The 144,179-nt window shown below is 43.9% G+C and overlaps 5 protein-coding genes across 5 annotated transcripts; all 5 read left to right on the top strand.

The window, feature by feature from the left end:
* Positions 1–5,080: 5,080 nt before the first annotated feature.
* Positions 5,081–25,257, top strand: LOC120019109 (uromodulin-like). Its single transcript, XM_038962372.1, has 7 exons — positions 5,081–5,175; positions 5,744–5,994; positions 6,456–6,613; positions 7,104–7,349; positions 24,502–24,652; positions 24,963–25,038; positions 25,224–25,257. Exons 2-7 carry the CDS (start codon positions 5,803–5,805, stop codon positions 25,241–25,243), a joined length of 843 nt encoding a protein of 280 aa, XP_038818300.1. The 5' UTR covers positions 5,081–5,175; positions 5,744–5,802; the 3' UTR covers positions 25,244–25,257.
* A 66-nt stretch (positions 25,258–25,323) lies between these two features.
* On the top strand, positions 25,324–47,097 carry LOC120023668 (pancreatic secretory granule membrane major glycoprotein GP2-like). Its single transcript, XM_038967724.1, has 10 exons — positions 25,324–25,377; positions 34,706–35,347; positions 42,538–42,985; positions 43,266–43,352; positions 43,950–44,200; positions 45,068–45,225; positions 45,723–45,968; positions 46,110–46,260; positions 46,375–46,450; positions 46,698–47,097. Exons 1-10 carry the CDS (start codon positions 25,324–25,326, stop codon positions 46,715–46,717), a joined length of 2,133 nt encoding a protein of 710 aa, XP_038823652.1. The 3' UTR covers positions 46,718–47,097.
* A 14,653-nt stretch (positions 47,098–61,750) lies between these two features.
* On the top strand, positions 61,751–75,149 carry LOC120018532 (uromodulin-like). The gene is made up of 9 exons (XM_038961755.1): positions 61,751–61,847; positions 69,030–69,836; positions 69,943–70,029; positions 70,506–70,693; positions 72,342–72,493; positions 72,898–73,146; positions 73,459–73,609; positions 74,538–74,613; positions 74,799–75,149. The coding sequence occupies exons 1-9, from the start codon at positions 61,784–61,786 to the stop codon at positions 74,816–74,818; spliced, it is 1,794 nt and encodes a 597-aa protein (XP_038817683.1). The 5' UTR covers positions 61,751–61,783; the 3' UTR covers positions 74,819–75,149.
* Positions 75,150–88,476: 13,327 nt separating this feature from the next.
* On the top strand, positions 88,477–105,707 carry LOC120023658 (uromodulin-like). The gene is made up of 10 exons (XM_038967713.1): positions 88,477–88,500; positions 90,572–91,360; positions 99,757–100,105; positions 100,380–100,466; positions 101,067–101,317; positions 101,721–101,878; positions 104,216–104,461; positions 104,603–104,753; positions 104,889–104,964; positions 105,212–105,707. The coding sequence occupies exons 1-10, from the start codon at positions 88,477–88,479 to the stop codon at positions 105,229–105,231; spliced, it is 2,151 nt and encodes a 716-aa protein (XP_038823641.1). The 3' UTR covers positions 105,232–105,707.
* Positions 105,708–110,585: 4,878 nt separating this feature from the next.
* Positions 110,586–123,549, top strand: LOC120018521 (uromodulin-like). Its single transcript, XM_038961749.1, has 9 exons — positions 110,586–110,682; positions 117,465–118,271; positions 118,377–118,463; positions 118,940–119,127; positions 120,803–120,954; positions 121,359–121,607; positions 121,919–122,069; positions 122,937–123,012; positions 123,198–123,549. The coding sequence occupies exons 1-9, from the start codon at positions 110,619–110,621 to the stop codon at positions 123,215–123,217; spliced, it is 1,794 nt and encodes a 597-aa protein (XP_038817677.1). The 5' UTR covers positions 110,586–110,618; the 3' UTR covers positions 123,218–123,549.
* The last annotated feature ends 20,630 nt before the right edge of the window (positions 123,550–144,179 follow it).

Here is a 144,179-nt window from a genome sequence, read left to right as displayed (position 1 = left end):
ACAAGGATGTTTCTCCACAAGCGTGGTCAGTGTGTGTGAGCGACTGCTTGGCAAGTCCAAACAATAGGTGTACCCTACACCCACAGGCTCTGGCTTTCTGCAGTGCTGAATGCTGAGTTGGGCTTGTGGATTCTTCATTCCAGAATTCTGAGGTAAAAAAAAAGAAGCATTAAATAATGGGACGCTTACTAGAACTAAACAACATGCTAAAACTGTCCCCTCAGTTTCAATGACACATGTATACTCAAAGTTACCAATACATCAATCCAACAAAATAATTTCCCAAAGTTTTAGGCAAATGTTTTAAGAGAACTTTGAAAACAAAATGATAAATTTGACATTTAAGCAAACAAAGATTAATATTTTGCAAGATATTTAATGGTCTACAAGGTTGAAAATGAACTTTGATAAATGTACCTTACAGTAGCACCCACTGAAAATCACACTTGCTGTTGTCTTCTCTCTGTCTTGAATCAACAGAGAGATTCTCAGACTATTGGTCTGCTGCATTCACCCACTTTTATCCACAAATAATCTCATTTAAACATCAATTCTATACCGTTGCTTGTCGTTCACGCCTAATGGCACCACACCAGAGACGTCACTCTGATCTACTTCCCTTCCCAGACAAGGTGTGAAGATGTTTGCTCTTATTTGAATTTCAAATATTAATTTTACCATTTGAAACAGTCATTTCCCTCTTCGGCATACGTATATAAATCAAGCAGGCTTGGTTCCTTTCTACCACAAACAAAGGCTCACTCCAGACTGGTAAGATGTACTTTATTGTTTCTGAGATTGTGATGCGCTGTCCGTCAGGAAAGATATAAAGATTCCTCCGTCAACTCCAGAGAACAGAGAACAGCGTTTCTACATGCATTTCATCACTTCTGCTTTGAAGGCACCCAAATAGGAAATCTCTCCTGATTGACTGGGCCAGTTATTTGGGGAAGATTTGACTGTTAATAGTGAGTTATTAGCTAAATCAAACCCCTCTCTCCCCTTGCAATGTTGTACCACAGGTGTCCGTGGTAACCAAAATCATCACAAAAAGGTAGGTTTTATAATTTCCTCAGTATTACAGTACTACAGTACTACAGTAATACAGTACTACAGTATTACAGTACTACAGTACTACAGTACTACAGTACTACAGTACTACAGCATGAATATCTGTGTCTGTATTTGGTTAATGCTGTATTGTATCTGTAGAGATATCTGAGAAGACAATTAACAACCAATCAGTCACATCGAAGGCCACTGAAATCAGTTCACAGAGGTAAGTGCTCTCTCTCAACTAGAAGAATCCACTTTGTCCTAACCAAAATATGATTTCAATAATATAATTAAGCAATAACGAGGAGGTGTGGTATATGGCCAATATACCACATCCAAGGGCTGTTGTTAAGCACGACGCAACGCGGAGTGCCTGGACACAGCCCTTAGCCTTGGTGTATTGGCCAAATATCACAAACCCACGAGGTGGCTTATTGCTTTTAGAAACTGGTTACCAACGTAATTAGAGCAGCAAAAATACATGTTTTGTCATACACGTGGTATAGCCATTTGTGACATCGGCTGATGTAAAAATGGCTTTATAAATGCATTTGATTGATTGATATACCATGGCTTTCAGCCAATCAGAACTCAGGGTTCGAACCACCCGGTTTATAATGTAGTTTATGTTTGCGTAACATACAGTTGAAGTCGGCAGTTTAACTACACTTATGTTGGAGTCATTAAAACTCATTTTTCAACCACTCCACAAATGTATTGTTAACAAACTATAGTTTTGGCATGTCGGTTAGGACATCTACTTTGTGCATGACACAAGTAATTCTTTACAGACAGATTATTTCACTTATCTGTATCACTGTATCACAATTCCAGTGGGTCAGAAGTTTACATACACTAAGTTGACTGTGCCTTTAAACAGCTTGGAAAATTCCAGAAAAGTATGTCATGGCTTCAGAAGCTTCTGATAGTCTAATTGACATTATTTGAGTCACTTGAAGGTTTACCTGTATAGAACTGTTTGGCCATAATGACCATCGTTATGTTTGGAGGAAAACGGGGTCGCTTGCAAGCCGAAGAACCCCATCCCAACTGTGAAGCACGGGGGTGGCAGCATCATGTTGTGGGGGTGCTTTGCTGCAGGAGGGAATGATGCACTTCACAAAATAGATGGCGGAGGGAAATTATGTGGATATATTGAAGCAACATCTCAAGACATCAGTCAGGAAGTTAAAGCTTGGTCACAAATGGGTCTTCCAAATGGACAATTACCCCAAGCATACTTCCAAAGTTGTGGCAAAATGGCTTAAGGACAACAAAGTCAAGTTATTGGAGTGTCCATCACAAGCCCTGACCTCGATCTTATCGACAATTTGTGGGCATAACTGAAAAAGCGTGTGCGAGCAAGAAGGCCTACAAACCTGACTCGGTTACACCAGCTCTGTCAGGAGGAATGGGCCAAAATTCACCCAACTTATTGTGGAAAGGTTGTGGAAGGCTACCCGAAACGTTTGACCCAAGTTAAACAATTTAAAGGCAACGCTACCAAGTACTAATTGAGTGTATGTAAACTTCTGACCCACTGGGAATGCGATGAAAGAAATAAAAGCTGAAATAAATAATTCTCTCAGCTATTATTCTGACATTTCACATTCTCAAAATAGTGGTGATCCTAACTGACCTAAGACAGGGAATATTTACTAGGATTAAATGTCAGGAATTGTGAAAAACTGAGTTTAAATGTCTTTGGCTAAGGTGTATGTAAACCTCCGACTTCAACTGTATTACAATGGCTTTGGAGTGTGATGACGCTACTTACTCAACTTGACTGTGTTTTAACCTTTGACAAGCTCTGAGTGTGTTGCTGTTTATCACATTGTTGGTATATTCATCAATACTGTTTGAGACGCGTTTCCACTGCCCCCCTCACTTTGCTCCTCAGTGAATTCACATTTTTACACTTCTTCTTTGTATCATTTCTTTCAGTCGTGTGTCTGAGCTGAACAGAATGATGTCATCGGGTGTTCTGATGATGCTCCTGTTCTTTAAGCATGTTACTGCAGACAACTCAGGTAAAGGGTTGATTGGCTTATTCCCGTTTAGGTAACGGAATGAGAGCTTCACTCAGAATATTGTTGCTCCCCAGTGCTTTATTCCCGCAGCCAAAACAGCAACGTTCCGTGTGCAGGTCTCTCATTCCTTTATCTCACTCTATAAGGGCACAAGGCGAGACACAGATGCAGACACCGGTGGCAGATGGTTTGAGTCTTTGATATTTATTGAACAATCCAAAAGGGGTACAGAGTGGCAGGCAGGATCGAGGTCAGGGCAGGCAGAACGGTCAGGCAGGCAGGTACGGAGTCCAGAAAACAGGCAAGGGTCAAAACCAGGAGGACTAGAAAAAGGAGAATAACAAAAGAAGTACGGGAACAACACATACAAGACGAACTGGCACAGAGAGACAGGAAACACAGGGATATATACACTGGCACAGAGAGACAGGAAACACAGGGATATATACACTGGTACAGAGAGACAGGAAACACATACAAGACGAACTGGCACAGAGAGACAGGAAACACATACAAGACGAACTGGCACAGGGAGACAGGAAACACAGGATATATACACTGGTACAGAGAGACAGGAAACACAGGGATATATACACTGGTACAGAGAGACAGGAAACACAGGGATATATACACTGGCACAGAGAGACAGGAAACACAGGGATATATACACTGGTACAGAGAGACAGGAAACACAGGGATATATACACTGGTACAGGGAGACAGGAAACACAGGGATATATACACTGGTACAGAGAGACAGGAAACACAGGGATATATACACTGGTACAGAGAGACAGGAAACACAGGGATATATACAATGGTACAGAGAGACAGGAAACACAGGGATATATACACTGGTACAGAGAGACAGGAAACACAGGGATATATACACTGGTACAGAGAGACAGGAAACACAGGGATATATACACTGGTACAGAGAGACAGGAAACACAGGGATATATACACCAGGGATAATAAGCGACACCTGGAGGGGGTGGAGACAATCACAAGAACAGGTGAATCAGATCAGGGTGTGACACACTGTATTCATTATTTTAGCCTTATTCTCAAGTTCAGGATGTAGATATCACCGTCGTTCTCTTTATTGCCAGAGTTTCAACTCTGGAGAGAGAGACGTTGGGTTGCATGCCAAATGGCTTCCTAATGATTGTATAGTGCACTACCTTTGACCAGAGCCCAGGGATATCATACGTTTTCATGGGGGCGGTTGTTTTCGCAGGTGTGACTGTTGCCAAATCTATCCAGTTTAGCTGTGGGGGCACACAGTGTCCAGTGGGACAGGACTGTATCAGTGTTGGTGGAACACTTCGCTGTGCAGACCCCTGCCAGAACTACACCGCACTGAATGACGACTGGCGTGCCACCACCAACAACAACAACAACCAGGTTAATGGGGGCTTACACTGTGACCAGAGCATCAACTTTCAGGGCTGGTATCGCCTGTTCCTGGGGCACACCAGCGTTCAGATGCCAGAGAGGTGTGTGGAGATTAACATGTGTGGAACCCACGCCCCCCTGTGGCTCACGGATCCCCATCCCCAGCTGTCAGACGGGGTGGTTCAGAGGGGCGTCTGTGGGAGCTGGTCTGGTAACTGCTGCTGGTTTAAACAAAATCCCATCCATGTCAAAGCCTGCTATGGAAACTACTATGTCTACAAGTTGGTTCCTGCAATAAGCTGCCACTTGGCCTACTGTGCAGGTATGTACCATCATAATGTCCTTGTCACTGTTTCTTAAAGACATTAAGAATGTTCCAAGGTGTCCAATTCAGTCTCTGAACCCAGAACCAAGTCTCTGTATATATATTGACAGTATGTCAAGAGAGACTGTAGACACTCCACAACGGTTGCATAAACATTTTTGTGCAACTCAGTTGTGGTTTCACAACCGTAGTGACAAATACATTGTACATCAGTCGTATAACCTGAGTGTGTACTAGTCACAGCAAATCCATGAACCCTCCTCCCCTCTGCTGTTCCAGACGTCAACACCAAGGTGTGTTCTACCTGTAGAGATGATGACACCTGTAGGAGTGAGGATAAGATCACCTGGAGGTGTGAGAGGAAAGGTGAGTGTTAAGAAGAACACATCGTACTCCTCAGTGATTGATTGACTTATTGGGGAAAAGATGCACTGAGTACAGACCGGGGGTCAAATCCATTTCCAACGTTTTCCAACTTCTGATGGAATACATACAACACTGAGAAAACAACACAGCATATAGTCAATAAATAACTACAACAAATAGATGCAGGAATATGAAAATACAGTCAACCTGTTCTGATCCGTTCATTTTGTCCTCATGGACTCTAACAGCTAAGACGGCCTCGGGAGCCAGACCTCTGCCTTCACTTTTCTGATGTAGCAGAGGCATTAATGCAGTCACACTAAGAGCTACACAACTTTGTCCAAAGATGAACTCTGACCTATCCTTTAACCCCCCGGGACTGGGACAGTTTAATAGGCAGTGGGAGACTATTCCACAACAGAATACCAGTGTAGTGGAGGAACGAGTTCCGTGCAGCACTATTCGCTCTTGACACCTGGCTGACAGCCATTTTGTATTCTCTTGTTTTTCTCTCTTCCTCTCTTTCATTCTTTCTCTACTCCCTCTCTCTATCTACCTTTTATAACAGCCCCTACACCTACACCTACACCACCTCGGATAACTGTTACCACCACCAATCCTCCTATCATGGCCCCAGAGGTGGTGTGTGGGCAGAGCATGATACAGGTGGGTCTAAACAGGGCTAACCTGAGGGCCGCTGGTCTGAACGCTTCCACAGCTCACCTGGCCGACTCTAGGTGCTCCGCCCACGAGGATCGTAACGGCACGGTGTGGTACCAGGTGGAGCGCAGGGAGGGACGCTGTGGGAACACTCTGGAGGTGAGAACACGTTAACTCAATGTCTGACTGGAGGTTGTTCAACACTGGAAGAGTTTAGACTATAACTGATCCTTAATGTTAGTAGGTCTGTGTATAAGACCTTAGTGTTAGTAGGTCTGTGTATAAGACCTTCATGTTAGTAGGTCTGTGTATAAGACCTTGATGTTAGTAGGTCTGTGTATAAGACCTTAGTGTTAGTAGGTCTGTGTATAAGACCTTAGTGTTAGTAGGTCTGTGTATAAGACCTTAGTGTTAGTAGGTCTGTGTATAAGACCTTAATGTTAGTAGGTCTGTGTATAAGACCTGAATGTTAGTAGGTCTGTGTATAAGACCTTAGTGTTAGTAGGTCTGTGTATTAGACCTTAATGTTAGTAGGTCTGTGTATTAGACCTGAATGTTAGTAGGTCTGTGTATAAGACCTGAGTATTAATTTAACTGTGAACACTTTTCTTCTATTTCAGACTAACACCACCCATGCTGTCTACTCCAACAGCTTATTCGTTTATCCAGTAGATGGGAGGAATGACTCTCTCTCCCGACCCGTGAGCTTTCCTCTCTCCTGTGTCTATCCTCTGGGGACAGAGAGCAGTCTGAATGTGGCCATCAGACCCTACCTACTGTGAGAAAATACACAGAATGTTTATTAAGTTTATTCTGACAGAACAGTCATTACGAAATCAAACTGTTTTGAATAATTCTGTCCTCTGGTTTTCCAATTGAAGATATTGTTATACATGAAAGACCTACATTAGGAGTTCATATATAATAAGTGTTTGGAAGTCTTAAGGGGGGCTCCCGAGTGGCTCAGCAGTCTAAGCAGGGCTAGAGGCGTCACTGCAGACACCCTGTTTCAAATCCAGGCTGTATCACAACCGGCTGTGATTGGGAGTCCCATAGGGTGGCGCACAATTGGCCCAGCGTCGTCCGTGTTTGGCTGGTGTAGGCCGTCATTGTAAATAATAATTTGTTCTTAACTGACTTGCCAAGTTAAATAAAGGTTCAATAATAAGAGATTTGTTCACACGTTTTTTTGTAATAACTTTGATATCTGAAGTTATCAAACTGTCTAATATCTGATGTCATTTGGCTTCATGTTCACCTCTTGATAGGAATAGTCGTGGAGCTGTTGGAGTCGGTGCCAAGGCCAGAGCCTCCATGTTTCTGTATCGTAACTCCAACTACACAGAGTCTTACCCAGCTGGTGAAGTCCTCCTGCCGATTGGTTCCACTCTGCGCGTGGGCGTGTCCGTAGAGGAGTCTGGGATGGAGCGTTTTGTTGTTGTTCTAAGGGACTGCTATGCCAACCAATCCCCCAACCCTGATAATCTCCCGCGGACCTACATGATTCAGGACAGGTCCATGACTCTATTCATCAGTTTGCATATCTATGCCAAGTTAATTTGTGTCTGTGTGTGAAGTATGGTATGTTTGTTGCTGTGTACGGTCTGTGTAGCCGTGCATGCCTTGAACCCTTTGCTGTTTCTTGGCTCTTCTCCCAGGTGTCCTACAAATCGTACCCAGGTGACCGTGGAGGAAAGTGGCTCGTCCCTCAGGGCTCGCTTCTCTGCTCTACTGCAGGGGGACTACCGTTACTTCTTCCTGCACTGCAGCCTCAGCCTGTGTGACCAGAGGAGCTCCTCCTGCACTCCAGTGAGTCCTCAACTCCTCCACAGTCTCTCTCTGACTCTTTGACTTTTGTGTTTAGTCTCTATGACGCAGTGCTTGGTCTCTCTGACGTAGTGCTTGGTCTCTCTGACGTAGTGGTTGGTCTCTCTGACGTAGTGGTTGGTCTCTTTCTCTCTACAGGTGTGCTCTGGAAGGAAATCTCGCTCTGTGTCTGATACTGTCCTCCTCAAGCCCATAGCCATCGGGCCAATCAGCTGTGAGTATTTCATTCAAGTTTAGTTCATAAGGTAATATACCACCTAGGCTTTAGGCAATAAGTAGCTGACTGCTGTCGCCAAGCTGTGTTTTATCGACCACCTTCTGGGTGCCAGCGAACGGTGGCTGTTTCACAGATTCAACATGTAGATTCTTTGGGAAATGATCAGGAAAATGATGGCCTGGTCAGAGGAACCGTCGTTCTGGTGTGTTTCCTCTCTAACAGTCAGATTCTCTTTGACACCCAGGGGCCCAGAGTCTGGAGTGAGCCTTGGGACCCCCAGCATATGAAGGATGGCAGGGGCCCAGAGTCTGGAGTGAGCCTTGGGACCCCCAGCATATGAAGGATGGCAGGGACCCAGAGTCTGGAGTGAGCCTTGGGACCCCCAGTATATGAAGGATGGGGTCCCTCCTGCACTACTCCCCTGATCTCCATCCCAACCTACAGCCCAGTGTAACTTTCAAGGGCACAGAAATACTCGTTTAGATTCTAAGTAATGAATTGATGCACTACAGTGTGATTTCATTGTACTGTTGATGTTGTATACACATAGACTTGCATTGTTTTAGGACTGATCATTTCCTCACATCATTGTGTAAGTTCCAACCAAACCTGAGTTCTGTGTGTGTATGCTGTGATTTGAGGATGTCAATAAATAACTCTGTATGATGATGCTCATTGTGTAATGATTGTCTATTTAACAGGTTGTAAACATAGAAATAAACATGTCTATATTTATTGTAAGGCAGGTTAAACACATATTTACAAAAGGCAGAACAACGGGGGACTAATTGACCATAGAGGATTTTAGGAAAACTGGCTAAACTTGTTAAAGACAAGTGACATTCATGATATGTATTTAGTCAATGTACTGAACACTTCCTAGGTTGTTTTACCAAAGCAGGAAGACTGATTGGTGTATTGAACTAGTGCTGTTTAAGTTCCACTATAGAAAAACACAATGAAAGTCTTCAGAATGACCATGACAGTCTGAGTTGTAGTTTATGATGCTCCTTTCTTATGGCTCCATTGTTACTGTTGGTTGAGGACCTTCCACTTCTCTCCATTGTTACTGTTGGTTGAGGACCTTCCACTTCTCTCCATTGTTACTGTTGGTTGAGGACCTTCCACTTCCCTCCATTGTTACTGTTGGTTGAGGACCTTCCACTTCTCTTCATTGTTACTGTTGGTTGAGGACCTTCCATTTCTCTCCATTGTTACAGTAAACTCAATGTGGGTGGTGCCTTCAGGCCTCGTGTGTGTGTGTGTGTGTCTGTGTGTGTGTGTGTGTGTGTGTGTGTGTGTGTGTGTGTGTGTGTGTGTGTGTGTGTGTGTGTGTGGTGTGTGTGTGTGTGTGTGTGTGTGTGTGTGTGTGTGTGTGTGTGTGTGTGTGTGTGTGTGTGTGTGTGCCATATTTCCTTGCTCAGACCATCATGTACCCAACTCAGTTGTGAATGTATGTAATCAAACCAATGACCATCAAGGTTAACCAGTATGTTTGATGGAAGAACAATCTGGAATACAAACAACCTCACGCGGACTCAAACTGGAGCAAGGTCACTAAAAGTGTTAACGAATAGCCCAGGTGGGAGTTGTGTAGCCTAGGAAATGATGTGATCATAATCAAAACATTAAAAGCACTGTTATCTTAAATATATTGTTATCCTTTCTCAAACCCTCTAATCAGTCATCAGGAAATAATGACTGTTTATTCTAATAGTCACACGTCTTCCACTGCCCTTCTACCATTGTGTATTGAAAGCCCACTGCTCCACTCTGGCATTGGTCCTCTGTGAATGGTACGTTCATTCAGCTTGATGTAAGTAATGCATGGCTGTTGTCGTGGAGAGTCCACAGAGATAGTATTTGTTGGATTAAATTATGTCTTAATAATGTTGAGGTTTCAACTAAATCGAAACTTAAAATCTATTCTGTACCAAATAGCATGTGAAAGAAAGTAACCCTTTAAAACATATATTTTAAGGTTCTTGCACGCTTGAGCTGAAGACTTCTGTGCAGAATGATGACAGCAAAGTGGTTGTTTCTTCTCTTGGTGATCATCTCAGGTAGAGAAGAATGGTATTTTACATGCTGGAGATGATAAGATGGTCTGAGGTTGATAGGGATACTAGTAGGGACGTATGTGGGATCGAGAAGATGATGATAAGATGGTCTGAGGTTAATAGGGATACTAGTAGGGACGTATGTGGGATCGAGGAGATGGTGATAAGATGGTCTGAGGTTAATAGGGATACTTGTAGGGACGTATGTGGGATCGAGGAGATGATGATAAGATGGTCTGAGGTTAATAGGGATACTTGTAGGGACGTATGTGGGATCGAGGAGATGATGATAAGATGGTCTGAGGTTAATAGGGATACTTGCAGGGACGTATGTGGGATCGAGGAGATGGTGATAAGATGGTCTGAGGTTAATAGGGATACTAGTAGGGACGTATGTGGGATCGAGGAGATGATGATAAGATGGTCTGAGGTTGATAGGGATACTTGTAGGGACGTATGTGGGATCGAGGAGATGGTGATAAGATGGTCTGAGGTTGATAGGGATACTTGCAGGGACGTATGTGGGATCGAGGAGATGGTGGAAGGTGCAGGCATTCAAAACCACTTGTGTATAGATACAGATTTTGTAATAAGGATAATCTTGTACTTGTTTGTTGGCATTCAATGCATTTGACATACTGTATTTAGGGTGAATTGTAATGCATACGTTTTCAACCTAATATATTAACTCACAGTTTTTTTTGGTGCAGGATTGGTTGTAACCAGCTGTGGTGTGTGTGATGTGGGGGAGGACTATATCAGTGTTGGTGGAACATCCTGTTGTGCAGACCCCTGCCTGCACTACACCGTACTTAATGACGATTGGCGTGCCACCAACAACAATGCCAACGTTAATGGCGAGCACTGCGACCAGAGCATCAACTGGCAGGGCTGGTATCGCCTGTTCCTGGGGAACACCAGTGTTCAGATGCCAGAGAGGTGTGTGGCCAGTTACATGTGTGGGACCGCCTTCCCCATGTGGCTCTCGGATCCCCATCCCCAGCTGTTAGACGGGGTGGTTCAGAGGGGTGTTTGTGGGAGCTGGTATGGTGCCTGCTGCTACTGGAGGCAAAATCCCATCCATGTCAAAGCCTGCTATGGAAACTACTATGTCTACAAGTTTGTCCCTGCAACAACATGCAACATGGCCTACTGTGCAGGTATATTGCTATCGTAAAGGGATTATCCCTGATTCTTAAAGACACAAAGAATGTTCAAACAACTAGACATAACAAAGCCATTTAACACTACCTATGTCTCTTCCAGATATCAGCACCAAGGTGTGTTCTAAATGTGGAGTGTTTGATGCCTGCGTGAGCGACAATGAGACCAACTGGAGATGTGAGACGAAAGGTGAGTGTATAAACTGCATTGTCACATCTGTATTTTTTCAAACACTATGAAACGCAGAGATTTAGGGGTGAAATGATGCATCTTTAAGATGCGTATCTTTTAACCAATAAGGGCAGAGGAGGCGTGGTATATTGGCCATATATCACAAACCCCCAAGGTGCCTTACTGCTATTATAAACTGATTACCAACGGAATTAGAACAGTAAAAATACATGTTTTCTCATACCCGTGATATATGGTCTCAGATACCACGGCTTTCAGCCAATCAACATTCAGGGTCCCAGCCCTGAATGATGATTGGTTGATAAGGCAGCTTGGGGGTTTGTGGTATATGGCCAATATAACACGGCTGAGGGATCTCAGGGATCTCAGTCTCACACATGTACCAGTTCACACACCTTATTGCTTAAATAACCTCCTGAGTTGTTTACTTAGCTCCAGAGCTGGTGTGTGGGCGGAGCCTCCTGAAGGTGGGCCTTCCAAATGTTTACCTGGAGGCTGCTGGTCTGGATGCTTCCTCTGCTCACCTGGTCGACCACCGCTGCTCCGCCCACGAGGATCGTAACGGCACGGTGTGGTACCAGGTGGAGCGCAGGGAGGGACGCTGTGGGAACACTCTGGAGGTGAGAAATATTTTCACTTTATGTTCAAGAAGGTTCTATATTGCTGTCCCATCCCCAATATTTTCCCTGGAGAAGTTTTATGAATTATTACTAAACATACACTTTAGTTGGTTTGCATCTTACTTTTTTAATTTATTAAATGTTTTTATTTCACCTTTATTTAACCAGGTAGGCTAGTTGAGAACAAGTTCTGATTTACAACTGAGCTACACGGGATGCAATGGTGCCTTTCGGACAGTTCAGATTGTTGGTGAAGGAACCTCTGCTTGTTTTTTCAATTGTGTTTTTGTATTTTTGTGTTTTCTATGCTCCTGCCTTGATTTAAGTATGTGTGTCTCTAACATTTAATGTGTAGTAGCTGCTGGTCTTGTCATGAGACCTTGGTCTCAATAGGACTCCCTGCTTTAAATAAAGGTTAAGTAAATAAACAGGGCTGAAGACGAATATGACATTAGTGTTAACGGTGGTTAATTGTCAAACACATCACTGTGATTTCACGGCAGTCTACACATCACTGTGATTTCACGGTAGTCTACACATCACTGTGATTTCACGGTAGTCTACACATCACTGTGATTTCATGGCAGTCTACACATCACTGTGATTTCACGGTAGTCTACACATCACTGTGATTTCACGGTAGTCTACACATCACTGTGATTTCACGGTAGTCTACACATCACTGTGATTTCACGGTAGTCTACACATCACTGTGATTTCACGGCAGTCTACACATCACTGTGATTTCACGGCAGTCTACACATCACTGTGATTTCACGGCAGTCTACACATCACTGTGATTTCACGGCAGTCTACACATCACTGTGATTTCACGGTAGTCTACACATCACTGTGATTTCACGGCAGTCTACACATCACTGTGATTTCACGGTAGTCTACACATCACTGTGATTTCACGGTAGTCTACACATCACTGTGATTTCACGGCAGTCTACACATCACTGTGATTTCACGGTAGTCTACATATCACTGTGATTTCACGGTAGTCTACACATCACTGTGATTTCATGGTAGTCTACACATCACTAATGCAAGCAGGCCTAATAAATGCATGAATATGACATATTTCTTAACCCCCCTCCCTTTTCCCAGACAAACGCCACCCATGCTGTCTTCTCCAACAGCTTATTAGTTTATCCAGTAGATGGGAGGAACGACTCCCGACCCTTCGGCTTTCCCTTCTCCTGTGTCTATCCTCTGGAGACAGAGAGCAGCCTGGATGTGGCCATCAGACCTCTCCCACTGTGAGAAAATATGCAGAAAGTCCATTCTGTTTATTCTGTTGTCTTTGTGCAAACTACACTATTAGAAAAAATGTTCGGCTGTCCCCATAGGAGAACCCTTTGAAGAACCCCTTTTGGTTCCAGGCAGAAAACTTTTGGTTCCAGATATAATTATTTTGAGTTCCATGTAGAACCCTCTCCACAAAGGGTTCTACCTAGAACCAAAACAGGTTCAACCTGGAACCAAAAAGGGTTCTCCTATGGGGACAGCCAAAGAACCCTTTTGGAACTGTTTTTTCTAACAGTGTCATCATTATGAACATTCAACTGTTATTTTAATGTTCATAAAGTTTGATTTGATTTGTAGCTTCACCTCTTTGTACCTTTGTACCTCTTCACAGAACGGATCATACAGTTGTCAGAGTCGGTGCCAAGGCCAAGGCCTCCATGTCTCTGTACCGCGACACCAACTACACACAGCCTTACCCAGCTGGTCAGCCAGTCACCCTGATTGCGGGTTCCTCCCTGTACGTGGGCGTGTCCGTAGAGGAGTCCGAGGCAGAACGTTTTGTTGTTGTTCTGGAAGACTGCTACACCACGGAATCACCCAGCCCTGATAATCTCCCACAGACCTACATGATTCAGGACAGGTCCATGACTCTATTCATCAGCTGTTTGCATGTCTATGTGTGTTTGTTTTGTGTGTGAAATATGGTATGTTTGTTGCTGTGTACGGTCTGTGTAGCCGTGCATGCCTTGAACCCTTTGCTGTTTCTTGGCTCTTCTCCCAGGTGTCCTACAAATCGTACCCAGGTGACAGTGGAGGAAAGCGGCTCGTCCCTCAGGGCTCGCTTCTCTGCTCTACTGCAGGGGGACTACCGTTACATCTTCCTGCACTGCAGCCTCAGCCTGTGTGACCAGGGGAGCTCCTCCTGCACTCCAGTGAGTCCTGATGTTCTTCTCAGACTCATTAACTCTCTCCTTGGGCTTTCAGGTTTCGTTGTGTTTGGTCAGTCTGACTCAGTGTTTGGTCTCTCTGACTTAGTGTTTTGTCTCTCTGACTTAGTGGTTGGTCTCTCTGACTTAGTGGTTGGCCTCTCTGACTTAGTGGTTGGTCTCTCTGACTTAGTGTTTGGTCTCTCTGACTTAGTGTTTGGTCTCTCTGACTTAGTGTTTGGTCTCTCTGACTTAGTGGTTGGTCTCTCTGACTTAGTGTTTGGTCTCTCTGACTTAGTGTTTGGTCTCTCTGACTTAGTGGTTGGTCTCTCTGACTTAGTGGTTGGTCTCTCTGACTTAGTGTTTGGTCTCTCTGAGTTAGTGGTTGGTCTCTCTGACTTTTTGGTTTCTCTCTCTACAGGTGTGTTCCAGGAGGAGATCCCGCTCTGTGTCCAAGTCCATCCGCCTCAAGCCCCTCACAATCGGGCCAATCACCTGTAAATATTTTACTTTAGTAATGACTTACATAGTTTATGAGCTAATATATTGTATAGGCTTTGGACCTAAATGTAGAATAGTCGTGAAATTAACAAAAATGAGTGTCCGATATTCTGGTCAGAAGCACCCGGCCGTCGTTCTGGTGTGTTTCCTCTCTAACAGTCAGATTCTCTTTGGCCCCCAGGGGCCCAGAGTCTGGAGTGAGCCTTGGGAACCCCCAGCATATGAAGGATGGCAGGGGCCCAGAGTCTGGAGTGAGCCTTGGGACCCCCAGCATATGAAGGATGGCAGGGGCCCAGAGTCTGGAGTGAGCCTTGGGACCCCCAGCATATGAAGGATGGGGTCCCTCCTGCACTACTCCCCTGATCTCCATCCCAACCTACAGCCCAGTGTAACTTTCAAGGGCACAGAAATACACGTTTAGATTCTAAGTAATGAATTGATGCACTACAGTGTGATTTCATTGTACTGTGTATGTTGTATACACATAGACTTGCATTGTTTTAGGACTGATCATTTCCTCACATCATTGTGTAAGTTCCAACCATACCTGAGTTGCTGTGTGTGTATGCTGTGATTTGATGATGTCAATAAATAACTCTGTATGATGATGCTCATTGTCTAATGATTGCCTATTTAACAGGTTGTAAACATAGAAATAAACATGTCTATATTTATTGTAAGGCAGGTTAAACACATATTTACAAAAGGCAGAACAACGAGCGATTAAGGCAGAACAATGTGTGGTTTATTTGTTATAGGTGAAAGTACTAATTGACCATAGCAGATTTTAGGAAAACTGGCTAAACTTGTTAAAGACAAGTGACATTCATGATATGTATTTAGTTAATGTACTGAACATTTCCTAGGTTGTTTTACCAAAGCAGGAAGACTGATTGGTGTATTGAAATAGTGCTGTTTAAGTTCCACTGTAGAAGAACACAATGAAAGTCTTCAGAATGACCATGACAGTCTGAGTTGTAGTTTATGATGCTCCTTTCTTATGGCTCCATTGTTACTGTTGGTTGAGGACCTTCCACTTCTCTCCATTGTTATTGTTGGTTGAGGACCTTCCATTTCTCTCCATTGTTACTGTTGGTTGAGGACCTTCCACTTCTCTCCATTGTTACTGTTGGTTGAGGACCTTCCATTTCTCTCCATTGTTACTGTTGGTTGAGGACGTTCCACCTCTCTCCATTGTTACTGTTGGTTGAGGACCTTCCACTTCTCTCCATTGTTACTGTTGGTTGAGGACCTTCCACCTCTCTCCATTGTTACTGTTGGTTGAGGACCTTCCACCTCTCTCCATTGTTACTGTTGGTTGAGGACCTTCCACCTCTCTCCATTGTTACTGTTGGTTGAGGACCTTCCACTTCTCTCCATTGTTACTGTTGGTTGAGGACCTTCCACCTCTCTTCATTGTTACTGTTGGTTGAGGACCTTCCACCTCTCTCCATTGTTACTGTTGGTTGAGGACCTTCCACTTCTCTCCATTGTTACTGTTGGTTGAGGACCTTCCACCTCTCTTCATTGTTACTGTTGGTTGAGGACCTTCCACCTCTCTCCATTGTTACTGTTGGTTGAGGACCTTCCACTTCTCTCCATTGTTACTGTTGGTTGAGGACCTTCCACCTCTCTTCATTGTTACTGTTGGTTGAGGACCTTCCACTTCTCTCCATTGTTACTGTTGGTTGAGGACCTTCCACTTCTCTTCATTGTTACTGTTGGTTGAGGACCTTCCACTTCTCTCCATTGTTACTGTTGGTTGAGGACCTTCCACTTCTCTCCATTGTTACTGTTGGTTGAGGACCTTCCACTTCTCTCCATTGTTACTGTTGGTTGAGGACCTTCCACCTCTCTCCATTGTTACTGTTGGTTGAGGACCTTCCATTTCTCTCCATTGTTATTGTTGGTTGTGTACCTTCCACTTCTCTCCATTGTTACTGTTGGTTGAGGACCTTCCACCTCTCTCCATTGTTACTGTTGGTTGAGGACCTTCCACCTCTCTCCATTGTTACTGTTGGTTGAGGACCTTCCACTTCTCTCCATTGTTACTGTTGGTTGAGGACCTTCCATTTCTCTCCATTGTTACTGTTGGTTGAGGACCTTCCACCTCTCTCCATTGTTACAGTAAACTCAATGTGGGTGGTTCCTTCAGGCCTCGTGTGTGTGTGTGTGTGTGTGTGTGTGTGTGTGTGTGTGTGTGTGTGTGTGTGTGTGTGTGTGTGTGTGTGTGTGTGTGTGTGTGTGTGTGTGTGTGTGTGTGTGTGTGTGTGTGTGTGTTCATGTGTGCCATATTTCCTTGCTCAGACCATCATGTACCCAAATCAGTTGTGAATGTATGTAATCAAACCAATGACCATCAAGGTTAACCAGTATGTTTGATGGAAGGACAATCTGGAAGACAAACAACTACACGCGGACTCAAACTGGAGCAAGGTCACTAAAAGTGTTAACGAATAGCCCAGGTGGGAGTTGTGTAGCCTAGGAAACGATGTGATCATAATCAAAACATTAAAAGCACTGTTATCTTAAATATATTGTTATCCTTTCTCAAACCCTCTAATCAGTCATCAGGAAATATTGACTCTTTATTCTAATAGTCACACGTCTTCCACTGCCCTTCTACCATTGTGTATTGAAAGCCCACTGCTCCACTCTGGCATTGGTCCTCTGTGAATGGTACGTTCATTCAGCTTGATGTAAGTAATGCATGGCTGTTGTCGTAGAGAGTACACAGAGATAGTATTGGTTGGATTAAATGATGTCTTAATAATGTTGAGGTTTCAACTAAATCGAAACTTAAAATCTATTCTGTACCAAATAGCATGTGAAAGAAAGTAACCCACTAAAACATATATTTTAAGGTTCTTGCACGCTTGAGCCGAAGACTTCTGTGCAGAATGATGACAGCAAACTGGTTGTTTCTTCTCTTGGTGATCATCTCAGGTAGAGAAGAATGGTATTTTACATGCTGGAGATGATAAGATGGTCTGAGGTTAATAGGGATACTTGTAGGGACGTATGTGGGATCGAGGAGATGGTGATAAGATGGTCTGAGGTTGAGAGGGATACTAGTAGGGACGTATGTGGGATCGAGGAGATGATGATAAGATGGTCTGAGGTTAATAGGGATACTTGTAGGGACGTATGTGGGATCGAGGAGATGGTGATAAGATGGTCTGAGGTTAATAGGGATACTTGTAGGGACGTATGTGGGATCGAGGAGATGGTGATAAGATGGTCTGAGGTTAATAGGGATACTAGTAGGGACGTATGTGGGATCGAGGAGATGGTGATAAGATGGTCTGAGGTTGATAGGGATACTTGTAGGGACGTATGTGGGATCGAGGAGATGGTGATAAGATGGTCTGAGGTTAATAGGGATACTAGTAGGGACGTATGTGGGATCGAGGAGATGGTGATAAGATGGTCTGAGGTTGATAGGGATACTTGTAGGGACGTATGTGGGATCGAGGAGATGGTGATAAGATGGTCTGAGGTTAATAGGGATACTTGTAGGGACGTATGTGGGATCGAGGAGATGATGATAAGATGGTCTGAGGTTGATAGGGATACTTGTAGGGACGTATGTGGGATCGAGGAGATGGTGATAAGATGGTCTGAGGTTAATAGGGATACTTGTAGGGACGTATGTGGGATCGAGGAGATGATGATAAGATGGTCTGAGGTTAATAGGGATACTTGTAGGGACGTATGTGGGATCGAGGAGATGATGATAAGATGGTCTGAGGTTAATAGGGATACTTGTAGGGACGTATGTGGGATCGAGGAGATGATGATAAGATGGTCTGAGGTTAATAGGGATACTTGTAGGGACGTATGTGGGATCGAGGAGATGATGATAAGATGGTCTGAGGTTAATAGGGATACTTGTAGGGACGTATGTGGGATCGAGGAGATGATGATAAGATGGTCTGAGGTTAATAGGGATACTTGTAGGGACGTATGTGGGATCGAGGAGATGATGATAAGATGGTCTGAGGTTAATAGGGATACTTGTAGGGACGTATGTGGGATCGAGGAGATGATGATAAGATGGTCTGAGGTTAATAGGGATACTAGTAGGGACGTATGTGGGATCGAGGAGATGGTGATAAGATGGTCTGAGGTTAATAGGGATACTTGTAGGGACGTATGTGGGATCGAGGAGATGATGATAAGATGGTCTGAGGTTAATAGGGATACTTGTAGGGACGTATGTGGGATCGAGGAGATGGTGATAAGATGGTCTGAGGTTAATAGGGATACTAGTAGGGACGTATGTGGGATCGAGGAGATGGTGATAAGATGGTCTGAGGTTAATAGGGATACTTGTAGGGACGTATGTGGGATCGAGGAGATGATGATAAGATGGTCTGAGGTTGATAGGGATACTTGTAGGGACGTATGTGGGATCGAGGAGATGGTGATAAGATGGTCTGAGGTTAATAGGGATACTTGTAGGGACGTATGTGGGATCGAGGAGATGATGATAAGATGGTCTGAGGTTAATAGGGATACTTGTAGGGACGTATGTGGGATCGAGGAGATGATGATAAGATGGTCTGAGGTTAATAGGGATACTTGTAGGGACGTATGTGGGATCGAGGAGATGATGATAAGATGGTCTGAGGTTAATAGGGATACTTGTAGGGACGTATGTGGGATCGAGGAGATGATGATAAGATGGTCTGAGGTTAATAGGGATACTTGTAGGGACGTATGTGGGATCGAGGAGATGATGATAAGATGGTCTGAGGTTAATAGGGATACTTGTAGGGACGTATGTGGGATCGAGGAGATGATGATAAGATGGTCTGAGGTTAATAGGGATACTTGTAGGGACGTATGTGGGATCGAGGAGATGATGATAAGATGGTCTGAGGTTAATAGGGATACTAGTAGGGACGTATGTGGGATCGAGGAGATGGTGATAAGATGGTCTGAGGTTGATAGGGATACTTGTAGGGACGTATGTGGGATCGAGGAGATGGTGATAAGATGGTCTGAGGTTAATAGGGATACTTGTAGGGACGTATGTGGGATCGAGGAGATGATGATAAGATGGTCTGAGGTTGATAGGGATACTTGTAGGGACGTATGTGGGATCGAGGAGATGGTGATAAGATGGTCTGAGGTTAATAGGGATACTTGTAGGGACGTATGTGGGATCGAGGAGATGATGATAAGATGGTCTGAGGTTAATAGGGATACTTGTAGGGACGTATGTGGGATCGAGGAGATGATGATAAGATGGTCTGAGGTTAATAGGGATACTTGTAGGGACGTATGTGGGATCGAGGAGATGATGATAAGATGGTCTGAGGTTAATAGGGATACTTGTAGGGACGTATGTGGGATCGAGGAGATGATGATAAGATGGTCTGAGGTTAATAGGGATACTTGTAGGGACGTATGTGGGATCGAGGAGATGATGATAAGATGGTCTGAGGTTAATAGGGATACTTGTAGGGACGTATGTGGGATCGAGGAGATGATGATAAGATGGTCTGAGGTTAATAGGGATACTTGTAGGGACGTATGTGGGATCGAGGAGATGATGATAAGATGGTCTGAGGTTAATAGGGATACTAGTAGGGACGTATGTGGGATCGAGGAGATGGTGATAAGATGGTCTGAGGTTAATAGGGATACTTGTAGGGACGTATGTGGGATCGAGGAGATGATGATAAGATGGTCTGAGGTTAATAGGGATACTTGTAGGGACGTATGTGGGATCGAGGAGATGGTGATAAGATGGTCTGAGGTTAATAGGGATACTAGTAGGGACGTATGTGGGATCGAGGAGATGGTGATAAGATGGTCTGAGGTTAATAGGGATACTTGTAGGGACGTATGTGGGATCGAGGAGATGATGATAAGATGGTCTGAGGTTGATAGGGATACTTGTAGGGACGTATGTGGGATCGAGGAGATGGTGATAAGATGGTCTGAGGTTAATAGGGATACTTGTAGGGACGTATGTGGGATCGAGGAGATGATGATAAGATGGTCTGAGGTTAATAGGGATACTTGTAGGGACGTATGTGGGATCGAGGAGATGATGATAAGATGGTCTGAGGTTAATAGGGATACTTGTAGGGACGTATGTGGGATCGAGGAGATGATGATAAGATGGTCTGAGGTTAATAGGGATACTTGTAGGGACGTATGTGGGATCGAGGAGATGATGATAAGATGGTCTGAGGTTAATAGGGATACTTGTAGGGACGTATGTGGGATCGAGGAGATGATGATAAGATGGTCTGAGGTTAATAGGGATACTTGTAGGGACGTATGTGGGATCGAGGAGATGATGATAAGATGGTCTGAGGTTAATAGGGATACTTGTAGGGACGTATGTGGGATCGAGGAGATGATGATAAGATGGTCTGAGGTTAATAGGGATACTTGTAGGGACGTATGTGGGATCGAGGAGATGGTGATAAGATGGTCTGAGGTTAATAGGGATACTTGTAGGGACGTATGTGGGATCGAGGAGATGATGATAAGATGGTCTGAGGTTGATAGGGATACTTGTAGGGACGTATGTGGGATCGAGGAGATGATGATAAGATGGTCTGAGGTTGATAGGGATACTTGTAGGGACGTATGTGGGATCGAGGAGATGGTGATAAGATGGTCTGAGGTTAATAGGGATACTTGTAAGGACGTATGTGGGATCGAGGAGATGGTGGAAGGTGCAGGCATTCAAAAAGACTTGTGTATAGATACAGATTTTGTAATAAGGATAATCTTGTTCTTGTTTGTTGGCATTCAATGAATTTGACATACTGTATTTAGGGTGAATTGTAATGCATACGTTTTCAACCTAATATATTAACTCACAGTTTGTTTTGGTGCAGGATTGGTTGTAACCAGCTGTGGTGTGTGTGATGTGGGGGAGGACTATATCAGTGTTGGTGGAACATCTTGCTGTGCAGACCCCTGCCTGCACTACACCGTACTTAATGACGATTGGCGTGCCACCAACAACAATGCCAACGTTAATGGCGAGCACTGCGACAAGGATGTCAACTGGCAGGGCTGGTATCGCCTGTTCCTGGGGAACACCAGTGTTCAGATGCCAGAGAGGTGTGTGGACAGTTACATGTGTGGGACCGCCTTCCCCATGTGGCTCTCGGATCCCCATCCCCAGCTGTTAGACGGGGTGGTTCAGAGGGGTGTCTGTGGGAGCTGGTATGGTGACTGCTGCTACTGGAGTCAAAATCCCATCCATGTCAAAGCCTGCTATGGAAACTACTATGTCTACAAGTTTGTCCCTACAACAACATGCAACATGGCCTACTGTGCATATTGCTATCGTAAAGGGATTATCCCTGATTCTTAGAGACACAAAGAATGTTCAAACAACTAGACATAACAAAGCCATTTAACACTACCTCTGGCTCTTCCAGATGTCAACACCACAGTGTGTTCTACATGTGGAGTGTTTGATGCCTGTGTGAGCGACAATGAGACCAACTGGAGATGTGAGAGGAAAGGTGAACAAATATAAACTGCATTGTCACATCTGTATTTTTTCAAAGACTATGAAACACAGAGATTTAGGGGTGAAATTATGCATCTTTAAGATGCGTATCTTTTAACCAATAAGGGCAGAGGAGGCGTGGTATATTGGCCATATATCACAAACCCCCAAGGTGCCTTACTGCTATTATAAACTGATTACCAACGGAATTAGAACAGTAAAAATACATGTTTTCTCATACCCGTGGTATATGGTCTCAGATACCACGGCTTTCAGCCAATCAACATTCAGGGTTCCAGCCCTGAATGATGATTGGTTGATAAGGCAGCTTGGGGGTTTGTGGTATATGGCCAACATAACACGGCTGAGGGATCTCAGGGATCTCAGTCTCACACATGTACCTGTTCACACACCTTTTTGCTTAAATAACCTTCTGAGTTGTTTACTTAGCTCCAGAGCTGGTGTGTGGGCGGAGCCTCCTGAAGGTGGGCCTTCCAAATGTTTACCTGGAGGCTGCTGGTCTGGATGCTTCCTCTGCTCACCTGGCCGACCACCGCTGCTCCGCCCACGAGGATCGTAACGGCACGGTGTGGTACCAGGTGGAGCGCAGGGAGGGACGCTGTGGGAACACTCTGGAGGTGAGAAATATTTTCACTTTATGTTCAAGAAGGTTCTATATTGCTGTCCCATCCCCAATATTTTCCCTGGAGAAGTTTTATGAATTATTACTAAACATACACTTTAGTTGGTTTGCATCTTACTTTTTAAATGTATTAAATGTTTTTATTTCACCTTTATTTAACCAGGTAGGCTAGTTGAGAACAAGTTCTCATTTACAACTGAGCTACACGGGATGCAATGGTGCCTTTCGGACAGTTCAGATTGTTGGTGGAGGAACCTCTGCTTGTTTTTTCAATTGTGTTTTTGTATTTTTGTGTTTTCTATGCTCCTGCCTTGATTTAAGTATGTGTGTCTCTAACATTTAATGTGTAGTAGCTGCTGGTCTTGTCATGAGACCTTGGTCTCAATAGGACTCCCTGCTTTAAATAAAGGTTAAGTAAATAAACAGGGCTGAAGACGAATATGACATTAGTGTTAACGGTGGTTAATTGTCAAACAAATCACTGTGATTTCACGGCAGTCTACACATCACTGTGATTTCACGGCAGTCTACACATCGCTGTGATTTCACGGCAGTCTACACATCACTGTGATTTCACGGTAGTCTACACATCACTGTGATTTCACGGTAGTCTACACATCACTGTGATTTCACGGCAGTCTACACATCACTGTGATTTCACGGTAGTCTACACATCACTGTGATTTCACGGTAGTCTACACATCACTGTGATTTCACGGTAGTCTACACATCACTGTGATTTCACGGTAGTCTACACATCACTAATGCAAGCAGGCCTAATAAATGCATGAATATGACATATTTCTTAACCCCCCCCTTTTCCCAGACAAACGCCACCCATGCTGTCTACTCCAACAGCTTATTAATTTATCCAGTAGATGGGAGGAACGACTCCCAACCCTTCGGCTTTCCCTTCTCCTGTGTCTATCCTCTGGAGACAGAGAGCAGCCTGGATGTGGCCATCAGACCTCTCCCACTGTGAGAAAATATGCAGAAAGTCCATTCTGTTTATTCTGTTGTCTTTGTGCAAACTACACTATTAGAAAAAATGTGCCATCTAGAACCTAAATGGATTCTTCGGCTGTCCCCATAGGAGAACCCTTTGAAGAACCCCTTTTGGTTCCAGGCAGAAAACTTTTGGTTCCAGATATAATTATTTTGAGTTCCATGTAGAACCCTCTCCACAGAGGGTTCTACCTAGAACCAAAACAGGTTCAACCTGGAACCAAAAAGGGTTCTCCTATGGGGACAGCCAAAGAACCCTTTTGGAACTGTTTTTTCTAACAGTGTCATCATTATGAACATTCAACTGTTATTTTAATGTTCATAAAGTTTGATTTGATTTGTAGCTTCACCTCTTTGTACCTTTGTACCTCTTCACAGAACTGATCATAAAGTTGTCAGAGTCGGTGCCAAGGCCAAGGCCTCCATGTCTCTGTACCGCGACACCAACTACACACAGCCTTACCCAGCTGGTCAGCCAGTCACCCTGATTGCGGGTTCCTCCCTGTACGTGGGCGTGTCCGTAGAGGAGTCCGAGGCAGAACGTTTTGTTGTTGTTCTGGAAGACTGCTACACCACGGAATCACCCAGCCCTGATAATCTCCCACAGACCTATATGATTCAGGACAGGTCCATGACTCTATTCAGCTGTTTGCATGTCTATGTGTGTTTGTTTTGTGTGTGAAGTACGGTATGTTTGTTGCTGTGTACGGTCTGTGTAGCCGCGCATGCCTTGAACCCTTTGCTGTTTCTTGGCTCTTCTCCCAGGTGTCCTACAAATCGTACCCAGGTGACCGTGGAGGAAAGCGGCTCGTCCCTCAGGGCTCGCTTCTCTGCTCTACTGCAGGGGGACTACCGTTACATCTTCCTACACTGCAGCCTCAGCCTGTGTGACCAGAGGAGCTCCTCCTGCACTCCAGTGAGTCCTGATGTTCTTCTCAGACTCATTAACTCTCTACTTGGGCTTTCAGGTTTCTTTGTGTTTGGTCAGTCTGACTTAGTGTTTGGTCTCTCTGACTTAGTGTTTGGTCTCTCTGACTTAGTGGTTGGTCTCTCTGACTTAGTGGTTGGTCTCTCTGACTTAGTGTGTGGTCTCTCTGACTTAGTGTTTGGTCTCTCTGACTTAGTGTTTGGTCTCTCTGACTTAGTGTTTGGTCTCTCTGAGTTAGTGGTTGGTCTCTCTGACTTAGTGGTTGGTCTCTCTGACTGTTTGGTTTCTCTCTCGACAGGTGTGTTCCAGGAGGAGATCCCGCTCTGTGTCCAAGTCCATCCGCCTCAAACCCCTCACCATCGGGCCAATCACCTGTAAATATTTTACTTTAGTAATGACTTACATAGTTTATGAGCTAATATATTGTATAGGCTTTGGACCTAAATGTAGAATAGTCGGGAAATTAACAAATATTTGTGGCTGATATTCTGGTCAGAAGCCCTCGGCCGTCGTTCTGGTGTGTTTCCTCTCTAACAGTCTGATTCTCTTTGGCCCCCAGTGGCCCAGAGTCTGGATTGAGCCTTGGGAACCCCCAGCATATGAAGGATGGCAGGGGCCCAGAGTCTGGAGTGAGCCTTGGGACCCCCAGCATATGAAGGATGGGGTCCCTCCTGCACTACTCCCCTGATCTCCATCCCAACCTACAGCCCAGTGTAACTTTCAAGGGCACAGAAATACTTGTTTTGATTCTAAGTAATGAATTGATGCACTACAGTGTGATTTCATTGTACTGTGTATGTTGTATACACATAGACTTGCATTGTTTTAGGACTGATCATTTCCCCAAACCTGAGTTCTGTGTGTGTATGCTGTGATTTGATGATGTCAATAAATAACTCTGTATGATGATGCTCATTGTCTAATGATTGTCTATTTAACAGGGTGTAAACATAGAAATAAACATGTCTATATTTATTGTAAGGCAGGTTAAACACATATTTACAAAAGACAGAACAACAGAGGACTAATTGACCATAGAGGATTTTGGGAAAACTGGCTAAACTTGTTAAAGACAAGTGACATTCATGATATGTATTTAGTTAATGTACTGAACACTTCCTAGGTTGTTTTACCAAAGCAGGAAGACTGATTGGTGTATTGAAATAGTGCTGTTTAAGTTCCACTGTAGAAAAACACAATGAAAGACTTCAGAATGACCATGACAGTCTGAGTAGTAGTTTATGATGCTCCTTTCTTATGGCTCCATTGTTACTGTTGGTTGAGGACGTTCCACCTCTCTCCATTGTTACTGTTGGTTGAGGACCTTCCACGTCTCTCCATTGTTACTGTTGGTTGAGGACCTTCCACGTCTCTCCATTTTTACTGTTGGTTGAGGACCTTCCACCTCTCTCCATTGTTACTGTTGGTTGAGGACCTTCCACCTCTCTCCATTGTTACTGTTGGCTGAGGACCTTCCACCTCTCTCCATTGTTACTGTTGGTTGAGGACCTTCCACTTCTCTCCATTGTTACTGTTGGTTGAGGACCTTCCACCTCTCTCCATTGTTACTGTTGGTTGAGGACCTTCCTCCTCTCTCCATTGTTACTGTTAGATGAGGACCTTCCACCTCTCTTCATTGTTACTGTTGGTTGAGGACCTTCCACTTCTCTCCATTGTTACTGTTAGATGAGGACCTTCCATTTCTCTCCATTGTTACTGTTAGATGAGGACCTTCCACCTCTCTCCATTGTTACTGTTAGATGAGGACCTTCCATTTCTCTCCATTGTTACTGTTAGATGAGGACCTTCCATTTCTCTCCATTGTTACTGTTAGATGAGGACCTTCCATTTCTCTCCATTGTTACTGTTGGTTGAGGACCTTCCACTTCTCTTCATTGTTACTGTTGGTTGAGGACCTTCCACCTCTCTCCATTGTTACAGTAAACTCAATGTGGGTTGTGCCTTCAGGCCTCGTGTGTGTGTTTATTACAAAGAGCTCATTAACACAGGGCCAAGCTAAAGTCTGTAAAACAGTTACTGTTATCAAGATGACAGTTTCATTTAATACCCTCTAAACCTCAACAGAGCTGTCTGTAAAGCACCAAGATGCTGTTGGTTTGGGGAAAGTTTTAAGAGGTAGCAGTTCTCCAGTCTTTCCACTGGGTGGAGCTGTTGAGCTGTGGTGAGAGAAAGGTTGGCTGTTGGCCCATTCCTGAATCAATCCCTAGCAGTGGAACTTGCTGAGGGGAGGACGGCTCATAATAATGTCTGGAATGGAGCAAATGGAATGGCATCAAACAACTGGAAACCATGTGTGCCACCAACGTCCTGTGATCCCTAGACTCTAGTCCAGTGTTTCCCAAACCCCTCCTGGATCACTCTAGTCTTTCCACTTGTTTGATGTATTCCAGTAGCAGCACCAGCTAGTCTAGTCAACTTGTGTAGATCTGATAGAATGGGATAACATTATGGTGGTAGCAGCACCAGCTAGTCTAGTCAACTTGTGTAGATATGATAGAATGGGATAACATTATGGTGGTAGTAGCACCAGCTAGTCTAGTCAACTTGTGTAGATCTGATAGAATGGGATAGATAACAATATGGTGGTAGGTCAACTCTGCCCTCTGATAGGCCAGGAGTTTTCACCATATTCTTTCCTATCCAGTCCTTTTAGGGACCATATGTATTTTTGGGTCGACAGGTAGCCTAGTGGTTAGTGCATCGGGCCAGTTATCGAAGGGTTGCTGGATCAAATCCCAGAGCTGTTCTCCCCGGTGGGCCATCATTGTAAATAAGAATTTGTTGTTAACTGACTTGTCTAGTTAAATAAAGGTAAAATATATATATATGTACCAAGCAGCTCTGAATAGGAGTGATTTATAATAGCCTTTTAGATCATAATGAATAAGATGGCATGGACGAGATGGGGTCAGGGGGGGTCTGATAAGATGACATGTGGGGTCAGAGGGGGTCTGATAAGATGACATGTACTGGGTGGGGTCGGGGGGGATCTGATAAGATGACATGGACGGGGTGGGGTCAGGGGGGTCTGATAAGATGACATGTACTGGGTGGGGTCGGGGGGGATCTGATAAGATGACATGGACGGGGTGGGGTCAGGGGGGATCTGATAAGATGACATGGACGGGATGGGGTCAGGGGGATCTGATAAGATGACATGGACGGGGTGGGGTCAGGGGGGTCTGATAAGATGACATGTACTGGGTGGGGTCGGGGGGGATCTGATAAGATGACATGCACGAGGTGGGGTCAGGGGTGGTCTGATAGGATGACATGTGGGTTCGGGGGGGATCTAATAAGATGACATGTGGGGTCGGGGGGGATCTGATAAGATGACATGGACAGGGGGGATCTGATCCTAGATCTGCACTCTTGATACAGTACCTTGACACAGTACCTTAATACAGTACCTTAACACAGTACCTTGACACAGTACCTTGACACAGTACCATGATACAGTACCTTGATACAGTACCCTGATACAGTACCCTGATACAGTACCCTGATACAGTACCTTGATACAGTACCCTGATACAGTACCTTGACACAGTACCTTGATACAGTACCCTGATACAGTACCTTGATACAGTACCCTGATACAGTACCTTAATACAGTACATTGACACAGTACCTTGATACAGTACCTTGACACAGTACCTTGATACAGTACCTTGACACAGTACCTTGACACAGTACCTTGATACAGTACCTTGACACAGTACCTTGATACAGTACATTGACACAGTACCTTAATACAGTACCTTGACACAGTACCTTGACACAGTACCTTGATACAGTACCTTGACACAGTACCTTAATACAGTACCTTGATACAGTACCTTAATACAGTACCTTGATACAGTACCTTGATACAGTACCTTGGCAGTACCTTGATACAGTACCTTGACACAGTACCTTAATACAGTACCTTGATCCAGTACCTTGATACAGTACCTTGACACAGTACCTTGACACAGTACCTTGATACAGTACCTTGACACATTACCTTGACACAGTACCTTGATACAGTACCTTGATACATTACCTTGATACAGTACCTTGATACAGTACCTTGACACATTACCTTGACACAGTACCTTGACACAGTACCTTGATACAGTACCTTGACACAGTACCTTGACACAGTACCTTGATACAGTACCTTAATACAGTACCTTGATACAGTACCTTGATACAGTAGCTTGATACAGTACCTTGACAGTACCTTGATACAGTACCCTGATACAGTACCTTGACACAGTACCTTGACACAGTACCTTGACACAGTACCTTGACACAGTACCTTGATACAGTTTTCATACCCCTTTGATTACTTCACATTTTATTATCTTACAACGTGGAAGTAAAATGTAATTTTTGGTCAATAACCTACTGAAATAACTCTGTAATGTCAAAGTGGAAGAAAAAAATCGAGCTAAAAAAATAATAATATTAAAAATGTCAAAACTCAAATCTAGTCCCTGCATAAGTATTCAGCCCCTTTGTTTATAAGGCCTAATATGCCTTATAAGTTACATGGACTCACTCTGTGTGAAATAACAGCGGTTGAATGACTGACCCATCCTCTGTCCCCCATTCATACATTTACATTTACATTTAAGTCATTTAGCAGACGCTCTTATCCAGAGCGACTTACAAATTGGTGCATTCACCTTATGACATCCAGTGGAACAGCCACTTTACAATAGTGCATCTAAATCTTTTAAGGGGGGGGGGGGGGTCAGAAGGATTACTTTATCCTATCCTAGGTATTCCTTAAAGAGGTGGGGTTTCAGGTGTCTCCGGACACCTTCATACAGCATCTGTATGGTCCCTCAGTCAAGACTCAACTACAAAGACCAGGGAGCTTTGAGAAAGCCTCATGAAGAAGGGCAGTGATTGGTAGATGGGTAACAATAACAAATCAGACATTGAATATCTCTTTAAGCATCAAGTTCATAATGATGCTGTGGATGATGTATTAAACCACCCAGACACATCAAAGACACAGTCGTCCTTCTGAACTGAATGTTCTGAACTCCACAATGATGACTTAAATGTGTGAAAAGAAGAATATAAGTATATAGAATACAAATGTTCCAAAACATGCATGTATGCAACAAGTCACTGAAGTAATACTGCAAAACATTACTGAAAAGGAATACACTTTTTGGCCTCAATGCAAAGCCTTATGTTTGGGGCAAATCCAACACAACACATCACTGAGTAACTGCCTTCTTATTTTCAAACATGGTGGTGGCTGCATCATGGTATGGGTATGCTTGTCAAAGGCAAATACTAGGGTGTTTTTCAGGATAAAATGAAAAGGGGTGGAGCTAAGCACAGGCAAAATCCTAGAGGAAAACCTGCTTTACACCACACTCTACACTGGTCAGCTCTACACTGGAGTTTCTTACAAAGAAGACAGTGAATGTTCCTGAGTGGCCTAGTTACAGTTTGATTTAAATCTGTTTGACTATCTATGGCAAGACTTGTCCATTTCTGTCTAGCCATGATCCCCAACATCTTGACAGAGCTTGAAGAATTCTGAAAGGAATAATGGGCTAATATTGCACAACCCAGGTGTGTAAAGCTCTTAGAGACTTACCCAAGAAGACTCACAGCTGAAATCACTGCCAAAGGTGTTTCTAACATGTATTAACTCAGAGAGCTGAATACTTATGCAACAACTAGATTGATGTATTTTCCCTTTAGAAATAATTCACCTTTTTCTTCCACTTTGACATTACAGAGAATTTTGTGTAGATTGTAGTTTTTTTTAATTACAATTAAATCCATTTTAATCCTACTTTGTAACAATACAATGAGTTGAGTTGAGTTGAGTTGAGTCATTCATATCTGAACTTTGAGTTGAGTCGTTCATATGCGAACTTTGAGTTGAGTCGTTTATATGTGAACTTTGAGTTGAGTCGTTCATAACTGAACTTTGAGTTGAGTCGTTCATATGTGAACTTTGAGTTGAGTCGTTCATATGCAACTTTGAGTTGAGTCGTTCATATGTGAACTTTGAGTTGAGTCGTTTATATCTGAACTTTGAGTTGAGTCGTTCATATGTGAACTTTGAGTTGAGTCGTTCATATGCAACTTTGAGTTGAGTCGTTCATATGTGAACTTTGAGTTGAGTCGTTCATATGTGAACTTTGAGTTGAGTCGTTCATATGTGAACTTTGAGTGAAGTTGAATCATGAAGACATACAGAACACTATTTTAAGGTTTTATTTTTTTACCACATGGTTAAAGTGAGCTTAAAGTTAAGTTTATAATGGAGGATTTTTCCATCATCTTCATTAAACAAAGGCTTGTGTGGGAACATGAAATCCTTTAAGACGTTTTATACCAGTGCTAAGTCTCAATAATGAGGCTATTGACATTTAAAGACCCCAACATTCCTTTAAAAACTATGGTGGTGATGTCATTATTTCTACAGTGGGCTGGCTGAGCCCCTCCCCCTTTTTACAGGCACGCTATGATGATGTCACAGCGGGCAAATGACAATCCCATTTAAAACATTGAAAAATGATTTATAGAATACACTTGACCGCTGAAAGCACTCAATACAGAATTACCACATTCTTAGGCCCAATCCCAAATCGCTCCCTAAACCTAATGCCCTATGCACTTGTGGAGAAATGAGAGGATTTGATTGGTATAAGCAATATGGTTGAAACTTCCACCCCTAGCCTATCAGAGGGCAAGGCCTACCACCATAGTTTTAGCTACACCTGTGGATAGGGCTTAGGGGTCCATTTGGGACAGGACCTTCACATGTTGAATGAAGATGATGTTTATTTAAGTCAACAACAAGACATGTGAGTGGATCACAGAGAGAATGGTTTCACTCAGGTACAGGAAAAGAAACACAGTGGGTTCGGAAGTGATTGAAAAATCATTGTGATTTATATGAATGGACACCACCAGCTTCTCAGAAGCCTTCTTGTTGTCCATGAACTGGCCGTCGGGGATGACGCTGGCGTTCAGTACTTTGTACCTGAATGAGGAGACAGTTTTAAGACAATCCAAGTTGTAATAGGTTGGTTATACAGTGAGGTCCAAAATGATTGACACCCTTGATAAAGATGAGCAATAATGACTGTATAAAATAAATAATTGAAATACTGAGCTATATTGTCTGCTACAAAAAATGAGGAAGTTATATTATTTTATACTAATACAATTGCCAGAGAAAGAGATCTTGTTTAACAAGTAATACGTTTTTCCTCAAAAGGTAGAGGTCAAAATAATTGACACCCCTAAAGACTCTTGTAAATAAAGTAGTCTTAGTTGTGTTTTATGTAGTTGTGGTCTGCTTCGTTGTGTTGTGGATACAGTAGCTAAGTTAAACAGTAGGCCTCAGCTCAGTTCCAATGTTTTAGCTTATAGCTAATATTGGATATAAACAATCGTAGTAGTCTTCCATTGTTTGCTGTAAAACATTTTGATGCATGCGCATTTGTAACGTTCCATATGAATGCCCCATTGTCTCCAAGGTTACCATTGTTTGCATTGTGTGTGTGTTCACAACCTCTGTGTGACACTCTCCAGACAGGAAGTTCAGGCTGGCCTTTTCCTTGTAGTAGAGTGTATTGTTTTACAGTAGTCAGACACTGTCGCTGACTACCAAATAAATAACTCTACTTCTACTTTTCATATGCTTTTATTATAATACATTTTTGTTGTTGTATGTTTTTTATTTGTTTCTTGTGTTATAATTATGATCATTATTGTTGTTATTATTATTATATTATTGTTATTATATTATTATTGTTGTTATTATTATGATCATTATTGTTGTTATTATTATTATTGTTGTTATTATATTGTTGTTATTGTATTATTGTTGTTATTGTTATTATTATTATTATTATTGTCATTATTTATGTTTAAGACTTGTTTGTTATGATTTGTTTGCTCTTTACCCGGCCAAATGGAAGAGATGGGTGGGGGGAGGGGAGGGTAGTGGGCGGGTGGGGGGGCTATGGGGGCTGGGTAGATGGAAAATTGGGTGAGAGGTGGGGTTAAAAGTGGGTGGGCAAGAAAATGCAAATTCCTGTTGTATGAATTACTGTTGTGAAAATATCATACCTCCAAGACATGCTAACCTGTTATTGACAATGGTGAGAAGTTAGCATGTCTCGGGGTATGATCATTGACCCTCTGTAACCTTCTCACTCATCATAATTCATGATTCATTCAGGATTATCCGTAATCATGTTAGCATCCACATTAATGTAGAAGTGTTTAGAAACATATTCTATTCTTATTTACTGTGTAATAAAAATTACTAATTGTGTGTGTAGTTTGAGCCCAGATCCTGTACGATTAGACAGAGGGGGGGGGGGGGGGGGGGGGGGGGTAGAAAGAGAGAGAGAGAGTGGGGAAAGATAGAGAGAGGGAGAGAGAGAGAGAGAGAGAGAGAGAGAGAGAGAGAGAGAGAGAGAAAGTGGGGAAAGATAGAGAGATAGAAAGGAGAGAGAGAAAGGGGGGGAGAGAGAGAGAGAGAGAGAGAGAAAGGAGGGAGGGAGAGAGAGAGAGATAGTGGGGAGAGAGAGAGAGAGAGAGAGAGAGAGAGAGAGAGAGAGAGAGAGAGAGAGAGAGAGAGAGAGAGAGAGAGAGAGAGAGAGAGAGAAAGGAGGGAGGGAGAGAGAGAGAGAGATAGTGGGGAGAGATAGAGTGAGAGGGGGAAGAGCGAGAGGGAGAGAAAGGGAGAGAGAGAGAGAAAGAAAGAAAGAAGGAAAGGGAGAGAGACAGAAAGAGAAAGAGAGAGAGAAAGGAGAGAGAGAGAGAGAAAGGGAGAGAGAGAGAGAGATAGAAAGAGAGAGAGAGAGAAAGGAGAGAGAGAGAGAGACAGAAAGAGAGAGAGAGAGAAAGGAGAGAGCGTGAAAGGAGAGAAAGGGCGGAGGTAAAGAGACATGGGGAGCTCTTTGTAAAGTCCTTGCGTAACTCAGCCTCACGTGGTCTGTAGTCACCCAAAACATGTGCTCACCTTGATGGGCTAGTTTTGGAGCTCCTGGTTGGGTGGGCAGAGGGGGTAAGGGTAACAGGTGTGTGTGTGTGTGTGTGTGTGTGTGTGTGTGTGTGTGTGTGTGTGTGTGTGTGTGTGTGTGTGTGTGTGTGTGTGTGTGTGTGTGTGTGTGTGTGCGTGTGTGCGTGTGTGCGTGTGTGTGTGTGTGTGTGTGTGTGCGTGTGTGCGTGTGTGTGAATGGATTGTGAAAACAAGGCGATTGTGAAAACAATGTTCTTTTGCCCATCTTAATCTTTTCTTTTTATTGGCCAGTCTGAGATATGGCTTTTTCTTTGCAACTCTGCCTAGAAGGCCAGCATCCCGGAGCCGCCTCTTCCCTGTTGACGTTGAGACTGGTGTTTGCGGGTATTATTTAATGAAGCTGCCAGTTGAGGACTTGTGAGGCGTCTCTAATGTACTTGTCCTCTTGCTCAGTTGTGCGGGGCCTCCCACTCCTCTTTCTATTCTGGTTAGAGCCAGTTTGCTCTGTTTTGTGAAGGGAGTAGTACACAGCGCTGTACGAGATCTTCAGTTTCTTGTCAATTTCTCGCATGAAATGGGCTTCATTTCTTAGAACAAGAATAGACTGATGAGTTTTTGAAGAAAGGTCTTTGTTTCTGGCCATTTTGAGCCTGTAATCGAATGCTGATGCTCCAGATACTCAACTAGTGTAAAGAAGGCCAGTTTTATTGCTTCTTTAAACAGAACAACAGTTTTGCAAAAGGGTTTTCTATTGATCAATTAGCCTTTTAAAATTATAAACTTGGATCAGCTAACACAACATGCTATTGGAACACAGGAGTGATGTTTACTGATAATGGGCCTCTGTACGCCTATGTAGATATTCCATAAAAAATCTGCCGTTTCCAGTTACAATAGTAATTTACAACATTAACAATGTCTACACTGTATTTCTGATCAATTTGATGTTATTTTAATGGACAAAAATTGTGCTTTTCTTTCAAAAACAAGGACATTTCTAAGTGACCCCAAACAAGCTGGTGGAGCCTGGTACAGGTGGGTCTAAACAAGGCTGCTGGTCTGAGGATCGTAGCGACACAGAGCTGGTGGAGCCTGGTACAGGTGGGTCTAAACAAGGCCGCTGGTCTGAGGATCGTAGCGACACAGAGCTGGTGGAGCCTGGTACAGGCGGGTCTAAACAAGGCTGCTGGTCTGAGGATCGTAGCGACACAGAGCTGGTGGAGCCTGGTACCGGTGGGTCTAAACAAGACTGCTGGTCTGAGGATCGTAGCGACACAGAGCTGGTGGAGCCTGGTACAGGTGGGTCTAAACAAGGCCGCTGGTCTGAGGATCGTAGCGACACAGAGCTGGTGGAGCCTGGTACAGGTGGGTCTAAACAAGGCTGCTGGTCTGAGGATCGTAGCGACACAGAGCTGGTGGAGCCTGGTACAGGTGGGTCTAAACAAGGCTGCTGGTCTGAGGATCGTAGCGACACAGAGCTGGTGGAGCCTGGTACAGGTGGGTCTAAACAAGGCTGCTGGTCTGAGGATCGTAGCGACACAGAGCTGGTGGAGCCTGGTACCGGTGGGTCTAAACAAGGCTGCTGGTCTGAGGATTGTAGCGGCACGGTGTGGTACCAGGTGGAGCGCAGGGAGGGACGCTGTGGAAACACTCTGGAGGTGAGAACACGTTACTTCAATGTCTGACTGGAGGTTGTTCAACACTGGAAGAGTTTACACTATAACTGATCCTTAATGTTAGTAGGTCTGTGTATAAGACCTTAATGTTAGTAGGTCTGTGTATAAGACCTTAGTGTTAGTCAATCTGTCTACTCCAACAGCTTATTCATGCTGTCTACTCCAACAGCTTATTCATGCTGTCTACACCAACAGCTTATTCATGCTGTCAACTCCAACAGCTTATTATTGCTGTCTTCTCCAAAGCTTATTCATGCTGTCTACTCCAACAGCTTATTCATGCTGTCAACTCCAACAGCTTATTATTGCTGTCTTCTCCAAAGCTTATTCATGCTGTCTACTCCAACAGCTTATTCATGCTTACTTCAACAGCTTATTCATGCTGTCTACTCCAATAGCTTATTCATGTTTACTCCAACAGCTTATTCATGCTGTCTTCTCCAACATCTTATTCATGCTTACTCCAACATCTTTTTCATTCTGTATACTCCAACAGCTTATTCATGCTGTCTACTCCAACACCTTTTCTTGCTGTCAACTCCAACAGCGTATTATTGCTGTCTACTCCAACAGCTTATTATTGCTGTCTACTCCAACAGCTTATTCATGTTTTTTCCAACAGCTTATTCATGCTGTCTACTCCAACAGCTTATTATTGCTGTCTACTCCAACAGCTTATTCATGCTGTCTACTCCAACAGCTTGTTATTGCTGTCTACTCCAACAGCTTATTATTGCTGTCTACTCCAACAGCTCTTTCTTGCTGTATACTCCAACAGCGTATTCTTGCTGTCTACTCCAACAGCTTATTATTTCTGTCTACTCCAACAGCTTATTCATGCTTGCTCCAACAGCTTATTCATGCTTACTCCAACACCTTATTCATGCTGTCTATTCCAACAGCTTATTCATGCTGTATACTCCAACAGCGTATTCTTGCTGTCTACTCCAACAGCTTATTATTTCTGTCTACTCCAACAGCTTATTCATGCTTGCTCCAACAGCTTATTCATGCTTACTCCAACACCTTATTCATGCTGTCTTCTCCAACAGCTTATTCATGCTGTCTACTCCAACAGCTTATTCATGCTACTCCAACAGCTTATTCATGCTGTCTATTCCAACAGCTTATTCTTGCTGTCTTCTCCAACAGCTTATTCATGCTGTCTACTCCAACAGCTTATTCATGCTGTCTACTCTAACAGCTTATTCTTGTTGTCTACTCCAACAGCTTATTCATGCTGTCTACTCCAACAACTTATTCATGCTGTCTACTCCAACAGCTTATTCATGCTGTCTACTCTAACAGCTTATTCTTGTTGTCTACTCCAACAGCTTATTCATGCTGTCTACTCCAACAACTTATTATTGCTGTCTACTCCAACAGCTTATTCATGCTGTCTAATCCAACAGCTTATTATTGCTGTCTACTCCAACAGCTTATTCATGCTTACTCCAACACCTTATTCATGCTTACTCCAACAGCTTATTCTTGCTGTCTACTCCAACAGCTTATTCTTGCTGTCTACTCCAACATCTTATTCATGCTGTCTACTCCAACAGCTTATTCATGCTGTCTACTCCAACATCTTATTCATGCTGTCTACTCCAACAGCATATTCATGCTGTCTACTCCAACAGCTGGCTCAACAGCTGGCTTGTTAAAAACAAGTGAAATTCATGATCCATGTTTAGTCAATGTTCTGGACACTTCCAAGCTGTCTTACCAAAGCAGTAGAACTATTAGTCATATTGGTGTATTGAAATAGTGCTGTTTGAGTTCCACCGTAGAAGAACACAATAAAAGTCTTCAGAATGACCATGACAGTCTGAATATTAGTTTATGATGCTCTTTTTAATGACTCCACATGGGTAGTGCCTTTTAATATGAATGTGTTTATGCTTGTGTATGTACTATTGTTGTCTCTAGTTACCTAAACATCGATTATTTTTCACTGCAGGATCTTGCGCCATCATCATCGACTACCAAACAGAAGATTAGAATCCTGACAACTGTCCTGTGGGTATCCTGTTGTTGGAGATGTTTGTTTAAGATCCATTACAGGATCCTATACTCATGCCAACTGTCCTGTGTGTATACTGTTGTTGGAGATGTTAGTTTAAGATTCATTTCAGGATCCTATACTCATGCCAACTGTCCTGTGTGTATACTGTTGTTGGAGATGTTAGTTTAAGATTCATTTCAGGATCCTATACTCATGCCAACTGTCCTGTGGGTATACTGTTGTTGGAGATGTTAGTTTAAGATTCATTACAGGATCCTATACTCATGCCAACTGTCCTGTGCACAAAATCTATGGTGTCTTGTTCATGTTCGTGTCAGCAGTCAACAGACTATTTTTATTTTGATCGTTTAAAGATGAAACACAACTCATTGGTGAGAGGTGCCACCGCTAACAGTTTGTAGATGTTGGAACATACATTCCCCCCATGTTATTCCTAAGGAAAAAACATTTAGATGCACATTCTAATAGTACATCATACAACAACAAAAATTGGCCTGTTTCAATAGCCTGTTGAAGCAAATAAAGAATGACTATGAGGAAGTCATTTCCCTCCAGGTTGAGGAGAATGCAAGCTCATTGGAGAGGTTACGTCTGCCCCATTGCATCCCTCACATCCTTGCCACCTTATACAGGAGAAACCTAATCAAAAGAAATGAGCCAATTATATGTAACGATGTCACATCAATACTTCTACTAAAACATGTTTGCAGTTGCGCAGCGGTCTAAGGCACTGCATCTCAGTGCAAGAGGCGTCACTGCAGACCCTGGTTCAAATCCAGACTGCATCACATCCGGCCGTGATTGGGAGTCCCATAGGGTGACGCACAATTGGCTCAGCGTTGTCCGGGGTAGGCCGTCATTGTAAATAAGAATTTATTCTTAAGGCCGTCATTGTAAATAAGAATTTATTCTTAAGGCCGTCATTGTAAATAAGAATTTATTCTTAACTGACTTGCCTGGTTAAATAAATTAAAAATATATTTTTTTAAAGACTCCTCAGACAAGGATGTTTCTCCACAAGCGTGGTCAGTGTGTGTGAGCGACTGCTTGGCAAGTCCAAACAATAGGTGTACCCTACACCCACAGGCTCTGGCTTTCTGCAGTGCTGAATGCTGAGTTGGGCTTGTGGATTCTTCATTCCAGAATTCTGAGGTAAAAAAAAAGAAGCATTAAATAATGGGACACTTACTAGAACTAAACAACATGCTAATGTGTGGTTTGAGACAGGGAGATGTCTGTCCCCTCAGTTTCAATGACACATGTATACTCAAAGTTACCAATACATCAATCCAACAAAATCATTTCCCAAAGTTTTAGGCAAATGTTTTAAGAGAACTTTGAAAACAAAATGATAAATTAGACATTTAAGCAAACAAAGATTAATATTTTGCAAGATATTTAATGGTCTACAAGGCTGAAAATGAACTTTGATAAATGTACCTTACAGTAGCACCCACTGAAAATCACACTTGCTGTTGTCTTTTCTCTGTCTTGAATCAACAGAGAGATTCTCAGACTATTGGTCTGCTACATTCACCCACTTTTATCCACAAATAATCTCATTTAAACATCAATTCTATACCTTTGCTTGTCGTTCACGCCTAATGGCACCACACCAGAGACGTCACTCTGATCTACTTCCCTTCCCAGACAAGGTGTGAAGATGTTTGCTCTTATTTGAATTTCAAATATTAATTTTACCATTTGAAACAGTCATTTCCCTCTTCGGCATATGTATATAAATCAAGCAGGCTTGGTTCCTTTCTACCACAAACAAAGGCTCACTCCAGACTGGTAAGATGTACTTTATTGTTTCTGAGATTGTGATGCGCTGTCCGTCAGGAAAGATATAAAGACTCCTCCGTCAACTCCAGAGAACAGAGAACAGCGTTTCTACCAGCCCTGCGTTAGACATGCATTTCATGACTTCTGCTTTGAAGGCACCCAAATAGGAAATCTCTCCTGATTGACTGGGCCAGTTATTTGGGGAAGATTTGACTGTTAATAGTGAGTTATTAGCTAAATCAAACCCCTCTCTCCCCTTGCAATGTTGTACCACAGGTGTCCGTGGTAACCAAAATCATCACAAAAAGGTAGGTTTTATAATTTCCTCAGTACTACAGTACTACAGTACTACAGTACTACAGAACATATAGATCCATACAGTACTACAGTACTACAGTACTACAGTACTACAGTACTACAGCATGAATATCTGTGTCTGTATTTGGTTAATGCTGTATTGTATCTGTAGAGATATCTGAGAAGACAATTAACAACCAATCAGTCACATCGAAGGCCACTGAAATCAGTTCACAGAGGTAAGTGCTCTCTCTCAACTAGAAGAATCCACTTTGTCCTAACCAAAATATGATTTCATTAATATAATTAAGCAATAACGAGGAGGTGTGGTATATGGCCAATATACCACATCCAAGGGCTGTTGTTAAGCACGACGCAACGCGGAGTGCCTGGACACAGCCCTTAGCCTTGGTGTATTGGCCAAATATCACAAACCCACGAGGTGGCTTACTGCTTTTATAAACTGGTTACCAACGTAATTAGAGCAGTAAAAAGACATGTTTTGTCATACACGTGGTATAGCAATTTGTGACATCGGCTGATGTAAAAATGGCTTTATAAATGCATTTGATTGATTGATTGATATACCATGGCTTTCAGACAATCAGAATTCATGGCTCGAACCACCCGGTTTATAATGTAGTTTATGTTTGCGTAACATACAGTTGAAGTCGGAAGTTTAACTACACTTATGTTGGAGCCATTTAAAACTCATTTTTCAACCACTCCACAAATTTATTGTTAACAAACTATAGTTTTGGCATGTCAGTTAGGACATCTACTTTGTGCATGACACAAGTAATTGTTTACAGACAGATTATTTCACTTATAATTCAATGTATCACAATTCCAGTGGGTCAGAAGTTAACATACACTAAGTTGACTGTGCCTTTAAACAGCTTGGAAAATTCCAGAAAATTATGTCATGGCTTTAGAAGCTTCTGATAGTCTAATTGACATTATTTGAGTCACTTGAAGGTTTACCTGTATAGAACTGTTTGGCCATAATGACCATCGTTATGTTTGGAGGAAAAAGGGGGACGCTTGCAAGCCGAAGAACACCATCCCAACTGTGAAGCACGGGGGTGGCAGCATCATGTTGTGGGGTGCTTTGCTGCAGGAGGGAATTATGCACTTCACAAAATAGATGGCATCATGAGGGAGGAAATTATGTGGATATATTGAAGCAACATCTCAAGACATCAGTCAGGAAGTTAAAGCTTGTTAAATGGGTCTTCCAAATGGACAATGACCCCAAGCATACTTCCAAAGTTGTGGCAAAATGGCTTAAGGACAACAAAGTCAAGGTATTGGAGTGTCCATCACAAGTCCTGACCTCAATCTTATCGAAAATTTGTGGGCAGAACTGAAAAAGCGTGTGCGAGTAAGAAGGCCTACAAACCTGACTCAGTTACACCAGCTCTGTCAGGAGGAATGGGCCAAAATTCACCCAACTTATTGTGGAAAGCTTGTGGAAGGCTACCCGAAACGTTTGACCCAAGTTAAACAATTTAAAGGCAACACTACCAAGTACTAATTGAGTGTATGTAAACTTCTGACCCACTGGGAATGCGATGAAAGAAATTAAAGCTGAAATAAATAATTATCTCAGCTATTATTCTGACTTTTCACATTCTCAAAATAGTGGTGATCCGAACTGACCTAAGACAGGCAATTTTTACTAGGATTAAATGTCAGGAATTGTGAAAAACTGAGTTTAAGTGTCTTTGGCTAAGGTGTATGTAAACCTCCGACTTCAACTGTATTACAATGGCTTTGGAGTGTGATGACGCTGCGTACTCGACCTGACTGTGTTTTAACCTTTGACAAGCTCTGAGTGTGTTGCTGTTTATCACATTGTTGGTATATTCATCAATACTGTTTGAGACGCGTTTCCACTGCCCCCCTCACTTTGCTCCTCAGTGAATTCACATTTTTACACTTCTTCTTTGTATCATTTCTTTCAGTCGTGTGTCTGAGCTGAACAGAATGATGTCATCGGGTGTTCTGATGATGCTCCTGTTCTTTAAGCATGTTACTGCAGACAACTCAGGTAAAAGGTTGATTGACTTATTCCCGTTTAGGTAACAGAATGAGAGCTTCACTCAGAACATTGTTGCTCCCCAGTGTTTTATTCCCGCAGCCAAAACAGCAACGTTCCGTGTGCAGGACTCTCATTCCTTTATCTCACTGTATAAGGACACAAGGCGAGACACAGATGCAGACACCGGTGGCAGATGGTTTGAGTCTTTGATATTTATTGAACAATCCAAAAGGGGTACAGAGTGGCAGGCAGGCTCGAGGTCAGGGCAGGCAAAGCGGTCAGGCAGGCAGGTACGGAATCCAGAAAACAGGCAAGGGTCAAAACCGGGAGGACTAGAAAAAGGAGAATAGCAAAAGAAGTACGGGAACAACACATACAAGACGAACTGGCACAGAGAGACAGGAAACACAGGGATATATACACTGGTACAGAGAGACAGGAAACACAGGGATATATACACTGGCACAGAGAGACAGGAAACACTGGGATATATACACTGGTACAGAGAGACAGGAAACACAGGGATATATACACTGGTACAGAGAGACAGGAAACACAGGGATATATACACTGGCACAGAGAGACAGGAAACACAGGGATATATACACTGGCACAGAGAGACAGGAAACACAGGGATATATACACTGGTACAGAGAGACAGGAAACACAGGGATATATACACTGGTACAGAGAGACAGGAAACACAGGGATATATACACCAGGGATAATAAGCGACACCTGGAGGGGGTGGAGACAATCACAAGGACAGGTGAATCAGATCAGGGTGTGACACACTGTATTCATTATTTTAGCCTAATTCTCAAGTTCAGGATGTAGATATCACCCTCGTTCTCTTTATTGCCAGAGTTTCAACTCTGGAGAGAGAGACATTGGGTTGCATCCCACAGGGCTTCCTGATGATTGTATAGTGCACTACCTTTGACCAGAGCCCAGGGATATCATACGTTTTCATGGGGGGGGGTTGTTTTCGCAGGTGTGACTGTTGCCAAATCTATCCAGTTTAGCTGTGGGGGCACACAGTGTCCAGTGGGACAGGACTGTATCAGTGTTGGTGGAACACTTCGCTGTGCAGACCCCTGCCAGAACTACACCGCACTGAATGACGACTGGCGTTCCACCACCAACAACAACCAGGTTAATGGGGGCTTACACTGCGACCAGAGCATCAACTTTCAGGGCTGGTATCGCCTGTTCCTGGGGCACACCAGCGTTCAGATGCCAGAGAGGTGTGTGGAGATTAACATGTGTGGAACCCACGCCCCCCTGTGGCTCACAGAGCCCCATCCCCAGCTGTCAGACAGGGTGGTTCAGAGGGGCGTCTGTGGGAGCTGGTCTGGTAACTGCTGCTCGTTTAAACAACCTCCCATCCATGTCAAAGCCTGCTATGGAAACTACTATGTCTACAAGTTGGTTCCTGCAATAAACTGCCACTTGGCCTACTGTGCAGGTATGACATCATAATGTCCTTGTCACTGTTTCTTAAAGACATTAAGAATGTTCAAAGGTGTCCAATTCAGTCTCTGAACCCAGAACCAAGTCTCTGTATATATATTGACAGTATGTCAAGAGAGACTTTAGACACTCCACAACGGTTGCGTAAACATTTTTGTGCAACTCAGTTGTGGTTTCACAACCGCAGTGACAAATACATTGTACATCAGTCGTATAACCTGAGTGTGTCCTAGTCACAGCAAATCCATGAACGCGCCTCCCCTCTGCTGTTCCAGACGTCAACACCAAGGTGTGTTCTACCTGTAGAGATGATGACACCTGTAGGAGTGAGGATAAGATCACCTGGAGGTGTGAGAGGAAAGGTGAGTGTTAAGAAGAACACATCGTACTCCTCAGTGATTGATTGACTTATTGGGGAAAAGATGCACTGAGTACAGACCGGGGGTCAAATCCATTTCCAACGTTTTCCAACTTCTGATGGAATACATACAACACTGAGAAAACAACACAGCATATAGTCAATAAATAACTACAACTAGATGCAGGAATATGAAAATACAGTCAACCTGTTCTGATCCGTTCATTTTGTCCTCATGGACATGAATAAATCTTTTATCATTATCAACAAAAACTCTAACAGCTAAGACGGCCTCGGGAGCCAGACCTCTGCCTTCACTTTTCTGATGTAGCAGAGGCATTAATGCAGTCACATTAAGAGCTACTCAACTTTGTCCAAAGATGAACTCTGACCTATCCTTTAACCCCCCGGGACTGGGACAGTTTAATAGGCAGTGGGAGACTATTCCACAACAGAATACCAGTGTAGTAGAGGAACGAGTTCCTGCAGCACTATTCGCTCTTGACACCTGGCTGACAGCCATTTTGTATTCTCTTGTTTTTCTCTCTTCCTCTCTTTCATTCTTTCTCTACTCCCCCTCTCTATCTACCTTTTATAACAGCCCCTACACCTACACCTACACCACCTCGGATAACTGTTACCACCACCAATCCTCCTATCATGGCCCCAGAGGTGGTGTGTGGGCAGAGCATGATACAGGTGGGTCTAAACAGGGCTAACCTGAGGGCCGCTGGTCTGAACGCTTCCACAGCTCACCTGGCCGACTCTAGGTGCTCCGCCCACGAGGATCGTAACGGCACGGTGTGGTACCAGGTGGAGCGCAGGGAGGGACGCTGTGGGAACACTCTGGAGGTGAGAACACGTTAACTCAATGTCTGACTGGAGGTTGTTCAACAATGGAAGAGTTTAGACTATAACTGATCCTTAATGTTAGTAGGTCTGTGTATAAGACCTTAATGGTAGTAGGTCTGTGTATAAGACCTTAATGTTAGTAGGTCTGTGTATAAGACCTTAATGTTAGTAGGTCTGTGTATAAGACCTTAGTGTTAGTAGGTCTGTGTATAAGACCTTAACGTTAGTAGGTCTGTCTATAAGACCTTAATGTTAGTAGGTCTGTGTATAAGACCTTAGTGTTAGTAGGTCTGTGTATAAGACCTTAATGTTAGTAGGTCTGTGTATAAGACCTTAGTGTTAGTAGGTCTGTGTATAAGACCTTTTTGTTAGTAGGTCTGTGTATAAGACCTTAATGTTAGTAGGTCTGTGTATAAGACCTTAATGTTAGTAGGTCTGTGTATTAGACCTTAATGTTAGTAGGTCTGTGTATTAGACCTGAATGTTAGTAGGTCTGTGTATAAGACCTGAATGTTAGTAGGTCTGTGTATAAGACCTGAATGTTAGTAGGTCTGTGTATAAGACCTTAGTGTTAGTAGGTCTGTGTATAAGACCTTCATGTTAGTAGGTCTGTGTATAAGACCTTAATGTTAGTAGGTCTGTGTATAAGACCTTAATGTTAGTAGGTCTGTGTATAAGACCTTAACGTTAGTAGGTCTGTGTTTAAGACCTGAATGTTAGTAGGTCTGTGTATAAGACCTTAGTGTTAGTAGGTCTGTGTATTAGACCTTAATGTTAGTAGGTCTGTGTATTAGACCTGAATGTTAGTAGGTCTGTGTATAAGACCTGAGTATTAATTTAACTGTGAACACTTTTCTTCTATTTCAGACTAACACCACCCATGCTGTCTACTCCAACAGCTTATTCGTTTATCCAGTAGATGGGAGGAATGACTCTCTCTCCCGACCCGTGAGCTTTCCTCTCTCCTGTGTCTATCCTCTGGGGACAGAGAGCAGTCTGAATGTGGCCATCAGACCCTACCTACTGTGAGAAAATACACAGAATGTTTATTAAGTTTATTCTGACAGAACAGTCATTATGAAATCAAACTGTTTTGAATAATTCTGTCCTCTGGTTTTCCAATTGAAGATATTGTTATACATGAAACACCTACATTAAGAGTTAAGAGTTCATATATAATAAGTGTTTGGAAGTCTTAAGGGGGGCTCCCGAGTGGAGCAGCGGTCTAAGCAGTGGTAGAGGCGTCACTGCAGACACCCTGTTTCAAATCCAGGCTGTATCACAACCGGTTGTGATTGGGAGTCCCATAGGGTGGCGCACAATTGGCCCAGCGTCGTCCGTGTTTGGCTGGTGTAGGCCGTCATTGTAAATAAGAATTTGTTCTTAACTGACTTGCCCAGTTAAATAAAGATTAAATAATAAAAGATTTGTTCACACGTTTTTTTGTAATAACTTTGATATCTGAAGTTATCAAACTGTCTAATATCTGATGTCATTTGGCTTCATGTTCACCTCTTGATAGGAATAGTCGTGGAGCTGTTGGAGTCGGTGCCAAGGCCAGAGCCTCCATGTTTCTGTATCGTAACTCAAACTACACAGAGTCTTACCCAGCTGGTGAAGTCCTCCTGCCGATTGGTTCCACTCTGCGCGTGGGCGTGTCCGTAGAGGAGTCCGGGATGGAGCGTTTTGTTGTTGTTCTAAGGGACTGCTATGCCAACCAATCCCCCAACCCTGATAATCTCCCGCGGACCTACATGATTCAGGACAGGTCCATGACTCTATTCATCAGCTGTTTGCATGTCTATGTGTGTTTGTTTTGTGTGTGAAGTATGGTATGTTTGTTGCTGTGTACGGTCTGTGTAGCCGTGCATGCCTTGAACCCTTTGCTGTTTCTTGGCTCTTCTCCCAGGTGTCCTACAAATCGTACCCAGGTGACCGTGGAGGAAAGCGGCTCGTCCCTCAGGGCTCGCTTCTCTGCTGCGTTGCAGGTGGACTACCGTTACTTCTTCCTGCACTGCAGCCTCAGCCTGTGTGACCAGAGGAGCTCCTCCTGCACTCCAGTGAGTCCTCAACTCCTCCACAGTCTCTCTCTGACTCTTTGACTTTTGTGTTTAGTCTCTATGACGCAGTGCTTGGTCTCTCTGACATAGTGGTTGGTCTCTTTCTCTCTACAGGTGTGCTCTGGAAGGAAATCTCGCTCTGTGTCTGATACTGTCCTCCTCAAGCCCATAGCCATCGGGCCAATCAGCTGTGAGTATTTCATTCCAGTTTAGTTCATAAGCTAATATACCACCTAGGCTTTAGGCAATAAGTAGCTGACTGCTGTCGCCAAGCTGTGTTGTAGCGACCACCTGCTGGGTGCCAGAGAACGGTGGCTGTTTCACAGATTCAACATGTAGATTCTTTGGGAAATGATCAGGAAAATGATGGCCTGGTCAGAGGAACCGTCGTTCTGGTGTGTTTCCTCTCTAACAGTCAGATTCTCTTTGACCCCCAGGGGCCCAGAGTCTGGAGTGAGCCTTGGTACCCCCAGCATATGAAGGATGGCAGGGACCCAGAGTCTGGAGTGAGCCTTGGGACCCCCAGCATATGAAGGATGGGGTCCCTCCTGCACTACTCCCCTGATCTCCATCCCAACCTACAGCCCAGTGTAACTTTCAAGGGCACAGAAATACTCGTTTAGATTCTAAGTAATGAATTGATGCACTACAGTGTGATTTCATTGTACTGTGTATGTTGTATACACATAGACTTGCATTGTTTTAGGACTGATCATTTCCTCACATCATTGTGTAAGTTCCAACCAAACCTGAGTTGCTGTGTTTGTAAGTTCCAACCAAACCTGAGTTCTGTGTGTGTATGCTGTGATTTGATGATGTCAATAAATAACTCTGTATGATGATGCTCATTGTCTAATGATTGTCTATTTAACAGGTTGTAAACATAGAAATAAACAGGTCTATATTTATTGTAAGGCAGGTTAAACACATATTTACAAAAGGCAGAACAACAGAGGACTAATTGACCATAGAGGATTTTAGGAAAACTGGCTAAACTTGTTAAAGACAAGTGACATTCATGATATGTATTTAGTTAATGTACTGAACACTTCCTAGGTTGTTTTACCAAAGCAGGAAGACTGATTGGTGTATTGAACTAGTGCTATTTAAGTTCCACTGTAGAAGAACACAATGAAAGACTTCAGAATGACCATGACAGTCTGAGTTGTAGTTTATGATGCTCCTTTCTTATGGCTCCATTGTTACTGTTGGTTGAGGACCTTCCACCTCTCTCCATTGTTACTGTTGGTTGAGGACCTTCCACCTCTCTCCATTGTTACTGTTGGTTGAGGACCTTCCACCTCTCTCCATTGTTACTGTTGGTTGAGGACCTTCCACCTCTCTCCATTGTTACTGTTGGTTGAGGACCTTCCACTTCTCTCCATTGTTACTGTTGGTTGAGGACCTTCCACTTCTCTTCATTGTTACTGTTGGTTGAGGACCTTCCACCTCTCTCCATTGTTACTGTTGGTTGAGGACCTTCCTCCTCTCTTCATTGTTACTGTTGGTTGAGGACCTTCCATTTCTCTCCATTGTTACAGTAAACTCAATGTGGGTGGTGCCTTCAGGCCTCGTGTGTGTGTGTGTGTGTGTGTGTGTGTGTGTGTGTGTGTGTGTGTGTGTGTGTGTGTGTGTGTGTGTGTGTGTGTGTGTGTGTGTGTGTGTGTGTGTGTGTGTGTGTGTGTGTGTGTGTGTGTGTGTGTTCATGTGTGCCATATTTCCTTGCTCAGACCATCATGTACCCAACTCAGTTGTGAATGTATGTAATCAAACCAATGACCATCAAGGTTAACCAGTATGTTTGATTGTAGGACAATCTGGAAGACAAACAACTACACGCGGACTCAAACTGGAGCAAGGTCACTAAAAGTGTTAACGAATAGCCCAGGTGGGAGTTGTGTAGCCTAGGAAACGATGTGATCATAATCAAAACATTAAAAGCACTGTTATCTTAAATATATTGTTATCCTTTCTCAAACCCTCTAATCAGTCATCAGGAAATAATGACTCTTTATTCTAATAGTCACACGTCTTCCACTGCCCTTCTACCATTGTGTATTGAAAGCCCACTGCTCCACTCTGGCATTGGTCCTCTGTGAATGGTACGTTCATTCAGCTTGATGTAAGTAATGCAGGGCTGTTGTCGTGGAGAGTCCACAGAGATAGTATTTGTTGGATTAAATTATGTCTTAATAATGTTGAGGTTTCAACTAAATCGAAACTTAAAATCTATTCTGTACCAAATAGCATGTGAAAGAAAGTAACCCTTTAAAACATATATTTTAAGGTTCTTGCACGCTTAAGCTGAAGACTTCTGTGCAGAATGATGACAGCAAACTTGTTGTTTCTTCTCTTGGTGATCATCTCAGGTAGAGAAGAATGGTATTTTACATGCTGGAGATGATAAGATGGTCTGAGGTTGATAGGGATACTAGTAGGGACGTATGTGGGATCGAGGAGATGGTGATAAGATGGTCTGAGGTTGAGAGGGATACTAGTAGGGACGTATGTGGGATCGAGGAGATGGTGATAAGATGGTCTGAGGTTAATAGGGATACTTGTAGGGACGTATGTGGGATCGAGGAGATGATGATAAGATGGTCTGAGGTTAATAGGGATACTTGTAGGGACGTATGTGGGATCGAGGAGATGATGATAAGATGGTCTGAGGTTAATAGGGATACTTGTAGGGACGTATGTGGGATCGAGGAGATGATGATAAGATGGTCTGAGGTTAATAGGGATACTTGTAGGGACGTATGTGGGATCGAGGAGATGATGATAAGATGGTCTGAGGTTAATAGGGATACTTGTAGGGACGTATGTGGGATCGAGGAGATGATGATAAGATGGTCTGAGGTTAATAGGGATACTTGTAGGGACGTATGTGGGATCGAGGAGATGATGATAAGATGGTCTGAGGTTAATAGGGATACTTGTAGGGACGTATGTGGGATCGAGGAGATGATGATAAGATGGTCTGAGGTTAATAGGGATACTTGTAGGGACGTATGTGGGATCGAGGAGATGATGATAAGATGGTCTGAGGTTAATAGGGATACTTGTAGGGACGTATGTGGGATCGAGGAGATGATGATAAGATGGTCTGAGGTTAATAGGGATACTTGTAGGGACGTATGTGGGATCGAGGAGATGGTGGAAGGTGCAGGCATTCAAAACGACTTGTGTATAGATACAGATTTTGTAATAAGGATAATCTTGTTCTTGTTTGTTGGCATTCAATGAATTTGACATACTGTATTTAGGGTGAATTGTAATGTATACGTTTTCAACCTAATATATTAACTCACAGTTTGTTTTGTGCAGGATTGGTTGTAACCAGCTGTGGTGTGTGTGATGTGGGGGAGGACTATATCAGTGTTGGTGGAACATCCTGCTGTGCAGACCCCTGCCAGTACTACACCGTACTTAATGACGACTGGCGTGCCACCAACAACAATGCCAACGTTAATGGCGAGCACTGCGACAAGGATGTCAACTGGCAGGGCTGGTATCGCCTGTTCCTGGGGAACACCAGTGTTCAGATGCCAGAGAGGTGTGTGGACAGTTACATGTGTGGGACGGAGATCCCCATGTGGCTCACGGATCCCCATCCCCAGCTGTTAGACGGGGTGGTTCAGAGGGGTGTCTGTGGGAGCTGGTATGGTGACTGTTGCTACTGGAGGCAAAATCCCATCCATGTCAAAGCCTGCTATGGAAACTACTATGTCTACAAGTTTGTCCCTACAACACTATGCAACTTGGCCTACTGTGCAGGTATGACATCATAATGTCATTGTCACTGTTTCTTAAAGACATCAAGAATGTTCCAAGGTGTCCAATTTAGTCTTTGAACCCAGAACCAAGTATCACGTGTGCCGTGAGATTTGGTTCTGGGTTCACCACACAACGTGTGTGTAAAAACAATGTGTGCAAAAAATATATTTTGTAGCAAATACATTATACATCAGGCGTATAACCTGAGTGTGTACTAGTCACAACAAATCCATGAACCCTCCTCCCCTCTGCTCTTCCAGACGTCAACACCAAGGTGTGTTCTACCTGTAGAGATGATGACACCTGTATGAGTGAGGATAAGATCACCTGGAGGTGTGAGAGGAAAGGTGAGTGAAAAACACATCTTACTCCTCAGTGTAGATACAGTAGGTGGTGGCAGGACCATGGTGGAAGGCAAAGGTGTGCAATGCCATGTAGTTGAGTTTCATAATGTCTGCGTTTCTGACAGTAGGAAGTACTCATGCTCATCTTGACTGATAGTAATTCTCTACCTTGTTCCTTTCTCTCGGCCTCTTTCATTCTCTCTCCACTCTCCCTCTCAGTCACCCTCTTCTCATTTTACTCTCTCAAAGAGCAATCTTCTACAACTACCCCTAAACCCTCAACTACATCTACAAAAACTACTCCTATACCTGGAACCACCACCACAACTCCAGTTCCTGGATCCCCCACCACAACTCCAATACCTGGAAACATCACCACAACTCCAGTACCTGGAACCATCACCGTAACTCCTGTACCTGGAACCATCACCAAAACTCCAGTACCTGGAACCACCATCACAACTCCTACTCCTGGAACCATCACCGCAACTCCTGTACCTGGAACCAACACCACAACTCCAGTACCTGGAACCACCAAAACAACTCCTACTCCTGGAACCATCACCGCAACTCCTGTACCTGCAACCATCACCACAACTCCAGTACCTGGAACCATCACCACAACTCCTGTACCTGGAACCACCACCACAACTCCTGTACCTGGAACCATCACCACAACTCCAGTACCTGGAATCACCAACACAACTCCTACTCCTGGAACCATCACCGCAACTCCTGTACCTGGAACAATCACCACAACTCCTATACCTGGAACCACCACCACAACTCCTATACCTGGAACCACCACCACAACTCCTATACCTGGAACCATTACCACAACTCCTATACCTGGAACAACCACCACAACTCCTATACCTGGAACAACCACCACAACTCCTATACCTGGAACAACCACCACAACTCCTGTACCTGGAACAATCACCACAACTCCTGTACCTGGAACCACCACCGCAACTCCAGTACCTGGAACCACCACCGCAACTCCAGTACCTGGAACCACCACCACAACTCATGTAATTAAAACCATCACCACAACTCCACTACCTGGAACCAACACCATAACTCCAGTACCTGGAACCATCACTACAACTCCTACTCCTGGAACCATCACCACAACTCCAGTACCTGGAACCCAAAATCTAGTACCTGGAACCCCCTTCACAACTCCAGTACCTGAAACCATCACCACAACTCCAGTACCTGGAACCATCACCACAACTCCTGTACCAACACCTCCAGTACCTGAAACCACAAACACAACTCCACTACCTGAAACCCCAAATCTTGAACCTGGAACCCCCACCACAACTCCAGTTCCTGGATCCCCCACCATAACTCCAGTACCCGAAACCATAACTGCTGTACCTGGATCCATCCCCACAACTCCTTTACCTGGGTCCCCCACCACAACTCCAGTACCTGAAACCACCACCACAACTCCTGTATCTGGGTCCCCCACCACAACTCCAGTACATGAAACCACCACCCCAATTACAGTTCCTGAAACCACCAACACAACTCCAGTACCTGAAACCCCAAATCTAGTACCTGGAACCACCACCACAACTCCAGTACCCGAAACCCCAAATCTAGTATCTGGAACCACCACCACAACTCCTGTACCTGAAACCTCAAATCTAGTAACTGGAACCACCAGCCCAATTCCAGTACCTGAAACCACCACCCCAATTCCAGTACCTGAAACCACCAACACAACTCCAGTACCTGGAATCCCCACCACAACTCCTGTACCTGGAACCACCACCATACCTCCAGGACCCGAAACCACAACTGCTGTACCTGGAACCACCACCACAACTCCTGTACCTTGGTCCCCCACCACAACTCCAGTACCTGAAACCACCATCACAACTCCTGTATCTGGGTCCCCAACCACAACTCCAGTACCCGAAACCACAACTGCTGTACCTGGAACCACCACCACAACTCCTGTCCCTTGGTCCCCCACCACAACTCCAGTACCTGAAATCACCACCACAACTCCTGTATCTGGGTCCCCCACCCCAACTCCAGTACCTGAAACCACCACCCCAACTCCAGTTCCTGAAACCACCAACACAACTCCAGTACCTGAAACCCCAAATCTAGTACCTGAAAACACCAACACAACTCCAGTACCCGAAACCCCAAATCTAGTACCTGGAACAACCACCACAACTCCAGGTCCTGAAACCCCAAATCTAGTACCTGGAACCATCACCACAACTCCTGTACCTGAAACCACAAATCTAGTACCTGAAACCACCACCCCAATTCCAGTACCCGAAACCACAACTGCTGTACCTGGAAACACCACCCCAATTCCAGTACCTGGAACCACCAACACAACTCCAGTACCTGGATCCCCCACCATAACTCCAGTACCCGAAACCACAACTGCTGTACCTGGAACCACCACCACAACTCCTGTACCTTGGTCCCCCACCACAACTCCAGTACCTGAAACCACCACCACAACTCCTGTATCTGGGTCCCCCACCACAACTCCAGTTCCTGAAACCACCACCCCAACTCCAGTTCCTGAAACCACCAACACGACTCCAGTACCTGAAACCCCAAATCTAGTACCTGGAACCACCACCACAACTCCAGTCCCTGAAACCACCACCCCAATTCCAGTACCTGAAACCACCAACACAACTCCAGTACCTGAAACCTCAAATCTAGTACCTGGAACCCCCACCAAAACTCCTGTATCTGGAACCACCACCACAACTCCAGTACCAGGAACCACCACCACAACTCCAGTACCTGGATCCCCCACCATAACTCCAGTACCCGAAACCATAACTGCTGTACCTGGATCCATCCCCACAACTCCTGTACCTGGGTCCCCCACCACAACTCCAGTACCTGAAACCACCACCACAACTCCTGTATCTGGGTCCCCCACCACAACTCCAGTACATGAAACCACCACCACCCCAATTCCAGTTCCTGAAACCACCAACACAACTCCAGTGCCTGAAACCCCAAATCTAGTACCTGGAACCACCACCACAACTCCAGTACCCGAAACCCCAAATCTAGTATCTGGAACCACCACCACAACTCCTGTACCTGAAACCTCAAATCTAGTAACTGGAACCACCAGCCCAATTCCAGTACCTGAAACCACCACCCCAATTCCAGTACCTGAAACCACCAACACAACTCCAGTACCTGGAATCCCCACCACAACTCCTGTACCTGGAACCACCACCACAACTCCAGTCCCTGAAACCACCACCACAACTCCAGTACCTGGATCCCCCACCATACCTCCAGTACCCGAAACCACAACTGCTGTACCTGGAACTACCACCACAACTCCTGTACCTTGGTCCCCCACCACAACTCCAGTACCTGAAACCACCACCACAACTCCTGTATCTGGGTCCCCCACCACAACTCCAGTACCCGAAACCACAACTGCTGTACCTGGAACCACCACCACAACTCCTGTCCCTTGGTCCCCCACCACAACTCCAGTACCTGAAACCACCACCACAACTCCTGTATCTGGGTCCCCCACCACAACTCCAGTACCTGAAACCACCACCCCAACTCCAGTTCCTGAAACCACCAACACAACTCCAGTACCTGAAACCCCAAATCTAGTACCTGGAACAACCACCACAACTCCAGGTCCTGAAACCCCAAATCTAGTACCTGGAACCACCACCACAACTCCAGTCCCTGAAACCACCAACACAACTCCTGTACCTGAAACCTCAAATCTAGTACCTGGATCCCCCACCATAACTCCAGTACCCAAAACCACATCTGCTGTACCTGGAACCATCCCCACAACTCCTGTACCTGGGTCCCCCACCACAACTCCAGTACCTGAAACCACCACCCCAATTCCAGTTCCTGAAACCACCAACACAACTCCAGTACCTGAAACCCCAAATCTAGTACCTGGAACCATCCCCACAACTCCTGTACCTGAAACCCCAAATCTAGTACCTGGAACCCCCACCACAACTCTTGTACCTGGAATCCCCACCACAACTCCAGTACCTGAAACCTCAAATCTAGTACCTGGAACCATCCCCACAACTCCTGTACCTGAAACCCCAAATCTAGTACCTGGAACCCCCACCACAACTCTTGTACCTGGAATCCCCACCACAACTCCAGTACCTGAAACCCCAAATCTAGTACCTGGATCCCCCACCACAACTCCAGTATCAGAAACCCCCACCACAATTCTAGTACCTGAAACCCCCACCACAACTCTAGTACCTGAAACCCCCACCACAACTCTAGTACCTGAAACCCCCACCACAACTCTAGTACCTGAAACTACCACTACAAGAACTGGCCCAATACCTGTCACCACCATCAAGGAACCTACATCTCCTCCTATCACACCAGAGCTGGTGTGTGGGCGGAGCCTGGTACAGGTTGGTCTAAACAGGGCCCACCTGGAGGCTGCTGGTCTGAACGCTTCCTCTGCCCACCTGGCTGACGGACGCTGCTCCGCCCACCAGGAGGCTAACGGCACAGTGTGGTACCAGGTGGAGCGAAGGGAGGGACGCTGTGGAAACACTCTGGAGGTGAGAACACATTTACATTTAAGTCATTTAGCAGACGCTCTTATCCAGAGCGACTTACAAATTGGAAAGTTCATACATATTCATCCTGGTCCCCCCCGTGGGAATTGAACCCTGGTCCCCCCGTGGGAATTGAACCCACAACCCTGGCGTTGCAAGCGCCATGCTCTACTAACTGAGCCACACGGGACCTCAATGTCTGACTGGAGGTTGTTCAACACTGGAAGAGTTTAGACTATAACTGATCCTTAATGGTAGTAGGTCTGTGTATAAGACCTTAGTGTTAGTAGGTCTGTGTATAAGACCTTAATGTTAGTAGGTCTGTGTATAAGACCTGAGTATTAATTTAACTGTGAACACTTTTCTTCTATTTCAGACTAACACCACCCATGCTGTCTACTCCAACAGCTTATTCGTTTATCCAGTAGATGGGAGGAACGACTCTCTCTCCCGACCCGTGAGCTTTCCTCTCTCCTGTGTCTATCCTCTGGGGACAGAGAGCAGTCTGAATGTGGCCATCAGACCCTACCTACTGTGAGAAAATACACAGAATGTTTATTAAGTTAATTCTGACAGAACAGTCATTACGAAATCAAACTATTTTGAATAATTCTGTCCTCTGGTTTTCCAATTGAAGATATTGTTATACATGAAACACCTACATTAAGATATGTAATAAGTGTTTGGAAGTCTTAAGGGGGACTCCCGGGTGGAGCAGCGGTCTAAGCAGGGCTAGAGGCGTCACTGCAGACACCCTGTTTCAAATCCAGGCTGTATCACAACCGGCTGTGATTGGGAGTCCCATAGGGTGGCACACAATTGGCCCAGCGTCGTCCGTGTTTGGCTGGTGTAGGCCGTCATTGTAAATAAGAATTTGTTCTTAACTGACTTGCCTAGTTAAATAAAGGTTCAATAATAAAAGATTTGTTCACACGTTTTTTGTAATAACGTTGATATCTGAAGTTATCAAACTGTCTAATATCTGATGTCATTTGGCTTCATGTTCACCTCTTGATAGGAATAGTCGTGGAGCTGTTGGAGCCGGTGCCAAGGCCAGAGCCTCCATGTTTCTGTATCGTAACTCCAACTACACAGAGTCTTACCCAGCTGGTGAAGTCCTCCTGCCGATTGATTCCACTCTGCGCGTGGGCGTGTCCGTAGAGGAGTCCGGGATGGAGCGTTTTGTTGTTGTTCTAAGGGACTGCTATGCCAACCAATCCCCCAACCCTGATAATCTCCCGCGGACCTACATGATTCAGGACAGGTCCATGACTCTATTCATCAGCTGTTTGCATGTCTATGTGTGTTTGTTTTGTGTGTGAAGTATGGTATGTTTGTTGCTGTGTACGGTCTGTGTAGCCGTGCATGCCTTGAACCCTTTGCTGTTTCTTGGCTCTTCTCCCAGGTGTCCTACAAATCGTACCCAGGTGACCGTGGAGGAAAGTGGCTCGTCCCTCAGGGCTCGCTTCTCTGCTCTACTGCAGGGGGACTACCGTTACTTCTTCCTGCACTGCAGCCTCAGCCTGTGTGACCAGAGGAGCTCGTCCTGCACTCCAGTGAGTCCTCAACTCCTCCACAGTCTCTCTCTGACTCTTTGACTTTTGTGTTTAGTCTCTATGACCCCGTGTGGCTCAGTTGGTAGAGCATGGCGCTTGCAACGCCAGGGTTGTGGGTTCGATTCCCACGGGGGGCCAGTACAAAAAAAGTATGAATGTATGTACTTGTAAGTCGCTCTGGATAAGAGCGTCTGCTAAATGACTTAAATGTAAATGTATGACGCAGTGCTTGGTCTCTCTGACGTAGTGCTTGGTCTCTCTGATGTAGTGCTTGGTCTCTCTGACGCAGTGGTTGGTCTCTTTCTCTCTACAGGTGTGCTCTGGAAGGAAATATCGCTCTGTGTCTGAATCTGTCCTCCTCAAGCCCATAGCCATCGGGCCAATCAGCTGTGAGTATTTCATTCAAGTTTAGTTCATCAGCTAATATACCACCAAGGCTTTAGGCAATAAGTAGCTGACTGCTGTCGCCAAGCTGTGTTTTAGTGACCACCTGCTGGGTGCCAGAGAACGGTGGCTGTTTCACAGATTCAACATGTAGATTCTTTGGGAAATGATCAGGAAAATGATGGCCTGGTCAGAGGAACCGTCGTTCTGGTGTGTTTCCTCTCTAACAGTCAGATTCTCTTTGACCCCCAGGGGCCCAGAGTCTGGAGTGAGCCTTGTGACCCCCAGCATATGAAGGATGGCAGGGGCCCAGAGTCTGGAGTGAGCCTTGGGACCCCCAGCATATGAAGGATGGGGTCCCTCCTGCACTATTCCCCTGATCTCCATCCCAACCTACAGCCCAGTGTAACTTTCAAGGGCACAGAAATACTCGTTTAGATTCTAAGTAATGAATTGATGCACTACAGTGTGATTTCATTGTACTGTGTATGTTGTATACACATAGACTTGCATTGTTTTAGGACTGATCATTTCCTCACATCATTGTGTAAGTTCCAACCAAACCTGAGTTGCTGTGTGTGTAAGTTCCAACCAAACCTGAGTTCTGTGTGTGTATGCTGTGATTTGATGATGTCAATAAATAACTCTGTATGATGATGCTCATTGTGTAATGATTGTCTATTTAACAGGTTGTAAACATAGAAATAATCATGTCTATATTTAATGTAAGGCAGGTTAAACACATATTTACAAAAGGCAGAACAACAGAGGACTAATTGACCATAGAGGATTTTAGGAAAACTGGCTAAACTTGTTAAAGACAAGTGACATTCATGATATGTATTTAGTTAATGCACTGAACACTTCCTAGGTTGTTTTACCAAAACAGGAAGACTGATTGGTGTATTGAAATAGTGCTGTTTAAATTACACTGTAGAAGAACACAATGAAAGACTTCAGAATGACCATGACAGTCTGAGTTGTAGTTTATGATGCTCCTTTCTTATGGCTCCATTGTTACTGTTGGTTGAGGACCTTCCACCTCTCTCCATTGTTACTGTTGGTTGAGGACCTTCCACTTCTCTTCATTGTTACTGTTGGTTGAGGACCTTCCACTTCTCTCCATTGTTACTGTTGGTTGAGGACCTTCCACCTCTCTCCATTGTTACTGTTGGTTGAGGACCTTCCACTTCTCTTCATTGTTACTGTTGGTTGAGGACCTTCCACTTCTCTTCATTGTTACTGTTGGTTGAGGACCTTCCACCTCTCTCCATTGTTACTGTTGGTTGAGGACCTTCCACTTCTCTCCATTGTTACTGTTGGTTGAGGACCTTCCACCTCTCTCCATTGTTACTGTTGGTTGAGGACCTTCCACCTCTCTCCATTGTTACTGTTGGTTGAGGACCTTCCACCTCTCTCCAGTGTTACTGTTGGTTGAGGACCTTCCACTTCTCTCCATTGTTACTGTTGGTTGAGGACCTTCCACCTCTCTCCATTGTTATCGTTGGTTGAGGACCTTCCACTTCTCTCCATTGTTAATGTTGGTTGAGGACCTTCCACCTCTCTCCATTGTTACTGTTGGTTGAGGACCTTCCACCTCTCTCCATTGTTATCGTTGGTTGAGGACCTTCCACTTCTCTCCATTGTTAATGTTGGTTGAGGACCTTCCACCTCTCTCCATTGTTACTGTTGGTTGAGGACCTTCCACCTCTCTCCATTGTTACTGTTGGTTGATGACCTTCCACTTCTCTCCATTGTTACTGTTGGTTGAGGACCTTCCACCTCTCTCCATTGTTACTGTTGGTTGAGGACCTTCCACCTCTCTCCATTGTTACTGTTGGTTGAGGACCTTCCACCTCTCTCCATTGTTACTGTTGGTTGAGGACCTTCCTCCTCTCCATTGTTACAGTAAACTCAATGTGGGTGTTGCCTTCAGGCCCCTGTGCTGGGGCTGGGATTCAATCCAATTCAACACACGACAACATACATGAAAAGATAGCTGCTCTATAACACCCCTTGGACTGAATCCAGGTGTGTGTGTGCGTGTGCGCGTGCGCGCGTGCGCGCGGCAGAGTTTGTGTTTGTTTGTGTGCGTCCTATTTCCTAACTCAGTTGTGAATTTATTTAATCTGACCACTAAGATTAACCAGTAGGCTACATTTTATGAGGTTTTTGAGAATGGACCAGCGGATTGTTTGTACAGCATAAGATAAGAGTTGCTTGCGTAACTGACTAATGACAATTACACACGTTTATAGACACTGTGTGTGTGGTTGTGAGAGAAAGGGAGAGAGAGAGCCTGCGTGCCTGTGTGTGTGAGAGAGTGGAGAGAGTGGAGAGAGAGAGAGAGTGTGTGTGTGTGTGTGTGTGTGTTTGTGTGTAAATGGATTGTGAGCACAACTCAGAAGATTATCATGCGAAGATATTGAGTTCTCCAATAAAATGTAACTTGTTATCGGTGACAGCATCTTTCCAGGGGGTGTACTGGTACATCAAGCTGCCTCACCCTACAGAGACAGGAGATAGACCAGTGTCCTGTCCAGAGGGTGTACTTGTGCATCAAGCTGCCTCACCCTACAGAGACAGGAGATAGACCAGTGTCCTGTCCAGGGGGTGTACTGGTACATCAAGCTGCCTCACCTTACAGAGACAGGAGATAGATTAGTGTCCTGTCCAGGGGGTGTACTGGTACATCAAGCTGCCTCACCCTACAGAGACAGGAGATAGACCAGTGTCCTGTCCAGGGGGCATACTGGTACATCAAGCTGCCTCACCCTACAGAGACAGGAGATAGACCAGTGTCCTGTCCAGGGGGTGTACTGGTACATCAAGCTGCCTCACCTTACAGAGACAGGAGATAGATTAGTGTCCTGTCCAGGGGGTGTACTGGTACATCAAGCTGCCTCACCGTACAGAAACAGGAGATAGACTAGTGTCCTGTCCAGGGGGCGTACTTGTACATCAAGCTGCCTCACCCTACAGAAACAGGAGATAGACCAGTGTCCTGTCCAGGGGGCGTACTGGTACATCAAGCTGCCTCACCGTACAGAAACAGGAGATAGACTAGTGTCCTGTCCAGGGGGTGTACTTGTACATCAAGTTGCCTCGCCCTACAGAAACAGGAGATAGACTAGTGTCCTGTCCAGGGGGCGTACTGGTACATCAAGGTGCCTCACCCTACAGAAACAGGAGATAGACCAGTGTCCTGTCCAGGGGTTGTACTGGTACATCAAGCTGCCTCACCCTACAGAGACAGGAGATAGACTAGTGTCCTGTCCAGGGGGTGTACTGGTACATCAAGCTGCCTCACACCACTCATTGTTTCTCAATCCTGGTCCTGGGGACCAAAAGGGGTACACATTGTTGTGTTTACCCTAGCACTCACAACTTCATTCCTCTAATCAACATCATCATCATCATCAAGCATTTGATTTCAATCAGGTGTGTTAGTACAGGAGCGAAACCAAAACGTGCCTGTCTTTGGATCCCTAGGACCAGGATTGGGAAACACCTGGACTACAGAAAGAGGAAATCAAAATGGGCTTTTTGGTCTTCATTTAATGTTATGGTTAGGCATAAAGTAAGCAGTGTGGTTAAGGTTAGGTTGAAAATCAGATTATAAGAAGAAACATTTTTAAAATAGGCGGGGGTTCTGACTTTACCACTTGCCCACATAATAACGACCGATAGGCTCCTGCCCAATGGGCCCTTCTGGCTCCGACCAGTATGACCTATTATCATGACTTATTATCAATGACAGACCAACATAACACAATCTCTGAGTGATGAGCTCATTAGTTCAGCTCCATACAGTAAATAAAGGGGCATTACACTTTCAACTAACATTGTGTCAGACATTTTCAGTTTTCAGATTTCCAAAGTTAACTAATGTCAAGATGTAGATTCAGCTGTATGCCTCAACCCAAAGTGAATGGAAAAGATAAGCACTGAAGAAAACCCTTTGGATTGAGGCATATGGCAAGATCTACCCAACCGATGTTGTGGGTTTCATCTTGACATTAGTCTACTTTTGAGGTCTGAAAGTCTTTCATTTATGAGTGAAATGTCCCTTTAAAGCAGTGTTTCCCAATCCTGGTCCTGGGGACCCAAACGGGGACACATTTTTCCAATGTGCTAACATACCTGATTCAAATCAAATGTTTGATGGTGAGTTGATTAGCTGAATCAAATGTGTTCGGTGCTAGGACAAAATGTATCCACCCCCCCACCCCCTTTTGGTATTGGGAAACACTGCTTTAAACAATACACTTTATTCAGTTGTTCAATGTTTCAGTGTCATCACCATGGGCACATTGGCACAAGGCTAACTGGCATAGATTATATTTCTAATAGTTCATTAGTAACGATTAATTAGTAACTCCGTTAAAAACAATATCCCTTTACTGTAGTCACATGATGCACCCCACCACCCCCTCCTCCCCTGAAAAACTAGTGGATATATTCTCTAGCTCAATGGTCAAATCTATCATATGCTGATTGGTAAGTGAGCGATGTCTTTTTCCGTAGTTTCAACTATAGCTTATTCATTCTGCATGAAAATTTCTTCACATTTTATTATTTGATTTTGCCACAATTGAAGTGAAGAGGGAATTCAGGAACTCTGGAAGTGGATAATTAGTTATTTGTAAACGCTTCTTCAATTATAAAACTAAAACTTGTTTGTTTCGCTCGTTAGCCTTTATCATGTTTTGACCCTGATGAAGACTATTAGGCCGAAAGACATTCGTTTTATGATTAAAGAAGCATTTGTCTGTCGGAAGTGCTCCCTTTGGCTATAATTGTACCAAACAATAGATATATTATTTTTTTATTCTTTATTTTTCAGTCGTGTGTCTGATCTGAAGAGAAGCTGAACAGAATGATGTCATCGGGTGTTCTGATGATGCTCCTGTTCTTTAAGCATGTTACTGCAGACAACTCAGGTAAAGGGTTGATTGGCTTATTCCCGTTTAGGTAACGGAATGAGAGCTTCACTCAGAATATTGTTGCTCCCCAGTGCAGGTTATGGGTGATGAAAGCTTTGTGTGCAAGAATAAAGCACTGGGGAGCGGCAAGCAATATTCTGTAGGCTTCCTTTATATATATATATATTCCTCTCCTTCCTTTACCTCAGTATTATTATTTATTAACTCAGCACGGTATTCCTCAAGTGTAAGATGTGCATTTTACCTTCTTTATTGCCATTTCAAGACATTGGCTTGAGTCCCAAATGGCTTCCTAATCCCTATATGATGCACCATTTTTGACCAGAGCCCTGGCACTATATAGGGAACAGGACGTCATATGTGATATTGTGTTATTGTGTTAAAGATCTGGACAATATTTAACCCCTCCTGATTTAAAAATGATGGAACTTAAAATGTTTTTTTGAGACTTCACCCCTTGTCTTGTAAACCGCAGTGTGTTTAGATTTATTTTAAAGATTCAGACTTTGCTCTTCAATAAATATGACAGGATGACAAAAATGTCATATTCTGAATCAGCTGACAGTAGAGAACAAGTTGTTTTTGTTGTTCTGTTCCATTTTCAAAAAGTGACTTTACATTGATTTCAATGGCTTGTTGTCCGTGTACTCACAGCTAAGGGACTGTCTTAAAAGTGCAAGTGATTAACTGAAAAACGTCTTTGCAACCACATGACTTAGACATCTCAAACCAACTGTAATAGGTTCAGGGACCTTTCCTCTCCAATCCACTGCAATTACTTGCTATTTTGGAAGCAATTGAAGTGTAAAGGGATACTTCAGGATTTTGGCAATGAAGCCGTTTCTTTTCTTCCCCAGATACAGATGAACTCATGGATATCCTTTTTATGTCTCTGCATGCAGTTAGAAGGAGGTTGCTAACTAGCATTAGCACAATGACTGGAAGTTTATGTTAACTGCTAACATGCTAGTAAATTAATGCAAGTCATTGTGCTAACGCTAGTTATCATTAGCTCTTGAAACTACCTCTAACTTCCTTCATACTGGATGCAGACATACAAATGGTATCCATTAGTTCATCTGAGTCTGGGGAAGTAGATAAAGGGCTTTGTGGCCAAAATCACAAAGTATCCCTTTGAAGGAAGTATTTTCACAAAGTCAAATATAGCTAAACAAAGTCAAATTGGTTTGATATCACTATGTCATGTGGTTGAGAAGTTGCAGTTTTAAGACGGTCCCTTAACCCTCAAAGTAGTGGAGGGCTACTGCCGCGTTCACGTGCAGGAAATTCAGACATTTCTGACTTGCTCACTGGTTGTACTTATACACATGCCGCGTTCAATGAATCAGCAAGTAGCAAACACGGCATAGATTTTGCCTCCAAAAAAGGATATATGACACCGAATTTCATAAACAATAGACTTGCTCCCTATCTTCAGATGATTTAGACATTTTTTGTAATTTCTATCATTCTGGCATGTTCCTTTGAAGGGGTATTGATGATTAAAGTCTGGATCATTAACATAAAGCTGATTATCACCCGGGTAGTTCAGGTCTTGAATGCTGATTGGCTGAAAACAGCATTCCAGCCGTATGTTAGGCAATATAGCATGGGTATAACGCAAAACTATTTGTTTACTGTTATATTTATGTTGGTAACCGGTTTATAATAGCAATAAGGCATCTCAAGAGTTTGTGGTGTACGGCCAATAAACCACTATTAAGGGCTGTATCCAGGAACTTCGCGTCACGTCAACAGCTCTTAGCCATGGGACATTCTTAGAAAATAGGGTTCCAAAAGGGTTCTTTGCAGAAGTTTAGGGTTCTACCAATAACCATTTTCATCCTATGAACCGTTCTTGAAAGAAAGGGTTCTTTGACGATTCTTTGGAAGTCCAGGTTTCCTTGGAATGCAATATCTGAATGAGCTGGCACAGGAAGAACTGTAAAGGAATAGGCTACTCAACGAGGTGCTTCAAAGGTAGGCTGCATATGCAAGAGTGAGGTGTGTACGACTGTGTGTGGGTCGTACATATCCAGCAGCACTTTGTTCTACACCATCTCCATAGCCCCCAATGCAATACACTGTAATAGACTGTACATGGGATACATATTGACTTGTAGAGAGAGAACTTGTCTACCTGTCTCAGCTAAAGTGGTGTGGGAATTACTCAGTAGGGTGTCTACGTACTAAATATGGTAAGTTTTGAACAGGGACTGTGTCGCACGACCTGATGCTTGGAGGGGGTATAGATAGCTATGGAGTGGGTAAAGAACAAAGTCCTGATGAATATGTACAACACAGTCCTCCTACAAAAGTGCATATATTTAGTACGTAGACACCCTACTGAGTAATTCCCACCCCACTTTAGCGGAGACAGGTAGACAAGTTCTCTCTCCCCAAGTCAATATGTATCCCATGTACAGTCTATTACAGTGTATTGCATTGGGGCTATGGAGAGGGTGGAGAACAAAGTATTTCATATTCAGTCTACTCTATTGCATTGCAGTGAATGGAGTGGGTGGAGTAAGCATTCACCAGCACTCTGTATTAAACCCATTGCCCAGCACAAGATACCAATTTTGTTTCGCAGACTCTAGTGATTTATTCCAATAAATTATATTTGTATTTTATTAAACGTGTATTTATTTAAATATAGCCTACTTTCAAAATACCAGTATTTGTGTAAACTTTCAAAATAAATGCGGGTGTAAATAATACAATATTACAAATATAATACTTCATATTATCCACACCTTTTTTCAAAGGTGGTTGCAATGCTGTGAAAACCAGTTGTACTGAACAAAACAAAAATGCACCGACATTGGATGCCAACCACCGAGAAACCCCACCAAAGAAGAAAGAGGTTGTTAGCTAGCTTGGGGACACCGGTACACAGTGTACTTCGCCCCCGCCTGCCGGGCACTGCTTTCCTGCAGTTCTGTTAACGTTACGGCGAGGGAAGTAGCTAGCTAGTGTAACCAACCAAACTCTTGAATGAAACTACTGGGTAGGGATTACCCCCACTTTGACGTTAAAATAACTACAGGAAAGCAGTGCTCGGCAGGCGGGGGCAAAGGACACTGTGTGCCAATGTCCTAGCTAGCAACCTCAATAGCAGTGGGCGCGACATGTAGTAAGTGACAAGTAATGGGCGCGACATGTAGTGGGTGCCGCATCTAGTAAACATGGTCTGCAAATAGACCCTTCTCAGCAAGAGGGCACTGACTTTGCTGAGGCAATTGATCATCTTTGGCTGATGGAGAGACATGGCGGAGTGACCTTTTAAGCGAATTAATAAAGTTGCTGGTGGCAATCAGCTTTGAAATTAGCATATTTTGCGTTATTGTTTGGATATTACAAACAAAGTACTAGGGTAGTTAATTTATGTTAGCTTCAGCCAGGACCTGCCACCCTAAGCAAGATAAATAAATTGCTACCCTCCTATACACTGCAAAACTAAAATAGTCCCAGTAAGCAAAACAATGTTGAAAAGACGCCTAAGTACTTATTTTACAGATGTTGAAGTTAGGTTCATTTTAGATTCTGAATGAAAGGTGAAAATACGTATTTCCCGGATGTTTAAAATACTTATTTTCCAGAAGTTAAAAATTCATATTTTCCAGACATTGAAAACAACGTTTTTTCTGGACGTTGAAATCAGGTACATTTTCGGTTCTGAATGAAAGTAGAAAATATGTATTTTCTGGAGGTTGAAAATATGTATTTTCTGGACGTTGAAGAAACATATTTTCCGAACATTTAAATCTTGTTCATTTTTGGTTCTTAATTAAAGTTGAAAAGACGTCATTTATAGACGTTTATGTTTGGACCAAGGCCGGTCCATACCAGACCAAATCTGAACAAAACAGACGACCGGACCAAAAATCAATGTCATGGATGTGGAACTCAAGGCTGGTCCAGACAGAACCAAATAAAGACGTCCAAAAGACGTCAGCATCGGTCTGTGATTACTGGGCTGTAGTGTCAGCCAGAATGGAATTTTAGGAATGCCCATCCATATGGTAGGCCTACAGTTTGTAAAACAACCAGTTGCATTGAATTTATTAGTCCTGATTCCTGTGACTAATCAATTTGGCTATTTAATCTCTGAATATAAGCTGCCCAGTTATCCTGAGCCTACTTCCAATGAGAATTAATGTGTACACACCACCAAATGCAGAAGTATTTTATTTTTCGCTATGATCAGCTGGGTAGAAATGGACAGATACAAACTTGAAATCCCTGATCATGACAATTTAGTGACCACTACTTATCACAAGACGGCATCAGTGCTCACTTAAAAATACTATATACAGTTGAAGTCGGAAGTTTACATACACTTATGTTGGAGTCATTAAAACTCATTTTTCAACCACCCCACAAATTTCTTGTTAACAAACTACAGTTTTGGCAAGTCGGTTAGGACATCTACTTTGTGCATGACACAAGTCATTTTTCCAACAATTGTTTACAGACAGATTATTTCACTTATAATTCACTGTATTACAATTCCAGTGGGTCAGAAGTTTACATACACTAAATTGACTGTGCCTTTAAACAGCTTGGAAAATTCCAGGAAATTATGTCATGGCTTTAGAAGCTTCTGATAGGCTAATTGACATCATTTGAGTCAATTGGAGGTGTACCTGTGGATGTATTTCAAGGCCTACCTTCAAACTCAGTGCCTCTTTGCTTGACATCATGGGAAAATCAAAAGAAATCAGCCATGACCTCAGAAAAAAAATTGTAGACCTCCACAAGTCTGGTTCATCATTGGGATCAATTTCCAAACGCCTGAAGATACCACGTTCATCTGTAAAAACAATAGTACGCAAGTATAAACACCATGGGACCACGCAGCCGTCATACCGCTCAGGTAGGAGATGCGTTCTGTCTCCTAGAGATGAACGTACTTTGGTGAGAAAAGTGCAAATCATTCCCAGAACAACAGCAAAGGACCTTGTGAAGATGCTGGAGGAAACTGGTACAAAAGTATCTATATCCACAGTAAAACGAGTCCTATATCAACATAACCTGAAAGGCCGCTCAGCAAGGAAGAAGCCACTGCTCCAAAACAGCCATAAAAAAGCCAGACTACGGTTTGCAACTGCACATGGAGACAAAGATCGTACTTTTTGGAGAAATGTCCTCTGGTCTGATGAAACAAAAAAAGAACTGTTTGGTCATAATGACCATCGTTATGTTTGGAGGAAAAAGGGGGAGGCTTGCAAGCCGAAGAACACCATCCCAACCGTGAAGTACGGAGGTGGCAGCATCATGTTGTGGGGGTGCTTTGCTGCAGGAGGGAATGGTGCACTTCACAAAATAGATGGCATCATGAGGATGGAAAATTATGTGGATATATTGAAGAAACATCTCAAGACATCAGTCAGGAAGTTAAAGCTTGGTCGCAAATGGGTCTTCCAAATAAACAATGACCCCAAGCATACTTCCAAAGTTGTGGCAAAATGGCTTAAGGACAACAAAGTCAAGGTATTGGAGTGGCCATCACAAGCCCTGACCTCAATCCTATAGAACATTTGTGGGCAGAACTGAAAAAGTGTGTGCGAGCAAGGAGGCCTACAAACCTGACTCAGTTACACCAGCTCTGTCAGGAGCAATGGGCCAAAATTCACCCAACTTATTGTGGGAAGCTTGTGGAAGGCTACCTGAAACGTTTGACCCTGTCACGTTCTGACCTTTATTTTCCTTTGTTTTGTCTTTAGTTAGTATGGTCAGGGCGTGAGTTGGGGTGGGCAGTCTATGTTATGTGTTTCTATGTTTAGGTTTGTCATTTGGCCTGATATGGTTCTCAATCAGAGGCAGGTGTTTTGCATTGTCTCTGATTGGGAACCATATTTAGGTTGCCTGTTTTCACTGTTGGGTTGTGGGTGTTTGTTTCCTGTGTCTGTGTTCATGCCACACGGGACTGTTTCGGTTAGGTTACTTTGTTATTTTGTATTTTTTGTCATGTTCAGTGGATTATATTAAAACATGGACACTTACCACTCTGCGTCTTGGTCCGATCCCTGCTACACCTCCTCTTCAGACGAAGAGGAGGAAACCCGCCGTTACAGACCCAAGTTAAACAATTTAAAGGCAATGTATGTATGTAAACTTCTGAACCACTGGGAATGTGATGAAAGAAATAAAAGCTGAAATAAATCATTCTCTCTACTATTATTCTGACATTTCTGTCACGCCCTGACCTTAGAGAGCCGTTTTATTTCTCTATTTGGTTAGGTCAGGGTGTGATGTGGGGTGGGCATTCTATGTTTTCTGTTTCTATGTTTTTGCCGGGTATGGTTCTCAATCAAGGACAGCTGATTCTCGTTGTCTCTGATTGGGAATCATACTTAGGCAGCCTGTTTTGCCACCTTAGTGGTGGGTAGTTGTCTTTGTTAGTGGCCTGTATAGCCCTAGTAAGCTTCACATTGGTTTTTGTTGTTTCTTGTTTTGTTGGCGACATTTCTAATAAAGTAAAATGTACGCTCACCACGCTGCACCTTGGTCCGGTCATTTCCAAGATGACGTTCGTGACAATTTCACATTCTTAAAATAAAGTGGTGATCCTAACTGACCTAAGACAGGGAATTCTTTACTAAGATTAAATGTCAGGAATTGTGAAAAACGGAGTTTAAATGTATTTGGCTAAGGTGTATGTAAACTAATGACTTCAACTGTACCACTGGATGAGATAAATTCGTAATAGTTTTTTAGCAGAATTATGTGAGGTTTTATGTGTTGTTGTTCTTATGCACGATGTGAAGGGGTGTGCCTGGATACAGCCCTTAGCAGTGACATATTGGCCATATACCACAAACCCCTGATGTGCATTATTGCTATTATAAACTGGTTACCAATGTAATTAGAACAGTAAACAAGTAATTTTACATCATACTTGTGGTATATTAAAGCAATAAGGCACGAGGGGGTGTGGTATACGGCCAATATACCACGGCTAAGGGCTGTTCTTAGCCTGTGGTATATTGGCCATATAACACAAATCTTCAAGGTGCCTTATTGCTATTATATTCCACAGCTTTCAACCAATCAGCATCCAGGACCCAAACTACCCAGTTTATAACGGTCAACATATCACACCTCCTCGGGCCTTATTGATTAAATTGAATGTAGTGTCTTGTCATAAGCTTTATGGGGGAATTGTTTTCTCAGGTACGGTTGTTACCAGTTGTGAGGCGTGTCATGACCAAGCCACCTGCCTAGACTCACCTGTGGAACGTGAGAGGGGAGATGCTTTCCAAACCTGGTCCGTCACTTGCACCTGTCAAGATGGCTTCGTTGGCGACGGCATCACATGCTACGACCTTGAGTTCTGCGCTAAAGGCTCCTGCTGTCGTCAAGGTTACGGCTGGTCCTCGGAGCTGGGCTGTGTGGACGTTGACGAGTGTTCCCTCCCAGACCAACCCTGCAGCCCTCCTCAGGTCTGTGAGAACACCCCCGGATCCTTCAACTGCCTGGTGCCTCCTGAAGACGACCTCCACTCCAGTCCTGGTTCTGACTCCCGTTCAGTGCAGTTTCAGTGCGGGGGGAGACGGTGTCCAGTGGGAGAGGACTGTATCAGTGTTGGTGGAACATCCCTCTGTGCAGACCCCTGCCTGCACTACTCTGTACTGAATGACGACTGGCGTTCCACCACCAACTACGGTCCAGCTAACGGCTACCACTGTGACTCGTCTGTCAACTGGCAGGGCTGGTATCGCCTGTTCCTGGGGAACACCAGTGTTCAGATGCCAGAGAGGTGTGTGGAAAAGTACATGTGTGGGACGGAGATCCCCTTGTGGCTTCCATTAGCGCATCCCCAGCTGTTAGAAGGGGTGGTTCAGAGGAGCGTCTGTGGACACTATTACTATGACTGCTGCTACAGGAGGCAAAATCCCATCCATGTCAAAGCCTGCTATGGAAACTACTATGTCTACAAGTTGGTCCCTACAACAACATGCAACATGGCCTACTGTGCAGGTATATTGCTATCGTAAAGGGATTATCCCTGATTCTTAGAGACACAAAGAATGTTCAAACAACTAGACATAACAAAGCCATTTAACACTACCTCTGTCTCTTCCAGATGTCAACACCACGGTGTGTTCTACATGTGGAGTGTTTGATGCCTGTGTGAGCGACAATGAGACCAACTGGAGATGTGAGAGGAAAGGTGAGTGTATAAACTGCATTGTCACATCTGTATTTTTTTCAAACACTATGAAACGCAGAGATTTAGGGGTGAAATGATGCATCTTTAAGATGCGTATCTTTTAACCAATAAGGTCAGAGGAGGCGTGGTATATTGGCCATATATCACTAACCCCCAAGGTGCCTTACTGCTATTATAAACTGATTACCAACGGAATTAGAACAGTAAAAATACATGTTTTCTCATACCCGTGGTATATGGTCTCAGATACCACGGCTTTCAGCCAATCAACATTCAGGGTCCCAGCCCTGAATGATGATTGGTTGATAAGGCAGCTTGGGGGTTTGTGGTATATGGCCAATATACCACGGCTGAGGGATGTATGCAGGCATTCCGTGTTGCGTGGTGTATAAGAAGCCACACAGGGATCTCAGTCTCACACATGTACCTGTTCACACACCTTATTGCTTAAATAACCTTCTGAGTTGTTTACTTAGCTCCAGAGCTGGTGTGTGGGCGGAGCCTCCTGAAGGTGGGCCTTCCAAATTTTTACCTGGAGGCTGCTGGTCTGGATGCTTCCTCTGCTCACCTGGCCGACCATCGCTGCTCCTCCCACGAGGATCGTAACGGCACGGTGTGGTACCAGGTGGAGCGCAGGGAGGGACGCTGTGGGAACACTCTGGAGGTGAGAAATATTTTCACTTTATGTTCAAGAAGGTTCTGTATTGCTGTCCCATCCCCAATATTTTCCCTGGAGAAGTTTTATGAATTATTACTAAACATACACTTTAGTTGGTTTGCATCTTACTTTTTTAATTTATAATATTTATTTATTTCACCTTTATTTAACCAGGTAGGCTAGTTGAGAACAAGTTCTGATTTACAACTGAGCTACACGGGATGCAATGGTGCCTTTCGGACAGTTCAGATTGTTGGTGGAGGAACCTCTGCTTGTTTTTTCAATTGTGTTTTTGTATTGTTGTGTTTTCTATGCTCCTGCCTTGATTTAAGTATGTGTGTCTCTAACATTTAATGTGTAGTAGCTGCTGGTCTTGTCATGAGACCTTGGTCTCAATAGGACTCCCTGCTTAAAATAAAGGTTAAGTAAATAAACAGGGCTGAAGACGAATATGACATTAGTGTTAACGGTGGTTAATTGTCAAACACATCACTGTGATTTCACGGTAGTCTACACATCACTGTGATTTCACGGTAGTCTACACATCACTGTGATTTCACAGCAGTCTACACATCACTGTGATTTCACAGCAGTCTACACATCACTGTGATTTCACGGTAGTCTACACATCACTGTGATTTCACAGTAGTCTACACATCACTGTGATTTCACAGTAGTCTACACATCACTGTGATTTCACGGTAGTCTACACATCACTGTGATTTCACGGTAGTCTACACATCACTGTGATTTCACGGCAGTCTACACATCACTGTGATTTCACGGCAGTCTACACATCACTGTGATTTCACGGTAGTCTACACATCACTGTGATTTCACAGTAGTCTACACATCACTGTGATTTCACAGTAGTCTACACATCACTGTGATTTCACGGTAGTCTACACATCACTGTGATTTCACGGTAGTCTACACATCACTGTGATTTCACGGCAGTCTACACATCACTGTGATTTCACGGTAGTCTACACATCACTGTGATTTCACGGCAGTCTACACATCACTGTGATTTCACGGTAGTCTACACATCACTGTGATTTCACGGTAGTCTACACATCACTGTGATTTCACGGCAGTCTACACTTCACTGTGATTTCACGGTAGTCTACCCATCACTGTGATTTCACGGCAGTCTACACATCACTGTGATTTCACGGCAGTCTACACATCACTGTGATTTCACGGCAGTCTACACATCACTGTGATTTCACAGCAGTCTACACATCACTGTGATTTCACGGCAGTCTACACATCACTGTGATTTCACGGTAGTCTACACATCACTGTGATTTCACGGCAGTCTACACATCACTGTGATTTCACGGTAGTCTACACATCACTGTGATTTCACGGCAGTCTACACATCACTGTGATTTCACGGCAGTCTACACATCACTGTGATTTCACGGCAGTCTACACATCACTGTGATTTCACGGTAGTCTACACATCACTGTGATTTCACGGTAGTCTACACATCACTGTGATTTCACGGTAGTCTACACATCACTGTGATTTCACGGCAGTCTACACATCACTGTGATTTCATGGTAGTCTACACATCACTAATGCAAGCAGGCCTAATAAATGCATGAATATGACATATTTCTTAACCCCCCCCCCCCCTTTTCCCAGACAAACGCCACCCATGCTGTCTACTCCAACAGCTTATTAGTTTATCCAGTAGATGGGAGGAACGACTCCCAACCCTTCGGCTTTCCCTTCTCCTGTGTCTATCCTCTGGAGACAGAGAGCAGCCTGGATGTGGCCATCAGACCTCTCCCACTGTGAGAAAATATGCAGAAAGTCCATTCTGTTTATTCTGTTGTCTTTGTGCAGACTACACTATTAGAAAAAATGTGCCATCTAGAACCTAAATGGATTCTTCTGCTGTCCCCATAGGAGAACCCTTTGAAGAACCCCTTTTGGTTCCAGGCAGAAAACTTTTGGTTCCAGATATAATTATTTTGAGTTCCATGTAGAACCCTCTCCACAGAGGGTTCTACCTAGAACCAAAACAGGTTCAACCTGGAACCAAAAAGGGTTCTCCTATGAGGACAGCCAAAGAACCCTTTGGAACTGTTTTTTCTAACAGTGTCATCATTATGAACATTCAACTGTTATTTTAATGTTCATAAAGTTTGATTTGATTTGTAGCTTCACCTCTTTGTACCTTTGTACCTCTTCACAGAACGGATCATAAAGTTGTCAGAGTCGGTGCCAAGGCCAAGGCCTCCATGTCTCTGTACCGCGACACCAACTACACACAGCCTTACCCAGCTGGTCAGCCAGTCACCCTGATTGCGGGTTCCTCCCTGCACGTGGGCGTGTCCGTAGAGGAGTCCGAGGCAGAACGTTTTGTTGTTGTTCTGGAAGACTGCTACACCACGGAATCACCCAGCCCTGATAATCTCCCACAGACCTACATGATTCAGGACAGGTCCATGACTCTATTCATCAGCTGTTTGCATGTCTATGTGTGTTTGTTTTGTGTGTGAAGTATGGTATGTTTGTTGCTGTGTACGGTCTGTGTAGCCGTGCATGTCTATGTATGTGTGTGTGTGTGTGTGTGTGTGTGTGTGTGTGTGTGTGTGTGTGTGTGTGTGTGTGTGTGTGTGTGTGTGTGTGTGTGTGTGTGTGTGTGTGTGTGTGTGTGTGTGTGTGTGTGAAGTATGGTATGTTTGTTGCTGTGTACGGTCTGTGTAGCCGTGCATGTCTTGAACCCTTTGCTGTTTCTTGGCTCTTCTCCCAGGTGTCCTACAAATCGTACCCAGGTGACCGTGGAGGAAAGTGGCTCGTCCCTCAGGGCTTCGTTCTCTGCTCTACTGCAGGGGGACTACCGTTACATCTTCCTGCACTGCAGCCTCAGCCTGTGTGACCAGAGGAGCTCCTCCTGCACTCCAGTGAGTCCTGATGTTCTTCTCAGACTCATTAACTCTCTACTTGGCCTTTCAGGTTTCTTTGTGTTTGGTCAGTCTGACTCAGTGTTTGGTCTCTCTGACTTAGTGGTTGGTCTCTCTGACTTAGTGTTTGGTCTCTCTGACTTAGTGGTTGGTCTCTCTGACTTAGTGTTTGGTCTCTCTGACTTAGTGGTTGGTCTCTCTGACTTAGTGTTTGGTCTCTCTGACTCAGTGTTTGGTCTCTCTGACTTAGTGTTTGGTCTCTCTGGCTTAGTGTTTGGTCTCTCTGACTTAGTGGTTGGTCTCTCTGACTTAGTGTTTGGTCTCTCTGGCTTAGTGTTTGGTCTCTCTGACTTAGTGGTTGGTCTCTCTGACTTAGTGGTTGGTCTCTGACTTAGTGGTTGGTCTCTCTGACTTAGTGGTTGGTCTCTGACTTAGTGGTTGGTCTCTCTGACTTAGTGGTTGGTCTCTCTGACTTAGTGTTTGGTCTCTCTGGCTTAGTGTTTGGTCTCTCTGGCTTAGTGTTTGGTCTCTCTGACTTAGTGGTTGGTCTCTCTGACTTAGTGTTTGGTCTCTCTGACTTAGTGGTTGGTCTCTCTGGCTTAGTGTTTGGTCTCTCTGACTTAGTGGTTGATCTCTCTGGCTTAGTGCTTGGTCTCTCTGACTTAGTGGTTGGTCTCTCTGACTATTTGGCCTCTCTGACTTAGTGATTGGTCTCTCTGGCTTAGTGTTTGGTCTCTCTGACTTAGTGGTTGGTCTCTCTGACTGTTTGGTCTCTCTGACTTAGTGTTTGGTCTCTCTGACTTAGTGGTTGGTCTCTCTGACTTGGTGTTTGGTCTCTCTGACTTAGTGTTTGGTCTCTCTGACTTAGTGGTTGGTCTCTCTGAGTTAGTGGTTGGTCTCTCTGACTGTTTGGTTTCTCTCTCTACAGGTGTGTTCCAGGAGGAGATCCCGCTCTGTGTCCAAGTCCATCCGCCTCAAACCCCTCACCATCGGGCCAATCACCTGTAAATATTTTACTTTAGTAATGACTTACATAGTTTATGAGCTAATATATTGTATAGGCTTTGGACCTAAATGTAGAATAGTCGGGAAATTAACAAATATTTGTGGCCGATATTCTGGTCAGGAGCACTCGGCCGTCGTTCTGGTGTGTTTCCTCTCTAACAGTCTGATTCTCTTTGGCCCCCAGGGGCCCAGAGTCTGGAGTGAGCCTTGGGACCCCCAGCATATGAAGGATTGCAGGGGCCCAGAGTCTGGAGTGAGCCTTGGGACCCCCAGCATATGAAGGATGGGGTCCCTCCTGCACTACTCCCCTGATCTCCATCCCAACCTACAGCCCAGTGTAACTTTCAAGGGCACAGATATACTAGTTTTGATTCTAAGTAATGAATTGATGCACTACAGTGTGATTTCATTGTACTGCGTATGTTGTATACACATAGACTTGCATTGTTTTAGGACTGATCATTTCCCCAAACCTGAGTTCTGTGTGTGTATGCTGTGATTTGATGATGTCAATAAATAACTCTGTATGATGATGCTCATTGTCTAATGATTGTCTATTTAACAGGTTGTAAACATAGAAATAAACATGTCTATATTTATTGTAAGGCAGGTTAATTAAACACATATTTACAAAAGGCAGAACAACGGAGGACTAATTGACCATAGAGGATTTTAGGAAAACTGGCTAAACTTGTTAAAGACAAGTGACATTCATGATGTGTATTTAGTTAATGTCCTGAACACTTCCTAGGTTGTTTTACCAAAGCAGGAAGACTGATTGGTGTATTGAAATAGTGCTGTTTAAGTTCCACTGTAGAAGAACACAATGAAAGACTTCAGAATGACCATGACAGTCTGAGTAGTAGTTTATGATGCTCCTTTCTTATGGCTCCATTGTTACTGTTGGTTGAGGACCTTCCATGTCTCTCCATTGTTACTGTTGGTTGAGGACCTTCCACTTCTCTCCATTGTTACTGTTGGTTGAGGACCTTCCACCTCTCTCCATTGTTACTGTTGGTTGAGGACCTTCCACTTCTCTCCATTGTTACTGTTGGTTGAGGACCTTCCAATTCTCTTCATTGTTACTGTTGGTTGAGGACCTTCTACCTCTCTCCATTGTTACTGTTGGTTAAGGACCTTCCACCTCTCTCCATTGTTACTGTTGGTTGAGGACCTTCCTCCTCTCTCCATTGTTACTGTTGGTTGAGGACCTTCCACTTCTCTCCATTGTTACTGTTGGTTGAGGACCTTCCACCTCTCTCCATTGTTACTGTTGGTTGAGGACCTTCCACCTCTCTCCATTGTTACTGTTGGTTGAGGACCTTCCACTTCTCTCCATTGTTACTGTTGGTTGAGGACCTTCCACTTCTCTCCATTGTTACTGTTGGTTGAGGACCTTCCACTTCTCTCCATTGTTACTGTTGGTTGAGGACCTTCCACCTCTCTCCATTGTTACTGTTGGTTGAGGACCTTCCTCCTCTCTCCATTGTTACTGTTGGTTGAGGACCTTCCTCCTCTCTCCATTGTTACTGTTGGTTGAGGACCTTCCTCCTCTCTCCATTGTTACTGTTGGTTGAGGACCTCCCACCTCACTCCATTGTTACTGTTGGTTGAGGACCTTCCACTTCTCTCCATTGTTACTGTTGGTTGAGGACCTTCCTCCTCTCTCCATTGTTACTGTTGGTTGAGGACCTTCTACCTCTCTCCATTGTTACTGTTGGTTGAGGACCTTCCACCTCTCTCCATTGTTACTGTTGGTTGAGGACCTTCCACCTCTCTCCATTGTTACTGTTGGTTGAGGACCTTCCACCTCTCTTCATTGTTACTGTTGGTTGAGGACCTTCCACTTCTCTCCATTGTTACTGTTGGTTGAGGACCTTCCTCCTCTCTCCATTGTTACTGTTGGTTGAGGACCTTCCTCCTCTCTCCATTGTTACTGTTGGTTGAGGACCTTCCTCCTCTCTCCATTGTTACTGTTGGTTGAGGACCTTCCTCCTCTCTCCATTGTTACTGTTGGTTGAGGACCTTCTACCTCTCTCCATTGTTACTGTTGGTTGAGGACCTTCCACCTCTCTCCATTGTTACTGTTGGTTGAGGACCTTCCACCTCTCTCCATTGTTACTGTTGGTTGAGGACCTTCCACCTCTCTTCATTGTTACTGTTGGTTGAGGACCTTCCACTTCTCTCCATTGTTACTGTTGGTTGAGGACCTTCCTCCTCTCTCCATTGTTACTGTTGGTTGAGGACCTTCCTCCTCTCTCCATTGTTACTGTTGGTTGAGGACCTTCCTCCTCTCTCCATTGTTACTGTTGGTTGAGGACCTTCCTCCTCTCCATTGTTACTGTTGGTTGAGGACCTTCCACTTCTCTCCATTGTTACTGTTGGTTGAGGACCTTCCACTTCTCTCCATTGTTACTGTTGGTTGAGGACCTTCCTCCTCTCTCCATTGTTACTGTTGGTTGAGGACCTTCCTCCTCTCTCCATTGTTACTGTTGGTTGAGGACCTTCCTCCTCTCTCCATTGTTACTGTTGGTTGAGGACCTTCCACTTCTCTTCATTGTTACTGTTGGTTGAGGACCTTCTACCTCTCTCCATTGTTACTGTTGGTTGAGGACCTTCCACCTCTCTCCATTGTTACTGTTTGTTGAGGACCTTCCTCCTCTCTCCATTGTTACTGTTGGTTGAGGACCTTCCACTTCTCTCCATTGTTACTGTTGGTTGAGGACCTTCCACCTCTCTCCATTGTTACAGTTGGTTGAGGACCTTCCTCCTCTCTCCATTGTTACTGTTGGTTGAGGACCTTCCACCTCTCTCCATTGTTACTGTTGGTTGAGGACCTTCCACTTCTCTCCATTGTTACTGTTGGTTGAGGACCTTCCACTTCTCTCCATTGTTACTGTTGGTTGAGGACCTTCCACCTCTCTCCATTGTTACAGTTGGTTGAGGACCTTCCTCCTCTCTCCATTGTTACTGTTGGTTGAGGACCTTCCTCCTCTCTCCATTGTTACTGTTGGTTGAGGACCTTCCACCTCTCTCCATTGTTACTGTTGGTTGAGGACCTTCCTCCTCTCTCCATTGTTACTGTTGGTTGAGGACCTTCCTCCTCTCTCCATTGTTACTGTTGGTTCAGGACCTTCCTCCTCTCTCCATTGTTACTGTTGGTTGAGGAACTTCCTCCTATCTCCATTGTTACTGTTGGTTGAGGACCTTCCTCCTCTCTCCATTGTTACTGTTGGTTGAGGACCTTCCTCCTCTCTCCATTGTTACTGTTGGTTGAGGACCTTCCTCATCTCTCCATTGTTACTGTTGGTTGAGGACCTTCCTCCTCTCTCCATTGTTACTGTTGGTTGAGGACCTTCCACTTCTCTCCATTGTTACTGTTGGTTGAGGACCTTCCACTTCTCTCCATTGTTACTGTTGGTTGAGGACCTTCCACCTCTCTCCATTGTTACTGTTGGTTGAGGACCTTCCACCTCTCTCCATTGTTACTGTTGGTTAAGGACCTTCCACCTCTCTCCATTGTTACTGTTGGTTGAGGACCTTCCACTTCTCTCCATTGTTACTGTTGGTTGAGGACCTTCCTCCTCTCTCCATTGTTACTGTTGGTTGAGGACCTTCCTCCTCTCTCCATTGTTACTGTTGGTTGAGGACCTTCCTCCTCTCTCCATTGTTACTGTTGGTTGAGGACCTTCCTCCTCTCTCCATTGTTACTGTTGGTTGAGGACCTTCCACTTCTCTCCATTGTTACTGTTGGTTGAGGACCTTCCACTTCTCTCCATTGTTACTGTTGGTTGAGGACCTTCCACCTCTCTCCATTGTTACTGTTGGTTGAGGACCTTCCACTTCTCTCCATTGTTACTGTTGGTTGAGGACCTTCCACTTCTCTTCATTGTTACTGTTGGTTGAGGACCTTCCACCTCTCTCCATTGTTACTGTTGGTTGAGGACCTTCCTCCTCTCTCCATTGTTACTGTTGGTTGAGGACCTTCCACTTCTCTCCATTGTTACTGTTGGTTGAGGACTTTCCACCTCTCTCCATTGTTACAGTTGGTTGAGGACCTTCCACTTCTCTCCATTGTTACTGTTGGTTGAGGACCTTCCTCCTCTCTCCATTGTTACAGTTGGTTGAGGACCTTCCACTTCTCTCCATTGTTACTGTTGGTTGAGGACCTTCCTCCTCTCTCCATTGTTACAGTTGGTTGAGGACCTTCCACCTCTCTCCATTGTTACTGTTGGTTGAGGACCTTCCACTTCTCTCCATTGTTACTGTTGGTTGAGGACCTTCCACCTCTCTCCATTGTTACTGTTGGTTGAGGACCTTCCACCTCTCTCCATTGTTACTGTTGGTTGAGGACCTTCCACCTCTCTCCATTGTTACTGTTGGTTGAGGACCTTCCACTTCTCTCCATTGTTACTGTTGGTTGAGGACCTTCCACTTCTCTCCATTGTTACTGTTGGTTGAGGACCTTCCACTTCTCTTCATTGTTACTGTTGGTTGAGGACCTTCCACCTCTCTCCATTGTTACTGTTGGTTGAGGACCTTCCTCCTCTCTCCATTGTTACTGTTGGTTGAGGACCTTCCACCTCTCTCCATTGTTACTGTTGGTTGAGGACCTTCCTCCTCTCTCCATTGTTACTGTTGGTTGAGGACCTTCCACTTCTCTCCATTGTTACTGTTGGTTGAGGACCTTCCACCTCTCTCCATTGTTACTGTTGGTTGAGGACCTTCCTCCTCTCTCCATTGTTACTGTTGGTTGAGGACCTTCCACTTCTCTCCATTGTTACTGTTGGTTGAGGACCTTCCTCCTCTCTCCATTGTTACTGTTGGTTGAGGACCTTCCTCCTTTCTCCATTGTTACTGTTGGTTGAGGACCTTCCTCCTCTCTCCATTGTTACTGTTGGTTGAGGACCTTCCTCCTCTCTCCATTGTTACTGTTGGTTGAGGACCTTCCACCTCTCTTCATTGTTACTGTTGGTTGAGGACCTTCCTCCTCTCTCCATTGTTACAGTTGGTTGAGGACCTTCCACTTCTCTCCATTGTTACTGTTGGTTGAGGACCTTCCACCTCTCTCCATTGTTACAGTTGGTTGAGGACCTTCCACTTCTCTCCATTGTTACTGTTGGTTGAGGACCTTCCTCCTCTCTCCATTGTTACAGTTGGTTGAGGACCTTCCACTTCTCTCCATTGTTACAGTTGGTTGAGGACCTTCCACCTCTCTCCATTGTTACTGTTGGTTGAGGACCTTCCACTTCTCTCCATTGTTACAGTTGGTTGAGGACCTTCCACCTCTCTCCATTGTTACTGTTGGTTGAGGACCTTCCATTTCTCTCCATTGTTACAGTTGGTTGAGGACCTTCCATCTCTCTCCATTGTTACTGTTGGTTGAGGACCTTCCACCTCTCTCCATTGTTACTGTTGGTTGAGGACCTTCCACTTCTCTCCATTGTTACTGTTGGTTGAGGACCTTCCACCTCTCTCCATTGTTACTGTTGGTTGAGGACCTTCCTCCTCTCTCCATTGTTACAGTTGGTTGAGGACCTTCCACCTCTCTCCATTGTTACTGTTGGTTGAGGACCTTCCACTTCTCTCAATTGTTACAGTTGGTTGAGGACCTTCCACCTCTCTCCATTGTTACTGTTGGTTGAGGACCTTCCATTTCTCTCCATTGTTACAGTTGGTTGAGGACCTTCCACCTCTCTCCATTGTTACTGTTGGTTGAGGACCTTCCTCCTCTCTCCATTGTTACTGTTGGTTGAGGACCTTCCACCTCTCTCAATTGTTACAGTAAACTCAATGTGAGTTGTGCAATATTAGCCCATTATTCTTTTCAGAATTCAGAATGTGTGTGTTTATTACAAAGAGCTCATTAACACAGGGTCAAGCTAAAGTTTGTAAAACAGTTACTGTTATCAAGATGACAGTTTCATGTAATACCCTCTAAACCTCAACAGAGCTGTCTGTAAAGCACCACGGTGCTGTTGGTTTGGGGAAAGTTTTAAGAGGTAGCAGTTCTCCAGTCTTTCCACTGGGTTGAGCTGTTTAGCTGTGGTGAGAGAAAGGTTGGCTGTTGGCCCATTCCTGAATCAATCCCTAGCAGTGGAACTTGCTGAGGGGAGGCCGGCTCATAATAATGTCTGGAACGGAGCAAATGGAATGACATCAAACAACTGGAAACCATGGAAACCATGTGTGCCACCAACGTCCTGTGATCCCTAGACTCTAGTCCAGTGTTTCCCAAACCCCTCCTGGATCACTCTAGTCTTTCCACTTGTTTGATGTATTCCAGTAGCAGCACCAGCTAGTCTAGTCAACTTGTGTAGATCTGATAGAATGGGATAACATTATGGTGGTAGTAGCACCAGCTAGTCTAGTCAACTTGTGTAGATCTGATAGAATGGGATAACATTATGGTGGTAGTAGCACCAGCTAGTCTAGTCAACTTGTGTAGATCTGATAGAATGGGATAACATTATGGTGGTAGCAGCACCAGCTAGTCTAGTCAACTTGTGTAGATCTGATAGAATGGGATAACATTATGGTGGTAGTAGCACCAGCTAGTCTAGTCAACTTGTGTAGATCTGATAGAATGGGATAACATTATGGTGGTAGTAGCACCAGCTAGTCTAGTCAACTTGTGTAGATCTGATAGAATGGGATAGATAACAATATGGTGGTAGTAGCACCAGCTAGTCTAGTCAACTTGTGTAGATCTGATAGAATGGGATAACATTATGGTGGTAGCAGCACCAGCTAGTCTAGTCAACTTGTGTAGATCTGATAGAATGGGATAGATACGAATATGGTGGTAGAAGCACCAGCTAGTCTAGTCAACTTGTGTAGATCTGATAGAATGGGATAACATTATGGTGGTAGCAGCACCAGCTAGTCTAGTCAACTTGTGTAGATCTGATAGAATGGGATAGATAACAATATGGTGGTAGCAGCACCAGCTAGTCTAGTCAACTTGTGTAGATCTGATAGAATGGGATAGATACGAATATGGTGGTAGAAGCACCAGCTAGTCTAGTCAACTTGTGTAGATCTGATAGAATGGGATAACATTATGGTGGTAGCAGCACCAGCTAGTCTAGTCAACTTGTGTAGATCTGATAGAATGGGATAGATACGAATATGGTGGTAGAAGCACCAGCTAGTCTAGTCAACTTGTGTAGATCTGATAGAATGGGATAACATTATGGTGGTAGCAGCACCAGCTAGTCTAGTCAACTTGTGTAGATCTGATAGAATGGGATAGATAACAATATGGTGGTAGTAGCACCAGCTAGTCTAGTCAACTTGTGTAGATCTGATAGAATGGGATAGATAACAATATGGTGGTAGAAGCACCAGCTAGTCTAGTCAACTTGTGTAGATCTGATAGAATGGGATAACATTATGGTGGTAGTAGCACCAGCTAGTCTAGTCAACTTGTGTAGATCTGATAGAATGGGATAACATTATGGTGGTAGTAGCACCAGCTAGTCTAGTCAACTTGTGTAGATCTGATAGAATGGGATAGATAACAATATGGTGGTAGAAGCACCAGCTAGTCTAGTCAACTTGTGTAGATCTGATAGAATGGGATAACATTATGGTGGTAGCAGCACCAGCTAGTCTAGTCAACTTGTATAGATCTGATAGAATGGGATAACATTATGGTGGTAGTAGCACCAGCTAGTCTAGTCAACTTGTGTAGATCTGATAGAATGGGATAGATAACAATATGGTGGTAGTAGCACCAGCTAGTCTAGTCAACTTGTGTAGATCTGATAGAATGGGATAACATTATGGTGGTAGTAGCACCAGCTAGTCTAGTCAACTTGTGTAGATCTGATAGAATGGGATAGATAACAATATGGTGGTAGTAGCACCAGCTAGTCTAGTCAACTTGTGTAGATCTGAGAGAATGGGATAACATTATGGTGGTAGCAGCACCAGCTAGTCTAGTCAACTTGTATAGATCTGAGAGAATGGGATAAATAACAATATGATGGTAGGTCAACCCTGCCCTCTGATAGGCCAGGAGTTTTCACCATATTGCTTTCCTATCCAATCCTTTTAGGGACCATATGTATTTTTGGGTCGACAGGTAGCCTTGTGGTTAGTGCATCTGGGCAGTTACCGAAGGGTTCCTGGATCAAATCCCAGAGCTGTTCTCCCCAGTAGGCCGTCATTGTAAATAAGAATTCGTTCTTAACTGACTTGTCTAGTTAAATAAAGGTAAATATATATATGTACCAAGCAGCTCTGAATAGGAGTGATTTATAATTGCCTTTTAGATCATAATGAATAAGATGGCATGGACGAGATGGGGTCAGGGGGGGTCTGATAAGATGACATGTGGGGTCAGAGGGGGTCTGATAAGATGACATGGACGGGGTGGGGTCAGGGGGGGATCTGATAAGATGACATGTGGGGTCAGAGGGGGTCTGATAAGATGACATGGACAGGATGGGGTCAGGGGGGGTCTGATAAGATGACATGTGGGGTCAGAGGGGGTCTGATAAGATGACATGGACGGGGTGGGGTCAGGGGGGGATCTGATAAGATGACATGGACGGGATGGGGTCAGGGGGGGATCTGATAAGATGACATGGACGGGGTGGGGTCAGGGGGGGGTCTGATAAGATGACATGGACGGGATGGGGTCAGGGGTGGGTCTGATAAGATGACATGGACGGGATGGGGTCAGGGGGGGGTCTGATAAGATGACATGGACGGGGTGGGGTCAGGGGGGGTCTGATAAGATGACATGGACGGGGTGGGGTCAGAGGGGGGTCTGATAAGATGACATGGACGGGGTGGGGTCAGGGGGGGTCTGATAAGATGACATGGACGGGGTGGGGTCAGGGGGGGGTCTGATAAGATGACATGGACGGGATGGGGTCAGGGGGGTCTGATAAGATGACATGGACGGGGTGGGGTCAGGGGGGGGCTGATAAGATGACATGCACGAGGTGGGGTCAGGGGTGGTCTGATAGGATGACATGTGGGTTCGGGGGGGATCTAATAAGATGACATGTGGGGTCGGGGGGGGATCTGATAAGATGACATGGACAGGGGGGATCTGATCCTAGATCTGCACTCTTGATACAGTACCTTGACACAGTACCTTAATACAGTACCTTAACACAGTACCTTGACACAGTACCTTGACACAGTACCTTGACACAGTACCCTGATACAGTACCATGATACAGTACCTTGATACAGTACCCTGATACAGTACCCTGATACAGTACCTTGATACAGTACCCTGATACAGTACCTTGACACAGTACCTTGATACAGTACCCTGATACAGTACCTTGATACAGTACCCTGATACAGTACCTTAATACAGTACCTTGACACAGTACCTTGACACAGTACCTTGACACAGTACCTTGACACAGTACCTTGATACAGTACCTTGACACAGTACCTTGATACAGTACCTTGACACAGTACCTTGATACAGTACATTGACACAGTACCTTAATACAGTACCTTGACACAGTACCTTGACACAGTACCTTGATACAGTACCTTGACACAGTACCTTAATACAGTACCTTGATACAGTACCTTAATACAGTACCTTGACACAGTACCCTGATACAGTACCATGACACAGTACCTTGATACAGTACCCTGATACAGTACCTTGATACAGTACCTTGACACAGTACCTTGACACAGTACCTTGATACAGTACCTTGATACAGTACCTTGACACAGTACCTTGACACAGTACCTTGATACAGTACCTTGATACAGTACCTTGACACAGTACCTTGACACAGTACCTTGATACAGTACCTTGATACAGTACCTTGACACATTACCTTGACACAGTACCTTGACACAGTACCTTGATACAGTACCTTGATACAGTTTTCATACCCCTTTGATTACTTCACATTTTATTATCTTACAACGTGGAAGTAAAATGTAATTTTTGGTCAATAACCTACTGAAATAACTCTGTAATGTCAAAGTGGAAGAAAAAATAGAGTTAAAAAAATAAAAATATTAAAAATGTCAAAACTCAAATCTAGTCCCTGCATAAGTATTCAGCCCCTTTGTTTATAAGGCCTAATATGCCTTATAAGTTACATGGACTCACTCTGTGTGAAATAACAGCGGTTGAATGACCCCCATCCTATGACCCCCATTCATACAGCATCTGTATTGTCCCTCAGTCAAGATTCAACAACAAAGACCAGGGAGCTTTGAGAAAGCCTCATGAAGAAGGCCAGTGATTGGTGGATGGGTAACAATAACAAATCAGACATTGAATATCTCTTTAAGCATCAAGTTCATAATGATGCTGTGGATGATGTATTAAACCACCCAGACACATCAAAGATACAGTCATCCTTCTGAACTGAGCTGCAGGACAGGAAGGAACCTGCTCAGCGATGTTACCATGAGGCCATTTGTCAGAGCTGCTAGGAGTACTGGGTGGAGGAGTCAAGCGCAGAGAGCAGGTATATAAGAACGTGGATTTATTTCCAGTAGACAGGGAAAACGATCATGCCCAAAACACAGGGGCGCATGAAAATACCAGTCCAAACACACAGGACTAAACTGTCCGGAAAAATATAATATCCACATAACAATCCAACACCAAATAACAGAGAAACAAGCCCGCACAGAAGCCAGCGGGCTTACTGCCCTTAAATAGCCTACCCACAAAACTAAACTCAAAACAGGTGCACCCAATCAGCACAAACTAACAGAAACAAAAAGAAGAGAATCGATGGCAGCTAGTAGGCCGGTGACGACGACCGCCGAGCGCCGCCCGAACAGGAAGAGGCACCATCTTCGGCGGGATTCGTGACACCATTGGTGATTTTAAAACAGTTACAGAGTTCTGTGACTGTGATAGGAGAAAACTGAGGATGGATCAACAACATTGTAGTGACTCCACAATGATGACTTAAATGTGTGAAAAGAAGAATACAAGTATATAGAATACAAATGTTCCAAAACATGCATGTATGCAACAAGTCACTGAAGTAATACTGCGAAACATTACTGAAAAGGAATACACTTTTTGGCCTAAATGCAAAGCCTTATGTTTGGGGCAAATCCAACACACCACATCACTGAGTAACTGCCTTCTTATTTTCAACCATGGTGGTGGCTGCATCATGGTATGGGTATGCTTCTCATAGGCAAATACTAGGGTGTTTTTCAGGATAAAATGAAAAGGGGTGGAGCTAAGCACAGGCAAAATCCTAGAGGAAAACCTGCTTTACACCACACTATACACTGGTCAGCTCTACACTGGAGTTTCTTACAAAGAAGACAGTGATTGTTCCTGAGTGGCCTAGTTACAGTTTGATTTAAATCTGTTTGACAATCTATGGCAAGACTTGTCCATTTCTGTCTAGCCATGATCCCCAACATCTTGACAGAGCTTGAAGAATTCTGAAAAGAATAATGGGCTAATATTGCACAATCCAGGTGTGTAAAGCTCTTAGAGACTTACCCAAGAAGACTCACAGCTGAAATCACTGCCAAAGGTGTTTCTAACATGTATTAACTCAGAGAGCTGAATACTTATGCAACAACTAGATTTATGTATTTTCCCTTTAGAAATAAATCACCTTTTTCTTCCACTTTGACATTACAGAGTATTTTGTGTCGATTGACGATTTTTTTTAAAACAATTAAATCCATTTTGATCCTACTTTGTAACAATACAATGTGAATAAATCCAAGGGGTAGGACTACTTTGCAAGGCAGTGTACATACAGCCCTGATCTACACAGGTGCCTAGGCTTGGAGACAGGAGCTGTGGACTGTTGCTAGACCACGTCATCCTCTTGTCTTCACTTTGAGTTGAGTCGTTCATATGTGAACTTTGAGTTGAGTCGTTCATATGTGAACTTTGAGTTGAGTTGTTCATATGTGAACTTTGAGTTGAGGCGTTCATATGTGAACTTTGAGTTGAGTCGTTCATATGTGAACTTTGAGTTGAGGCGTTCATATGTGAACTTTGAGTTGAATCGTTCATATGTGAACTTTGAGTTGAGTCGTTCATATGTGAACTTTGAGTTGAGTCGTTCATATGTGAACTTTGAGTTGAGGCGTTCATATGTGAACTTTGAGTTGAGGCGTTCATATGTGAACTTTGAGTTGAGGCGTTCATATGTGAACTTTGAGTTGAGTCGTTCATATGTGAACTTTGAGTTGAGTCGTTCATATGTGAACTTTGAGTGAAGTTGAATCACGAAGACATACAGAACACTATTTTAAGGTTTTATTTTTTTACCACATGGTTAAAGTGAGCTTAAAGTTAAGTTTATAATGGAGGATTTTTCCATCATCTTCATTAAACAAAGGCTTGTGTGGGAACATGAAATCCTTTAAGACGTTTTATACCAGTGCTAAGTCTCAATAATGAGGCTATTGACATTTAAAGACCCCAACATCCCTTTAAAAACTATGGTGGTGATGTCATTATTTCTACAGTGGGCTGGCTGAGCCCCTCCCCCTTTTTACAGGCACGCTATGATGATGTCACAGAGGGCAAATGACAATCCCATTTAAAACATTGAAAAATGATTTATAGAATACACTTGACCGCTGAAAGCACTCAATACAGAATTACCACATTCTTAGGCCCAATCCCCAATCGCTCCCTAAACCTAATGCCCTATGCACTTGTGGAGAAATGAGAGGATTTGATTGGTATAAGCAATATGGTTGAAACTTCCACCCCTAGCCTATCAGAGGGCAAGGCCTACCACCATAGTTTTACCTACACCTGTGGATAGGGCTTAGGGGTCCATTTGGGACAGATGTTGAATGGAGATGATGTTTATTTAAGTCAACAACAAGACATGTGAGTGGATCACAGAGAGAATGGTTTCACTCAGGTACAGGAAAAGAAACACAGTGGGTTCGGAAGTGATTGAACAATCATTGTGATTTATATGAATGGACACAAGCAGCTTCTCAGAAGCCTTCTTGTTGTCCATGAACTGGCCCTCGGGGATGACGCTGGCATTCAGTACTTTGTACCTGAATGAGGAGACAGTTTTAAGACAATCCAAGTTGTAATAGGTTGGTTATACAGTGAGGTCCAAAATGATTGACAGACTTGATAAAGATGAGCAATAATGACTGTATAAAATAAATAATTGAAATACTGAGCTATATTGTCTGCTACAAAAAATGAGGAAGTTATATTATTTTATACTAATACAATTGCCAGAGAAAGAGATCTTGTTTAACAAGTAATACGTTTTTCTCAAAAGGTAGAGGTCAACATAATTGACACCCCTAAAGACTCTTGTAAATAAAGTAGTCTTAGTTGTGTTTTATGTAGTTGTGGTCTGCTTCGTTGTGTTGTGGATACAGTAGCTAAGTTAAACAGTAGGCCTCAGCTTGGGTCCATGCTCAGTTCCAATGTTTTAGCTTATAGCTACTATTGGATATAAACAATCGTAGTAGTTTTCCATTGTTTGCTGTAAAACATTTTGATACATGCGCATTTGTAACGTTCCATATGAATGCCACATTGTCTCCAAGGTTACCATTGTTTGCATTGTGTGTGTGTTCACAACCTCTGTGTGACACTCTCCAGACAGGAAGTTCAGGCTGGCCTTTTCCTTGTAGTAGAGTGTATTCTTTTACAGTAGTCAGACACTGTCGCTGACTATCAAATAAATAACTCTACTTCTACTCTTCATATGCTTTTATTATAATACATTTTTGTTGTTGTATGTTTTTTATTTGTTTCTTGTGTTATTATTTTGATCATTATTGTTGTTATTATTATTATTATTGTTATTGTTATTATATTATTGTTGTTATTATTATTTATGTTTAAGACTTGTTTGTTATGATTTGTTTGCTCTTTACAAATGGAAGAGATGGGTGGGGGGAGGGTAGGGTTGTGGGTGGGGGGGTAGATGGAAAATTGGGTGAGAGGTGGGGTTAAAAGTGGGTGGGCAAGAAAATGCAAATTCCTGTTGTATGAATTACTGTTGTGAAAATATCATACCCCCAAGACATGCTAACCTGTTATTGACAATGGTGAGAAGTTAGCATGTCTTGGGGTATGATCATTGACCCTCTGTAACCTTCTCACTCACAGGTTCCTCTCTAGGTTTCTTCCTAGGTTTTGGCCTTTCTAGGGAGTTTTTCCTAGCCACCATGCTTCTACACCTGCATTGCTTGCTGTTTGGGGTTTTAGGCTGGGTTTCTGTACAGCACTTCGAGATATTAGCTGATGTACGAAGGGCTATATAAAATAAACTTGATTTGATTTGATCATAATTCATGATTCATTCAGGATTATCCGTAATCATGCTAGCATCCACATTAATGTAGAAGTGTTTCGAAACATATTCTATTCTTATTTACTGTGTAATAAAAATTACTAATTGTGTGTGTAGTTTGAGCCCAGATCCTGTACAATTAGACAGAGAGGGAGGGGGTAGAAAGAGAGAGAAAGAGAGTGGGGAAAGATAGAGAAAGAGAAAGGAGAGAGAGAGGGAGAGAGAGAAAGAAAGATAGAGAGAGAGAAAGGGGGGAGAGAGAGAGAGAAAGGAGGGAGGGAGAGAGAGAGAGATAGTGGGGAGAGATAGAGTGAGAGAGGGAACAGAGAGAGGGAGAGAGAGGGAGAGAAAGGAGAGAGAGAGAGAAAGAAAGAAAGAAGGAAAGGGAGAGAGACAGAAAGAGAAAGAGAGAGAGAAAGGAGAGAGAGAGAGAGAAAGGGAGAGAGAGCGAGAGAGAGAAAGAGAGAGAGAGAGAAAGGAGAGAGAGAGAAAGGGAGAGAGAGAGACAGAAAGAGAGAGAGAGAGAAAGGAGAGAGCGTGAAAGGAGAGAAAGGGCGGAGGTAAAGAGACATGGGGAGCTCTTTGTAAAGTCCTTGCGTAACTCAGGCTCACGTGGTCTGTAGTCACCCAAAACATGTGCTCACCTTGATGGGCTAGTTTTGGAGCTCCTGGTTGGGTGGGCAGAGGGGGTAAGGGTAACAGGTGTGTGTGTGTGTGTGTGTGTGTGTGTGTGTGTGTGTGTGTGTGTGTGTGTGTGTGTGTGTGTGTGTGTGTGTGTGTGTGTGTGTGTGTGTGTGTGTGTGTGTGTGTGTGTGTGTGTGTGTGTGTGTGAATGGATTGTGAAAACAAGGCGACATCTAGGTAGAGTTCCTCTGTCCAGTGTCTGTGTTCTTTTGCCCATCTTAATCTTTTCTTTTTATTGGCCAGTCTGAGATATGGCTTTTTCTTTGCAACTCTGCCTAGAAGGCCAGCATCCCAGAGTCGCCTCTTCACTGTTGACGTTGAGACTGGTGTTTTGCGGGTATTATTTCATGAAGCTGCCAGTTGAGGACTTGTGAGGCATCTGTTTCTCAAACTAGACACTCTAATGTACTTGTCCTCTTGCTCAGTTGTGCACCGGGGCCTCCCTCTCCTCTTTCTATTCTGGTTAGAGCCAGTTTGCTCTGTTCTGTGAAGGGAGTAGTACACAGTGCTATACGAGATCTTCAGTTTCTTGTCAATTTCTCGCATGGAATGAGCTTCATTTCTTAGAACAAGAATAGACTGATGAGTTTTTTAACAAAAGTCTTTGTTTCTGGACATTTTGAGCCTGTAATCGAACTCACAAATGCTGATGCTCCAGATACTCAACTAGTCTAAAGAAGGCCAGTTTTATTGCTTCTTTAAACAGAACAACAGTTTTGCAAAAGGGTTTTCTATTGATCAATTAGCCTTTTAAAATTATAAACTCAGCTAACACAATGTGCCATTGGAACACAGGAGTGTTGGTTGCTGATAATGGGCCTCTGTACGCCTATGTAGATATTCCACAAAAAATATGCCGTTTCCAGTTACAATAGTAATTTACAACATTAACAATGTCTACACTGTATTTCTGATCAATTTGATGTTATTTTAATGGACAAAAATTTTGCTTTTCTTTCAAAAACAAGGACATTTCTAAGTGACCCCAAACCAGCTGGTGGAGCCTGGTACAGGCGGGTCTAAACAAGGCTTCTGGTCTGAGGATCGTAGCGACACAGAGCTGGTGGAGCCTGGTACAGGTGGGTCTAAACAAGGCTTCTGGTCTGAGGATCGTAGCGACACAGAGCTGGTGGAGCCTGGTACAGGTGGGTCTAAACAAGGCTGCTGGTCTGAGGATCGTAGCGACACAGAGCTGGTGGAGCCTGGTACAGGTGGGTCTAAACAAGGCTTCTGGTCTGAGGATCGTAGCGACACAGAGCTGGTGGAGCCTGGTACAGGTGGGTCTAAACAAGACTGCTGGTCTGAGGATCGTAGCGACACAGAGCTGGTGGAGCCTGGTACAGGTGGGTCTAAACAAGACTGCTGGTCTGAGGATCGTAGCGACACAGAGATGGTGGAGCCTGGTACCGGTGGGTCTAAACAAGGCTTCTGGTCTGAGGATCGTAGCGACACAGAGCTGGTGGAGCCTGGTACAGGTGGGTCTAAACAAGGCTTCTGGTCTGAGGATCGTAGCGACACAGAGCTGGTGGAGCCTGGTACAGGTGGGTCTAAACAAGACTGCTGGTCTGAGGATCGTAGCGACACAGAGCTGGTGGAGCCTGGTACAGGTGGGTCTAAACAAGACTGCTGGTCTGAGGATCGTAGCGACACAGAGCTGGTGGAGCCTGGTACAGGTGGGTCTAAACAAGACTGCTGGTCTGAGGATCGTAGCGACACAGAGCTGGTGGAGCCTGGTACAGGTGGGTCTAAACAAGACTGCTGGTCTGAGGATCGTAGCGGCACGGTGTGGAAACACTCTGGAGGTGAGAACACGTTACCTCAATGTCTGACTGGAGGTTGTTCAACACTGGAAGAGTTTAGACTATAACTGATCCTTAATGGTAGTAGGTCTGTGTATAAGACCTGAATGTTAGTAGGTCTGTGTATAAGACCTTAATGTTAGTAGGTCTGTGTATAAGACCTGAATGTTAGTAGGTCTGTGTATAAGACCTTAATGTTAGTAGGTCTGTGTATAAGACCTGAATGTTAGTAGGTCTGTGTATAAGACCTTAATGTTAGTAGGTCTGTGTATAAGACCTTAATGTTAGTAGGTCTGTGTATAAGACCTTAGTGTTAGTAGGTCTGTGTATAAGACCTTAGTGTTAGTAGGTCTGTGTATAAGACCTTAATGTTAGTAGGTCTGTGTATAAGACCTTAGTGTTAGTAGGTCTGTGTATAAGACCTTAGTGTTAGTAGGTCTGTGTATAAGACCTTAATGTTAGTAGGTCTGTGTATAAGACCTTAGTGTTAGTAGGTCTGTGTATAAGACCTTAATGTTAGTAGGTCTGTGTATAAGACCTTAATGTTAGTAGGTCTGTGTATAAGACCTTAATGTTAGTAGGTCTGTGTATAAGACCTTAATGTTAGTAGGTCTGTGTATAAGACCTGAATGTTAGTAGGTCTGTGTATAAGACCTTAATGTTAGTAGGTCTGTGTATAAGACCTTAATGTTAGTAGGTCTGTGTATAAGACCTTAGTGTTAGTAGGTCTGTGTATAAGACCTTAGTGTTAGTAGGTCTGTGTATAAGACCTTAATGTTAGTAGGTCTGTGTATAAGACCTTAGTGTTAGTTAATCTGTCTTCTCCAACAGCTTATTCATGCTGTCTTCTCCAACAGCTTATTCATGCTGTCAACTCCAACAGCTTATAATTGCTGTCTTCTCCAAAATTTATTCATGCTGTCTACTCCAACAGCTTATTCATGCTTACTCCAACAGCTTATTCATGCTGTCTACTCCAATAGCTTATTCATGCTTACTCCAACAGCTTATTCATGCTGTCTACTCCAACAGCTTATTCATGCTTACTCCAACAGCTTATTCATGCTGTCTACTCCAATAGCTTATTCATGGTTACTCCAACAGCTTATTCATGCTGTCTTCTCCAACATCTTATTCATGCTTACTCCAACAGTTTATTCATGTTGTCAACTCCAACAGCTTATTCATGCTGTCTACTCCAACACCTTTTCTTGCTGTCAACTCCAACAGCTTATTATTGCTGTCTACTCCAACAGCTTATTATTGCTGTCTACTCCAACAGCTTATTCATGTTTTCTCCAACAGCTTATTCATGCTGTCTACTCCAACACCTTTTCTTGCTGTCAACTCCAACGGCGTATTATTGCTGTCTATTCCAACAGCTTATTCATGCTGTCTACTCCAACAGCTTGTTATTGCTGTCTACTCCAACAGCTTATTATTGCTGTCTACTCCAACAGTTTATTCTTGCTGTATACTCCAACAGCTTATTATTGCTGTCTACTCCAACAGCTTATTCTTGCTGTATACTCCAACAGCGTATTCTTGCTGTCTACTCCAACAGCTTATTATTTCTGTCTACTCCAACAGCTTATTCATGCTTGCTCCAACAGCTTATTCATGCTTACTCCAACACCTTATTCATGCTGTCTATTCCAACAGCTTATTCATGCTGTCTACTCCAACAGCTTGTTATTGCTGTCTACACCAACAGCTTATTATTGCTTTCTACTCCAACAGCTTATTCTTGCTGTCTTCTCCAACAGCTTATTCATGCTGTCTACTCCAACAGCTTATTCACGCTACTCCAACAGCTTATTCATGCTGTCTATTCCAACAGCTTATTCTTGCTGTCTTCTCCAACAGCTTATTCATGCTGTCTACTCCAACAGCTTATTCATGCTGTCTACTCTAACAGCTTATTCTTGTTGTCTACTCCAACAGCTTATTCATGCTGTCTACTCCAACAACTTATTCTTGCTGTCTACTCCAACAGCTTATTCATGCTGTCTAATCCAACAGCTTATTATTGCTGTCTACTCCAACAGCTTATTCATGCTTACTCCAACAGCTTATTCATGCTTACTCTGTCACGCCCTGGCCTTAGTATTATTTGTTTTATTTATTATTTTAGTTAGGTCAGGGTGTGACATGGGGTATGTGTGTATTTTGGGGTATTATATGGTAGAGGGGGTGTTGGTTGTAGTTTATGGTTTTGTGTTGAGTGTATGTATCTAGCTGTGTCTATGGGTGTGTAGTTTTCTAGGAAAGTCTATGGTGGCCGGAATGGGTTCTCAATTAGAGACAGCTGATTTCTGTTGTCTCTAATTGGGAGCCATATTTAAGGCTGCCATAGGCTTTAGCTATTTGTGGGTGTTTGTTTCCTGTGACAGTGTTTGGGCCACACAGGACTGTTTGAGGTTAGTCACGTTTGTTGTTTTGTATTTTGTAGTGTTTTCTTGTTATTTACATTAAACATGTACAATTACCAATCCGCATCTTGGTCCGATCCATGCTCCTCCTCGTCTGAGGAGGAGAACGACATTGACAGCCGTTACATACTCCAACAGCTTATTCTTGCTGTCTACTCCAACAGCTTATTCTTGCTGTCTACTCCAACAGCTTATTCATGCTGTGTACTCCAACATCTTATTCATGCTGTCTACTCCAACAGCATATTCATGCTGTCTACTCCAACAGCTGGCTCAACAGCTGGCTTGTTAAAAACAAGTGAAATTCATGATCCATGTTTAGTCAATGTTCTGGACACTTCCAAGCTGTCTTACCAAAGCAGTAGAACTATTAGTCATATTGGTGTGTTGAAATAGTGCTGTTTGAGTTCCACCGTAGAAGAACACAATAAAAGTCTCCAGAATGACCATGACAGTCTGAATATTAGTTTATGATGGTCTTTTTAATGACTCCACATGGGTAGTGCCTTTTAATATGAATGTGTTTATGCTTGTGTATGTACTATTGTTGTCTCTAGTTACCTAGACATCGATTATTTTTCACTGCAGGATCTTGCGCCATCATCGACTACCAAACAGAAGATTAGAATCCTGCCAACTGTCCTGTGTGTATCCTGTTGTTGGAGATGTTAGTTTAAGATCCATTACAGGATCCTATACTCATGCCAACTGTCCTGTGCACAAAATCTATGGTGTCTTGTTCATGTTCGTGTCAGCAGTCAACAGACTCTTTTTATTTTGATAGTTTAAAGATGAAACACAACTCATTGGTGAGAGGTGCCACCGCTAACAGTTTGTAGATGTTGGAACATACATCCCCCCATGTTATTCCTAAGGAAAAAACATTTAGATGCACATTCTAATAGTACATCATACAACAACAAAAAATTGGCCTGTTTCAATAGCCTGTTGAAGCAAATAAAGAATGACTATGAGGAAGTCCTTTCCCTCCAGGTTGAGGAGAATGCAAGCTCATTGGAGAGGTTACGTCTGCCCCATTACATCCCTCACATCCTTGCCACCTTATACAGGAGAAACCTTATCAATTGAAATGAGCCAATTATATGTAACGATGTCACATCAATACTTATACTAAAACATGTTTGCAGTTGCGCAGCGGTCTAAGGCACTGCATCTCAGTGCAAGAGGTGTCACTGCAGTCCCTGGTTCAAATCCAGGCTGCATCACATCCGACCGTGATTGGGAGTCCCATAGGGTGACGCACAATTGGCTCAGCGTTGTCTGGGGTAGGCCGTCATTGTAAATAAGAATTTGTTCTTAACTGACTTGCCTTGTTAAATAAATTAAAAATATATTTTTTTAAAGACTCCTCAGACAAGGATGTTTCTCCACAAGCGTGGTCAGTGTGTGTGAGCGACTGCTTGGCAAGTCCAAACAATAGGTGTACCCTACACCCACAGGCTCTGGCTTTCTGCAGTGCTGAATGCTGAGTTGGGCTTGTGGATTCTTCATTCCAGAATTCTGAGGTTAAAAAAAAGAAGCATTAAATAATGGGACACTTACTAGAACTAAACAACATGCTAATGTGTGGTTTGAGACAGGGAGATGTCTGTCCCCTCAGTCTCAATGACACATGTATACTCAAAGTTACCAATACATCAATCCAACAAAATAATTTCCCAAAGTTTTAGGCAAATGTTTTAAGAGAACTTTGAAAACAAAATGATAAATTAGACATTTAAGCAAACAAAGATTAATATTTTGCAAGATATTTAATGGTCTACAAGGCTGAAAATGAAATTTGATAAATGTACCTTACAGTAGCACCCACTGAAAATCACACTTGCTGTTGTCTTTTCTCTGTCTTGAATCAACAGAGAGATTCTCAGACTATTGGTCTGCTGCATTCACCCACTTTTATCCACAAATAATCTCATTTAAACATCAATTCTATACCTTTGCTTGTCGTTCACGCCTACTGGCACCACACCAGAGACGTCACTCTGATCTACTTTCCTTCCCAGACAAGGTGTGAAGATGTTTGCTCTTATTTGAATTTCAAATATTTGAAACAGTCATTTCCGTCTTCGGCATATGTATATAAATCAAGCAGGCTTGGTTCCTTTCTACCACAAACAAAGGCTCACTCCAGACTGGTAAGATGTACTTTATTGTTTCTGAGATTGTGATGCGCTGTCCGTCAGGAAAGATATAAAGATTCCTCCGTCAACTCCAGAGAACAGAGAACAGCGTTTCTACCAGCCCTGCGTTAGACATGCATTTCATGACTTCTGGTTTGAAGGCACCCAAATAGGAAATCTCTCCTGATTGACTGGGCCAGTTATTTGGGGAAGATTTGACTGTTAATAGTGAGTTATTAGCTAAATCAAACACCTCTCTCCCCTTGCAATGTTGTACCACAGGTGTCCGTGGTAACCAAAATATCACAAGAAGGTAGGTTTTATAATTTCCTCAGGATTACAGTACTACAGCACTACAGTACTACAGTACTACAGAATTACAGTACTACAGCATGAATATTTGTGTCTGTATTTGGTTAATGCTTTATTGTATTTGTAGAGATATCTGAGAAGACAATTAACAACCAATCAGTCACATCGAAGGCCACTGAAATCAGTTCACAGAGGTAAGTGCTCTCTCTCAACTAGAAGAATCCACTTTGTCCTAACCAAAATATGATTTCAATAATATAATTAAGCAATAACGAGGAGGTGTGGTATATGGCCAATATACCACATCCAAGGGCTGTTGTTAAGCACGACGCAACACGGAGTGCCTGGACACAGCCCTTAGCCTTGGTGTTTTGGCCAAATATCACAAACCCACGAGGTGGCTTACTGCTTTTATAAACTGGTTACCAACGTAATTAGAGCAGTAAAAAGACATGTTTTGTCATACACGTGGTATAGCAATTTGTGACATCGGCTGATGTAAAAATGGCTTTATAAATGCATTTGATTGATTGATTGATATACCATGGCTTTCAGACAATCAGAATTCATGGCTCGAAACACCCGGTTTATAATGTAGTTTATGTTTGCGTAACATACAGTTGAAGTTGGAAGTTTAACTACACTTATGTTGGAGCCATTTAAAACTCATTTTTCAACCACTCCACAAATGTATTGTTAACAAACTACAGTTTTGGCATGTCAGTTAGGACATCTACTTTGTGCATGACACAAGTAATTGTTTACAGACAGATTATTTCACTTATAATTCACTGTATCACAATTCCAGTGGGTCAGAAGTTTACATACACTAAGTTGACTGTGCCTTTAAACAGCTTGGAAAATTCCAGAAAATTATGTCATGGCTTTAGAAGCTTCTGATAGTCTAATTGACATTATTTGAGTCACTTGAAGGTTTACCTGTATAGAACTGTTTGGCCATAATGACCATCGTTATGTTTGGAGGAAAAAGGGGGACGCTTGCAAGCCGAAGAACACCATCCCAACTGTGAAGCACGGGGGTGGCAGCATCATGTTGTGGGGGTGCTTTGCTGCAGGAGGGAATGATGCACTTCACAAAATAGATGGCATCATGAGGGAGGAAATTATGTGGATATATTGAAGCAACATCTCAAGACATCAGTCAGGAAGTTAAAGCTTGGTCGCAAATGGGTCTTCCAAATGGACAATGACCCCAAGCATACTTCCAAAGTTGTGGCAAAATGGCTTAAGGACAACAAAGTCAAGGTATTGGAGTGTCCATCACAAGTCCTGACCTCAATCTTATCGAAAATTTGTGGGCAGAACTGAAAAAGCGTGTGCGAGTAAGAAGGCCTACAAACCTGACTCAGTTACACCAGCTCTGTCAGGAGGAATGGGCCAAAATTCACCCAACTTATTGTGGAAAGCTTGTGGAAGGCTACCCGAAACGTTTGACCCAAGTTAAACAATATAAAGGCAACGCTACCAAGTACTAATTGAGTGAATGTAAACTTCTGACCCACTGGGAATGCGATGAAAGAAATTAAAGCTGAAATAAATAATTCTCTCAGCTATTATTCTGACATTTCACATTCTCAAAATAGTGGTGATCCTAACTGACCTAAGACAGGCAATTTCTATTCGGATTAAATGTCAGGAATTGTGAAAAACTGAGTTTAAGTGTCTTTGGCTAAGGTGTATGTAAACCTCCGACTTCAACTGTATTACAATGGCTTTGGAGTGTGATGACGCTACTTACTCGACCTGACTGTGTTTTAACCTTTGACAAGCTCAGAGTGTGTTGCTGTTTATCACATTGTTGGTATATTCATCAATACTGTTTGAGACGCGTTTCCACTGCCCCCCTCACTTTGCTCCTCAGTGTATTCACATTTTTACACTTCTGCTTTGTATCATTTTTTTCAGTCGTGTGTCTGAGCTGAACAGAATGATGTCATCGGGTGTTCTGATGATGCTCCTGTTCTTTAAGCATGTTACTGCAGACAACTCAGGTAAAGGGTTGATTGGCTTATTCCCGTTTAGGTAACGGAATGAGAGCTTCACTCAGAATATTGTTGCTCCCCAGTGTTTTATTCCCGCAGCCAAAACAGCAACGTTCCGTGTGCAGGTCTCTCATTCCTTTATCGCACTGTATGAGGACACAAGGCGAGACACAGATGCAGACACCGGTGGCAGATGGTTTGAGTCTTTGATATTTATTGAACAATCCAAAAGGGGTACAGAGTGGCAGGCAGGCTCAAGGTCAGGGCAGGCAGAACGGTCAGGCAGGCAGGTACGGAGTCCAGAAAACAGGCAAGGGTCAAAACCGGGAGGACTAGTAAAAGGAGAATAGCAAAAGAAGTACGGGAACAACACATACAAGACGAACTGGCACAGAGAGACAGGAAACACAGGGATAAATACACTGGTACAGAGAGACAGGAAACACAGGGATATATACACTGGTACAGAGAGACAGGAAACACAGGGATAAATACACTGGCACAGAGAGACAGGAAACACAGGGATATATACACTGGTACAGAGAGACAGGAAACACAGGGATATATACACTGGTACAGAGAGACAGGAAACACAGGGATATATACACTGGTACAGAGAGACAGGAAACACATACAAGACGAACTGGCACAGAGAGACAGGAAACATAGGGATATATACACTGGTACAGAGAGACAGGAAACACAGGGATATATACACTGGTACAGAGAGACAGGAAACACAGTGATAAATACACTGGTACAGAGAGACAGGAAACACAGGGATAAATACACTGGTACAGAGAGACAGGAAACACAGGGATAAATACACTGGTACAGAGAGACAGGAAACACAGGGATAAATACACTGGTACAGAGAGACAGGAAACACAGGGATAAATACACTGGTACAGAGAGACAGGAAACACAGGGATAAATACACTGGTACAGAGAGACAGGAAACACAGGGATATATACACTGGTACAGAGAGACAGGAAACACAGGGATAAATACACTGGCACAGAGAGACAGGAAACACAGGGATATATACACTGGTACAGAGAGACAGGAAACACAGGGATATATACACTGGTACAGAGAGACAGGAAACACAGGGATATATACACTGGTACAGAGAGACAGGAAACACATACAAGACGAACTGGCACAGAGAGACAGGAAACACAGGGATATATACACTGGTACAGAGAGACAGGAAACACAGGGATATATACACTGGCACAGAGAGACAGGAAACACAGGGATATATACACTGGCACAGAGAGACATGAAACACAGGGATATATACACTGGCACAGAGAGACAGGAAACACAGGGATATATACACCAGGGATAATAAGTGACACCTGGAGGGGGTGGAGACAATCACAAGGACAGGTGAATCAGATCAGGGTGTGACACACTGTATTCATTATTTTAGCCTAATTCTCAAGTTCAGGATGTAGATATCACCCTCGTTCTCTTTATTGCCAGAGTTTCAATTGGCGTTCCACCACCAACAACAACCAGGTTAATGGGGGCTCACACTGCGACCAGAGCATCAACTTTCAGGGCTGGTATCGCCTGTTCCTGGGGCACACCAGCGTTCAGATGCCAGAGAGGTGTGTGGAGATTAACATGTGTGGAACCCACGCCCCCCTGTGGCTCACAGAGCCCCATCCCCAGCTGTCAGACAGGGTGGTTCAGAGGGGCGTCTGTGGGAGCTGGTCTGGTAACTGCTGCTTGTTTAAACAACCTCCCATCCATGTCAAAGCCTGCTATGGAAACTACTATGTCTACAAGTTGGTTCCTGCAATAAACTGCCACTTGGCCTACTGTGCAGGTATGACATCATAATGTCCTTGTCACTGTTTCTTAAAGACATTAAGAATGTTCCAAGGTGTCCAATTCAGTCTCTGAACCCAGAACCAAGTCTCTGTATATATATTGACAGTATGTCAAGAGAGACTTTAGACACTCCACAACGGTTGCGTAAACATTTTTGTGCAACTCAGCTGTGGTTTCACAACCGTAGTGACAAATACATTGTACATCAGTCGTATAACCTGAGTGTGTCACAGCAAATCCATGAACGCCCCTCCCCTCTGCTGTTCCAGACGTCAACACCAAGGTGTGTTCTACCTGTAGAGATGATGACACCTGTAGGAGTGAGGATAAGATCACCTGGAGGTGTGAGAGGAAAGGTGAATGTTAAGAAGAACACATCGTACTCCTCAGTGATTGATTGACTTATTGGGGAAAAGATGCACTGAGTACAGACCGGGGGTCAAATCCATTTCCAACGTTTTCCAACTTCTGATGGAATACATACAACACTGAGAAAACAACACAGCATATAGTCAATAAATAACTACAACAAATAGATGCAGGAATATGAAAATACAGTCAACCTGTTCTGATCCGTTCATGTTGTCCTCATGGACATGAATAAATCTATTATCATTATCAACAAAAACTCTAACAGCTAAGACGGCCTCGGGAGCCAGACCTCTGCCTTCACTTTTCTGATGTAGCAGAGGCATTAATGCAGTCACACTAAGAGCTACTCAACTTTGTCCAAAGATGAACTCTGACCTATCCTTTAACCCCCCGGGACTGGGACAGTTTAATAGGCAGTGGGAGACTATTCCACAACAGAATACCAGTGTAGTAGGAGGAACGAGTTCCTGCCGCACTATTTGCTCTTGACACCTGGCTGACATCATTTTGTATTCTCTTGTTTTTCTCTCTTCCTCTCTTTCATTCTTTCTCTACTCCCCCTCTCTATCTACCTTTTATAACAGCCCCTACACCTACACCTACACCACCTCGGATAACTGTTACCACCACCAATCCTCCTATCATGGCCCCAGAGGTGGTGTGTGGGCAGAGCATGATACAGGTGGGTCTAAACAGGGCTAACCTGAGGGCCGCTGGTCTGAACGCTTCCACAGCTCACCTGGCCGACTCTAGGTGCTCCGCCCACGAGGATCGTAACGGCACGGTGTGGTACCAGGTGGAGCGCAGGGAGGGACGCTGTGGAAACACCCTGGAGGTGAGAACATGTTACCTCAATGTCTGACTGGAGGTTGTTCAACACTGGAAGAGTTTAGACTATAACTGATCCTTAATGTTAGTAGGTCTGTGTATAAGACCTTAATGTTAGTAGGTCTGTGTATAAGACCTTAATGTTAGTAGGTCTGTGTATAAGACCTTAGTGTTAGTAGGTCTGTGTATAAGACCTGAATGTTAGTAGGTCTGTGTATAAGACCTTCATGTTAGTAGGTCTGTGTATAAGACCGTAGTGTTAGTAGGTCTGTGTATAAGACCTTAATGTTAGTAGGTCTGTGTATAAGACCTGAATGTTAGTAGGTCTGTGTATAAGAACTTAATGTTAGTAGGTCTGTGTATAAGACCTGAGTATTAATTTAACTGTGAACACTTTTCTTCTATTTCAGACTAACACCACCCATGCTGTCTACTCCAACAGCTTATTTGTTTATCCAGTAGATGGGAGGAATGACTCTCTCTCCCGACCCGTGAGCTTTCCTCTCTCCTGTGTCTATCCTCTGGGGACAGAGAGCAGTCTGAATGTGGCCATCAGACCCTACCTACTGTGAGAAAATACACAGAATGTTTATTAAGTTTATTCTGACAGAACAGTCATTACGAAATCAAACTGTTTTCGAATAATTCTGTCTTCTGGTTTCCAATTGAAGATATTGTTATACATGAAACACCTACATTAAGATATATAATAAGTGTTTGGAAGTCTTAAGGGGGGCTCCCGGGTGGAGCAGCGGTCTAAGCAGGGCTAGAGGCGTCACTGCAGACACCCTGTTTCAAATCCAGGCTGTATCACAACCGGCTGTGATTGGGAGTCCCATAGGGTGGCGCACAATTGTCCCAGCGTCGTCCGTGTTTGGCTGGTGTAGGCCGTCATTGTAAATAAGAATTTGTTCTTAACCTTTACAGCCCCGGCGTTCCGCTAGCGGAACTCCTCCCACATTCCACTGAAAAGGCAGAGCGCGAAATTCAAAAAGTATTTTTTTGAAATATTTAACTTTCACACATTAACAAGTCCAATACAGCAAATGAAAGATACACATCTTGTGAATCCAGTCAACATGTCCGATTTTTTAAATGTTTTACAGCGAAAACACCACATATATTTATGTTAGCTCACCACCAAATACAAAAAAGGACAGACATTTTTCACAGCACAGGTAGCATGCACGAAACCAACCAAACTAACCAAGAACCAACCAAACTAACCAAGAAACAACGTCATCAGATGATAGTCCTATAACATGTTACACAATAAATCTATGTTTTGTTCGAAAAATTTGCATATTTGAGGTATAAATCAGTTTTACATTGCTGCTACCATCACAGCTACCGTCAGAAATAGCACCGAAGCAGCCAGAGTAATTATAGAGACCAACGTGAAATACCTAAATACTCATCAAAAACATTTCTGAAAAATCGATGGTGTACAGCAAATTAAAGACAAACATCTTGTGAATCCAGCCAATATTTCCGATTTTTTAAGTGTTTTACAGCGAAAACACAATATAGCATTATATTAGCTTACTACAATAGCCTACCACACAACCGCATTCATTCATCAAGGCACGTTAGCGATAGCAATAGGCACGTTAGCGTTAGCGAATAAACCAGCAAAAGATATTAATTTTCACTAACCTTCATAAACCTTCCTCAGATGACAGTCCTATAACATCAGGTTAAACATACACTTATGTTTTGTTCGAAAATGTGCATATTTAGAGCTGAAATCAGTGGTTATCCATTATGCTAACGTAGCATATTTTTCCCAGAATGTGCGGATATTTCTATTAGACTCTCACCTATTCTGACCAAATAGCTATTCATAAACATTACAAAAAAATACATGTTGTATAGGAAACGATAGATTCATTAGTTCTTAATGCAATCGCAGTGTTAGAATTCTAAAAATATCTTCATTACGACATCCAGCTTACGTTATAGCCAGAGAGTGGCCAAATTCTGGGCGCAAAACTACTAATACACAGTTCGACAGATATATGAAATAGCATCACAAAATGGATCCTACTTTTGGTGATCTTCCATCAGAATGTTGTACAAGGGGTCCTTTGTCCAGAACCGTCTTTGTTTGGTATTAGAACGTCGTTTTTCCCTCTTGAATTAGCAAGCACACTGGCCAAGTGGCGCGAAGCTATCCTTCCTGAACATATGCAGACAAAGCAACACGCCTAACGTCCCGAAAAAATTTCAATAATCTAATAAAACTATATTGAAAAAACATACTTTACGATGATATTGTGACATGTATCAAATAAAATCAAAGCCGGAGATAGTATTCGCCTATAACGACAGTTTTTCAGAAGGCAATTACAGGTCCCAGCACGCGCCTTCCAGAAAACCGAAAATGGAGGACACGTCATTCCAAGAGGATTCATTCCATCTCAGACCAAGATAATCAACTCATTTCTTCTCTCACTTCCTCTTGACATCTAGGGGAAGGTGTATGACGTGCAAGTATAGTCATACGTATCATGCCCATTTATAGGCAGGTCCTTGAACAGAGCATCGAATTCAGACTTTCCACTTCCTGGTCAGAAAGTGTGCTGCCAAATGAGTTCTGTTTTACCCACAGACAAAATTCAAACGGTTTTAGAAACTAGAGAGTGTTTTCTATCCAATAGTAATAATAATATGCATATTGTACGAGCAAGAATTGAGTACGAGGCCGTTTAAATTGGGCACGATTTTCCCCCAAAGTGAAAACAGCGCCCTCTGTCCTCAACAGGTTTTAACTGACTTGCCAAGTTAAATAAAGGTTCAATAATAAAATATTTGTTCACACGTTTTTTGTAATAACTTTGATATCTGAAGTTATCAAACTGTCTAATATCTGATGTTATTTGGCTTCATGTTCACCTCTTGATAGGAATAGTCGTGGAGCTGTTGGAGTCGGTGCCAAGGCCAGAGCCTCCATGTTTCTGTATCGTAACTCCAACTACACAGAGTCTTACCCAGCTGGTGAAGTCCTCCTGCCGATTGGTTCCACTCTGCGCGTGGGCGTGTCCGTAGAGGAGTCCGGGATGGAGCGTTTTGTTGTTGTTCTAAGGGACTGCTATGCCAACCAATCCCCCAACCCTGATAATCTCCCGCGGACCTACATGATTCAGGACAGGTCCATGACTCTATTCATCAGCTGTTTGCATGTCTATGTGTGTTTGTTTTGTGTGTGAAGTATGGTATGTTTGTTGCTGTGTACGGTCTGTGTAGCCGTGCATGCCTTGAACCCTTTGCTGTTTCTTGGCTCTTCTCCCAGGTGTCCTACAAATCGTACCCAGGTGACCATGGAGGAAAGCGGCTCGTCCCTCAGGGCTCGCTTCTCTGCTGCGTTGCAGGTGGACTACCGTTACTTCTTCCTGCACTGCAGCCTCAGCCTGTGTGACCAGAGGAGCTCCTCCTGCACTCCAGTGAGTCCTCAACTCCTCCACAGTCTCTCTCTGACTCTTTGACTTTTGTGTTTAGTCTCTATGACGCAGTGCTTGGTCTCTCTGACGTAGTACTTGGTCTCTCTGACGTAGTGGTTTGTCTCTTTCTCTCTACAGGTGTGCTCTGGAAGGAAATCTCGCTCTGTGTCTGATACTGTCCTCCTCAAGCCCATAGCCATCGGGCCAATCAGCTGTGAGTAATTCATTCCAGTTTAGTTCATAAGCTAATATACCACCAAGGCTTTAGGCAATAAGTAGCTGACTGCTGTCGCCAAGCTGTGTTTTAGCGACCACCTGCTGGGTGCCAGAGAACGGTGGCTATTTCACAGATTCAACATGTAGATTCTTTGGGAAATGATCAGGAAAATGATGGTCTGGTCAGAGGAACTGTCGTTCTGGTGTGTTTCCTCTCTAACAGTCAGATTCTCTTTGGCCCCCAGGGGCCCAGAGCCTGGAGTGAGCCTTGGGACCCCCAGCATATGACGGATGGCAGGGGGCCAGAGTCTGGAGTGAGCCTTGGGACCCCCAGCATATGAAGGATGGGTTCCCTCCTGCATTACTCCCCTGATCTCCATCCCAACCTACAGCCCAGTGTAACTTTCAAGGGCACAGAAATACTTTGATTCTAGTAATGAATTTCTGCACTACAGTGTGATTTCATTGTACTGTGTATGTTGTATACACATAGACTTGCATTGTTTTAGGACTGATCATTTCCTCAAATCATTGCAAGTTCCAACCAAACCTGAGTTGCTGTGTGTGTATGTTCAGATTCTAAGTAATGAATTGATGCACTACAGTGTGATTTCATTGTACTGCGTAGTTGTATACACATAGACTTGCATTGTTTTAGGACTGATCATTTCCCCTAACCTGAGTTGCTGTGTGTGTATGCTGTGATTTGATGATGTCAATAAATAACTCTGTATGATGATGCTCATTGTCTAATGATTGTCTATTTAACAGGTTGTAAACATAGAAATAAACATGTCTATATGTATTATAAGGCAGGTTAAACACATATTTACAAAAGGCAGAACAACGGGGGACTAATTGACCATAGAGGATTTTGGGAAAACTGGCTAAACTTGTTAAAGACAAGTGACATTCATGATATGTATTTAGTCAATGTACTGAACACTTCCTAGGTTGTTTTACCAAAGCAGGAAGACTGATTGGTGTATTGAACTAGTGCTGTTTAAGTTCCACTGTAGAAAAACACAATGAAAGACTTCAGAATGACCATGACAGTCTGAGTAGTAGTTTATGATGCTCCTTTCTTATGGCTCCATTGTTACTGTTGGTTGAGGACCTTCCACTTCTCTCCATTGTTACTGTTGGTTGAGGACCTTCCACCTCTCTCCATTGTTACTGTTGGTTGAGGACCTTCCATGTCTCTCCATTGTTACTGTTGGTTGAGGACCTTCCACTTCTCTCCATTGTTACTATTGGTTGAGGACCTTCCACTTCTCTTCATTGTTACTGTTGGTTAAGGACCTTCCACCTCTCTCCATTGTTACTGTTGGTTGAGGACCTTCCATGTCTCTTCATTGTTACTGTTGGTTGAGGACCTTCCACCTCTCTCCATTGTTACTGTTGGTTGAGGACCTTCCACCTCTCTCCATTGTTACTGTTGGTTGAGGACCTTCCACGTCTCTCCATTGTTACTGTTGGTTGAGGACCTTCCACGTCTCTCCATTGTTACTGTTGGTTGAGGACCTTCCACCTCTCTCCATTGTTACTGTTGGTTGAGGACCTTCCACTTCTCTCCATTGTTACTGTTGGTTGAGGACCTTCCACTTCTCTCCATTGTTACTGTTGGTTGAGGACCTTCCACCTCTCTCCATTGTTACTGTTGGTTGAGGACCTTCCACCTCTCTCCATTGTTACTGTTGGTTGAGGACCTTCCACCTCTCTCCATTGTTACTGTTGGTTGAGGACCTTCCATGTCTCTCCATTGTTACTGTTGGTTGAGGACCTTCCTCCTCTCTCCATTGTTACTGTTGGTTGAGGACCTTCCACTTCTCTCCATTGTTACTGTTGGTTGAGGACCTTCCTCCTCTCTCCATTGTTACTGTTGGTTGAGGACCTTCCACCTCTCTCCATTGTTACTGTTGGTTGAGGACCTTCCTCCTCTCTGCATTGTTACTGTTGGTTGAGGACCTTCCTCCTCTCTCCATTGTTACTGTTGGTTGAGGACCTTCCACTTCTCTCCATTGTTACTGTTGGTTGAGGACCTTCCTCCTCTCCATTGTTACAGTAAACTCAATGTGGGTGTTGCCTTCAGGCCCCTGTACTGGGGCTGGGATTCAATCCAATTCAACACACAACAACATACATCAAAAGATAGCTGCTCTATAACAGGCCTTGGACTGGATCCAGGTGTGTGTGTGTGTGTGTGTGTGTGTGTGTGTGTGTGTGTGTGTGTGTGTGTGTGTGTGTGTGTGTGTGTGTGTGTGTGTGTGTGTGTGTGTGTGTGTGTGTGTGTGTGTGTGTGTGTGTGTGTGCGTGCATGCTTGCGTGCGTGCTTGCGGCAGCGTGTGTATTTGTTTGTGTGTGTCCTATTTCCTAACTCAGTTGTGAATTTATTTCATCTGACCACTAAGATTAACCAGTAGGCTACATTTTATGAGGTTTTTGAGAATGGAACAGCGGATTGTTTGTACAGTATGAGATAAGAGTTGCTTGCGTAACTGACTAATGACAATTACACACGTTTATAGACACTGTGTGTGTGTGGTTGTGAGAGAAAGGGCGAGAGAGAGCCTGTGTGCCTGTGTGTGGGAGAGAGTAGAGAGAGAGAGAGAGAGAGAGAGAGAGAGAGAGAGAGAGAGAGAGAGAGAGAGAGAGAGAGAGAGAGAGAGAGAGAGAGAGAGAGAGAGAGAGAGAGAGAGAGAGAGAGAGAGAGAGAGAGAGAGAGAGAGAGAGAGAGAGAGAGAGTGTGTTTGTGCGTAAATGGATTGTGAGCACAACTCAGAAGATTATCATGGGAAGATATTGAGTTCTCCAATAAAATGTAACTTGTTATCAGTGACAGCATCTTTCCAGGGGGTGTACTGGTACATCAAGCTGCCTCACCCTACAGAAACAGGAGACAGACTAGTGTCCTGTCCAGAGGGTGTACTGGTACATCAAGCTGCCTCACCCTACAGAAACAGGAGATAGACTAGTGTCCTGTCCAGGGGTCATACTGGTACATCAAGCTGCCTCAACCTACAGAAACAGGAGACAGACTAGTGTCCTGTCCAGAGGGTGTACTGGTACATCAAGCTGCCTCACCCTACAGAAACAGGAGATAGACTAGTGTCCTGTCCAGGGGGTGTACTGGTACATCAAGCTGCCTCACCCTACAGAAACAGGAGATAGACTAGTGTCCTGTCCAGGGGTCATACTGGTACATCAAGCTGCCTCACCCTACAGAAACAGGAGACAGACTAGTGTCCTGTCCAGAGGGTGTACTGGTACATCAAGCTGCCTCACCCTACAGAGACAGGAGATAGACTAGTGTCCTGTCCAGGGGTCGTACTGATACATCAAGCTGCCTCACCCTACAGAAACAGGAGATAGACTAGTTTCCTGTCCAGTGGGTGTACTTGTACATCAAGCTGCCTCACCCTACAGAAACAGGAGATAGACTAGTGTCCTGTCCAGTGGGTGTACTGGTACATCAAGCTGCCTCACCCTACAGAGACAGGAGACAGACTAGTGTCCTGTCCAGGGGGTGTACTGGTACATCAAGCTGCCTCACCCTACAGAGACAGGAGACAGACTAGTGTCCTGTCCAGGGGGTGTACTGGTACATCAAGCTGCCTCACCCTACAGAGACAGGAGACAGACTAGTGTCCTGTCCAGTGGGTGTACTGGTACATCAAGGTGCCTCACCCTACAGAGACAGGAGATAGACTAGTGTCCTGTCCAGGGGGTGTACTGGTACATCAAGGTGCCTCACCCTACAGAAACAGGAGATAGACTAGTGTCCTGTCCAGGGGGTGTACTGGTACATCAAGCTGCCTCACGCTACAGAAACAGGAGATAGACTAGTGTCCTGTCCAGGGGGTGTACTTGTACATCAAGCTGCCTCACCCTACAGAAACAGGAGATAGACTAGTGTCCTGTCCAGGGGGTGTACTGGTACATCAAGCTGCCTCACCCTACAGAAACAGGAGATAGACTAGTGTCCTGTCCAGGGGGTGTACTGGTACATCAAGGTGCCTCACCCTACAGAAACAGGAGACAGACTAGTGTCCTGTCCAGGGGGTGTACTGGTACATCAAGGTGCCTCACCCTACAGAAACAGGAGATAGACTAGTGTCCTGTCCAGGGGGTGTACTGGTACATCAAGGTGCCTCACCCTACAGAAACAGGAGATAGACTAGTGTCCTGTCCAGGGGGTGTACTGGTACATCAAGCTGCCTCACCCTACAGAAACAGGAGACAGACTAGTGTCCTGTCCAGGGGGCGTACTGGTACATCAAGGTGCCTCACCCTACAGAAACAGGAGATAGACTAGTGTCCTGTCCAGGGGGTGTACTGATACATCAAGCTGCCTCACCCTACAGAGACAGGAGATAGACTAGTGTCCTGTCCAGGGGGTGTACTTGTACATCAAGCTGCCTCACCCCACAGAAACAGGAGATAGACCAGTGTCCTAACATAATAACGACCGATAGGCTCCTGCCCAATGGGCCCTTCTGGCTCCGACCAGTATGACCTATTATCATGACTTATTATCAATGACAGACCAACATAACACAATCTCTGAGTGATGAGCTCATTAGTTCAGCTCCATACAGTAAATAAAGGGGCATTACACTTTCAACTAAAATGTTTGTCAGACATTTTCAGTTTTCAGACTTCCAAAGTTAACTAATGTCAAGATGTAGATTCAGCTGTATGTCTCAACCCAAAGTGAATGGAAAAGATAAGCACTGAAGAAAACCCTTTGGATTGAGGCATATGGCAAGATCTGCCCAACCGATGTTGTGGATTTCATCTTGACATTAGTCTACTTTTGAGGTCTGAAAGTCTTTCATTTATGAGTGAAATGTCCCTTTAAAGCAGTGTTTCCCAATCCTGGTCCTGGGGACACATTTTTCCAATGTGCTAACATACCTGATTCAAATCAAATGTTTGATGGTGAGTTGATTAGCTGAATCAAATGTGTTCGGTGCTAGGACGAAATGTATCCACCCCCCCACCCCCTTTTGGTATTGGGAAACACTGCTTTAAACAATACACTTTATTCAGTTGTTCAATGTTTCAGTGTCATCACCATGGGCACATTGGCACAAGGCTAACTGGCATAGATTATATTTCTAATAGTTCATTAGTAACGATTAATATGTAACTCCGTTAAAAACAATATCCCTTTACTGTAGTCACATGATGCGCCCCACCACCCCCTCCTCCCCTGAAAAACGAGTGGATATATTCTCTAGCTCAATGGTCAAATCCATCATATGCTGATTGGTAAGTGAGCGATGTCTTTTCCCATAGTTTCAACTATAGCTTATTCATTCTGCATGAAAATACTTCACATTGTATTATTTGATTTTGCCACAATTGAAGTGAAGGGGGAATTCAGGAACTCTGGAAGTGGATAATTAGTTATTTGTAAACGCTTCTTCAATTATAAAACTAAAACTTGTTTGTTTCGCTCGTTAGCCTTTATCATGTTTTGACCCTGATGAAGACTATTAGGCCGAAACACGTTCGTTTTATGATTAAAGAAGCATTTTTCTGACGGAAGTGCTCCCTTTGGCTATAATTGTACCAAAAAATAGATATATTATTGTTTTATTCTTTATTTTTCAGTCGTGTGTCTGATCTGAAGAGAAGCTGAACAGAATGATGTCATCGGGTGTTCTGATGGTGCTCCTGTTCTTTAAGCATGTTACTGCAGACAACTCAGGTAAAGGGTTGATTGGCTTATTCCCGTTTAGGTAATGAGAGAATGTTGGTTGAGGACCTTCCACCTCTCTCCATTGTTACTGTTGGTTGAGGACCTTCCACCTCTATAGCCCCCAATGCAATACACTGTAATAGACTGTACATGGGATACATATTGACTTGTAGAGAGAGAACTTGTCTACCTGTCTCAGCTAAAGTGGTGTGGGAATTACTCAGTAGGGTGTCTACGTACTAAATATGGTAAGTTTTGAACAGGGACTGTGTCGCACGATCTGATGCTTGGAGGGGGTATAGATAGCTATGGAGTGGGTAAAGAACAAAGTCCTGATGAATATGTACAACACAGTCCTCCTACAAAAGTGCATATATTTGGTTAGTAGAGACCCTACTGAGTATTTCCCATCCCACTTTAGCTGAGACAGGTAGACAAGTTCTCTCTCTACAAGTCAATATGTATCCCATGTACAGTCTATTACAGTGTATTGCATTGGGGGCTATGAAGGTGGTGTAGAACAAAGTATTTCATATTCAGTCTACTCTATTGCATTGCAGTGAATGGAGTGGGTGGAGTAAGCATTCACCAGCACTCTGTATTAAACCCATTGCCCAGCACAAGATACCAATTTTGTTTCGCAGACTCTATTGATTTATTCCAATAACCTATATTTGTATTTCATTAAACGTGTATTTAAATATAGCCTACTTTCAAAATACCAGTATTTGTGTAAACTTTCAAAATAAATGCTGGTGGAAATAATACAATATTACAAATATAATACTTCATATTATCCACACCTTTTTTCAAAGGTGGTTGCAATGCTGTGAAAACCAGTTGTACTGAACAAAACAAAAATGCACCGACATTGGATGCCAACCACCGAGAAACCCCACCAAAGAAGAAAGAGGTTGTTAGCTAGCTTGGGGACACCGGTACACAGTGTACTTCGCCCCCGCCTGCCGGGCACTGCTTTCCTGCAGTTCTGTTAACGTTACGGCGAGGGAAGTAGCTAACTAGTATAACCAACCAAACTCTTGAATGGGACTACTGGGTAGGGATTACCCCCAGTTTAACGTTAAAATAACTACAGGAAAGCAGTGCTCGGCAGGCGGGGGCAAAGGACACTGTGTGCCGATGTCCTAGCTAGCAACCTCAATAGCAGTGGGCGCGACATGTAGTGGGTGCCGCATGTAGTAAACATGGTCTGCAAATAGACCCTTCTCAGCAAGAGGGCACTGACTTTACTGAGGCAATTGATCATCTTTGGCTGATGGAGAGACGTGTGGCGGAGGGACCTTTTAAGTGAATTAATAAAGTTGCTGGTGGCAATCAGCTTTGAAATTAGCATATTTTGCGTTATGGTTTGGATATTACAAACAAAGTACTAGGGTAGTTAATTTATGTTAGCTTCAGCCAGGACCTGCCACCCTAAGCAAGAGAAATAAATTGCTACCCTCCTATACACTGCAAAACTAAAATAGTCCCAGTAAGCAAAACAATGTTGAAAAGACGCCTAAGTACTTATTTTACAGATGTTGAAGTTAGGTTCATTTTAGATTCTGAATGAAAGGTGAAAATACGTATTTTCCAGAAGTTAAAAATGCATATTTTCCAGACATTGAAAACAACGTTTTTTCTGGACGTTGAAATCAGGTACATTTTCGGTTCTGAATGAAATTAGAAAATATGTATTTTCTGGACGTTGAAAATATGTATTTTCTGGACGTTGAAGAAACGTATTTTCCGAACATTTAAATCTTGTTCATTTTCGGTTCTTAATTAAAGTTGAAAAGACATCATTTATAGACGTTTATGTTTGGACCAAGGCCGGTCCATACCAGACCAAATCTGAACAAAACAGACGACCGGACCAAAAATCAATGTCCATGGATGTGGAACTCAAGGCTGGTCCAGACAGAACCAAATAAAGACGTCCAAAAGACGTCAGCATCGGTCTGTGATTACTGGACTGTAGCCTACAGTGTCAGCCAGAATGGAATTTTAGGAATGCCCATCCATATGGTAGGCCTACAGTTTGTAAAACAACCAGTTGCATTGAATTTATTAGTCCTGATTCCTGTGACTAATCAATTTGGCTATTTAATCTCTGAATATCAGCTGCCCAGTTATCCTGAGCCTACTTCCAATGAGAATTAATGTGTACACACCACCAAATGCAGAAGTATTTTATTTTTCGCTATGATCAGCTGGGTAAAAATGGACAGATACAAACTTGAAATCTCTGATCATGACAATTTAGCCCACGGGGTGAAGCGCCTCTGATTTTGAAAAAAGTGACCACTACTTATCCCAAGACGGCATCAGTGCTCACTTAAAAATACTATATACAGTTGAAGTCGGAAGTTTACATACACTTATGTTGGAGTCATTAAAACTCATTTTTCAACCACCCCACAAATTTCTTGTTAACAAACTACAGTTTTGGCAAGATGGTTAGGACATCTACTTTGTGTATGACACAAGTCATTTTTCCAACAATTGTTTACAGACAGATTATTTCACTTATAATTCACTGTATTACAATTCCAGTGGGTCAGAAGTTTACATACACTAAATTGACTGTGCCTTTAAACAGCTTGGAAAATTCCAGGAAATTATGTCATGGCTTTAGAAGCTTCTGATAGGCTAATTGACATCATTTGAGTCAATTGGAGGTGTACCTGTGAATGTATTTCAAGGCCTACCTTCAAACTCAGTGCCTCTTTGCTTGACATCATGGGAAAATCAAAAGAAATCAGCCATGACCTCAGAAAAAAAATTGTAGACCTCCACAAGTCTGGTTCATCATTGGGAGCAATTTCCAAACGATTGAAGGTACCACGTTCATCTGTACAAACAATAGTACGCAAGTATAAGCACCATGGGACCACGCAGCCGTCATACCGCTCAGGTAGGAGATGCGGTCTGTCTCATAGAGATGAACGTACTTTGGTGAGAAAAGTGCAAATCATTCCCAGAACAACAGCAAAGGACCTTGTGAAGATGCTGGAGGAAACTGGTACAAAAGTATCTATATCCACAGTAAAACGAGTCCTATATCGACATAACCTGAAATGCCGCTCAGCAAGGAAGAAGCCACTGCTCCAAAACAGCCATAAAAAAGCCAGACTACGGTTTGCAACTGCACATGGAGACAAAGATCGTACTTTTTGGAGAAATGTCCTCTGGTCTGATGAAACAAAAATATAACTGTTTGGCCATAATGACCATCGTTATGTTTGGAGGATAAAGGGGGAGGCTTGCAAGCCGAAGAACACCATCCCAACTGTGAGCACGGGTGTGGCAGCATCATGTTGTGAGGGTGCTTTGCTGCAGGAGGGATTGGTGCACTTCACAAAATAGATGGCATCATGAGGTAGGAAATTATGTGGATATATTGAAGCAACATCTCAAGACATCAGTCAGGAAGTTAAAGCTTGGTCGCAAATGGGTCTTCCAAATAAACAATGATCCCAAGCATACTTCCAAAGTTGTGGCAAAATGGCTTCAGGACAACAAAGTCAAGGTATTGGAGGGGCCATCACAAGCCCTGACCTCAATCCTATAGAAAATTTGTGGGCAGAACTGAAAAAGTGTGTGCGAGCAAGGAGGCCTACAAACCTGACTCAGTTACACCAGCTCTGTCAGGAGGAATGGGCCAAAATTCACCCAACTTATTGTGGAAGGATACCCAAAACGTTTGACCCAAGTTAAACAATTTAAAGGCAATGCTACCAAATACTAATTGAGTGTATGTAAACTTCTGACCCACTGGGAATGTGATGAAAGAAATAAAAGCTGAAATAAATCATTCTCTCTACTATTATTCTGATATTTCTGTCATGCCCTGACCTTAGAGAGCCATTTTATTTCTCTATTTGGTTAGGTCAGGGTGTGATGTGGGGTGGGCATTCTATGTTTTCGGTTTCTATGTTTTGGCCGGGTATGGTTCTCAATCAGGGACAGCTGTCTATCGTTGTCTCTGATTGGGAATCATACTTAGGCAGCCTGTTTTGCCACCTTCGTTGTGGGTAGTTGTCTTTGTTAGTGGCCAGTATAGCCCTAGTAAGCTTCACATTCGTTTTTGTTGTTTCTTGTTTTGTTGGCGACATTTATAATAAAGTAAAATGTACGCTCACCACGCTGCACCTTGGTCCGGTCATTTCCAAGACGACGTTCGTGACAATTTCACATTCTTAAAATAAAGTGGTGATCCTAACTGACCTAAGACAGGGAATTCTTTACTAAGATTAAATGTCAGGACTTGTGAAAAACTGAGTTTAAATGTATTTGGCTAAGGTGTATGTAAACTAATGACTTCAACTGTACCACTGGATGAGATAAATTGTAATAGTGTTTTAGCAGAATTATGTGAGGTTTTATGTGTTGTTGTTCTTAGGCACGATGTGAAGGGGTGTGCCTGGATACAGCCCTTAGCAGTGACATATTGGGCATATACCACAAACCCCTGATGTGCATTATTGCTATTATAAACTGGTTACCAACGTAATTAGAACAGTAAACAAGTAATTTTACATCATTCTTGTGGTATATTTAACTTCTTATGGCTGCAAGCCCGATATCGGTACACCTATGACAACATCCCCCCACCCCCCCCACACTGATTAGCATCGCTAGCATAGCGTCACAATTAAATAGTAGCATCTAAATATCATTAAATCACAAGTCCAAGACACCAAATGAAAGATACAGATCTTGTGAATAAAGCCACCATTTCAGATTTTTAAAATGTTTTACAGGGAAGACAAAATATGTAAATCTATTAGCTAACCACGTTAACAAAAGACACCATTTTTCTTTGTCCACCATTTTTTCTCTCCACCAGTAGCTATCACCAATTCGGCCAAATAAAGATATTGATAGCCACTAACCAAGAAAAAACCTCATCAGATGACAGTCTGATAACATATTTATTGTATAGGATAGGTTTTGTTAGAAAAATGTGCATATTTCAGGTATAAATCCTAGTTTACAATTGCACCCACCATCACAACTCGACTAGAATAAATACACAGAGCAACGTGTATTACCTAATTACTAATCATAAAACATTTCTTAAAAATACACAACTCACAGCAATGGAAAGACACAGATCTTGTGAATTCAGACAATATTTCAGATGTTCTAAGTGTTTTACAGCGAAAACACAATAAATCGTTATATTAGCATACCACATGTGCAAACGTTACCAGAGCATCGATTCAAGCCAAAGAGAGCGATAACGTAATCATCGCCAAAATATATTAATTTTTTCACTAACCTTCTCAGAATTCTTCCGATGACACTCCTGTAACATCATATTACAACATACATATAGAGTTTGTTCGAAAATGTGCATATTTAGCCACAAAAAAACGTGGTTATACAATGACAATACTAGCAAAACTAGCCTGAAAATGTCGGTCGCCATCTTTCACAGTGATCTTGTCTCATGGATAACTATTCATAAACTTGACTAAAAAAATATAAGTTGGACAGCTATCGAAAGACAAATTAGTTCTTAATGCAATCGCTGAATTACATTTCTAAAATTATCCTTACTGTGCAATACAGGGTTCGCCAAGCGAAGCTATACCAAACAAAATGGCGGAATATGCGTTTAAAATTTTTCGACAGAACAACGATTTATCATATTAAATATTTCTTACTATGAGGTGATCTTCCATCAGAATCTTGGGCAATGTATCCTTTCTTGGGTCTAATCTTCTTTTGGTCGAAAGATGTCCTCTGTCCGTCGAAATGCCCACTAACGTTCGACCGGGACCCCGAAACGTGCCCGGGGCTTCAAAGTGCATGACATAGAAAATGCCTCAAATTCGCACTAAACGGATATAAATTGCTATAAAACGGTTTAAATTAACTACCTTATGATGTTTTTAACACCTATAACGAGCAGAAACATGACCGTCGATATATTACTGGCTAAACAACGGCTTGGAAAGAGAGGAGGTCCAACATCCTTCGTGCGTCAGGCGCAGGCAGGAAAAGAAAGCTACTTCCGGTATTTCTTGTTTTATACAGGCTCTGATTGCGCAATCGACTCCATTCAAAGCGTCACCACGTACTGACATCCAGGGGAAGACGTAAGCAGTGTTTGTATCCTCATAGCATTTACATGGACCTTAAAACCGACCCCAGATCAGGGGCCAAGATTTCTGAAATCTGACTCCCTGTCAGGAAAAGTGCTGTAGAAGGAGCTGTGTTTCACTCAGAGACAAAATTCCAACGGCTATAGAAACTAGAGAGTGTTTTCTATCCAATAATAACAATAATATGCATATTGTACGAGCAAGAATTGAGTACGAGGCCGTTTGAAATGGGCACCCTTAATCAGAGCTACTCAATACTGCCCCTGCAGCCATAAAAAGTTAAGCAATAAGGCACGAGGGGGTGTGGTATACGGCCAATATACCACGGCTAAGGGCTGTTCTTAGCCTGTGGTATATTGGCCATATAACACAAATCTTCAAGGTGCCTTATTGCTATTATAAACTGTTTACCAACGTAATTAGAGCAGTAATTATAAATGTTTTTTCATACCTGTGATATACGGTCTGATATACCACGGCTGTCAGCCAATCAGCATTCAGGGCTCTAACCAACCAGTTTATAATGTCTGATATTCCACAGCTTTCAACCAATCAGCATCCAGGACCCAAACTACCCAGTTTATAACGGCCAATATATCACACTTCCTCAGGCGTTATTGATTAAATTGAATGTAGTGTCTTGTCATAAGCTTTATGGGGGAATTGTTTTCTCAGGTACGGTTGTTACCAGTTGTGAGGCGTGTCATGACCAAGCCACCTGCCTAGACTCACCTGTGGAACGTGAGAGGGGAGATGCTTTCCAAACCGGGTCCGTCACTTGCACCTGTCAAGATGGCTTCGTTGGCGACGGCATCACATGCTACGACCTTGAATTCTGCGCTAAAGGCTCCTGCTGTCGTCAAGGTTACGGCTGGTCCTCGGAGCTGGGCTGTGTGGACGTTGACGAGTGTTCCCTCCCAGACCAACCCTGCAGCCCTCCTCAGGTCTGTGAGAACACCCCCGGATCCTTCAACTGCCTGGTGCCTCCTGAAGACGACCTCCACTCCAGTCCTGGTTCTGACTCCCGTTCAGTGCAGTTTCAGTGCGGGGGGAGACGGTGTCCAGTGGGAGAGGACTGTATCAGTGTTGGTGGAACATCCCTCTGTGCAGACCCCTGCCTGCACTACTCTGTACTGAATGACGACTGGCGTTCCACCACCAACTACGGTGCAGCTAACGGCTACCACTGTGACTCGTCTGTCAACTGGCAGGGCTGGTATCGCCTGTTCCTGGGGAACACCAGTGTTCAGATGCCAGAGAGGTGTGTGGAAAAGTACATGTGTGGGACGGAGATCCCCTTGTGGCTTCCATTAGCGCATCCCCAGCTGTCAGACGGGGTGGTTCAGAGGAGCGTCTGTGGACACTATTACTATGACTGCTGCTACTGGAGGCAAAATCCCATCCATGTCAAAGCCTGCTATGGAAACTACTATGTCTACAAGTTGGTCCCTACAACAACATGCAACATGGCCTACTGTGCAGGTATATTGCATCGTAAAGGGATTATCCCTGATTCTTAGAGACACAAAGAATGTTCAAGTAACTAGACATAACAAAGTCATTTAACTCTACCTCTGTCTCTTCCAGATGTCAACACCACGGTGTGTTCTACATGTGGAGTGTTTGATGCCTGTGTGAGCGACAATGAGACCAACTGGAGATGTGAGAGGAAAGGTGAGTGTATAAACTGCATTGTCACATCTGTATTTTTTTCAAACACTATGAAACGCAGAGATTTAGGGGTGAAATGATGCATCTTTAAGATGCGTATCTTTTAACCAATAAGGGCAGAGGAGGCGTGGTATATTGGCCATATATCACAAACCCCCAAGGTGCCTTACTGCTATTATAAACTGATTACCAACGGAATTAGAACAGTAAAAATACATGTTTTCTCATACCCGTGGTATATGGTCTCAGATACCACGGCTTTCAGCCAATCAACATTCAGGGTCCCAGCCCTGAATGATGATTGGTTGATAAGGCAGCTTGGGGGTTTGTGGTATATGGCCAATATACCACGGCTGAGGGATGTATGCAGGCATTCCGTGTTGCGTGGTGTATAAGAAGCCACACAGGGATCTCAGTCTCACACATGTACCTGTTCACACACCTTATTGCTTAAATAACCTCCTGAGTTGTTTACTTAGCTCCAGAGCTGGTGTGTGGGCGGAGCCTCCTGAAGGTGGGCCTTCCAAATGTTTACCTGGAGGCTGCTGGTCTGGATGCTTCCTCTGCTCACCTGGCCGACCACCGCTGCTCCGCCCACGAGGATCGTAACGGCACGGTGTGGTACCAGGTGGAGCGCAGGGAGGGACGCTGTGGGAACACTCTGGAGGTGAGAAATATTTTCACTTTATGTTCAAGAAGGTTCTATATTGCTGTCCCATCCCCAATATTTTCCCTGGAGAAGTTTTATGAATTATTACTAAACATACACTTTAGTTGGTTTGCATCTTACTTTTTAAATGTATATTTTTTTTATTTATTTCACCTTTATTTAACCAGGTAGGCTAGTTGAGAACAAGTTCTCATTTACAACTGAGCTACATGGGATGCAATGGTGCCTTTCGGACAGTTCAGATTGTTGGTGGAGGAACCTCTGCTTGTTTTTTCAATTGTGTTTTTGTATTGTTGTGTTTTCTATGCTCCTGCCTTGATTTAAGTATGTGTGTCTCTAACATTTAATGTGTAGTAGCTGCTGGTCTTGTCATGAGACCTTGGTCTCAATAGGACTCCCTGCTTTAAATCAAGGTTAAGTAAATAAACAGGGCTGAAGACGAATATGACATTAGTGTTAACGGTGGTTAATTGTCAAACACATCACTGTGATTTCACGGTAGTCTACACATCACTGTGATTTCACGGTAGTCTACACATCACTGTGATTTCACGGTAGTCTACACATCACTGTGATTTCACAGTAGTCTACACATCACTGTGATTTCACGGTAGTCTACACATCACTGTGATTTCACAGTAGTCTACACATCACTGTGATTTCACGGTAGTCTACACATCACTGTGATTTCACGGTAGTCTACACATCACTGTGATTTCACGGCAGTCTACACATCACTGTGATTTCACGGTAGTCTACACATCACTGTGATTTCACAGTAGTCTACACATCACTGTGATTTCACGGTAGTCTACACATCACTGTGATTTCACGGCAGTCTACACATCACTGTGATTTCACGGCAGTCTACACATCACTGTGATTTCACGGTAGTCTACACATCATTGTGATTTCATGGCAGTCTACACATCACTGTGATTTCACGGTAGTCTACACATCACTGTGATTTCACGGTAGTCTACACATCACTGTGATTTCACAGTAGTCTACACATCACTGTGATTTCACGGTAGTCTACACATCACTGTGATTTCACAGTAGTCTACACATCACTGTGATTTCACGGTAGTCTACACATCACTGTGATTTCACGGTAGTCTACACATCACTGTGATTTCACGGCAGTCTACACATCACTGTGATTTCACGGTAGTCTACACATCACTGTGATTTCACAGTAGTCTACACATCACTGTGATTTCACGGTAGTCTACACATCACTGTGATTTCACGGCAGTCTACACATCACTGTGATTTCACGGCAGTCTACACATCACTGTGATTTCACAGTAGTCTACACATCACTGTGATTTCACGGTAGTCTACACATCACTGTGATTCCACGGTAGTCTACACATCACTGTGATTTCACGGCAGTCTACACATCACTGTGATTTCACAGTAGTCTACACATCACTGTGATTTCACGGCAGTCTACACATCACTGTGATTTCACAGTAGTCTACACATCACTGTGATTTCACGGTAGTCTACACATCACTGTGATTTCACGGCAGTCTACACATCACTGTGATTTCACGGCAGTCTACACATCACTGTGATTTCACGGTAGTCTACACATCACTAATGCAAGCAGGCCTAATAAATGCATGAATATGACATATTTCTTAACCCCCCCCCCTTTTCCCAGACAAACGCCACCCATGCTGTCTACTCCAACAGCTTATTCGTTTATCCAGTAGATGGGAGGAACGACTCCCAACCCTTCGGCTTTCCCTTCTCTTGTGTCTATCCTCTGGAGACAGAGAGCAGCCTGGATGTGGCCATCAGACCTCTCCCACTGTGAGAAAATATGCAGAAAGTCCATTCTGTTTATTCTGTTGTCTTTGTGCAAACTACACTATTAGAAAAAATGTGCCATCTAGAACCTAAATGGATTCTTCTGCTGTCCCCATAGGAGAACCCTTTGAATAACCCCTTTTGGTTCCAGGCAGAAAACTTTTGGTTCCAGATATAATTATTTTGAGTTCCATGTAGAACCCTCTCCACAGAGGGTTCTACCTAGAACCAAAACAGGTTCAACCTGGAACCAAAAAGGGTTCTCCTATGAGGACAGCCAAAGAACCCTTTGGAACTGTTTTTTCTAACAGTGTCATCATTATGAACATTCAACTGTTATTTTAATGTTCATAAAGTTTGATTTGATTTGTAGCTTCACCTCTTTGTACCTTTGTACCTCTTCACAGAACGGATCATAAAGTTGTCAGAGTCGGTGCCAAGGCCAAGGCCTCCATGTCTCTGTACCGCGACACCAACTACACACAGCCTTACCCAGCTGGTCAGCCAGTCACCCTGATTGCGGGTTCCTCCCTGTACGTGGGCGTGTCCGTAGAGGAGTCCGAGGCAGAACGTTTTGTTGTTGTTCTGGAAGACTGCTACACCACGGAATCACCCAGCCCTGATAATCTCCCACAGACCTACATGATTCAGGACAGGTCCATGACTCTGTTCAGCTGTTTGCATATCTATGTGTGTTTGTTTTGTGTGTGAAGTATGGTATGTTTGTTGCTGTGTACGGTCTGTGTAGCCGTGCATGTCTATGTGTGTGTGTGTGTGTGTGTGTGTGTGTGTGTGTGTGTGTGTGTGTGTGTGTGTGTGTGTGTGTGTGTGTGTGTGTGTGTGTGTGTGTGTGTGTGTGTGTGTGTGTGTGTGTGTGTGTGTGAAGTATGGTATGTTTGTTGCTGTGTACGGTCTGTGTAGCCGTGCATGTCTTGAACCCTTTGCTGTTTCTTGGCTCTTCTCCCAGGTGTCCTACAAATCGTACCCAGGTGACCGTGGAGGAAAGTGGCTCGTCCCTCAGGGCTTCGTTCTCTGCTCTACTGCAGGGGGACTACCGTTACATCTTCCTGCACTGCAGCCTCAGCCTGTGTGACCAGAGGAGCTCCTCCTGCACTCCAGTGAGTCCTGATGTTCTTCTCAGACTCATTAACTCTCTACTTGGCCTTTCAGGTTTCTTTGTGTTTGGTCAGTCTGACTCAGTGTTTGGTCTCTCTGACTTAGTGGTTGGTCTCTCTGACTTAGTGGTTGGTCTCTCTGACTTAGTGTTTGGTCTCTCTGACTTAGTGGTTGGTCTCTCTGACTTAGTGGTTGGTCTCTCTGACTCAGTGTTTGGTCTCTCTGACTTAGTGTTTGGTCTCTCTGGCTTAGTGTTTGGTCTCTCTGACTTAGTGGTTGGTCTCTCTGACTTAGTGTTTGGTCTCTCTGACTTAGTGGTTGGTCTCTCTGACTTAGTGTTTGGTCTCTCTGACTTAGTGGTTGGTCTCTGACTTAGTGGTTGGTCTCTCTGACTTAGTGTTTGGTCTCTCTGGCTTAGTGTTTGGTCTCTCTGGCTTAGTGTTTGGTCTCTCTGAGTTAGTGTTTGGTCTCTCTGACTTAGTGGTTGGTCTCTCTGACTTAGTGGTTGGTCTCTCTGACTTAGTGGTTGGTCTCTCTGGCTTAGTGTTTGGTCTCTCTGACTTAGTGGTTGATCTCTCTGGCTTAGTGCTTGGTCTCTCTGACTTAGTGGTTGGTCTCTCTGACTATTTGGCCTCTCTGACTTAGTGATTGGTCTCTCTGGCTTAGTGTTTGGTCTCTCTGACTTAGTGGTTGGTCTCTCTGACTGTTTGGTCTCTCTGACTTAGTGTTTGGTCTCTCTGACTTAGTGGTTGGTCTCTCTGACTTGGTGTTTGGTCTCTCTGACTTAGTGTTTGGTCTCTCTGACTTAGTGGTTGGTCTCTCTGAGTTAGTGGTTGGTCTCTCTGACTGTTTGGTTTCTCTCTCTACAGGTGTGTTCCAGGAGGAGATCCCGCTCTGTGTCCAAGTCCATCCGCCTCAAACCCCTCACCATCGGGCCAATCACCTGTAAATATTTTACTTTAGTAATGACTTACATAGTTTATGAGCTAATATATTGTATAGGCTTTGGACCTAAATGTAGAATAGTCGGGAAATTAACAAATATTTGTGGCCGATATTCTGGTCAGAAGCACTCGGCCGTCGTTCTGGTGTGTTTCCTCTCTAACAGTCTGATTCTCTTTGGCCCCCAGTGGCCCAGAGTCTGGAGTGAGCCTTGGGACCCCCAGCATATGAAGGATTGCAGGGGCCCAGAGTCTGGAGTGAGCCTTGGGACCCCCAGCATATGAAGGATGGGGTCCCTCCTGCACTACTCCCCTGATCTCCATCCCAACCTACAGCCCAGTGTAACTTTCAAGGGCACAGATATACTAGTTTTGATTCTAAGTAATGAATTGATGCACTACAGTGTGATTTCATTGTACTGCGTATGTTGTATACACATAGACTTGCATTGTTTTAGGACTGATCATTTCCCCAAACCTGAGTTGCTGTGTGTGTATGCTGTGATTTGATGATGTCAATAAATAACTCTGTATGATGATGCTCATTGTCTAATGATTGTCTATTTAACAGGTTGTAAACATAGAAATAAACATGTCTATATTTATTGTAAGGCAGGTTAATTAAACACATATTTACAAAAGGCAGAACAACGGAGGACTAATTGACCATAGAGGATTTTAGGAAAACTGGCTAAACTTGTTAAAGACAAGTGACATTCATGATGTGTATTTAGTTAATGTACTGAACACTTCCTAGGTTGTTTTACCAAAGCAGGAAGACTGATTGGTGTATTGAAATAGTGCTGTTTAAGTTCCACTGTAGAAGAACACAATGAAAGACTTCAGAATGACCATGACAGTCTGAGTAGTAGTTTATGATGCTCCTTTCTTATGGCTCCATTGTTACTGTTGGTTGAGGACCTTCCATGTCTCTCCATTGTTACTGTTGGTTGAGGACCTTCCACCTCTCTCCATTGTTACTGTTGGTTGAGGACCTTCTACCTCTCTCCATTGTTACTGTTGGTTGAGGACCTTCCACCTCTCTCCATTGTTACTGTTGGTTGAGGACCTTCCTCCTCTCTCCATTGTTACTGTTGGTTGAGGACCTTCCACTTCTCTCCATTGTTACTGTTGGTTGAGGACCTTCCACCTCTCTCCATTGTTACTGTTGGTTGAGGACCTTCCTCCTCTCTCCATTGTTACTGTTGGTTGAGGACCTTCCACCTCTCTCCATTGAGACTGTTGGTTGAGGACCTTCCACTTCTCTCCATTGTTACTGTTGGTTGAGGACCTTCCACTTCTCTCCATTGTTACTGTTGGTTGAGGACCTTCCTCCTCTCTCCATTGTTACTGTTGGTTGAGGACCTTCCTCCTCTCTCCATTGTTACTGTTGGTTGAGGACCTTCCTCCTCTCTCCATTGTTACTGTTGGTTGAGGACCTTCCTCCTCTCTCCATTGTTACTCTAGGTTGAGGACCTTCCTCCTCTCTCCATTGTTACTGTTGGTTGACGACCTTCCACTTCTCTCCATTGTTACTGTTGGTTGAGGACCTTCCACCTCTCTCCATTGTTACAGTTGGTTGAGGACCTTCCACTTCTCTCCATTGTTACTGTTGGTTGAGGACCTTCCTCCTCTCTCCATTGTTACAGTTGGTTGAGGACCTTCCACTTCTCTCCATTGTTACTGTTGGTTGAGGACCTTCCTCCTCTCTCCATTGTTACAGTTGGTTGAGGACCTTCCACTTCTCTCCATTGTTACTGTTGGTTGAGGACCTTCCACTTCTCTCCATTGTTACAGTTGGTTGAGGACCTTCCACCTCTCTCCATTGTTACTGTTGGTTGAGGACCTTCCATTTCTCTCCATTGTTACAGTTGGTTGAGGACCTTCCACCTCTCTCCATTGTTACTGTTGGTTGAGGACCTTCCTCCTCTCTCCATTGTTACTGTTGGTTGAGGACCTTCCTCCTCTCTCCATTGTTACTGTTGGTTGAGGACCTTCCTCCTCTCTCCATTGTTACTGTTGGTTGAGGACCTTCCATGTCTCTCCATTGTTACTGTTGGTTGAGGACCTTCCACTTCTCTCCATTGTTACTGTTGGTTGAGGACCTTCCACCTCTCTCCATTGTTACTGTTGGTTGAGGACCTTCCTCCTCTCTCCATTGTTACTGTTGGTTGAGGACCTTCCTCCTCTCTCCATTGTTACTGTTGGTTGAGGACCTTCCACTTCTCTCCATTGTTACTGTTGGTTGAGGACCTTCCACTTCTCTCCATTGTTACTGTTGGTTGAGGACCTTCCACTTCTCTCCATTGTTACTGTTGGTTGAGGACCTTCCTCCTCTCTCCATTGTTACTGTTGGTTGAGGACCTTCCTCCTCTCTCCATTGTTACTGTTGGTTGAGGACCTTCCACCTCTCTTCATTGTTACTGTTGGTTGAGGACCTTCCTCCTCTCTCCATTGTTACAGTTGGTTGAGGACCTTCCACTTCTCTCCATTGTTACTGTTGGTTGAGGACCTTCCACTTCTCTCCATTGTTACTGTTGGTTGAGGACCTTCCTCCTCTCTCCATTGTTACAGTTGGTTGAGGACCTTCCACTTCTCTCCATTGTTACTGTTGGTTGAGGACCTTCCATTTCTCTCCATTGTTACAGTTGGTTGAGGACCTTCCATCTCTCTCCATTGTTACTGTTGGTTGAGGACCTTCCTCCTCTCTCCATTGTTACTGTTGGTTGAGGACCTTCCACTTCTCTCCATTGTTACTGTTGGTTGAGGACCTTCCACTTCTCTCCATTGTTACAGTTGGTTGAGGACCTTCCACCTCTCTCCATTGTTACTGTTGGTTGAGGACCTTCCATTTCTCTCCATTGTTACAGTTGGTTGAGGACCTTCCATCTCTCTCCATTGTTACTGTTGGTTGAGGACCTTCCACTTCTCTCCATTGTTACAGTTGGTTGAGGACCTTCCACTTCTCTCCATTGTTACTGTTGGTTGAGGACCTTCCTCCTCTCTCCATTGTTACTGTTGGTTGAGCACCTTCCATTTCTCTCCATTGTTACAGTTGGTTGAGGACCTTCCACTTCTCTCCATTGTTACAGTTGGTTGAGGACCTTCCACCTCTCTCCATTGTTACTGTTGGTTGAGGACCTTCCATTTCTCTCCATTGTTACAGTTGGTTGAGGACCTTCCATCTCTCTCCATTGTTACTGTTGGTTGAGGACCTTCCTCCCCTCTCCATTGTTACTGTTGGTTGAGGACCTTCCATTTCTCTCCATTGTTACTGTTGGTTGAGGACCTTCCACTTCTCTCCATTGTTACAGTTGGTTGAGGACCTTCCATCTCTCTCCATTTTTACTGTTGGTTGAGGACCTTCCTCCTCTCTCCATTGTTACTGTTGGTTGAGGACCTTCCACTTCTCTCCATTGTTACTGTTGGTTGAGGACCTTCCACCTCTCTCCATTGTTACTGTTGGTTGAGGACCTTCCACTTCTCTCCATTGTTACAGTTGGTTGAGGACCTTCCACTTCTCTCCATTGTTACTGTTGGTTGAGGATCTTCCACCTCTCTCCATTGTTACTGTTGGTTGAGGATCTTCCATTTCTCTCCATTGTTACAGTTGGTTGAGGACCTTCCATCTCTCTCCATTGTTACTGTTGGTTGAGGACCTTCCTCCTCTCTCCATTGTTACAGTTGGTTGAGGACCTTCCACTTCTCTCCATTGTTACTGTTGGTTGAGGACCTTCCACCTCTCTCCATTGTTACAGTTGGTTGAGGACCTTCCACTTCTCTCCATTGTTACTGTTGGTTGAGGACCTTCCACCTCTCTCCATTGTTACAGTTGGTTGAGGACCTTCCACTTCTCTCCATTGTTACTGTTGGTTGAGGACCTTCCACCTCTCTCCATTGTTACTGTTGGTTGAGGACCTTCCTCCTCTCTCCATTGTTACAGTTGGTTGAGGACCTTCCACCTCTCTCCATTGTTACTGTTGGTTGAGGACCTTCCACTTCTCTCCATTGTTACTGTTGGTTGAGGACCTTCCACTTCTCTCCATTGTTACAGTTGGTTGAGGACCTTCCACCTCTCTCCATTGTTACTGTTGGTTGAGGACCTTCCATTTCTCTCCATTGTTACTGTTGGTTGAGGACCTTCCTCCTCTCTCCATTGTTACAGTTGGTTGAGGACCTTCCTCCTCTCTCCATAGTTACAGTTGGTTGAGGACCTTCCTCCTCTCTCCATTGTTACTGTTGGTTGAGGACCTTCCACCTCTCTCCATTGTTACTGTTGGTTGAGGACCTTCCTCCTCTCTCCATTGTTACAGTAAACTCAATGTGGGTTGTGCAATATTAGCCCATTATTCTTTTCAGAATTCAGAATGTGTGTGTTTATTACAAAGAGCTCATTAACACAGGGTCAAGCTAAAGTCTGTAAAACAGTTACTGTTATCAAGATGACAGTTTCATGTAATACCCTCTAAACCTCAACAGAGCTGTCTGTAAAGCACCAAGGTGCTGTTGGTTTGGGGAAAGTTTTAAGAGGTAGCAGTTCTCCAGTCTTTCCACCGGGTGGAGCTGTTGAGCTGTGGTGAGAGAACAGTTGGCTGTTGGCCCATTCCTGAATCAATCCCTAGCAGTGGAACTTGCTGAGGGGAGGACGGCTCATAATAATGTCTGGAATGGAGCAAATGGAATGGCATCAAACAACTGGAAACCATGTGTGCCACCAACGTCCTGTGATCCCTAGACTCTAGTCCAGTGTTTCCCAAACCCCTCCTGGATCACTCTAGTCTTTCCACTTGTTTGATGTATTCCAGTAGTAGCACCAGCTAGTCTAGTCAACTTGTGTAGATCTGATAGAATGGGATAGATAACAATATGGTGGTAGTAGCACCAGCTAGTCTAGTCAACTTGTGTAGATCTGATAGAATGGGATAACATTATGGTGGTAGTAGCACCAGCTAGTCTAGTCAACTTGTGTAGATCTGATAGAATGGGATAACATTATGGTGGTAGTAGCACCAGCTAGTCTAGTCAACTTGTGTAGATCTGATAGAATGGGATAGATAACAATATGGTGGTAGTAGCACCAGCTAGTCTAGTCAACTTGTGTAGATCTGATAGAATGGGATAACATTATGGTGGTAGTAGCACCAGCTAGTCTAGTCAACTTGTGTAGATCTGATAGAATGGGATAGATAACAATATGGTGGTAGTAGCACCAGCTAGTCTAGTCAACTTGTGTAGATCTGATAGAATGGGATAACATTATGGTGGTAGCAGCACCAGCTAGTCTAGTCAACTTGTGTAGATCTGATAGAATGGGATAAATAACAATATGGTGGTAGGTCAACCCTGCCCTCTGATAGGCCAGGAGTTTTCACCATATTCTTTCCTATCCAATCCTTTCAGGGACAATATGTATTTTTGGTTCGACAGGTAGTCTAGTGGTTAGTGCATTGGGCCAGTTACCAAAATGTTGCTGGATCAAATCCCAGAGCTGACAAGGTAAAAATCTGTCGTTCTGCTCCTGAACAAGGCAGGTAACCCACTGTTCCCCGGTAGAGCGTCATTGTAAATAAGAATTTGTTCTTAACTGACTTGTCTGGTTAAATAAAGGTAAAAAAATATATATCTACCCAGCAGCTCTGAATAGGAGTGATTTATAATTGCCTTTTAGATCATAATGAATAAGATGACATGGACGAGATGGGGTCAGGGGGGGTCTGATAAGATGACATGTGGGGTCAGAGGGGGTCTGATAAGATGACATGTGGGGTCAGAGGGGGTCTGATAAGATGACATGTGGGGTCAGAGGGGGTCTGATAAGATGACATGTGGGGTCAGAGGGGGTCTGATAAGATGACATGTGGGGTCGGGGGGGTCTGATAAGATGACATGTGGGGTCAGAGGGGGTCTGATAAGATGACATGGACGGGATGGGGTCTGATAGGATGACATGTGGGGTCAGAGGGGGTCTGATAAGATGACATGTGGGGTCGGGATGGTCTGATAAGATGACATGTGGGGTCAGAGGGGGTCTGATAAGATGACATGGACGGGATGGGGTCAGGGGGGGTCTGATAAGATGACATGTGGGGTCAGAGGGGGTCTGATAAGATGACATGGATGGGATGGGGTCAGGGGGGGTCTGATAAGATGACATGTGGGGTCAGAGGGGGTCTGATAAGATGACATGGACGGGATGGGGTCGGGGGGGGTCTGATAAGATGACATGGACGGGGTGGGGTCAGGGGGGGATCTGATAAGATGACATGGACGGGGTGGGGTCGGGGGGGTCTGATAAGATGACTTGGACGGGGTGGGGTCAGGGGGGTCTGATAAGATGACATGCACGAGGTGGGGTCAGGGGGGGGCTGATAAGATGACATGGACGAGGTGGGGTCAGGGGTGGTCTGATAGGATGACATGTGGGTTCGGGGGGATCTAATAAGATGACATGTGGGGTCGGGGGGGGATCTGATAAGATGACATGGACGGGCTGGGGTCAGTGGTGATCTGATAAGATGACATGTACTGGGGGGATCTGATCCTAGATCTGCACTCCTGATACAGTACCTTGACACAGTACCTTAATACAGTACCTTGACACAGTACCTTGACACAGTACCTTGACACAGTACCCTGATACATTACCTTGACACAGTACCTTGATACAGTACCTTAAAACAGTACCTTGACACAGTACATTGACACAGTACCTTAATAAAGTACCTTGATACAGTACCTTGACACATTACCTTGATACAGTACCTTGATACAGTACCTTGACACAGTACCTTGATACAGTACCTTGACACAGTACCTTGATACAGTACCTTGATACAGTACCTTGAAACAGTACCTTGATACAGTACCTTGATACAGTACCTTGACACAGTACCTTGACACAGTACCTTGATACAGTACCTTGACACAGTACCTTGACACAGTACCTTGATACAGTACCTTGATACAGTACCTTGACACATTACCTTGATACAGTACCTTGACACAGTACCTTAATACAGTACCTTGACACAGTACCTTGATACAGTACTTTGACACAGTACCTTGACACAGTACCTTGATACAGTACCTTGACACAGTACCTTGACACAGTACCTTGATACAGTACCTTGACACAGTACCTTGACACAGTACCTTGATACAGTACCTTGATACAGTACCTTGACACAGTACCTTGATACAATACCTTGATACAGTACCTTGACACAGTACCTTGCCACAGTACCTTGATACAGTACCTTGATACAGTACCTTGACACAGTACCTTGATACAGTACCTTGACACAGTACCTTGACACAGTACCTTGATACAGTACCTTGACACAGTACCTTGACACAGTACCTTGATACAGTACCTTGATACAGTACCTTGACACAGTACCTTGACACAGTACCTTGACACAGTACCTTGATACAGTACCTTGACACAGTACCTTGATACAGTACCTTGACACAGTACCTTGATACAGTACCTTGATACAGTACCTTGACAAAGTACCTTGACACAGTACATTGATACAGTACCTTGATACAGTACCTTGATACAGTACCTTGATACAGTTTTCATACCCCTTTGATTACTTCACATTTTATTATCTTACAACGTGGAAGTAAAATGTAATTTTTGGTCAATAACCTACTGAAATAACTCTGTAATGTCAAAGTGGAAGAAAAAATAGAGTTAAAAAAATAATAATATTAAAAATGTCAAAACTCAAATCTAGTCCCTGCATAAGTATTCAGCCCCTTTGTTTATAAGGCCTAATATGCCTTATAAGTTACATGGACTCACTCTGTGTGAAATAACAGCGGTTGAATGACCCCCATCCTATGACCCCCATTCATACAGCATCTGTATTGTCCCTCAGTCAAGATTCAACAACAAAGACCAGGGAGCTTTGAGAAAGCCTCATGAAGAAGGCCAGTGATTGGTAGATGGGTAACAATAACAAATCAGACATTGAATATCTCTTTAAGCATCAAGTTCATAATGATACTGTGGATGATGTATTAAACCACCCAGACACATCAAAGATACAGTCGTCCTTCTGAACTGAGCTGCAGGACAGGAAGGAACCTGCTCAGCGATGTTACCATGAGGCTATTTGTCAGAGCTGCTAGGAGTACTGGGTGGAGGAGTCAAGCGCAGAGAGCAGGTATATAAGAACGTGGATTTATTTCCAGTAGGGAAAACGATCACACGGGCGCATGAAAATACCAGTCCAAACACACAGGACTAAACTGTCCGGAAAAATATAATATCCACATAACAATCCAACACCAAATAACAGAGAAACAAGCCCGCACAGAAGCCAGCGGGCTTACTGCCCTTAAATAGCCTACCCACAAAACTCAACTCAAAACAGGTGCACCCAATCAGCCCAAACTAACAGAAACAAAAAGAAGAGAATCGATGGCAGCTAGTAGGCCGGTGACGACGACCGCCGAGCGCCGCCCGAACAGGAAGAGGCACCATCTTCGGCGGGATTCGTGACACCATTGGTGATTTTAAAACAGTTACAGAGTTCTGTGACTGTGATAGGAGAAAACTGAGGATGGATCAACAACATTGTAGTGACTCCACAATGATTACTTAAATGTGTGAAAAGAAGAATACAAGTATATAGAATACAAATGTTCCAAAACATGCATGTATGCAACAAGTCACTGAAGTAATACTGCAAAACATTACTGAAAAGGAATACACTTTTTGGCCTAAATGCAAAGCCTTATGTTTGGGGCAAATCCAACACACCACATCACTGAGTAACTGCCTTCTTATTTTCAACCATGGTGGTGGCTGCATCATGGTATGGGTATGCTTCTCATAGGCAAATACTAGGGTGTTTTTCAGGATAAAATGAAAAGGGGTGGAGCTAAGCACAGGCAAAATCCTAGAGGAAAACCTGCTTTACACCACACTATACACTGGTCAGCTCTACACTGGAGTTTCTTACAAAGAAGACAGTGAATGTTCCTGAGTGGCCTAGTTACAGTTTGATTTAAATCTGTTTGACAATCTATGGCAAGACTTGTCCATTTCTGTCTAGCCATGATCCCCAACATCTTGACAGAGCTTGAAGAATTCTGAAAAGAATAATGGGCTAATATTGCACAACCCAGGTGTGTAAAGCTCTTAGAGACTTACCCAAGAAGACTCACAGCTGAAATCACTGCCAAAGGTGTTTCTAACATGTATTAACTCAGAGAGCTGAATACTTATGCAACAACTAGATTTATGTATTTTCCCTTTAGAAATAAATCACCTTTTTCTTCCACTTTGACATTACAGAGTATTTTGTGTCGATTGACGATTTTTTTTTAAACAATTAAATCCATTTTAATCCTACTTTGTAACAATACAATGTGAATAAATCCAAGGGGTAGGACTACTTTGCAAGGCAGTGTACATACAGCCCTGATCTACACAGGTGCCTAGGCTTGGAGACAGGAGCTGTGGACTGTTTCTAGACCACGTCATCCTCTTGTCTTCACTTTGAGTTGAGTCGTTCATATGTGAACTTTGAGTTGAGTCGTTCATATGTGAACTTTGAGTTGAGTCGTTCATATGTGAACTTTGAGTTGAGTCATTCATATCTGAACTTTGAGTTGAGTCATTCATATGTGAACTTTGAGTTGAGTCGTTCATATGTGAACTTTGAGTTGAGGCGTTCATATGTGAACTTTGAGTTGAGTCATTCATATCTGAACTTTGAGTTGAGTCGTTCATATGTGACCTTTGAGTTGAGTCGTTCATATGTGAACTTTGAGTTGAGTCATTCATATCTGAACTTTGAGTTGAGTCGTTCATATGCGAACTTTGAGTTGAGTCCTTCATATGCGAACTTTGAGTTGAGTCCTTCATATGTGAACTTTGAGTTGAGTCGTTCATATGTGAACTTTGAGTTGAGTCGTTCATATGCAACTTTGAGTTGAGTCGTTCATATGTGAACTTTGAGTTGAGTCGTTCATATGCAACTTTGAGTTGAGTCGTTCATATGTGAACTTTGAGTGAAGTTGAATCATGAAGACATACAGAACACTATTTTAAGGTTTTATTTTTTTACCACATGGTTAAAGTGAGCTTAAAGATAAGTTTATAATGGAGGATTTTTCCATCATCTTCATTAAACAAAGGCTTGTGTGGGAACATGAAATCCTTTAAGACGTTTTATACCAGTGCTAAGTCTCAATAATGAGGCTATTGACATTTAAAGACCCCAACATCTCTTTAAAAACTATGGTGGTGATGTCATTATTTCTACAGTGGGCTGGCTGAGCCCCTCCCCCTTTTTACAGGCACGCTATGATGATGTCACAGAGGGCAAATGACAATCCCATTTAAAACATTGAAAAATGATTTATAGAATACACTTGACCACTGAAAGCACTCAATACAGAATTACCACATTCTTAGGCCCAATCACAAATCGCTCCCTAAACCTAATGCCCTATGCACTTGTGGAGATATGAGAGGATTTGATTGGTATAAGCAATATGGTTGAAACTTCCACCCCTAGCCTATCAGAGGGCAAGGCCTACCACCATAGTTTTAGCTACACCTGTGGATAGGGCTTAGGGGTCCATTTGGGACAGGACCTTCACATGTTGAATGGAGATGATGTTTATTTACGTCAACAACAAGACATGTGAGTGGATCACAGAGAGAATGGTTTCACTCAGGTACAGGAAAAGAAACACAGTGAGGTCGGAAGTGATTGAAAAATCATTGTTATTTATATGAATGGACACAAGCAGCTTCTCAGAGGCCTTCTTGTTGTCCATGAACTGGCCCTCGGGGATGACGCTGGCGTTCAGTACTTTGTACCTGAATGAGGAGACAGTTTTAAGACAATCCAAGTTGTAATAGGTTGGTTATACAGTGGGGTCCAAAATGATTGACACCCTTGATAAAGATGAGCAATAATGACTGTATAAAATAAATAATTGAAATACTGAGCTATATTGTCTGCTACAAAAAATGAGGAAGTTATATTATTTTATACTAATACAATTGCCAGAGAAAGAGATCTTGTTTAACAAGTAATACGTTTTTCCTCAAAAGGTAGAGGTCAAAATAATTGACACCCCTAAAGACTCTTGTAAATAAAGTAGTCTTAGTTGTGTTTTATGTAGTTGTGGTCTGCTTCGTTGTGTTGTGGATACAGTAGCTAAGTTAAACAGTAGGCCTCAGCTCAGTTCCAATGTTTTAGCTTATAGTTAATATTGGATATAAACAATCGTAGTAGTTTTCCATCGTTTGCTGTAAAACAATTTGATACATGCGCATTTGTAACGTTCCATATGAATGCCCCATTGTCTCCAAGGTTACCATTGTTTGCATTGTGTGTGTGTTCACAACCTCTGTGTGACACTCTCCAGACAGGAAGTTCAGGCTGGCCTTTTCCTTGTAGTAGAGTGTATTATTTTACAGTAGTCAGACACTGTCGCTGACTACCAAATAAATAACTCTACTTCTACTTTTCATATGCTTTTATCATAATACATTTTTGGTTGTTGTATGTTTTTGCTTTGTTTCTTGTGTTATTATTTTGATCATTATTGTTATTATTATTATTATTATTATATTATTATTATATTATTATTGTTGTTGTTATTATGATTGTTGTTGTTTTTATTATTATTATTTATGTTTAAGACTTGTTTGTTATGATTTGTCTGCTCTTTACCCGGCCAAATGGAAGAGATGGGTGGGGGGAGGGTAGGGTTGTGGGTGGGGGGGTAGATTGAAAATTGGGTGAGAGGTGGGGTTAAAAGTGGGTGGGGAAGAAAATGCAAATTCCTGTTGTATGAATTACTGTTGTGAAAATATCATACCCCCTAGACATGCTAACCTGTTATTGACAATGGTGAGAAGTTAGCATGTCTTGGGGTATGATCATTGACCCTCTGTAACCTTCTCACTCATCATAATTCATGATTCATTCAGGATTATCCGTAATCATGTTAGCATCCACATTAATGTAGAAGTGTTAAGAAACATATTCTATTCTTATTTACTGTGTAATAAAAATTACTCCCTTAGGACACAAAACATTATTTACCATCCATTTCTAATGGACACAAATATATCTTAGTATTTTAATTATTTATTTTATACAGTCATTATTGATAATCTTTATCAAGGGTGTCAATCATTTAGGACCCCACATCTGTTATCTCTTCCTATATAGAATAAACACTGTGCCTTAAACAAAGTTCCTGACATTTCTGTTAAGTAACTTCCTTACACAAGTGAGTAGGGCAGGGAAGTTACAAAACAGAGTTACAAAAGAGAGAGAGCGAGAGAGAGAGAGAGGGAGAGGGAGAGAAAGAGAGAGAGGGAGAGAGAGAGAGAGCAAGATATATAGAGAGAGAGAGAGAGAGAGAGAGAGAGAGAGCAAGATATAGACACAAGGAAATAGAGCGAGAGAAAGAGAGAGAGAGCAAGAGAGAGAGAGAGAGAGAGGGAGAGGGAGAAAGAAACGACAGGGAGAATAAATTGACAGATATAAATAGTGAAAGAAAATGAAAAAGGGAAAGAGGGAGGAGCAACAGTTTTCAACAGGTTATTGCTGAAGTGCATGTATTTATTTCACTGCACCACTAATTGTGGGTGTTGGTTTGAGCCCAGGATCCATCTGTACAATTAGACCGAGAGAGAGAGAGGGGGGGGGGGGGTGTAGAGAGAGAGGGGGAGAGGGAGACAGAGAGAGAGGGGGGAGAGAGACAGAGAGAGAGGGGGGAGAGGGAGACAGAGAGAGAGGGGGGAGGGAGACAGAGAGAGGAGGGAGACAGAGAGAGAGAGGGGGGAGACAGAGAGAGAGAGGGGGGGAGACAGAGAGAGAGAGGGGGGAGACAGAGAGAGAGAGAGATAGAGAGTGGGGGGGACAGAGAGAGAGAGAGAGGGGGACAGAGAGAGAGAGGGGGGGGGCAGAGAGAGAGAGAGATTTGGGGCTCCTGGTTGGGTGGGCAGAGGGGGTAAGAGTAGGTAGGCGGATTTGTGGCGGCAGGTAGTCTAATGGTTAGAGCTAGGCTACCTCGAATCCCTGAGCTGACAAGGTAAAAATCTGTCGCTCTGCCCCTGAACAAGGCAGTTAACCCACTGTTCCCTGGTAGGCCGTCATTGTAAATAAGAATTTGTTCTTAACTGACTTGTCTAGTTAAATAAAGGTTAAATGAAGAAAAACATTGTTTTAAGGGTAACAGGTGTGAGTGGAGGTTAGGGGTTCAAGTGAAAGGACCAGCATATGAAAAGGACTAAATGGAGAAAAAATAACTTTTACATAATGGAGAAAAAATGGGAGGGATGGAGAAAGTGACTAAAACGAGGGAGTGACAGAGAAAGAGGGAGGGAGAGAACAGAGAGAAAGCCAGACAAGTCTTCATGCCCTCTTTCTTTCATTCACTCACCCACTCCGTCCCAGCGAGAGAGACCTGGTGACTCCGAGACAGAGAGAGAGACCTGGTGACTCCGAGACAGAGCCCAACTGACAGGTGAGTTATGAATTTATTTAGTTCACTTTTATTCATCCCATCCCTTCTTCATTTTCTCTCTCCTCACTCTTTTCATTTGTTCTTTCTCTCATCTTTATTTTATCTTTATATCTATTTATCTCCCTCCTATCCATCTCTGTCATATACCTCCATCTCTTCTGTCTTCACTCTTCACTTTTCTTCTCTCCAGTCCTCTTCTTCTCCTATCTTCTTCTCTTCTCTCCAGTCCTCTTCTCCTCCTATCTTCTTCTCTTCTCTCCAGTCCTCTTCTCCTCCTATCTTCTTCTCTTCTCTCCAGTCCTCTTCTCCTCCTATCTTCTTCTCTTCTCTCCAGTCCTCTTCTCCTCCTATCTTCTTCTCTTCTCCTCCTATCTTCTTCTCTTCTCTCCAGTCCTCTCCTCCTATCTTCTTCTCTTCTCTCCAGTCCTCTTCTCCTCCTATCTTCTTTCATCTCTCCATCCCTCGCTGGGTCTCACTCCCCCCCACTTTTTTTCTCTCCTTTTTTGTTCCCCTCCTCTCTCCCACCTCTCTCCTCTCCTCCTGCGTTCTCCTCTCCTCCTCTCTCCTCCGTTCTCCTCTCCTCTTCTCTCCCACCTCTCTCCTCCGTTCTCCTCTTCTCCTCTCCTCTCCTCCTCTCTCCCACCTCTCTCCTCTCTTCCTCCGTTCTCCTCTCCTCTTCTCTCCCACCTCTCTCATCCGTTCTCCTCTCCTCCTCTCTCCCACCTCTCTCCTCCGTTCTCCTCTTCTCCTCTCCTCCTCTCTCCCCCTCTTCTCTCTCCTCTCTACCTCCATGGTTACAGCATTTAGATTCTCCGGTGTCGTGCTTCCCTTGTCTTGTCTAGAACCAAATGTCACCCAACACTGTAACCGTCCACAAATCTGACTGGAGATGTGTCTCAATACTCTACAGTGGATTTCTCCCTCCTCTTCTCCTTTCCTGTCTTTGTCTCCTTCCCTTCATCTGTACTGATGTAAACGTGATGTGAAAGCACCGGACAGATGAAAGGGCAGTCATCCATACTCTCACCTGTTCTGGATCTTCATATTAGTGCAGATGAAGGCAAGGAGACGAGGAGAGGAAGCCAGTAGTCAGAGTATTGAGATGCAGCTCATCTTACACACAGTAGCAGCCTGATACTCCGTTGTTTGTGTGTGTAGGCATTTTTAAGGCCCTGTTTATTTGCCTGCCTGGCTGTCTCAGTATAACTAGCGATGTTTGAGGGTTTGTGGCGGGCCTCTGTGGCGCGGCCCGGCTAGCCGTGCTGATTTTAGCTTTGGTCGGTCGCTACTCTCTTCCCCTCTCTGGTTAACTCCCTAATGGCACCTTATTCCCTATATAGTGCACTATGGGCCCATAGGGCTCTGGTCAAAAGTAGTGCACTATGTAGGGAATAGGGTGCCATTTGAGTGCCAAAGGGCTCTGGTCTAAAGGAGTGCACTATGTAGGGAATAGGGTGCCATTTGAGTGCCATAGGGCTCTGGTCTAAAGTAGTGCACTGTGTAGGGAATAGGGTGCCATTTGGAACGCATAGTGAGACATTGAGTGCTTCTGTGCGTCTCTTATCAGTGTTATTTCCACTGTGCTTCGGGGTGTGACTGTTCTCTAAAGCTGTTGGATAAATGGAGGTATGTGCATGGCTAATGACATGTTTCCACAGTGGAATGTTTCCATGTGAACTGAGGGTTCTACTGGTGGTTTAAAAAACTATCATTTCAAAAGGCTTCTCATGTTGGTAGTTTACAATAGTGTTTATTGTTTTTATGGGATTTTCACAAGTGTCTGAGAAACAATGTATTTTTTGTGCCTGATTTTAAGTAATATGCTCTGTCTCGCTGTCTCTCTGTCTCTGTATCTCCCTCTTTGTCTCTCTCTGTCTCTCTGTCGCTCTCTCTCTCTCTCTCTATCGCTGTCACTCTCTCTGTCGCTCTCTCTCTCTCTCTCTGTCTCTGTCTGTCTCTCTCTGTCGCTCTCTCTCTCTCTGTCACTCTCTCTGTCTCTCTATATCTCCCTCTTTGTCTCTCTCTCTTGCTCTCTGTCTCTCTCTGTCTCTCTCGTGATCTCTGTTCCAGACTGAGTAAGGATGTTGGGCCTCCTCCTGTGTGTGAGTTCCCTCTTCCTCCCCCTCCTCCCCCCCTCCCTTGCCCAGGGATCAGGGCCGAGGGTGCGCCTGGCAGGTGAGAGGCGGGGCCCCAACGAGGGTCGCGTAGAGGTGTTCTATAACGGGGCGTGGGGGACGGTGTGTGATGACGAGGTGGATATTAACCTGGCCAACGTGGTGTGTCGAGAGCTGGGCTTCTCACGCAGTCTCACCTGGGCTCACAGCTCTAAGTTTGGAGAAGGACAAGGTAAGGTAACACCTTTATTCAATCAATCAATCCATTAATTAATCAAATGTATTTTATAAAGCCTTTTATATTTTATTTTGGGGAGGATTGGGCTAGGACAAGGTACAGTAACACCTTTATTCATTTGCTTACTTCCTTAATAATCCTCTTCGTTGCTGGAACATAAGGCTTTCACAAGAGAGCGCCACTGTTGCCTATCTTCTGCCTGTCTGGAGATTGTGTTTCGTGACATCGGTTCAACCTTTACTTATGTGGGCTGGTCAACTGGGAGAATCAGTTGTATCTTATTGATCGCTCTTGATTGGCTGCTAACGAGGAAGTGTGCTCTTCTTCTCCCATTAGGTCTGATCTGGTTGGATAACGTGAACTGCATGGGGACGGAGCTCTCCCTGTCTGACTGTCACTCCAACGGCTGGGGGATAAATGACTGCACCCACTCTGAGGACCTGGGGGTCGTCTGTAGCACCCAGAGGAGGGTCGACTACTCCCCTAACCAGGTAGAGGGCTCCCCCGCATCCCTGTCCGTCCCAGTGGCCTCGGCCCGACCACAGAGGATCCCCAACCTCTCCACGCCGCCACGTCTATCCACAGTCCAAGACAGGGTGGCCCCTCCTCCCCCTGCTCACATCACATCCCCCGGGAGAAGGGGTCATGAGATCGCCCTCCACCGCAGCACCCCCAGAGGTCAGGGTCAAAGTTCACGGCAACAGCGTCGGGGTCATGATATCCACTTGCGTACCCGGAACAGCCAGAGTCAGACGGGAGGGGAGGCCAGGACGAGACAGGAGAACCCAGCCGTGCCCCAGGGGCATCAGATCCCCCCCCGGCTGGGGAATGGTGCAGCCTACAGGCAGGCCCAGGAGGTGGTGCGGACCGGACCACAGGCGGCCAGATGGGAGGCAGAGATCACCAGGCAGCCCAGTGGGAACCATGTTGAACCAGACATCACAGACGGACAGGTGAGGAAAAACACTTTCTCTCATTCTCTCTGTTTTGCTCTGCCTCTCTCTTGCTTCCCCTTTCTCTCTCTCACATTCACAAACACACACTCAACCCCCCCCCACACACACACACACACACACATACTCGACACCCCCCCCACACACACACCCGCCCACACACACTCAACACCCCAACACTACTGTACTGCACCTACCCACGGTCGCTGCAAGTAGCCTCAAGTAGCCCCATGGCGACTCCCGGGGTACAGGAAGCTGATTGGTGGAGCCAGGAGCCCACAGCCCAATAGGGACGCCGTAATTACAGACGGCCCTAAAACCAGGCCTTTTCCGGATCCAATTCATAATGGGCAGTATCCCTCACGTTCAGGCCTCAACCTCTAGTAGTTAAACAGACCCAACTCCCTAAACACAGGGCTATTTCCAGAGCCTCCACAGAGGAAAGACCAGTCCATCTATCACCCCTGTTAGACCTCGTAACATGTTATCTACTGAGGCTAAGTTCACGACCTTACGACTGTTTTGGAATGTAATACACGCGCATATGTATGTGCGTACACGCACATTATACACACATATATAGATACACACACACATATACACATACATATACACACATTATACACACACATATATAGATACACACACACATATACACATACATATACACACATTATACACACATACTGTATATACACTACCGTTCAAAAGTTTGGGGTCACTTAGAAATGTCCTTGTTTTTGAAAGAAAAGCACAATTTTTGTCCATTAAAATAACATCAAATTGATCAGAAATACAGTGTAGACATTGTTAATGTTGTAAATGACTATTGTAGCTGGAAACGGCTGATTTTTAATGGAATATCTACACAGGTGTACAGAGGCCCATTATCAGCAACCATCATTCCAGTGTTCCAATGGCACGTTGTGTTAGCTAATCCAAGTTTATCATTTTAAAAGGCTAATTGATCATTAGAAAACCCTTTTGCAATTATGTTAGTGTAACCGATGTGAAATGGCTAGCTAGTTAGCGGGGTGCGCGCTAATATCGTTTCAATGGGTGACGTCACTTGCTCTGAGACCTTGAAGTAGTTGTTCCCCTTGCTCTGCAATGGCTTTTGTGGCACGATGGGTAACGATGCTTCGTGGGAGGCAGTTGTTAATGTGTGCAGAAGGTCCCTGGTTTGAGCCCAGGTAGGGGCGAGGAGAGGGACGGAAGCTATACTGTTACATTAGCACAGCTGAAAACTGTTGTCCTGACTAAAGAAGCAATAAAACTGGCCTTCTTTAGACTAGCTGAATATCTGTAGCATCAGCATTTGTGGGTTTGATTACAGGCTCAAAATGGCCAGAAACAAAGGCCTTTCTTCTGAAACTCGTCAGTCTATTCTTGTTCTGAGAAATGAAGGCTTTTCCATGCGAGAAATTGCCAAGAAACTGAAGATCTCGTACGCAAACTGTACAGCGCAAACTGGCTCTAACCAGAATAGAAAGAGGAGTGGGAGGCCCCGGTGCACAACTGAGCAAGAGGACAAGTACATTAGAGACGCCTCACAAGTCCTCAACAAAACACCAGTCTCAACGTCAACAGTGAAGAGGCGACACAGGGATGCTGGCCTTCTAGGCAGAGTTCCTCTGTCCAGTGTCTGTGTTCATTTGCCCATCTTAATCTTTTCTTTTTATTGGCCAGTCTGAGATATGGCTTTTTCTTTGCAACTCTGCCTAGAAGGCCAGACGTCTGGTGTCACCTCTTCACTGTTGTCGTTGAGATTGGTGTTTTGCGGGTACTTTTTAATTAAGCTGTTGTAGCCGTTTCCCGCTACAATAGTAATTTACAACATTAACACTGTCTACACTGTATTTCTGATCAATTTGATGTTATTTTAATGGGCAAATCTTTTTTTTCAATAACATGGACATTTCTATGTGACCCCAAACTTTTGATAAATACACACACACACACACACACACACACACACACACACACACACACACACACACACACACACACACACACACACACACACACACACACACACACACACACACACACACACACACAGTCCATCACAGTACATTCAACATACCCTGTTTTCAGTGTGTTTGTTCCTTCATGTCCTTGTGGAGAGACTGCGATGGCAACTAAAGTTGTATTCTGTTCTGTCCTCTCCCCCATTCCTCCTCTCCCCTCCCCATCCCTTCTCTCCTATCCCCCCCCATCCCCTCCCCATCCCTTCTCTCCTATCCCCTCCCCCTCCTCTCCCTTCCCCTCCCCCATTCCTCCCCATCCCTTCTCTCTTATCCCCCTCCCCATCCCCACTCTCCTATCTCCCCTCCCCCTCCTCTCCCCTCGCCTCCCCCATTCCTCCCCATCCCTTCTCTCCTATCCCCTCCTCTCCTCTCCCCTCCCCTCCCCCATTCCTCCCCATCCCCACTCTCCTATCCCCCCTCCCCCTCCCCTCCCCACCCCCAGACGGCCAGTAGGGTGAGGCTGGAGGAGGTACGTCTCCGGCCCGTTCTGACAGGTGTCCGCACCGGCCTGCTGTCAGAGGGCGTTTTAGAAGTGAAGCATGCTGGGAGGTGGCGTCATGTGTGCGACCAGGGCTGGGACCTCAGCAGCAGCCGTGTGGTGTGTGGCATGCTGGGATACCCCTCCGCCGAGGCATACGACCACACCGTCTACAGGTAAGGGAGAGAGGGTGTGTGTGTGTGGAAAGGTGTGTCTCCATTTTGACGTCCCCATTTTTCACATAATAGTGTGTGTGTGTGTGTGTGTGTGTGTGTGTGTGTGTGTGTGTGTGTGTGTGTGTGTGTGTGTGTGTGTGTGTGTGTGTGTGTGTGCGTGTTGGGGGGGGGGGGGGGGTGCATATGTGTGTGTGTGCCCACTCTCCGCAGAGCTAGCATTACTACCACCATCCACACCAGCAGTTACTCACTAGCATTGAGCTAACCATGCCTGCATGTCTGGACTTTGCCTCATCATAGTAGGCTATGCACTTTTAAATAATCTTAAAGAGCAGGTGTGTGTCCCAAATAACTAGCTATTGCCTTTTTAGTGCACTATTTTTTTTAAATCAAAGCCCTGGTCAAACGTAGTGCCTGAAATAGGGAATAGGGTGTGATTTGGGACGTAACCTTAAAGAGTATGTTATTAATGTCAGAGGCTGTAGGAGGAGCATCATGTGTGTTTGGATGGAGCCCAGGAACGTATCCTCTAATCTCATGTAATTATACACAACCGGTGGAAATAGCATACGACAGCACTTCCTATAAGTCTTATAAAAACTCTCTAGTTTTCTCTCTCTCTCTTTCTCTCTCTGTCTAGCTCTCACCCCATCTATCTCTCGTTCTCTATCTGTTTCTGTTCTCTCTCTGTCTATCTCTCACCCCATCTATCTCTCGTTCTCCATCTGTTTCTGTTCTCTCTCTATCTATCTCTCGTTCTCTATCTGTTTCTGTTCTCTCTCTATCTATCTCTCACCCCATCTATCTCTCGTTCTCTATCTGTTTCTGTTCTCTCTGTCTATCTCTCACCCCATCTATCTCTCGTTCTCTATCTGTTTCTGTTCTCTCTCTATCTATCTCTCACCCCATCTATCTCTCGTTCTCTATCTGTTTCTGTTCTCTCTCTATCTATCTCTCACCCCATCTATCTCTCGTTCTCTATCTGTTTCTGTTCTCTCTCTGTCTATCTCTCACCCCATCTATCTATCTGTTTCTGTTCTCTCTCTGTCTATCTCTCACCGCATCTGTCTCTCGTTCTCTATCTATCTGTTTCTGTTCTCTCTCTGTCTATCTCTCACCGCATCTATCTCTCGTTCTCTATCTGTTTCTGTTCTCTCTCTGTCTATCTCTCACCGCATCTATCTCTCGTTCTCTATCTGTTTCTGTTCTCTCTCTGTCTATCTCTCACCACATCTATCTCTCGTTCTCTATCTGTTTCTCTCTCTTTTCTCTCTGCAGCCTACCTCAGGTTTCAGTAACTGTGTTTCAGTGGCTATACGGTTTGGTTGGGAAAGGTTTGGGTCTTTCAGTGAGAAACGTTTATTGATACAATTATCCTTGGTTGTGTTTTTGTAGGCTACAGTAGTTCCATTATTTCACCAAGTTCCCCACCTGTCACTTATACAGTCCTATTCCAGAACACTTAGACCTGTAGAGTCCATTACCCGGGCGATGGATGTCTTGGTGAATCTCGTCCATCTGTCCATCTGTCTGTCCCCAGCTGTAAATAACCTTTATAAAGGCACAGACCTTTAAAGCCTACAGACACACAGACCACCTCTGTCTGTCCATCCAGCCACAGGCTTTATTTACGGCCTGTGTGGAGGATGTCTCCTCTACCCTAAACT

This window comes from Salvelinus namaycush, chromosome 2, assembly GCF_016432855.1.
Source record: "Salvelinus namaycush isolate Seneca chromosome 2, SaNama_1.0, whole genome shotgun sequence".
NCBI classification, from domain to species: domain Eukaryota; kingdom Metazoa; phylum Chordata; class Actinopteri; order Salmoniformes; family Salmonidae; genus Salvelinus; species Salvelinus namaycush.
The sequence above is the reverse complement of the archived record's forward strand: the minus strand, read 5'-3'. Positions and strand labels throughout refer to the sequence as shown.

What these genes read in the sequence shown, in the direction of transcription:
- LOC120019109 (XM_038962372.1), top strand. Translation starts at nt 5,803, where the DNA reads ATGGCCCCAGAGGTGGTGTGTGGGCAGAGCATGATACAGGTGGGTCTA. An exon ending in GCCATCAGACCCTACCTACT is followed by an intron (nt 6,614 to 7,103) that starts GTGAGAAAATAC and finishes ACCTCTTGATAG; the next exon opens with GAATAGTCGTGGAGCTGTTG. An exon ending in GGAGCTCCTCCTGCACTCCA is followed by an intron (nt 24,653 to 24,962) that starts GTGAGTCCTGAT and finishes CTCTCTCGACAG; the next exon opens with GTGTGTTCCAGGAGGAGATC.
- LOC120023668 (XM_038967724.1), top strand. Translation starts at nt 25,324, where the DNA reads ATGGGGTCCCTCCTGCACTACTCCCCTGATCTCCATCCCAACCTACAG. An exon ending in CCACTTGGCCTACTGTGCAG is followed by an intron (nt 42,986 to 43,265) that starts GTATGACATCAT and finishes CTGCTGTTCCAG; the next exon opens with ACGTCAACACCAAGGTGTGT. An exon ending in ACCTACATGATTCAGGACAG is followed by an intron (nt 45,969 to 46,109) that starts GTCCATGACTCT and finishes CTCTTCTCCCAG; the next exon opens with GTGTCCTACAAATCGTACCC.
- LOC120023658 (XM_038967713.1), top strand. Translation starts at nt 88,477, where the DNA reads ATGGAAGAGATGGGTGGGGGGAGG. An exon ending in CTGAGGATCGTAGCGGCACG is followed by an intron (nt 91,361 to 99,756) that starts GTGTGGAAACAC and finishes CTTTATTGCCAG; the next exon opens with AGTTTCAATTGGCGTTCCAC. An exon ending in GGAGCTCCTCCTGCACTCCA is followed by an intron (nt 104,754 to 104,888) that starts GTGAGTCCTCAA and finishes TTCTCTCTACAG; the next exon opens with GTGTGCTCTGGAAGGAAATC.
- LOC120018532 (XM_038961755.1), top strand. Translation starts at nt 61,784, where the DNA reads ATGATGTCATCGGGTGTTCTGATGATGCTCCTGTTCTTTAAGCATGTT. An exon ending in GGAGCTCCTCCTGCACTCCA is followed by an intron (nt 73,610 to 74,537) that starts GTGAGTCCTGAT and finishes CTCTCTCTACAG; the next exon opens with GTGTGTTCCAGGAGGAGATC. An exon ending in CACCATCGGGCCAATCACCT is followed by an intron (nt 74,614 to 74,798) that starts GTAAATATTTTA and finishes TTTGGCCCCCAG; the next exon opens with GGGCCCAGAGTCTGGAGTGA.
- LOC120018521 (XM_038961749.1), top strand. Translation starts at nt 110,619, where the DNA reads ATGATGTCATCGGGTGTTCTGATGGTGCTCCTGTTCTTTAAGCATGTT. An exon ending in TGTTACTGCAGACAACTCAG is followed by an intron (nt 110,683 to 117,464) that starts GTAAAGGGTTGA and finishes TTGTTTTCTCAG; the next exon opens with GTACGGTTGTTACCAGTTGT. An exon ending in CTGGAGATGTGAGAGGAAAG is followed by an intron (nt 118,464 to 118,939) that starts GTGAGTGTATAA and finishes TTGTTTACTTAG; the next exon opens with CTCCAGAGCTGGTGTGTGGG.